We start from the raw sequence: 144179 nt of genomic DNA, 5'->3' as shown, positions 1-144179 counted from the left end.
TTTCCTTCTGCGCTGGGGTTTTCTACTTCAACAGAATCCCAGTGTGAAATTGGCAAAGCTGACTCTTGTACTCAGCTGACTTCCCTGCATTCGCTCTGTTGGATTTGCTGGAGTCAGTTTAATTTGAATAATTCTGACAGGCCCTCAGTGTCATTCCTTTCTGCGCTGAGATGTTCTGAGGTGGTTGGGTGTGGGGCGCGGGGGGGGGGGGGGGGGGGGGGGTAATGCGGGAACAGAGCCATCATCACCTGGGGCAACTGAAAGGGATGTCCAAATTATTTTCCTTTAAATGATTTTCAAATTAAACAAATCACTGGGTTACAGAACTGTAATCCATCATCACATGATGAACTGCGCTTATTAAGGGGGACATTTAACCTCTGTGTCAGCCGTACCCCCAACCCCTGCTCCCCACAACACCGAAATAAGAGACACTGAGGAAGGCACTGACATTCTTTATGTCTAATGACTCTGTGGGGGGAAATTGAAAATTATACCGGGCTGGATTCCCCGTTCCTAAGACGCGGGGGCAGGATTTGTGGACTTTCATTGCAGCAAAACTAATGCTGAACCTGGACCAATTCAGCTACTCTGTAGCTGCTAGCAACAGCGCCATGTGGAACACAATCGATTCCAACGGAAAGCGGCGTGGGATTCGCCAGGTCCGTGATTGATACTTGGGAGGCTGACAAGCTGCAGCTGCATATACACATTACAAACCCCACACACATTCATCCCAGCCAATAAAATGGCAGTGGTTGCACTCGAGCACGCCCATCCTGCTGATGGGTCAGCTGAGACCGGAGGGTACCTAGGGGAGTGCGCTGGGGTGACACCCATATGACTCATGGCCCAAAGCTCACAGTGGGCAGTCAGCGGCGTGCATAAGTGCATGGCTGCCTTTCTGGCTATGGCAATGGTGTTCTGTGTTCGTCCACCCTGACCTCACAGCTTATCTCCTGGCCAACCCCCCCCCCCCCCCCCCCGCCACCCTGGCAAAAGCCCCCCGGCCAGCGGCACAACTGTCAGAAAACTATGGCGATGTTGGACACTTTCCGTACCCTCCTCTCTCCCTCGGCAGCCACGACGCCCGGTTTCACTATTTTTAAAAGCACAAGTGAACCGCGCCATCGGGTACTCGGCCCATCGGAGACAGAGAATCGCAGATGTCCCGGAAAATACTGGGTCAGACCCGCTAATGATATGCAAATGGTGTTTCCTGTATGCGTGCTCCGGACCAGATTGACGCTGCTGCCGAAGTAACGGTGAACATGCAGTTTGGCATCAAATTGGCTCCCATTGCGATTTTGGCATCGGAACCTATTCTCCGCCCAATTGTGATCAGCCAATGGAGAATCCCGACCACCATATTCTGTGGCGCCATGATAATCATGCAAGTTAAATTTGCCAGATAGCATTTGGCATTCAATGGCTATTGTCATTTCCAGTGAAAAATCCTGGAAAAGACAGAAAATGATGGGATTCTAGCTGAGCAGTTCCCCGGACAATTTCACTCCCCTACCCACCTCAGGTTGGGTAGAATATCAAGGTGATGTTAATATCCACATTGCACCAAAAAGAATCCGCAAAGAAAAGCTGATTGATTATTTTGTCTCCCTATTCCGGAACCACTCCTTCCAACTGGTCTGAATGATACGAGTTTTATAAGCAGAGAACACAAATTAAACTCGATCTGTATAAGTCAGTGGCTCATGGAATAATGCCGTTACTCATCGGGTCGCTGAAAATGTTATTTGTTGATGTTTATAAATACGCACTGCTGATGCCATTGTCTCATCTGTGGCATAGATTTAAAAAGGTCACAGAAAATCAATCTGTACGGTTGGAGTTTTGTTAGGAATGTCTTTGTCAGTTCAGTCTGTAAATCATTACTCTATAAAACGCAAGCAGCTGAAGAATACAGACTTCACCTGCAAAAGAAATTTTAGCATGGCTCTCACATCCAAATTTCTATTCTAGACCAGAGGCCGCTGTCTGCTCTGTACAATCAGCTCTGGTTCTCTTTCATTAGCATTGGAGCATCTTTATTTGCAATCAATAAAGACATTTTTTGTCAATATATTGCTCATCAAGATGAGATGTTAGCTTTGGGAATGGAACACTTTGCAGTTCACAAATCAAGGGCACTGTCACATATTTCCAGGTCAGATGCAGAGTAAAGCTCTCTCTGTAATGTACCAACAACACCCCAAGGTCAGAGACAGCTCAAGTTAAACACAAATTCAAATGCCCACTACATGGTTGCATCAAAGACTCCCCTGTTTAGATACAGTACAGGTTAGGCGTCGAGCAAAATTCACTTTACATTGTCACATCAAATGATCAGCCAAATCATGGGTTTGTTGCAGAGTAAACCTCCATTCATACTGTTAAGTCTAAGACTCACAAGTGAATTCTGGGGCACGGACTATCATATGAAAGTAGATGTACAGACACCTTGTGCATTCCCAATCCAATTTTCTAAGAGCTGTAAACTATTGAGCATGAGCCAACCTTGGGAAACAAAATAATATTCATTAAAACTGAAGATTTTTGACAATCTTTTTGCTTAGTCTTCAACTACAAAAATTTAGATAAAGCAGAAAATTATGTTTACACAGGTGTCTTGAATTGAAAACATATGTCTGTAAACTCAGTATTGACCTTTCACCTTCAACACTAAAGTTAACAAGCAGTCCTTGGCCATGCATTAATTTTCTGTAAAAATAGCTGCTGACTCATTCAATATTCATCAGATATACATTTTTTTATTGTTACTTCTCCCACATCCTGAAAGCTTTGACTCTTCTTGGGTTAAGGCCCCATGAGCTGGCAACCCAGTGATCTCTTTCGGGGGTGGGGGTTGGGGGAGTCACATAGTACTGTAAAAAAAAGGGCAGGAGGTTCTTTTGGTATTCTGGTCAACATGCCATAAAAAAAATTAACAAAGCATTCATCTAAAAGCCCTACATGGTGAATAATGCCAAACACGTTTGCTTAGTTAGCTAGAGTTTTATATTCCAAAATTGGCTTCAACACGTGAAGCTTTTTCAGAAGATTTGACAAGATCATTGATCATGTCCATCCCGAATGCAGCCGCTGAACCAATATGGCTCCAGTCTATGGCAATCTAACCCGCAAGGCCCAAGCAATTTCTTCTTATATTTCTGTTGAGCACAAATAGGATAACCATTGTACTGAAATGGCTCCAGGATTCTTGGTGACTATGCCCATAGTTAATTTTCCCACCAAAACCCTGTTTCCATATCCTATCTTGCACTAAGTCTGCCCATCCATTTCCTCCAATTCTCAATGCCCCAAATTGAAAATTCTAATCCATCAATATAAATCTTTCCATGGCCTTGTTTCTTCTTAATTTTTTTGCTTGACAGGAGCCATTCTATTATGTATTGGAAGACATTCTAAAGAATTTCCCTGCAATGGCTGGAAGGATGGAGCCATGAGGTCTCACTTTACATAGCATCTGCACTTTGCAGTTTATCCTGTGGAGTGTGTCCAGCTTCAGTCATGCCACATCCATGTCCTTACAACGTGAGTCAATGTTCACATTCTTTTAAGCTTTAGTGGAAGTTCAAACAACTGCCACGAAGAGAGGGCTCAAACCTGGGTTCCACTTTGTAGAGGCAAATATCAGCCCTGTAATGACAAACGTCTGCTTTGGAGAAATTATGGAGCAACTGGATTCAAATTTGGTGCAGCAGGAGTATCCTGTGCTATCTTCTCTCAGGATGACAGGCTATCAGTTTTCTTGCCACTCCCTGAACCTCTGCCCACAGTGGGGTAAGTAAGGCAGTTGGGTCATACTGCTCCATTAGCAGCAGGAGTGCTCCAGTTTTTAGTTAGACCCTCATAGTCACAAGCGCCCAAAGCCAAGAAAATCTCTGGGGTCCCTTACCAAAAGTAGCCTTTCACTCACTCTGCTGAAGTCAGCAGGGCTGCACCTCATAGGGGTAACCTTCTGTTAAGTAACACAATTAGATGGCAACAAAAACAGCGCAATAATGGGCCAGAATTTAATGTAACCAGTGAACAAACAGCAGCTGCTATTCATGAGACTAACCCGTCCCTCTTTAATTTCTATGACCTTTCACACTGAAAATTGCTATTCGAGGTTCAAACAGCACAGGACCTTTCACAGTGTCAAATCAGGAAAGTAAAATCAAGCAAGAGAAAGAAAGACTGGATTAAAAGATAGAATGAAGGAGAAAGGAAACGTAAAAGAAAAATACATTTGCAAAAATCTCCAACAATCAAATTTGGAGGAAGGTGATTCCACACTTGTGCCAATTAATTTTTAGAGAGTCTGTTTGAGAGTGATTCAGACTTAATATGCATTAGAAAGGATCCTTAGGGACAAATGGACAAGCCCTAAATTTATGTGGTGCCGTTAATCCACATTTACCATTCAAGTATGGGAACTTCACACTGTTCAATACATTTGAATGCATAACCAGACAGTGAGGGGAGGGGAGCATCAGAGAGCAGCACTTGGATTTTCACATTCACATGCTGGCCTTCCTTCAGGTAGTTTTCACTTACCTTCATCTAATTCTTCCTCCTCTGAAGATGCCTTTCTTAATGATGTGCCTTCTCCAATTCCAATCTTCTTTGCATTGCCGAGGAGTGAAGAATGATGCAAACTACAACGACATGGTCTATTTTGCCTGAGCCATATTGTAAGGAGCCTTATTAATGAACGACATGGCAGGTTGTAAGAGAGTGAAGGGGTATCCTCGGCAGCCATCTTTTGACATTCCTGGGTGAAAAAGTGAAGGAACGGTGTCACGAAATGTAGACATCATAGAAGCTGTCATGGAAAAGGGTTATATTATCCATCTGCGGTGACCATCAGCCAGATGAACATTCATAGTGCGAAACTCCTTGTTTGCAAAAGCAGTTGGATTGTCTAGCTACATGTATGCCGTTTATCCTATCTCGGGCATGAGGGAAGCTAGATTTTGTGCAAAGGTGAGGAGCAGTGATGAATTTGACAGCTACTGGCTCTCTGCTGCTGCAAAAGAGGCTGCGGAGATCAGCAACATCTAGTTTGGTGATGTGCAGCCTCCCCATGCATTGCCCCTCAGAAATATGCAAGAAGGTAATTCTCGGCGTATAGACCCTGTGATGGCAAGACTTTTTATGGATAGTCAAATGGTTGGAGGAAGATGAACAGCAGCAAGGATTGCTCTCACTTGCTACAGCCTAGCAGGCCCATTTGGTCCTTCAGGCTCTTCCTCCAATTGTTTGACCATCCAAGAGAGTAAGTGCCTAAAGTGGCTAAATAAAAGCATCAGGTAACACAAAGTAACAAAATAGAAACTTATAATTACCTTGGAAATGCACTGCCCACAGTGATAAACAGGTCGTAATGGCCTAGGCCACTGCAGAAGAGTTTCCCTTTAATTTCAGGTCACAGTTCATCACTTGGCGAAGTCAACCCCATTAACTTTGATCTTGTGGATTTGGATCTTTGAATAATCAGTTAAAATCACATTAAATTCAATTTGTGTAATTTCGCCCTTTTTTGAATTCAGGATCCCACCTGTTTCAGCAGGTAGGTTTCTAATCTGAGTCAGCTCCAGGGTTAAAATGGCAGTCATTGTGTTTCTGGTTAATACCGGCAGTAAGATGATATTTGCGATTTTAACTTTTCACACACCTCATTCCTTCCTGGTTTAAGGTTCAGGTCTATATGAACATGCTTGATGCAATCAAGGTTAGCACTGTTGCTTCACAGCACCAGGGTCCCAGATTTGATTCCCGGTTTGGGTCACTGTCTGTGTGGAGTCTGCACGTTCTCTCTGTGTCTGCATGGGTTTTCTCCAGATCCTCCATTTTCCTCCCACAAGTCCCAAAAGGTGTGCTGTTAGGAGAATTGGACATTCTGAATTCTCCCTCTGTGTACCCAAACAGGCGCCAGACTGTGGCGACTAGGGGCTTTTCACAGTAACTTCATTGCAGTGTTAATGTAAGCCTATCTGTGACAACAAAGATTATTATTATGATTATTATAAACCTTTTTAAAAATTCTATCTAAGTATGGTTTCAGTTACTGCTTGCATTTGACCCATTTCACCTGTGTCCAAAATGAGATCTATCTTTAATGACAGGACATGCACAAGAAAAGTTTCTCTGAATGCTCAGGGTGAATTGGCAGGAAGTGAACTTCAGGAGGATGTTGTGTGACAAATGTGATATCAATGATTCCTGAAGGAAATTGGATGGGGGCTTGAAGGAAAGAAAAACATGCAGGGCTATGGGGATAAAGCGGGAGAATGGGACTGAATGGATTACTCTACGGGAGCTGGCATGGACTCAATGGGTCAGAGCGTCTTCTTCTGTTCTGTAATAATGACTCCATGACATAGTTTGGGCAGGCACTTAGCGTAGGAGGACACGTGGGAATCTTACCTTAGAACCTATTACCTCTGCCAGAAATCTGCTCCCACGTTTACTGAACCGGTTGAAGAATATGATCTGCTACTCCATATGGAACAGTTATCCTTCCTCTTCAGATAGAAAGACCCCTTCAGCTTGGCATTTGATCACACCAATCTCACTCTGCTCATTTGCATTGAACGGGAGCACCTCTTCTGACTTGTTCCTCCTCCAAAAATGAAGGAGATTAAATGCCTGTAGAAGTAGAGCTCAGTAGTACAATCTATTCCAATATTCATTGGAGATCGGATGACTCACGTGTGTTGCCACAGCAGCAATGTCAAAAGTTAATGGGCAGACAGGACCCGGTTGAAAAACTTTGTTGTCTACATTTAACCCAACAGCAATTCGAGGCCATATATATAAAATGGCAACAATTTATTTTGCATGTGTGAGCCCGGATGTACACTTTGACAGGCTATTTGACCATCGGGAAAGCATCACAGCACAGTCCATTCCTGTTCTCATTCAAAAGTCATGTACTGCATATCCCAGCCAGATTAATTGGATTGTGATCTTAAGCAGAAACGTGGCTTAATTTTTCCTTCTTAGCCAAGAGAAGCTGCTCTAGTCAATTCATGTTTAATGACGAATTGCCTTCCCTTACAATCACACTCAAATAACAAGAGTTTTAAAAAGTCAGTCATCACCTTTTATCTCACAAATGTATAATATCTGCGCGTTTTGATTATTCTTAAATTGTTGTAGTTTGGCATGACAGAATAAACAGACAAGGACTGTGTATATATAGACAGGGGAGTGTGAGTAATGTAAACAGGATAAAGCTGCGACGCAGGACAAATGGTATTAGCTGTTATTTCTTGTGAAGTTGACAAGTAATAATTTTGCTTCTTTTGGTCAATCTTTTGTGCTTCTTTAAGCTCAGGATGTCAGTGCTGGAGATTGTGTGTGTGTGTGTAGTGTCAACATTAGCCACACCCAGGTGGGGTTCAACATGGGTCAACTAGTGTAACAATGCAACAGCCTGTAACTTCCTCAGAATGGCAATCTACAGTGGATTGTCACTCTCAACGGACTTAGTGTCAGTGAAATTTCAAAGCCTCTGTCTCGCCCAACCTCCCTCGCTCAGGCTAGGTGAGACAGGGGCAGTGAAGTGTACTCCCTTGCTGTATCAGCGCTGGAATAACTGGGGCGCAGGGGAGAAAGGATCGACTGCTTTTTAAAGCTCTAACTGTGGTAAAGCAGGTGTTGAAGGGACAATTTAACGGGGGAGGATAAGTGGTTCAGACAAGTGGGGGGGGAGGGGAGGGGAGGTTCAGACCATAAAGCAGGGATCAGTTGGATTGAAGATTGAAGTGGGAGAGGAGATGTTGGAATGGAATGGGGGGGTCGGAAAGGAGGAAGGGAGGAAGTCTGGACCAGGGAGTAGGGGAGGAATTGGATTGGAGGGAAAGGTGGGGTCCTCTGGGGGTGGAGTGTGTGGGGGGGGGGGGGTCATGTATGTTAAGGGTTCCCCACGGGAACCTGGATCTGGGTGTTTAAACAGTTACTCTGGAGTTAGAAGTGATGTTTTTTCCTTCTGACTCTTTCAGCGTAACTATTAGGGTAAAACTGGCAGAACCATCCAAAGTTAACGATTTAGAATAATTTCTGTCAGGTGGTTCTGAGCCCAGCTCAATTGTGCAGAGGAGGTTAACACTTCAGGGCAATTGATGGGTAAACTCTTACATGGGAACTTCCAGAGGGATTCCCTAGCGCATCAATGGCGTATCCCCCTAAATGTGATGCTGGGGAACCAGGAAGTTATGGGCCTTTAATGTCCTAATCTACTCCAGTTGAGTGACATTTCAACACCAGCCTTTCTGACTTTTCTATGTGAGGCTGACAATTTAGGGCAAAATTTTGTCACAGATACATGAGAACGGCCATGATCTAGCGGCCTCGTCGCGTCTGACTCGGGACGTGACGAGGCTGGTAAATCGCGCAAGGGGCCTTATGATGTGGGTGGCATGATGCTTGAGCATCCCCTCAGTGGTAAGTTGGGGCATGGGTGGTGGGGTGGGGGGTCCTGAGGTTGCAGTGGGGGGTTCTTCAGTGCAGGAAATGGGACTAAATGAGGCCTCGGCAGGGCGTTCCTCGCTGAGGCTCAGAAATGAAGCAGAGTCCCATTTAATAGCGAGGTCTGGGAAACACCTGGCTAAACGCCCCCGAAATGCGATTCTTTTTCATTTCCGTTAAATCGCCCCCTACATTTTACTTGGCAATATACAGAGAAAGAATTTCTCCTCTTCGTTATTTAAATGTAGTTGATTTCTTGGGTGGGAGCAGAGATATGCTGGGGTGGCGATGCTTAAAACTGTGCACTTTCAGCTGTGTTTTATGTTGTAATGAGGCAAGCAGGGTGGCGTGTGACAAATCAGGGTTTTTTGAATGGTGATGGCCTTGCAATAATGTACACACACCCCAAAATTCAATAAAACAAGCACTATTGCAATGCTAAGGAACTAAAAATCACAAACAAAAAGATTCAATTACTTCAAAAGGTCAGTCAGGACAGCTATAAAACTATTTCTGGTTGCTGTGTCGCAGTCTGTTTTGCTTTGACCTTTAAAGGTACCCAAACATGCGAGCTCCGAAGGCACAACATGCACATTTCTGAGGTGGCAGCTACACAACTGCAATGGATCTTAATGCAAGCTTCCAACTCTAGTGCATGCTCACTTGGAAACTCAAGCAAGGTTTACTGACCTCCAAGGGAGCTTGCTGGGAGTGAAGGGAGTACATATTCGAGTTGGGTGCTAGTTGAAGGCCTCTTCCAACAATCATAGCATTTTACCACATGAGGAGACTACCATGTATACGCTAGTGGGCCCCTTGTGGGTTTGGGGGGTGGGGTTCCTCCTGATTGGGCACGATGTCCCACCAAGATCCCAGTCAGCAGCAAGTTACGGTCTCCCTAATGGAAGAGCACTTGCCTGCCATGACCACCTGCATCTAAGAGATACAAAGGCCTCCAAGCCTTCTGGTATGGCCATCATATCTCGTTTCCATTTGTGGAAATCAATCGTGACTTGTGCTGGCTTCACATTGCGCCGGGGTGTGGGAGAATACCAGGAACCAGGAAAATCCAACTTCAAACAGTCACGGCATATTTAATTTAGGATTTAAATATGCTAATCTGGTTCACGCTCAGTGAGGACGTGAAGCAGATTATGTCAGCTGGAGCAGGCTGGGAGCATCACGCACATTTGGTGCCTGGAGCAAATCCTATTTCGAGCCTCTCCCAGAATTCTCCCGGCATAGCAGGATTTGCACAGGGCGCAACGCCCCCAAACTTCACTAAGTAGTATATTGTTTAGATATTTGTAAAATGTATATTATTTGGACAGTGTCTACCTCCCGTGCCAAATTAGTTTAACTTCTCCTCAACCACACTGGTGACCTTCCTTGCAAGGATAATGAGGTCCTGTTGAGGTGCAATCCATCCCTTTAGAATAGGTGTCTTCTGTCCCAGAATTGGTCCCAAAGACCCAAGACTCTGAAGCTCTGTCTCCTGCACCATGCACCATTCTAAGACATGCAATGATACACCATATCTTCCTATTTCTACTCTGGATGGTGCATGGTGCTAGGAGTAATCCAGTGTTTACTACCCTCGAGGTCCTACCTTTTAAAACCCCTCCCAATCTTCTGATAATCTGACTTTAAGATTTCAATATCTTCTATCTCTATTTCATTAGTACAAACATGCACCACAACCTCCGGCTCAGTCCGAACCCTTTCAGAATAGTCTGCACCCTCTCTATGATATCCTTCACCCTGGCACCAGGGAGATAATCCTTTACCCTGGCACCAGGGAGACAGCAGTCTAAATGGGACTCTCAATGTTGTTCAAAAATAATTCAATTCTGATTTTCCTGAACATATTCAACTGAGACCCATCTTCTGATGGAGAGAGAATAAAGTTCAAGAAGGGAAAACGACTAACCCACAGAGAGATGAGGGCAGGGGAAGAGTGAGAGATGGTTGCACACAATTTATGATTTTACACTTCCTATTCACAAATATGGTGAAATGTGAAGTTGGGATTCAGCATTTCTGCTCCCTACGATCCTTTGGCATGCACTGGTGCCTCCCAGTAACTCTAGCCTCACTTAACTTCAACAAAATGAGGGAATGAGCGATTGTAGGGCAGCATACTTTGGGTTTAATAGGAAGGGCAATTAGAGATAGGCAATAAATGCTGGCCTAGCCAACAAGGTATACATTCCATGGATGAATAAATTTTAAAAAGAATGGTCCGTGGGAATCTCATTAGGTAGTGTGCAAGCATATAAGAGGGGTGATTGAATGTGTGATCAACATGAGAGATTTTGAGCCAATATTGTAAATGGAGTGAAATATGGCACAGTGTGGGGTTTATTAAGAGTGTCTCAGTTCATACAAGAGCAGAATGTGGAGGGGATACTGACTGAAAGTTCTGAGACCGCTGATGAAATTGAATGGGGAGGGTGTGTGGGAGAGTTAAGAGTGCGCCCTGGCACAGGAAGAAAGTCTATTGTCTGCACTTTTTTTAGGGAGGCCTTCAAAGTTTAAATAGTCTCCCATCTGCCAAAGTACGAATGAACACCAGGGCAGGCAGCATTATACATAGACAGGATATGTGACATTTGATGATGCTGAATCAGGACTGCAATCTGAATATAAGTAAACTGAAAGAGAAAATGCAGGAACTACTAAGCAGGTGCAGCAGCATCTGTGAAGAGAGATACGGAGTTAATGGGCAAGATTGTCTGGCTGTTCACGCAGGCAGAATTTTCCGGTCCCAACAATGGTGCACCCCACCGCGGGTTTACCGGCACCGTGGGGTGGATTCAATGGGAAATCCCATTGACAGCGGCAGAAGGCATCCCGCCGTTGGCTGGTGTTGAGATCTTCTGGTCCTGCCGATGGTGCATCCTGCCACTGATTTCCCGGCGCTGTGGGGTGGATTCAATGGAAAATCCCATTGTCAGCGGTCCCGCCGTCGGCCAATGGTGAGCACTTCCTGCCGCTGGGAAACACACCGCAAGGATATCGAGAATTTTGCCCAATGCTTCACGTTGATGATCTTTATTCAGAACATTTGGTTTTGGTTTTGTGAAAGACATCCAGCCACCAGTTCTTTCAGCTACAGCTAAAATCAGATGTAGCACCACAGAAAGGATCAAGAATGGCAGTGAAGATTGATATCAGTAGTAACAGAGGAAATGCTAGAGGAGAAATATCGATCAAATTGGACTGTTTGATTGGTCAAACAGGCTTGCATCTGTTGATGGGTTTATTTGGCGGACCGTGCCTGTCACACATGAGTGGATGTGAGATGTGCAGAGGACTGGGGACATAACACACCTGTGACTTCAAACAGTTGGTGGCGATGCAGTGAGTGAATGGGTGGGTGTTGATGGAGCTTAAAAACAGTGGGAGGTAAAGGAAGCCATACACCAAAGCCACCCTGGCTGGAGAGATTGGGGGTGGTCCTTTGGTCGCATTGTGCCAGGCTCAAATCTCGCTATGTCAGGGGAATTGCAGGAAAGCCCCGAAATGGGATTTACACTTGGCACTAAACAGTTTCCCATTCTCCAAGTCCGCTCCAGGTGGTGTGATCAGGATCTCACCCAGAAAGGGCAAGAAACTGATCACAGCTAATTTGCATTCATTTTAATCTCATTAGTGAGATTAAAGCCAAATGCAGCAGCCTCTCGTTATTATTCCACACGTCCAGCGGGAAGCCACCCGGCCATGAATCACTCCTGGTCCTTAAAAGTGGGGAGCAGGTGCCTTGGACTCCAAGGCGGAGCTAGAAGGTGAGTCCCCCTTTCCATTTACCTCCCGGGAGCACAAGGGCAGAGAATCTGCTGGCCAAATGCAGGGGTGCTTCATTGTAACTGGGGATTGGGGAGCTCAGGCTGTGCTGGAGGGGGACAGGTCAAGGGTTTCCCCCAGGATGGGGGTCACTTTGGGTCTGTGAAGCATTGAAGCCTGCTTTTTTTCATGTTTAACAGAGTCACAAAATCACAGAATTTACAGTGCAGAAATAGGCCATTCGGCCCATCGAGTCTGCACCAGCCCTTGACAAGAGCACCCTACCCAAGCCCACACCTCCGCCCTATCCCGGTAACCCAGTAACCCCACCCCACCATTTTGGACACTAAGGGCAATTTAGCACGGCCAGTCCACCGAACCTGCACATCTTTAGACTGTGGGAGGAAACTAGAGCACCCGGAGGAAACCCACGCAAACACAGGGAGAACGTGCAGACTCTGCACAGACAGTGACCCAATCCGGGAATTGAACCTGGGACCCTGGAGCTGTGAGGCAACTGTGCTAACCACTGTTCTACCGTGCTGCCCGTATAACGGGGCAAAGCACAGATGCAGCCTACCTGTTCTAAAATCCATTCACAGGTTAGATTAATCTGTAGCTTGTTTCTTTGAGTAGTATTTCACTCCCCTTGAAGTTTCAATAGGCTCTGTGGTTTCACTGTTGCAATATGCCTTCTTTTATCCATTTGTACTTGGTTGTTTACTTTGCATTTCACACCTCATTGACCTTTATATGCTTCTTGATTGGCCGCTGAAGGTTATCTCAAGGGAGGGATTAGCTTTGTTTGTTTTGATAACATTTCATTGTGTTTTCTCTTTTGAGCAGGTGTCCGGTCTGACCACATTTCTTCCATAGTGTTTTTTTTCTATTTTGAAGTGCTTCCTAGAAAGGCCAAGTTTTCTGTCTGAGTAGCATTTTTCAAATTGAATTTGCTTGAAGTTTGAAGAGTTTCCTAGAAAGAGCAGGTGCTCTACCTGACAGCAATGTTTTTTAGACTGATCTTTTTCAATCTCTGATGTCTGACCAGCATGCCTGCACTGGAGGTACATTTCCACCATTGAAGCAGCTGGCACCATTCAGACATAAAAGTGCAAGTTTCCTCAATGAGGACCCACTGTTGAATTCTTTGCATAGCCGCGATGACCATGCTTGGTAGCTTGGAGGCCTTTGTAGCCCCAGGGTGGTCAGAGACATGGCTGGCACCTTGCCAGTGCTAATCTGGCAGTGCTGGGAGCAGTGCCAAGATGGCACTGTCAAGGGACACATGGCCTGAAGAAGTTGCTGGGGGGAACCCTGAAGAGGAAATGGTGTCCTGAGGGGACGTGGGGAGGGTGGGGGCCTATATAAAGGGGCCTTTGACAAACCCAAAGCGGGTCACACACTTAGGGAGGGGCCCTGATGACAACACTGCGGAGGGTCTTTGCTGGTGAGAAGGAGGGGCTGTCTTTGTCGGCGAGAAGGAGGCGGCCGTGTTTGACGGCCAGAAGAGAGAGCGGTCTGTGCCGGTGAGAAGGGGGAGCGATTTTTTCCGGCGAGAAAGGGGAATGGTCTTTGCTGGCGAGAAATTAGGGGTGGCTGCCGTAAGTATATACTGAGATCCAGGACGGGATTCTCTGATCCTGAGGCTAAGTATTGACGTCATCGTAAACGCCATCTCGTTTCTCGACGTCGTCAAAATGGCCTCAGGAACAGCAATTATGACTCCTACAGGGGGCCACCAGGGCACTGGAGCGACCCATGCCACTCCAGCTGCCGATCCCCAGCGTCGGATGAGCGCCGCGGGTCTGCGCATGCACAGTGGGGCTGGCGCCAATGCGCGCATGCGCAGTAGCTCTCTTCTCCGTGCCGGGGCGACGCAACAGGGCATAGGACTACAGGGGCCGGCGCAGAACAAAAGAGGCCCCCAGCCCGAGAGGCCAGCCGGCTGATTGGTAGGCCCCGATTACGGGCCTGGCCACAGCGGAGGCCCCCCTGAGGTAGGACACCGCCCCCCCCCACCCCCCCCCCCCCCCCTCCCCACCAGGCCGCCCCCAGGTGCATCCACGGCGAAAGTCCTGCTGGCAAAGAGCAGGTGTGGAAGGCGCCGGCGGGACTCAGCGTTTTTAACGTGGCCGCTTGGCCCAACCCGGGCCGTGAATCGCCAGTGCGAATGGCGCCGATTCTCCGCTCCCCGGAGAATTAGCGGACCGTCGTCGGGGCGGCGCGACCCGATTTGCGCCGGTCCCACCGATTCTCCGACCCGGCCCCGGGGTGAGAGAATCCCTCCCCCGATCTCTAAGGATCTGTGCTTGCCGGTGTCTTTGGTCTTTGGTCGAAGGAGCAGCGCTCTGAAAGCTAGTGACATCAAAACAAACCTGTTGGACTTTAACCTGGTGTTGTAAGACTTCGTACTGTGCTCACCCCAGTCCAACGCCGGCATCTCCACATCTATAGATGAAGAGGATAATAACCTTCTATGTCCTCCAGGGTTTCTGTACAGTCCAACTCCAATGGACATCCATCATACAAACCTGGGGCGTCATTCTCCGACCCCCCGCCGGGTCGGAGAATGGCCGTTGGCCGCCGTGAATCCCGCCCCCGCCCCCGCCGAAGTCTCCGAAGGGAGAAAAGTCGGCGGGGCGTTAATGGCGCCGCTGCCGCGGAGAATGTCACGGGTCTGCGCAAGGCAGCCGATTTTCGGCCTGCCGATATTCTCCCTTCCGGATGGGCCGAAGTCCCGTCGACGTGATGACCGTTCACGTCGACGTCAATCAAACCTCCTTTTCATCGGCGTGACCCGGTGCTCCAGGCTCACGCCGACCAGCGAGGAGGTGAGTGACGGCCTGGGGGGTTGGCTCTGGGCAGGAAATGGCGTGGCCGCAGACTGATTGCGTGAGGAGAGGTGTGTCTCGGCTTGTGTGTGTGTGCGGCGGGGGGGGGGGGTGGTTAGAGTAGGCTGGGCTCCGGGGGAGTGCCGGGAGGGGGTCTGTGCCGGGGTGGAGGTTGGGGGTTGTGGAGGGGGTCCGTGCCGGGGTGGAGGTTGGGGGGGGGGTCCGTGCTGGGGTGGAGGTTGGGGGTTGGGGAGGGGGTCCGTGCCGGGGTGGAGGTTGGGGAGGGGGTCCGTGTCGGGGTGGAGGTTGGGGGGGGGGTCCGTGCTGGGGTGGAGGTTGGGGAGGGGGTCCGTGCCGGGGTGGAGGTTGGGGGGGGTCCGTGCTGGGGTGGAGGTTGATGAGGGGGTCCGTGCCGGGGTGGAGGTTGGGGAGGGGGTCCGTGCCGGGGTGGAGGTTGGGGAGGGGGTCCGTGCCGGGGTGGAGGTTGGGGGGGGGGTCCGTGCTGGGGTGGAGGTTGGTGGTTGGGGAGGGGGTCCGTCCGGGGTGGAGGTTGGGGAGGGGGTCCGTGTCGGGGTGGAGGTTGGGGGGGGGTCCGTGCTGGGGTGGAGGTTGGGGAGGGGGTCCGTGCCGGGGTGGAGGTTGGGGGTTGGGGAGGGGGTCCGTGCCGGGGTGGAGGTTGGGGAGGGGGTCCGTGTCGGGGTGGAGGTTGGGTGGGGGGTCCGTGCTGGGGTGGAGGTTGGGGAGGGGGTCCGTGCCGGGGTGGAGGTTGGGGAGGGGGTCCGTGTCGGGGTGGAGGTTGGGGGGGGGGGTCCGTGCTGGGGTGGAGGTTGGGGAGGGGGTCCGTGCTGGGGTGGAGGTTGGGGAGGGGGTCCGTGCCGGGGTGGAGGTTGGGGGGGGGGGGGGTCGGTGCTGGGGTGGAGGTTGGGGGTTGGGGAGGGGGTCCGTGCCGGCGTGGGTGATGGGAGGGCAAATGAGTTTGTCCACCTGGCCAGGTGCCAGCCTCCAACAGTTGGACCCATGCGGTCCATGCCACCTGGCTGGGGGGAGGAGGGGATATGGGCAATGATGACATGTCGTCGTTCCCCTCCCCCCCACCAGGCCGTCATGTTTTCAGACCATCCAGCGATGTTGGCCGCCGTGGTGGCAGCCGCTCATGTCTATGTTGCCCTGGATGAGGAGGAGGAGGAGGAGGAGGAGCGTGCCAGAGAGGCGGCGCAGGCTGCCGCAGAGGGGCAGGCGGCAGCCGCCCAGGCTGGAGGGACACCTGACCGACAGGACGAGGAGGGGGAGGAGGACGTCGTGGCCCCACGGCAACGGAGGCACCCGAGGGCGCCCCGTGTGTACCGGCCCCGGCAGTCATACCAGGACCTCACGGACCGGGAATGCAGGAGGAGACTCCGGATGAGCCGGGAAACCGTGGCACACATCTGCCACCTGCTGGCACACCTGTCACCGCGTGGCACTGGCGGGGGACACCCTCTCCCCGTGTCCGTCAAGGTTACGGTGGCCCTGAACTTTTATGCAACGGGGTCATTCCAGGCACCGAGTGGGGACCTGTCCGGCATATCGCAGACATCGGTGCATCGGTGCATCCGGGCAGTGACAGATGCCCTTTATGCCATGGCGCACCGCTACATCCGCTTCCCCGTGGACCGGGCCAGCTAAGATGCCCGGGCCGTGGGCTTCTCTGCCGTTGCCGGGTTCCCCATGGTCCAGGGCGCGATCGATGGGATGCACGTCGCCGTGCGGCCACCTGCAGAGAACAGGGCCGTGTTCACTAATAGGAAGGGGACCTATTCAATGAACGTACAGGTGGTCTGCGACCACCGCATGATGATCCTGCACGTCTGCGCCCGTCACCCAGGCAGTGTACACGACTCATTCGTGTTGTCGCGGTCATCCATCCCCGGCATGTACGAGGGACGCCATCCCCGGCTGAGGGGCTGGTTGCTGGGCGACAGGGGCTACCCATTGCGATCGTGGCTGATGACGCCTATACGGAGGCCACGCAATGAGGCGGAGAACCGCTACAATGATGCCCATGTAGCGACAAGGGGAGTGATCGAGAGGTGCTTTGGCGTGCTGAAGATGCGTTTCAGGTGCCTGGACCTCTCTGGGGGCGCCCTCCAGTATCGGTCAGATAGGGTCGGCCGCATCATTGTGGTGTGCTGCGTCCTGCACAACATAGCCCAGCAGAGGGGCGATGTGCCGCAGGCAGAGGAGGGCGGAGTGGAGGAGCAGCAGGAAGAGGCCCAGTCCTCCCCAGATGAGGGGGATGGGGGCAATGGTCAGGGCAGACGGGGTAGACACAGGCGGGTGGCTGTCCACCGTTACCGGCTGGCCCAGCGGGCACGGGACAGACTGATAGACGCCCGCTTCACTGACTAGATGGGCGTGGGAATCGGGTAGTATGGCCACAGACCACACACCATGACAACAGCCGACCACCCACACCCCCCACCCATCCACCCACCCAGCACCCTCACCCCCCTCCCCAACCCCACACACCCCACCCGCATGCACACCACCCCCCCACCCCCAATTGCCGATCCACCGGCGGCACAACGGGCCGGGCTCACCCAGTTGCGGGTGGACGCGTGTCTATCACAGGCCATGGAGGATGATGACAACCCGCCTCCGATGAGCTCCTGGCTCTACATCGTTGGACTATGTCTGACCCATGGCCACAGTACCACCATCCACCTGGACCATCCCTGCATGCGGCTGTGACACTGCAGCGCACGGTCCCGTCCTCTGCCCGGGGGATGTTGATGGCGGCCCAGGGGGAAGGGGGCAGACTCACCTGGGGCTGAGGTAAGACCACCCGTCACACACACACTTGCGCTCAACGTACATGACACGCCCGCACACTTTGGACAGAGCACAAAGGCAGCTTCTGTAGGTGTAACATTGACTTTAATAACCAAAGGAGTTCATGCACGTGCCCTAGCCCCTAAAACTCATCTGTGCCCTGCACCTGTGCCAACTTACTCAGTGTCTAATTGTTTGGCCTTACGGGCCCTTTGACTACGTCTACGTGGTTCCCCAGACGGTACAGCAGAACTGGAGGTGGACTCCTGTGATTCCTGCCCTCTGACACCGGATCCCTTTGACGGCCGTTTCCTGAGGCGTCCTGGCCTAGATGGGTCAGGCTGCGGCCCGGGCGACTGGGATGGCGAGCTGCCAGCCTGTCCTGCCCGTTGCCCACCCGATGCACCTGGGACGGAAGGGGGGGAGTCCGAGGTGTCGCGGTGTACCGGGACCTCCCCTACAGAGGGAGCCGGGACGGACCACACCACCTCCTCCTCCCTCGGGGTGCCCGATGGCCCCCAGGCCTCTACATGGGTGGGGGATGCGAACGGACTGGCCATCCGACGCGCTCCCGACATCTGGCGCTGCCAGTCCTGGAGGCCCGTGCTGGTATCGACAGGGGTCTGCAGGTTTGCAGCCATGGAGCCCAGGGGGTTGTCGAACCCTGTCTGCGACAGTGCGACGCCAGCTCGCACATGGCCACTGGCGCCGATGCCCTCAGCGATGGCCTGCTGAGACTGGGCCATGGCCTGCAGAGACTGGGCCATGGCCTGCAGAGACTGGGCTATGGCCTGCTGAGACTGGGCCATGGCCTGCTGAGACTGGGCCATGGCCTGCTGAGACTGGGCTATGGCGTTGAGCGCCTCTGCCATCTGGCGCTGGCACTGGCTCATGGCCTCCTGTGAGAGGGCAGCCATTTCCTGGGCCACAGACGCTGCCTGCACGGAAGGCCCCAGGCCTCGCAAACCGTTCCCCATGTCTGACACCGTCGCACCCATTGCCTCCACCGCGGACGCCACCCGTGCGGTGTCAGCCTGGGTGGCACGCATGACCGGGACCACTCCCAGCTCCTGGACGCGGGTGGACTCCTCCACCTGCGACCGCAGCCGCCGCAAGCCACCCGTCACCCTATTCGCTCGTCTCCGTGTCGGTGGTTGCATCGGATCTATGTGTGGGTGTGGTAACTGCAGGAACCCGGGATCCATCTGGGCGGCAGATGTTCGCTTGGCCTGGGCTGCCCTCCGACCGCCCGGTCCCTCTGCTGCTCCTACCTCCACCTGCTGTACCGGGACGGCTGTGTTGTGCGCACCAGTGAGTGTACCAGACGCCTCATCACTAAAGTGCCCAACCGTGGTGAGTGTTTCTGCGATGGTGGAGGGTGTTGGTGACAGCAGTGGCGTTGTGTCGTGCTCTTCGTCCCACTCTGAGTCCATGGCACTTTGGGGTGGGGGTTCGTCTCCACCCATCCACTCTGAGTCACTGTCCGGTATTTCGTCTTCCCGGGTAGGGGTGTCCTGGGTAGTGCTGTCCCGGGTAGTGCTGTCCCGGGTAGTGCTGTCCCGGGTAGGGGTGTCCTGGGTAGTGGTGTCCCGGGTAGGGGTGTCCTGGATAGTGGTGTCCTGGGTAGTGGTGTCCTGGCTCGGATGTGACGGGGGCCTGTGGCTGCCCCCCTCATCGCTGGGTGGTCGCTCCCGCACGTGACGGGGGTGTCGTCTCCCTGTTGCTCCAGGTCTCTCCGTCTCCCGTGGTGTGCGAGGGGCATCCTGCGGGCGTCGCATGCTGGAGGGTGCGGGTCTCTCCGTCTCCCGTGGTCTCCGAGGGGCATCCTGCGGGCGTCGCATGCTGGAGGGTGCGGGTCTCTCCGTCTCCTGTGGTCTCCGAGGGGCATCCTGCGGGCGGTCTGCATCTGCGGGGATGGGTGCCTGGACGTTTGGTCCTGCGATACACAATGAAGCATGCATGGTTAGACATCAGGCAGTGATCAGGTGATACGGGGGAGGGGGATATAGGGGAGGGGGGATATGGGGACGGGCTGTTGGTGGCTCACTTGCTCGTGGGGCCCCGACCTCTGCATCAGCAACCTCCCGGTCCTCAGGTCCGCCAGCCAGTTCCAGGGCCCTGTCCTCGTGTACGGTCAGTGGCCTCTCATTAGCGGGCCCTCCTCCAGTCCTCACATGCTCCCTATTGTTGTGTGCGCGCTTCTCCTGTGGGGGGGTGGGGGGGTGGTGGCAGGGGTAAAAGGCAACAGTGTTAGGCAGGTATATGAATGCACGCCATCGGTTGCGCGTGCATTGCAGAGGTTAAGGTTAGGGCTGGATTCACTTGGGGATATGGGGGATATGGGAGAGGGGGGATATGGGGGAGGGGGGATATGGGGGAGGGGGATATGGGGGAGGGGGGATATGGGGGAGGGGGGATATGGGGGAGGGGGATATGGGGGAGGGGGGATATGGGGGAGGGGGGATATGGGGGATATGGGGGAGGGGGATATGGGGGAGGGGGGATATGGGGGAGGGGGGATATGGGGGATATGGGGGAGGGGGGATATGGGGAGGGGGGATATGGGGAGGGGGGATATGGGGGAGGGGGGATATGGGGGAGGGGGGATATGGGGGATATGGGGGAGGGGGGATATGGGGGATATGGGGGAGGGGGGATATGGGGAGGGGGGATATGGGGGAGGGGGGAAATGGGGGAGGGGGGATATGGGGGAGGGGGGATATGGGGGATATGGGGGAGAGGGGATATGGGGGAGGGGGATATGGGGGATATGGGGGAGGGGGGATATGGGGGAGGGGGGATATGGGGGAGGGGGATATGGGGGATATGGGGAGGGGGATATGGGGGAGGGGGAATATGGGGGATATGGGGGAGGGGGGATATGGGGGATATGGGGGAGGGGGGATATGGGAAGGGGGGATATGGGGGATATGGGGGAGGGGGGATATGGGGAGGGGGGATATGGGGAGGGGGGATATGGGGGATATGGGGGAGGGGGGATATGGGGGATATGGGGAGGGGGGGATTTGGGGGATATGGGGAGGCTCACCCTGCCTGCTCTGACGAGGTCGTTCACCTTCTTGTGGCACTGGGTGCCTGTCCGTGGTGTTAGGGCCACAGCGGTGACGGCCTCTGCCACCTCCCTCCACAGACGCCGGCTGTGGCGTGGGGCAACTCTGCGGCCGTGCCGGGATACAGGGCGTCCCTCCTCTGCTCCACCGCGTCCAGGAGCGCCTCCACATCGCGTGACTCGAACCTCAGGGCTGAGCGACGGCCAGCCATCAAGTCGGGTGTTGCGGTCGGGTGTTGCGGTCGGGTGGGGGGGAGCTGCGCGGCCTTACGAGCCGTCACGCCGTGCAGCGCGTATGACGCTGCACGGCGTGAACCACTGCGCAAGCGCGGATCCCGTTACGTCGCTGCTAGCCCATTTCGGGCCGCAGACTATCGGCCCATTTTTATGACGTGACGCAAGTGGGATTTGCGCCGTTTTTTGCGCCGATCGGCGGAGTTTCCGCCGATAACGGAGAATTTCGCCCCTGGTCTCAGGGAAAGAGTTTAAATGTTGCTGTGAAACCTGAATCCTGGTCTTTGCCATGGAAACAAATTGTTAGTTAAGAAGCTGTTTTCATTGATGATAGAAGCTGAAATTGTAACAGGCATATTTCAAGGAAATAAAATGTTTATTCCTCAAATAATATTGAGTCCATGCTTTTACAGCTCTGGAGAAATCAGTTCCCAATTAGACTTTGATATTCTATGACTATAAACAAGTTACCAGGCCAAACTCCTGACAAAATTTGTATTTATATTCCTCGGTATGTTTTGACACATGCACAACTTTATATAGCTTTTTCGATTGTGAAAATGTTGATTCTGTTCAGGTTTTTGGTGAAAGAATTTGCATTTCAGGACGTCGTGTTGCAGTAAATATAATAATTTGATGATTACAATTTTTTTCAGATCCTGCTATTTACTACAAAATACAGAGGAACATGATAGAGATGTAGGAGGTGAGCGAAGGATTTTGACCATCAAATGAGAAATTCTTTCTTGTTTCTTGTTCGCGCATAATAGAGGCTTCCAGCAAAATCTCCCCTGATGCGCAGCAAATCTTATAGTCCTGGGTGAATCCGGGTTTTATAGAAAGTTAAGCATTATTGAAATAAACAAAAGGCTGTGCAAATGGCTCAACTTTAAACTGGACAGAACTTTAATCTAAAGCAGACCAAGGTTCGAAACTTGCATCTATTAAGCTTCCCTAAGGACTGGTAATGGAAGGACTCAAGTATCCTATATCGCCCCTGGTCAATTTGGCCTTGCGGACAGCACAAAAAGTAGAACCAGGCCTCAAAATACTAACTTCAAATACGGTGTGGTCTGAATCATTACGTTTCTGGAAATGATGCACCACAGGAAAAGTATTTAATTCTACACTGTACTCAGTAATCTTTCCTTTCCACTCCCACACAAAAGCCTACAGGCAAATACAAGTCTGGGAATGTCTACACTGACTACATCTGAAACACAGGAGCACAAGGTTTGCACAGATGAACAAATTATCAGTGCCCAAAACTCCTAAACTTGGTCGCAATCTCAGCTGTCCATTTGTAATTCATGATCTCCTGCTTCATGTATGTATGTATGTATGTGAGGTCTGTAATATACTTCAGTATATATTTTGCAATTAAACCATGACCTGAAAGAATGTTAAAATTCTTCGTATGGAACCTTGAAAAAAAATTAGAAACAGAAAGGTCACTCAGCTGTCAGAAATCTGTGGAAGTTTGTTTTTGAAACTTGTCATGGACCAGAGTTTGTAAAATTAAGGTTGACTTCTGAAGAATATTGCATAGAAAAATGTTTCTGTGTTTAATTGCCCCTGGAAGGAAAAATCTTATTTGTGATGAGACATGAAAATTGAAAAGAGCAGCAACAAAAGCATGGCCACAGATTATTACATTATTATTGCTACATTGTAACCAGATGGATAGGATAGCAACGGACCTCTCCATCACTGGTTTTCTTTTATATATTATGTGTGTGTACACAAGTACAGAAACTGGAGAAAGAAGAGGAATAAATAGTAGAGCGTAAATGAAAAGATATTTAAGAAAATGGGTGAAAGGCTGAAATTAAAAATGCCTTTTAAATAGAGTATGTTGAGTTAGGATTAATGTAGTTTCTTCATCTATAGTCAAATAGCTCTTTAAGAATACAAAGGTATATGTAAAACAACAGTGGGAGGCTATTTCATTGTCCTTTGAAACTTTAGCTGCAGTATCTTCACTATAGTTGCTCCAACGCACAACTGAGAGAACCACAGTAAGAAAAGACTGCCATAGCAGAAAGATAGAGTTAGGAAAAAGGTAAAGATTAAGAGAGAGAGAGACAGAGAGCGAAAGAGACTTCCACTGACAATATAAAAAACATAATTAGATCCAGTCACATCTGGACCTCAGTAAGGCTGATAAATGAAGCAAGTCGGTTTTGTCTGAATATAATCGGGGACTACAGTTGACAGAAAAGCGAAGGAAGAAGTATGAAGGGCAAATTAAAAACAAGCATGAAGAGGAAAGGAAGCAGATTTGAAGCATGAAGTATCCTACGTAAGAGCAGCAGGCCTAATTTGGATTTCTCACCAGGACTCTTTTGTCTTTGCATCAGTAAAATATACAGTAGGCAAAACTTCAGCCAGTTCACCACTGACATTTTTCTGTCATGAGCTCCAACAAGATCCTTACCAGACATTGTCCAAACTCTTGTTAAATTTACAACCTTCTCCAGAAGATCCAATAGATAAAAGGAAAACCTATAAATTATCTTGACAGTTTCAGCAATGGTTTTGAATCCTTGTCGTGGGGAAAATTGAAGTTTCATTTTGGGAGAGACTTTCTTGTCAGTGTATTAAAAAAAACCTCAATCGCTCTCTTTATTAAGCATGCAAGCGAAAAAATGAAATTGATTAGCATTTTATAATCTTACACCAATCACCTCATGTCGGACATGACACATATAATTGATTCACTTAAATTAGATTAAAATTAATTGTCAATTGTATAATGTGAACAGTTTATCAGTTAGTAAAACCAGAGCAAAAATTAGAGACAAGTGCTGACATCCAGCAAATTGGAATTGATGAACCATGTTTAAAACGTTTCGCTCTCTACAGCATTATCCACCTCTGTCTTGAGAGAGTCAATGATACTTTAGCAACGTGTCTAAAGGCATTTATGGATTATTTGGAGTAATTTTTTACATCTGTTTTGGTATAAACCATAAAGGGAATGTGCTACACAAAAAGAAAAAGAAAGACAGAATTGTATTTATATTAAGCCTTGTTATATCTCTACAAACATACATTTATTGTAATGTATGCAAATATGGCAACAAATTTTTGCAAAACAAAATCTCACAAATAATAATCAGAATGAATTAATCTGCTGTCTGGTGGTTCTAGTAGGGAACATTGTTGGCCACAAAGCCAGCAGAAGACTTGGCTCTTTGAATAGTGCCAGGAGATTTATCTTTAACATCAATCCAAATCACTGAAACAGATTCACAGGCACTATTTCCTCTAATCTACATGCCACACAGCAATTTGTAATGTGTTGCACAGGGAACAAATAGACTTTGTACAAGGAACCCCTTATGATGCATGAATTGGTAAATTCATGTATTGCAATAAACTAGCCACACACAGCAAACAGAAGGTAAAGGGAACATTGTTCATGAGATACCAGTTGAATGACCAAGCTGACAATGCAGCCCTTACTACGAATATGGAACATCAATATGGAAGCATCCTCCCTGCCTTCACTACCATAGGCACACCAATTGTGTCAAAATAGCACAGATGCCCACTCAAAATTTTCAAATTTGATAATCATTTGGCAATGAGCAGTACGGCTAGTTAGTGGGTTGGTGTTTTTCCTGACCATACTTCCAGTGGTGTTACAGGAATTGCAGGCTCTCCTCTAAATTTCAGATTTAGGTACTAGGTTGGAGACTTTCATCTACCTTTGGACTGCATCAAATTATACTCAGCCAGAAGTAAAACCATCAGGAAGCTATGGCTTCACTAGTGAGATGCAGAATTCACTACAATGCAAAGGCTCAACTGACAATGCCACAGGAATGGAATTTCGACACAGACTTTCAACACCCTTTCACCAAGTCCCAAACTATAAAAGAGAAGAGCAATAGACAACTGAGAGACATCTGACAGAATAAATATATCTGCCTGAGAGATGAAATGAGAGACACGAGTCTGTGTGCTGAAGGAGTAACCGAGAGAGCAGTCAGTGCACAGTTATCTCCTCAAAGAAAGGACTGAGAGATCACTGTACAGTGAGAGTGGAACTGACAGACACCAGTGTTCAGATAGCTCACTGTGTAACATTTCATATAGTGTGATAACTGAATACTTAGCTTAGCTGACTACATTAGCTGAATATACTTTCCCTTTGTAGAATCTTGTCGTGTGACAAAAGTAAACATATCAAAATGGCAGAAAAAACTGATGGGCACTGATGGGAACAATCCCTCTTAAAAAGGAATCCTGACAATATGTCGGTCTTTCAACAGAAAATCCCATCAATGCTGTAGGGAAGCCATTGTTGAACACACATAGACGAGAAACATGCTTATCCCTGATAACAGCATGGCTTCAGAGATAGATTTCTCAAATCTTCCTGCAACTCAATTCATGTCTCCTTTAATGTTCTGCTCATATTAGCACTGGAAGCTGGAAAGAAAAAAGAAATCTGCTCCATTTTCTTGTTCTCTGTAAACCACATCTGCTGACCATGTGAAAAACTGGTGAGACAAGAAGGGAATGACAAGACAGGAGTTGTAAAACATGTGAAATCAAGTACAGGAGGAGACAGAAACACTCCAGTGACATTTGGGGTTTTCACGGCAGTGGTTTGTGCAGATTGAAAATTCTGTTGGGAGTTCAGTGGGAATGTCTGGATCTCATTATTGTCCCTCCCAGTGGTTTTGTCTGCAGATCTGTATATACTGTAGGGAGAAGCTGTCCTTCATTAACTTTTACTGATATTTGTTTTATTATAGGGAGCCACATTGGTCTTTCAAATACTATAACAATGATGACCATTTCCCCCATTTTTTTGCTCTTGTCTTGTATCGACTTTGCTGAGTAAGGCCCCACAATTGTTGATTATCATCCAGTCCTTTTCACAAGTGATCATTCCTCATCTGTGAGCCCAAGACTTGAGTGTCAACAAAGTATTCAAACATAGTGGGTATTGCAGCTGAGCTCAGCCCACAAATGAACACAAGTGACTGGATAGTGATCGGGATATAAACAATTCTCCCAGATATTTTTCCACTTCCATAATCTGACGATTTTGTGTTGGCTTCAGGTTAAGCCAGGTAGCTCCAGCTCTGGTGTGCACAGTGTTTAAATAAGCTAGCAACACTCACATACTAGGCTCACCCATGCGAAATGACTACTGATATTAGCCACTGAGAATAGAGGGCAACCAACCTCCTGGGTCTAGGAAGGCATGAAGGATAAGGGATTAGCTGGCGGTACGCTGCTGATCTTAATGTGAGAACCCTAATTAGTACATTATAGGGTTGCCTCCCACTAGGCAGGTAAGTAATTTGACAGATTAGTTGATTGACAGCAGGAAACATTGGTTGCTTAAGATTGTATGCAACTGGAGACGTGTGGGGATGATCCCAGCCACTTGGAAGTGAGTTTCAGCTCTGGGCCTCAGTCAGAGGTGGATGGGATATGGCGAATGAGGGGAGAATGGTGATTGGGAAAGCTGGGTGTGTTGGGTGAACTTGACAATCAGGAGAGATTGAAAGAGATCATGATGGCAGGAGAGGAAGATTAGAGATTGGGCTAGAGGGAGTCAAAGGTTTAATTGAGAGGCCTACAAGAGCACCCCAGCTCCCATCTCAGATAAGCTGCAAAGAATTCCGCTGCTTGGCTCTCCCTGGCACTTACTATTAAGTTCAGGTTGTGACACTGATGATGTCCGCAGGTAATGAACTTTATGTTTTAATCTGTCCCTAGGCTGCTTTTTGCAGAAGCCTCCTGGCCTTTCAAGGCAGGATTGTCAGGAAGCTGCTGATGGCAGAGACAACACCATTCCAGGATCCCAAAACACAATGCATTGCACGCTTAAGAGTTTTCCTGGGAATCTCTCCAGATGCCAAGGCAGTGCTCGCTGAAGAAGCAGTGGCCACCTGCATTAAAATAGAGCTTGGAGATATTGCTACATATATGCTACAAAAAATCATCTATCCATGCTGCAGCCATCCAAAAAGAGATTCAGAACTTTGTGACTCTAAATTTGGCATATCTCTCAGGCCCAATTGCTTTGCGCTGATATGAACTTGTAATTGTGGGAGATAATTGGGTTATATGATTGCTGTACATTCATGTTTGTTCCAGATTGGGACGTCATTTTAAGAGTTTGATCATGTGACATATTGATGACATCATCGGCAGTTTGGGCGGGCTAGCTATCAGTCTATTGAGTAAACACTTTTCCAATAAAGCTCTTATTTGTTTGTACCTTCATGGTCTGCAAGCCTCTCCTTTAATAATACCACAATGAAACTGGCGATAAGGTGGTTGATCCACATTGCAAACACTAAAAAAGAACTATAGAAATTGAGTGGAGTAAGGAAAATTATCAATCCATACTACAACCATCCAAAAAGCGATTAAGAAGACAAATACATCAAAGAACAAAGAACAAAGAAAAGTTACAGCACAAGAACAGGCCCTTCGGCCCTCCAAGCCTGCTCCGATCCAGATCCTCTATCTAAAACTGTCGCCTATTTTCTAAGGATCTGTATCCCTCTGCTCCCTGCCCATTCATGTATCTGTCTAGATACATCTTAAATGATGCAAACGTGCCCGCCTCTACCACCTTCGCCGGAAATGCGTTCCAGGCACCCACCACCCTCTGCATAAAGAACATTCCATGTATATCTCCCTGAAACTTTTCCCCTCTCACCTTGAACTCGTGACACCTAGTAATTGAGTCCCCCACTCTGGGAAAAAGCTTCTTGCTATCCACCCTGTCTATACCTCTCATGATTTTGTGAACCTCAATGAGGTCCCCCCTCAACCTCCGTCTTTCTAATGAAAATAATCCTAATCTACTCAACCTCTCTTCATAGCTAGCACCCTCCATACCAGGCAACATCCTGGTGAACCTCCTCTGCACCTTCTCCAAAGCATCCACATCCTTTTGGTAATGTGGCGACCAGAATTGTACGCAGTATTCCAAATGTGGCCGAACCAAAGTCTTATACAACTGTAACATGACCTGCCAACTTTTGTACTCAATACCCCTTCCGATGAAGGAAAGCATGTCGTATGCCTTCTTGATCACTCTATCGACCTGCGCAGCCACCTTCAGGGTACAATGGACCTGAACCTCCAGATCTCTCTGTACATCAATTTTCCCCAGGGCTTTTTCATTTACCGTATAGTTTGCACTTGAATTGGATCTTCCAAAATGCATCACCTTGCATTTGCCCGGATTGAACTCCATCTGCCATTTCTCCGCCCAACTCTTCAATCTATCTATATTCTGCTGTATTCTCTGACAGTCCCCTTCACTATCTGCTACTCTACCAATCTTAGTGTCATCTGCAAACTTGCGAATCAGACCACCTATACCTTCCTCCAGATCATTTATGTATATCACAAACAATAGTGGTCCCAGCACAGATCCCTGTGGAACACCACTGGTCACAGTTCTCCATTTTGAGAAACTCCCTTCCACTACTACTCTCTGTCTCCTGTTGCCCAGTCAGTTCTTTATCCATCTAGCTAGTACACCCTGGACCCCATGAGACTTCACTTTCTCCATCAGCCTATCATGGGGAACCTTATCAAACACCTTACTGAAGTCCATGTATATGACATCTACAGCCCTTCCCTCATCAATCAACTTTGTCACTTCCTCAAAGAATTCTATTAAGTTGGTAAGACATGACCTTCCCTGCACAAAACCATGTTGCCGATCACTGATAAGCCCATTTTCTTCCAAATGGAAATAGATCCTATCCCTCAGTATCTTCTCCAGCAGCTTCCCTACCACTGACGCCAGGCTCACCGGTCTATAATTACCTGGATTATCCCTGCTACCCTTCTTAAACAAGGGGACAACATTAGCAATTCTCCAGTCCTCTGGTACCTTACCCGTGTTCAAGGATGCTGCAAAGATATCTGTTAAGGCCCCAGCTATTTCCTCTCTCACTTCCCTCAGTAACCTGGGATAGATCCCATCCGGACCTTAATGCCATTTAGAATACCCAAGACGTCCTCCTTCCTTATGCCAACTTGACCTTGAGTAATCAAACATCTATCCCTAACCTCAACATCCGTCATGTCCCTCTCCACGGTGAATACCGATGCAAAGTACTCGTTAAGAATCTCAGCCATTTTCTCTGACTCCATGCAGAACTTCCTCCTTTGTCCTTGAGTGTGCCAACCCTTTCTCTAGTTACCCTCTTGCTCCTTATATATGAATAATAGGCTTTGGGATTTTCCTTAACCCTGTTTGCTAAAGATATTTCATGATCCTTTTTAGCCCTCTTGATTCCTCGTTTCAGATGGGTCCTACATTCCCGATATTCTTCCAAAGCTTCGTCTGTCTTCAGTCGCCTAGACCTTATGTTTACTTCTTTTTTCCTCTTAGCTAGTCTCACAATTTCACCTGTCATCCATGGTTCCCTAATCTTGCCATTTTTATCCCTCATTTTCACAGGGACATGTCTGCCCTGCACTCTAATCAACCTCTCTTTAAAAGCCTCCCACATATCAAATGTGCACTTACCTTCAAACAGTTGCTCCCAATCCACATTCACCAGCTCCTGCCGAATTTTGGTATAGTTGGCCTTCCCCCAATTTAGCACTCTTCCTTTAGGACCTCTCTCATCTTTGTCCATGCGTATTCTAAAACTTACGGAATTGTGATCACTATTCCCAAAGTAATTCCCTACTGAAACTTCAACCACCTGGCCCGGCTCATTCCCCAACACCAGGTCCAGTATGGCCCCTTCCAGAGTTGGAGTATTTACATACTGCTCTAGAAAACCCTCCTGGATGCTCCTTACAAATTCTGCTCCATCTAGACCTCTAACACTAAGTATATCCCAGTCAATTTTGGGAAAATTAAAATCTCCTATCACCACCACCCTGTTGCTCCTACATCTTTCCATAATCTGTTTACATATTTGTACCTCTATCTCACGCTCACTGTTGGGAGGTCTGTCGTACAGCCCTAACATTGTTACCGCACCCTTCCTATTTCTGAGCGCTGCCCATATCGCCTCACTGCTCGGATCCTCTATAGTGCCCTCCTTCAGCACAGCTGTGATATCCTCTCTGACTAGTAATGCAACTCCTCCACTCCTTTTACCTCCCTCTCTATCCCGCCTGAAGCATCAATATCCTGGGATATTTAGTTGCCAATCATGCCCTTCCCTCAACCAAGTCTCAGTAATAGCAATAACATCATACTCCCAGGTACTAATCCAAACCCTAAGTTCATCTGCCTTATCAACTACACTTCTTGCATTAAAACAAATACACCTCAGACCACCAGTCCCTTTGCATTCATCATCTGCTCCCTGCCTACTCTTCCCCTTAGTCATGCTGACTTCATGATCTAGTTCCTTACAGGCTTTAGTTACTACCTCCTTACTGTCCACTAACCTCCTCATTTGGTTCCCATCTCCCTGCCACATTAGTTTAAACCCTCCCCAACAGCGTTAGCAAAAGCACCCCCAAGGACATTGGTTCCAGTCTGCCCCAGGTGTAGACCATCCAATTTGTAGTAGTCCCACCTCCCACAGAACCGGTCCTAATGTCTCAAAAATCTGAACCCCTCCCTCCTGCATCATCTCTCAAGCCACGCATTCACCCTGCCCATTCTTTCATTTCTACTCTGACGACCACGTGGCACTGCTAGCAATCCTGAGATTACTACCTCTGAGGTCTGACTTTTTAACTTGGCTCCTAACTCCCTAAATTCTGCTTGTAGGACATCATCCTGTTTTTTACCTATATCATTGGTGCCTATATGCACCATGACAACTGGCTGTTCACCCTCCCCCTTCAGAATGTTCTGCAACTGATCTGAGACATCCCTGACCCGTGCACCTGGAAGGCAACATACCATTCGGGAGTCTCGTTTTTGACCACACAACCGCCTATCTACTCCCTTACAATTGAATCCCCAATGACTATAGACCTTCCACTCTTTTTCCCGCCCTTCTGTACAGCAGAGCCAGCCACGGTGCCATGAACCTGGCGACTGCTGCCTTCCCTGAGTGAGCCATCTCCCCCAACAGCCGCTGCCCAAATATATCAGTTCACTCACCTTCCCAGAGCGCAATTCGACCGCTTCCACTCAGCTCCTCCCTCTCACGGCTCCTGTAAGGTAAGTTTTTTAAATGGGAAACTTACCTTCCCGACAGCCCCCTGGTTACTGCTCTCGCTGCTACCGCTGAAAAACTCTCCGTGCTCTTTAATGGAGTCTCGCCCCTGTCTCTCCGCTCTTTAATGAAGTCTCACCCCTGTCTCTCCGCTCTTTAATGAAGTCTCGCCCCCGTCTCTCCGCTCTTTAGTGAAGTCTCGCCCTTGTCTCTCTCTGCTCTTTAATGAAGTCTCGCCCCTGTCTCTCCGCTCTTTAATGATGTCTCGCCCCTGTCTCTCCGCTCTTTAATGATGTCTCGCCCCTGTCTCTCCGCTCTTTAATGAAGTCTCACCCCTGTCTCTCCGCTCTTTAATGAAGTCTCACCCCTGTCTCTCCGCTCTTTAATGCAGTCTCGCCCATGTCTCTCTGCTCTTTAATCAGTACACCAAAGCTGGCAATGGAGGGGTGCCGAATAATAGCATCAACCATTGAAGGAAGCAAAATTTAAACAAAGATTTTGATGAAGACAGCATCAAAATAAGCTTGCCACATGCTCTGCCTGGAAATTTCTGGAACAGTGCCCCCTCTACTGTGAGTAGCAAGAAAAGTAACAAATACCCTGCAACACCCCTTGCAAAACTCAGAAAGGAACAGGCTGTGCTCAGGGTTATCTTGCTTGAAAGGAAATATAGAAGTGAGGGTTCTAAAAATGTTGTGCTTACACAAGCCTTCCCATAGTAAAATAATGAGAATATTTGGTATCAATGATGAGCTCTGGAGCTCATACAACAAGGGTGCAAAGAGAGACCAGAGTCACAGTCAGAGGGCGAACTGTCATTGAACATACTGGCTATTGTGGCACAACAAACCATTAATGGGTCACTTCTTTACTGGATGGACAACTGGTGAAAATGGAGGTGCAGTTGATTCGTTGGTACCAGAAACTATGACATCTCACCTTGAACCAAGAACTATGCCATATCACCTTAAAACCCTCAAAGATAATACCCAAAACCTATACCGGAGAAGTGGTTTCATTGAGGGGCCATATTGCAGCTGAATGGACAGACTGCAGTCCTGTCGCTGCACGTTGCTAAAGGTAACTCCAACCCTAATGGGGAGAACATGGCTTGAGAGAATAAAGTTAAACTGGGCCATGGTGAATCTCATGACGGAGACGTAAGCAGGCCCAACAAAAAGCCAAAAGGAATAGAAAGGAGGAGTTTCTGAAAAAGACCTAAAAACAGCTGTGGCCAAGGCTCAGGCTAGCAGTACTGGGACCAAAATGACGAAGGATCGGCATACTGTAACAATTCTGGTTCAAAATCGAGAAACAGAGGGCAGCACGATGGTGCAGTGGTTAACACTGCAGTCTCACGGCGCTAAGGTCCCAGGTTTGATCCTGGCTCTGCATCACTGTCCGTGTGGAGTTTGGACATGCTCCCCGTGTTTGCGTGGGTTTTGCCCCACAACCCAAAGATGCGCAAGGTAGGTGGATTGAACACGCTAAATTGCCCCTTCCTTGGAAAAAATGAATTGGGTACTCTAAATTAATTTTTTTTTAAATTGAGGAACAAAGGGCGGGATTCTCCGGTCGCCGATGCCGAAATCCCGTTCGCCGATCGGCCGTAGAATACCCGTTTCCGACGAAATCAGGGGCAGAATCGCTTTTGCGATGCTCTGTCCCCTCCGCAGCGGCGTACTCTAGGAGTACACCACATGCCATATTGACGGCCTCAGGACGTTGCCTAAGGCCCACCCCCCCGATGCACGGCTGGCTCCATGTTTCACGACGCAGCTGCTTCAGGCAGCCGCCGTGCGCATGTGCGGTCACGGACCCGGCAATTCTCTGGGCTGCATCGGTAGCTAGAGTTGGGTGCTCTCTGCTGCTCAGTTGCTATCTCCCAGCCAAACGGAGGATTGGTGGCCGTTTTGCGTCGTGTTTTCGGTCGTAAAACCTTATCGTTCCCACGCCAGCAAAGAACAAAGAACAAAGTAAAGTAAAGCACAGGAACAGGCCCTTCGGCCCTCCAAGCCCGTGCCGACCATGCTGCCCGACTAAACTACAATCTTCTACTCTTCCGGGGTCCTTATCCCTCTATTCCCATCCTATTCATGTATTTGTCAAGATGCCCCTTAAATGTCACTATCGTCCCTGCTTCCACCACCTCCTCCGGTAGTGAGTTCCAGGCACCCACTACCCTCTGTGTAAAAAACTTGCCTCGTACATCTACTCTAAACCTTGCCTCTCGCACCTTAAACCTATGCCCCCTAGTAATTGACCCCTCTACCCTGGGGAAAAGCCTCTGACTATCCACTCTGTCTATGCCCCTCATAATTTTGTAGGCCTCTATCAGGTCACCTCTCAATCTCCGTCGTTCCAGTGAGAACAAACCGAGTTTATTCAACCGCTTCTCATAGCTAATGCCCTCCATACCAGGCAACATTCTGGTAAATCTCTTCTGCACCCTCTCTAAAGCCTCCACATCCTTCTGGTAGTGTGGCGACCAGAATTGAACACTATACTCCAAGTGTGGCCTAACTAAGGTTTAATACAGCTGCAACATGACTTGCCAATTCTTATACTCAATGCCCCGGCCAATGAAGGCAAGCATGCCGTACGCCTTCTTGACTACCTTCTCCACCTGTGTTGCCCATTTCAGTGACCTGTGGACCTGTACACTTAGATCTCTCTGACTTTCAATACTCTTGAGGATTCTACCATTCACTGTATATTCCCTACCTGCATTAGACCTTCCAAAATGCGCTACCTCACATTTGTCCGGATTAAACTCCATCCGCCCAAGTCTCCAAACAATCTAAATCCTGCTGTATCCTCTGACAGCATCAGGACAGAGCCTCAAAATCGGAGAATCCAGCCCAAAGGATGAAGAGCTTCTGGAAGATGCATATGAATGCTTTGACAAGATAGAGGGCCAAAAATATACTGAAAATTCGGCAAGGGTGACCGGAATGCATTGGCATGCTCCTTTTATAAATTCTGAACCAGGGAGGAACAAGAAATTGAGGCGTAACTCGAAACACCTGACTATAAGGAAATTCTTGAGTTCATTGGAAAGAACATTTACTTTGGGGAAAGAACTTGCTGGCTGCCCTTATGCATCAAAAGTCAGTGAAAAATAAAAAGATTGCTGATCATAAACAACGGCAACAACAAGAGCAAAAGGAACCAGCACAGAAACTCATGAAGGATGTTTTGATGGGAGTTGATGTGAGATGCTCTTGATGACCAAATGAAAAGAGTTGGAGCTGCTCACAGTGCAGACTGCAACACCAATATTCCTTTCCTGTTTCACTCTGTACAGCAGCATCTGAAGTCCGATGAACATACCAACGGCAAGAAGAATTACCGTAACCTGACTTTGCTTAACAAACCAACCCTACATGCTCTTCAAGGATGAGAAACCTTTTGGAAATCCTCAAAATCAACAGCTTCAACTGGAGAGGTTAGAAGTTGTCAACAAGGTTGTCAGAGACCGAGTCAACTGAGAATCCATAACAAATGGTGTCGAAAAAAGACCTGTACATACCTGAGAACCTGAAACAACTGTGAGTGACAGTCCCTCAGGACATTTCAACTCTGTGATGATTGATTACCTTTAATGTAGTGATCCCTTTAAGACCGGGTTTGGAACCCTGGGGGACTCCGCCTCCGGCTCCGCCCCCCCAGGGAGCCATATATAGGGTAATGTTCAGTGGGCAGTGTGCAGTAAGCACACTTCTCGGTAGCTGTCTGGTTCTCTGCTAATTAAAACCTTTGTATTACCAATCATCTCTCTCGAGTTGTAATTGAGGGTATCTCAATTTAATTAACAGATTACTTCAAGATGGACAGCGGGCTAAAGCCGCAGAAACTCAATTTGGACGCTCGGTCGTCGGAGGCTGCTGAACAATTTTTAAATACTGGCTTCGGTGTTTTGAGGCCTACCTGAACTCCTCAGACTCTCCAGTCGACGGACCTCGCAAACTGAGCTTATTACATGCCCGGGTGCGCCACAGACTCTCCTCCGCGAGCGAAAAGGCTACCACGTACGAGGCAGCGGTCGAAATCCTGCAGAAGCGCTTTGTTAAGCCAATAAACGAGGTACACGCCTGGCATTTGCTCTTGACCTGCCGGCAGCGCTCCGGGGAAACGCTGGACGATTACGTGGAAAGACTCACCGCGCTCGCTAGGAACTGCGACCACAAAGAGGTGACGGCAGAAGTCCATATGAACATCCGAGATGCTTTCGTGTCCGGTATACGATCCACATACACCAGGCAACGACTCCTCGAAGACGGAGCAAAAGACCTCCAAGGCACGGTAATGCTCGCCTCCTCCCTGGAAGTGGCCCACCATAATCTCCGCACGTACTCCGCGGACCTTGCGACCCCCTCTCGATCCCCTCCAGTCTCGGCCACGCTACAGGCCTGCGCCGCGTGGTGACCCGCTCACACCGGGGGCACACCGTGCTATTTCTGTGGGCAAGGCCAGCACCCACATCAGCGTTGCCCAGCACGCTCCGCTATCTGCAACGACTGCGGAAAGAAGGGGCACTTCGCGAAGGTCTGCCTAGCTGCGCCCAAGGTCCAGAAACAAAAGTCTCATCGAGCCCAAAAATCGAGCTCCCAGGCCCACAAGCCCCGCAACGTGGCTGCGCGCCAGCGGGACACGCCCCTTCTGACGACTCATCAGCCTCTTACGAGTCACCTTGGTGGCGGCCATCTTCAAAATCCGACACGTGCAACCGACGGAGGCGGCCATTTTGTGAGTCCGGCTCAACTGAGCACTCTGACTACCCGCAACTGGGAGCGATCACTCTCGATCAATCATGGCCAAAGCACCTACGGAACTCCATTATGCAGGTACAAATCAACCGGCGCAACACCCCCTGCCTTTTTGACTCCAGGAGCTTTATTCACCCAGAAACTGAAGTTCACCTCTGGGGTCTCGCTTCCACGTTGGCTGACGACTCCAGAACCAGTTCTACTCCGGAGGCATGCGAGGAGCCATAAGACGGACCCTCTAGTCGAGAGGGTTCAGCTGCTGCATGCAAACCCTCAATACGCCTACGTCAAGCACCTCGACGGAAGGCAAGATACAGTTTCCCTGCGAGACCTGGCACCCGCTGGCTCTCCCACTGACGCCCCCCCCTCTACCGATGCTACCCTCCCCGCATCGGCTGCCGACACTGACAGCGCCCCCCCCCCCTCTAGCGCCCCCTCCCCCCCCTGCCGGCGCCGGCACCAATCACCCTAGTCACACCGGATACCCCCCTGCTCCAACACGGGCAAAGGTTCAGACCACCATGCTCCCGGATATACCCCCACTGAAGACATAGAACATAGAACATAGAACATAGAATATTACAGCGCAGTACAGGCCCTTCGGCCCTCGATGTTGCGCCGACCTGTGAAACCACTCTAAAGCCCATCTACACTATTCCCTTATTGTCCACATGTCTATCCAATGACCATTTGAATGTCCTTAGTGTTGGCGAGTCCACTACTGTTGCAGGCAGGGCATTCCACGCCCTTACTACTCTCTGAGTAAAGAACCTACCTCTGACATCCGTCCTATATCTATCTCCCCTCAATTTATAGCTATGTCCCCTCATGCTACACATCACCATCCGAGGAAAAAGGCTCTCACTGTTACCCTATCCAATCCTCTGATCATCTTGTATGCCTCAATTAAGTCACCTCTTAACCTTCTTTTCTCTAACGAAAACAGCCTCAAGTCCCTCAGCCTTTCCTCATAAGATCTTCCCTCCATACCAGGCAACGTTCTGGTAAATCTCCTCTGCACACTTTCCAATGCTTCCACATCCTTCCTATAATGCGGCGACCAGAATTGCGCGCAATTCTCCAAATGCGGCCGCACCAGAGTGTTGTATAGCTGCAACATGACCTCATGGCTCCTAAACTCAATCCCTCTACCAATAAAAGCTAACACACCGTACGCCTTCTTAACAACCTTCTCAACGTGGGTGGCAACTTTCAGTGATCTATGTACATGGACACCGAGATCTCTCTGCTCATGCACATTGCCAAGAATCTTACCATTAGCCCAGTACTCAGTCTTCCTGTTATTCCTTCCAAAATGAATCACCTCACACTTTTCTGCATTAAACTCCATTTGCCACCTCTCAGCCTAGCGCTGCAGCTTATCTATGTCCCTCTGTAACTTGTAACATCCTTCCGCACTGTCCACAACTCCACCGACTTTAGTGTCATCTGTAAATTTACTCACCCATCCTGCTACGCCCTCCTCCAGGTCATTTATAAAAATGACAAACAGCAGTGGCCCCAAAACAGATCCTTGTGGTACACCACTAGTAACTGGACTCCAGGCTGACCATTTCCCATCAACCACCACCCTTTGTCTTCTTCCAGCTAGCCAATTTCTGATCCAAACTGCTAAATCACCCTGAATCCCATGCCTCCGCATTTTCTGCAGTAGCCTACCATGGGGAACCTCATCAAACACTTTACTGAAATCCATATACACCACATCAACTGCTTTACCCTCATCCACCTGTTTGGTCACCTTCTCAAAGAACTCTATAAGGTTTGTGAGGCACGACCTACCCTTCACAAAACCGTGTTGACTATCTCTAATCAAGATGTGGAGATGCCGGCGTTGGACGGGGGTAAGCACAGTACGAAGTCTTACAACACCAGGTTAAAGTCCAACAGGTTTGTTTCGATGTCACTAGCTTTCGGAGTGCTGCTCCTTCCTCAGGTGAATGAAGAGGTATGTTCCAGAAACATATATATGGACAGATTCAAAGATGCCAGACAATGCTGGGAATATGAGCATTAGCAAGTGATTAAATCTTTACAGATCCAGAGATGGGGTAACCCCAGGTTAAAGAGGTGTGAATTGTGTGATGGTGGGGGATGAATGTAATGCGACATGAATCCCACGTCCCGGTTGAGGCCGCACTCATGTGTGCGGAACTTGGCTATAAGTTTCTGCTCGGCGATTCTGCGTTGTCGCGCGTCGGCCTTCAGGACGCGCGACAACGCAGAATCGCCGAGCAGAAACTTATAGCCAAGTTCCGCACACATGAGTGCGGCCTCAACCGGGACGTGGGATTCATGTCGCATTACATTCATCCCCCACCATCTGGCCTGCGAAATCCTACCAACTGTCCTGGCTTGACACAATTCACACCTCTTTAACCTGGGGTTACCCCATCTCTGGATCTGTAAAGATTTAATCACTTGCTAATGCTCGTATTCCCAGCATTGTCTGGCATCTTTGAATCGGTCTATATATATGTTTCTGGAACATACCTCTTTATTCACCTGAGGAAGGAGCAGCGCTCCGAAAGCTAGTGACATCGAAACAAACCTGTTGGACTTTAACCTGGTGTTGTAAGACTTCGTACTGATCTCTAATCAAATTATTCCTTTCCAGATGATTATACATCCTATCTCTTATAAACCTTTCCAAGATTTTTCCCACAACAGAAGTGAGGCTCACTGGTCTATAGTTACCGGGGTTATCGCTTCTCCCCTTCTTGAACAAGGGGACAACATTTGCTATCCTCCTGTCTTCTGGCACTATTCCTGTAGACAAAGATGACTTAAAGATCAAGGCCAAAGGCTCAGCAATCTCCTCCCTAGCTTCCCAGAGAATCCTAGGATAAATCCCATCCGGCCCAGGTGATTTATCTATTTTCACACTTTCCAGAATTGCTAGCACCTCCTCCTTATGAACCTCAAGCACTTCTAGTCTAGTTGCCTGAATCTCAGTATTCTCCTCGACAACATTGTCTTTTTCTTGTGTGAATACTGACGAAAAATATTCATTTAGCACCTCTCCTATCTCCTCGGACTCCAAGCACAACTTCCCACTACTGTCCTTGACTGGCCCTACACTTACCCTAGTCATTCTTTTATTCCTGACATATCTACAGAAAGCTTTAGGGTTATCCTTGATCCTGCCTGCCAAAGACTTCTCATGTCCCCTCCTGGCTCTTCTTACCTCTCTCTTTAGGTCCTTCCTTGCTAACTTGTAACTCTCGACCGCCCTAACTGAACCTTCATGTCTCATCTTTACATAAGTCTCTTTCTTCCTCTTGACAAGTGTTTCGACTGCTTTAGTAAACCACGGTTTCCTCACTCGACCACTTCATCCCTGCCTGACAGGTACATACTTATCAAGGACACGCAGTAGCTGTTCCTTGAACAAGCTCCACATTTCCATTGTGCCCATCCCCTGCAGTTTTCCTCTCCATCCGATGTATCCTAAGTCTTGCCTCATCGCATCATAATTGCCTTTCCCCCAGATATAAATCTTGCCCTGCGGTATATACCTATCCCTTTCCATCACTAAAGTAAACATAATCGAATTGTGGTCACTATCACCAAAGTGCTCACCTACCTCCAAATCTAACACCTGTCCTGGTTCATTACCCAGTACCAAATCCAATATGGCCTCACCTCTCGTTGGCCTATCTACATACTGTGTCAGGAAACCCTCCTGCACACATTGGACAAAAACGAACCCATCTAATGTACTCGAACTATAGCGTTTCCAGTCAATATTTGGAAAGTTAAAGTCCCCCATAACAACTACCCTGCTGCTTTCGCTCCTATCCAGAATCATCTTTGCAATCCTCTCCTCTACATCTCTGGAACTTTTCGGAGGCCTATAGAAAACCCCTAACAGGGTGACCTCTCCTTTCCTGTTTCTAACCTCAGCCCATACTACCTCAGTAGACGAGTCCTCATCAAACGTCCTTTCTGCCACCGTAATACTGTCCTAGACTAACAATGCCACCCCTCCTCCTCTTTTACCACCTTCCCTGAGCTTACTGAAATATCTAAATCCCGGCACCTGCAACAACCATTCCTGACCCTGCTCTATCCATGTCTACGAAATGGCCACAATATCGAAGTCCCAGGTACCAACCCATGCCGCAAGTTCACCCACCTTATTCCGGATGCTCCTGGCATTGAAGACACACTTTAAACCACCTTCCTGCCTGCCGGTACACTCCTGCAACTTTGAAACCCTACTCATGACCTCACTACTCTCAACCTCCTGTATACTGGAGCTACAATTCAGGTTCCCAAGCCCCTGCTGAACTAGTTTAACCCCTCCCGAAGAGCATTAGCAAATTTCCCCCCCAGAATATTGGTACCCCTCTGGTCCAGGTGCAGACCATCCCATTTGTAGAGGTCCCACCGACCCCAGAATGAGCCCCAATTATCCAGAAATCTTAAACCCTCCCTCCTGCACCATCCCTGTAGCCACGTGTTCAACTCCTCTCTCTCCCTATTCCTCGTCTCGCTATCACGTGGCACGGGTAACAACCCAGAGATAATAACTCTGTTTGTCCTAGATCTAAGTTTCTAAGATGACCGTGTCCGCCGCACCACCGCCGGAGCTGAGAAGGTCAACATAGTCAATCGGACCATCCAAAAGACTGGACATGTAATTCCACTTCACCCCCGACGGACTCTGTGTTTTCTTTTAAAACAGGGGGTGAATGTGATGATTGATTACTTCACCTTTAATGTAATGATCCCTTTAAGACCGGGTTTGGAACCCTGGGGGACTCCGCCTCTGGCTCCACCCCCTAGGGAGTCATATATAAGGTAATGTTCAGTGGGCAGTGTGCAGTGAGCACATTTCTCGGTAGCTGTCTGGTTCTCTGCTAATTAAAGCCTTTGTATTACCAATCATCTCTCTCGAGTTGTAATTGAGGGTATCGCAAACACAGAGTCAACTTCCAAATCCTACGACGGTCCCAGGTTGAGAGAACTACGCATGACGTCCAAACACAAAAGTTACAGTCAACACAAAAAAAGCAGATGCCTGAGGTTCACCAACAACCACACAGGAATCGACGTTCGCTGAAACGTCTGACTTATTGACTGTTGTGTTAGGTAATTGTTCATACTGTATATTTGAATTATTAATGTAATTACTGCGTTTCATTGCAGGAACTTTGATGTAAAGGGGGAGGCAAGTGTTGTGTATTCGTGTTTGTTCCCAGTCAGAACAAAGTCACTTGTTTGATCACGTGACTTACTGATGATGCGGGCTAACAGTCAGTCTATCTTTATAGCCTGTTGAGTAAACACCTTTCCAATAAAGCTCTTCTTGATTTGTATCTTCATGGTCGAGAAGTCTGTCCTTTAAAAATACCAAAGTGATTGCCCAATAGGGCATATAGCTGGACCCGAGTGATATTCACAGAATGCATGGCGGGTGTAAGAGTGAATGCCAGCCCACAAAGTTAAATGGAAGTGATGTGGTCAGTTTCCTGAATGGGAACTGTCGTTATTATCTTTCTGCTGTATCCTCGACATTAGAACCACACACATGGAGAAAGTCTGTTTATATAAATATATGTATCTCTATAAATAGTCACGATTACGAGTCATGTTCATCGACAATGATTTTTCCGCACATGTATACGTGAATAGTCACTTTATTCTGAGAATCTAATAAAATAACAAATGCAGCAATTAATCATGCAGCTCTGATATATTTTCATTTTCAGAACACTACAATTGTGTACCAAAAGAAAAGAAAGGTTGGAGCTGTGCAAGAGCTGCAAAGGGATTGAGGTGGGGGCAATGGGGAAGATGGTGGGGGGGGGGGGGGGGGGGGGCTAACCACTACAAATGTAGGGCATGAGGGTTGGTTGAAGGGACTGTAAACTAAAGTGGAGGGGGTGAAGGAGAAAGACGACGGGGGGGGGTCAAAGGATGAGAAAGAGGAGTGGGTGGAGGGGGGAATAGAAGGGCAAGGTCGGTTGGAGGTGCTGACCTACTGATTTATGCATGGATGGTTGTTGCTTGGGCTTCACGCATGGTTGAGTCAGGATCCATACAATAAGAATACTGAAGCAACATAGAACAACATAGAACATACAGTGCAGAAGGAGGCCATTCGACCCATCGAGTCTGCACCGACCCACTTAAGCCCTCACTTCCATCCTATCCCCGTAACCCAATAACCCCTCCTGACCTTTTTGGTCACTAAGGGCAATTTATCATGGCCAATCCACCTAACCTTCATGTCTTTGGACTGTGGGAGGAAACCTGAGCACTCGGAGGAAACTCATGCAGACATGGGGAGAATGTGCAGACTCCGCACAGACAGTGACCCAGCAGGGAATCGAACCTGGGACCATGGCGCTGTGAAGCCACAGTGCTAACCACTTGTGCTACCATGCTGCCCATAAATTTAGAGTACCCAATTCATTCTTTCCAATTAAGGGGCAATTTAGAGTGGCCTGTCATGATTTTAACTCAGTTGGGGCAATACCGTTTTACTTCACATCATTAGATCAGGGTATACAGACCTCAGTTCTATCTCCAGCTCATGACACTGGCTATCTATGTCTGGGGGAGGTGTCTAAACAAATGGGAAATGGGAAAACATATGTCATAGCAGTAGATTTCACTACCAGGACACACACAATCATATGGACCTGAAAAGGTGAACTTGAATGTCCATTGAAAAGTCACCAGCAAACTGATGCTGATTCAGGAACTGGGCCTGGAACTGGTTTTCAGACATGAGTCTTTTGGTCGCCTCCAATACAGCCCAGCTCAATGCAGATTGGGACCAGTTTTTGCCAGTCTGGTGAGAAACTGATGTCTAACTGGAGAGAGCTGTTTGTTCCTGGATTGATTTAAAGAGGTGGGGATGCAATCAGATTAAGGTTGGGATCAGGTTGCTGATGCTGATACCCCTGACTCCTCCTGAATGTTTGCATTGGGGATTGTTTAAAATTGAAGCATGTGTTCAGCAGAGGATAAATTAAAATTAGTGCGACAAATGCAATGGGCGGGATTCCCCCCCCCCCCCCCCCCCCCCCAACCCCGGCAGCCCGTCTTCCAGGGCGGCGGGATTCTCCATTCCTGCAGCCGGCCAATGGGGTTTCCCATTGTGGGCCACCCCACTCCGTCGGGAAACCCATGGGCGTGGGTGCACTGCCGGTGGGACGGAGGATCCCGCTGACGGAGAATCTCGCTGAACATGTTCATAATGACGCTAACCTGAGATGAGTGTGTAAATTCCATTGAGTTGTACACGTAGAAGTGAGGTATGTGTGTAAGTAGGTTTGTGTATTGACATATATATGTCTTTATATATATGTGTGCATATTTATGTATATGCATGTGTGTGCGTGTTCACGTGTGAGAATTGAGGTCATGCGAATTGTGATGATCTGAATTACACTGCACTTTGCAGGACAAGATGATGTGCTGACCTTGCCAAATTTGCCTGATTTTGCACAAATTGTTTCATTAACACGAGGGGCATTCATATAAACAGAAGAGGCACTCATTTTCCCCCCAACAAATCTTAATTTGTGACAAAACTTGCCAGTTCCACAGAAAGAAAGCAAACTCTGTTAACATTCAAGATTAGATTGAATGAAAGAAAAGGGCTTGAAGGGATATGTGAACAGGGTACGTAAATGTCACTGGAACTATCTGCTGAAAGGCACCGGTTGGTCTGAAGAGCCTGTTTCCATATACCTTTTCGATCTAAAAATAATAAAAAGCAGAAAGAAAACCTAAATACCTGGGCATTCTGTGTGCATGAGAGTTTTATGCACTTCGAGTACATGAATATTACATGTTTGCCAATCATCCCGTACTGCTGCGAATACTTTCATTATTCAACATTTCTTTTGCTTTTACATGGATTCCTGATACTGGTGCTAATATGGAAGGAATGGCAAGCTAGGCAGGGAAATATATCACCAAATGAATTATTTCCTTGCTCGTGAAATAGTGTCCACTGAGACATGCTGTCCTCAGGAGATGTGCTCCGTAATGTTTTCACAAGGAATTTATTTCCCCCCCGGAAATAGTGTGACAGAGAAATGCTGAAGCTGAAATGCCCTTCCTGCTTGAGAATGGGATATATCAGCAATTTTGCCAACTCAGCTCCTTAAACACTGGTGACATCGCAAGCCGTGGCTGACACACCTCCGCATTTCTTTAACAGTCTTCATTTTAGAACATTTTCCAGATTAGCTGAGAGAGAAATAAAGAGTACTTGAGAGAAAGAGAATGAGTATTGGGTTTATCATGATAAACTCTTAAATGGCTGCAGCGTCATATAAACCATACACCCACTACTGTGATTAAAAGGCTTAGCTCCTACTTAACTGCAGCTTAGCTCCATCTTAATTACAGTATAATTACAATTGTTTACTGTGCTTGTTATTTTTCATGGTGAATAATTTAGGATTTTGTTAAAGCTGTAAGGTTGTTGTCCCAGCTGGCATTCCTCACTAGGTGGCACAGGAGGAAGCTAACTCAGAAAGACTTGATGTCTTCCTCTTCAGCTCTTAATTCTTCGGTAGTGAGTTAGTCTTAAATCAATATTGGACAGGCATTTAATGGAATTTTCAGATTCTCCTAAATGGCTTTAAAAGTGCGGGGTTGGATAATATGAAGAGGCTGTGGGACAGAGCAAAAACGTGGGATTATAGCCTTGGCAGTGTGGGGAAAAACACACCCGATTTTTGAGGAAAGACCAAAAATCGATCTGTGGTGTGTACTGGGTTGGCTGATCACAACAGAGTTAGTGCCCATGGATTAGGGAGGCGGAAAATCAAACAGGATTTGCCCTCCTGATTACTAGCTTATGGTCCTGCAGAAATATGTGCATGAATACAGGTAGGATGAAGAAATCTGTGATATATTAACTTTCTGATGCACACTGGCAAGATCTATATGTGAAGGTATCGGGGCTGTTTATCAAATATCAATAGTTTGGAAGCAAGGGGAAAGAATCAAAGGAAACAGAAACAAATGAATATTATTTCAAATCTCAGCTCAGTTAGTTCATGCTATGTAGAAAGCACAAAGCTAACAACCACTAGGAATTAAACGCTGCTCCCATCCAGTCTGATTTGAACACTGTTACTGCCCAATGTGATGTTAAATCCTGTTGTTAAAATGACAACTTATATTTGTGGTTCTATAATACCTTTAACATAATAAAATACCCCAAGGCACTTCACAGAGATATTGGGCATGATTTAACTACCACGTTGAGCCCTGTGCGAATCAGTTTGTTAACTAAGCAGCCCGCACAGGTATGAGCAGATCACTCCAAATATGGCAAGCACATCATTACCCGCTATTTACATTCATTTCCATCTCAATAGCGAGGTTGAAGTCAAATGCAACAGCCTCCTGGGAATTAATTGGATCCCCAGCGAGAAATCCCATGGGCGTTGTTTAGTACTCCATTTTAAAACTGTGAAGCTGGCGCAATGGTTGCTGAGGGGAACTGAGGAGGCGAGGAGCCATTTCCATTTTGGGGCATGCAGCTCAAGGATACTGGAGCTACTGCCCCAGTACCCGAGTGAAGGGGGGGAAGAACCACTCAGGGGGGGCCTGCACTTGATTGGGGGAGAGGGGGGCTGAAAGGTTCCAGGTCGGGAGTCACCCCTGGGCTTGGGAGAGGGTGAGAGGTGGATGAGGGGCTATTAATCAGTGAGGCCTTCAAGTCATCTTTAAATATTGTGGAGACCCATAACAGGGGCAAGTACAGGTGTTGCCTGTCTGTCCTACCAAACACTTCCAAGAGAGAACCCTGCTCTTGGTTCTATTCTGAAGGTTACTTTAAATCCCTTTGACTGTGAGCAGCCTCTAGCTTCACATCTGAAGCTAATTGCTAATGAGGAACTGGCCGTGTTAGTTGTGTGAGCACTTCACAGCTGCATGTTATGTTTGCTGCTTGCTCCTTCTCGTGGCTGCTAATACCTGGGGGCTGCTGTTGCTGTTTCCTTCCTTTATTGTAGCCGGAAAGGAGGACAGTTTTTTCTAAGATATCTGGGTCCTGGAATACTGGGCTCAGGGGGAGGTATGAGTCCAGAAGGCTGTCTGGTGTGAAACAAGAAGACGTTGCTGGACCTGATGCACGACATTATTTCAAATGGGCCACCTGCTAACGCTGTTGAAGAAATGCTTTCGCAGATTGTTGATGCTTTTGTTGCTTGTGTGGTGAGTGCTGCATGTAACTGGCACATCATCGTGGGGTGAACACGCTGAAAGCTAAGGAACTTCAACTGCACCTTGAGCGCCAGTGGAATGTGTGGATGCCAGGACTTGGTTCCGAGATTGGGCCATGTGGGAGGGCCTGCACGGGGACCTGGATGGAGAATGGCACAGACACATGGAACAAGTCACACATTAAAGGGCAGATCATTTCTTCAATTAAGTTATCGACATGATAACACATTCTCAGGCTAATCCTCTGTTTCTGTTGAGGAACCTGTGAGGTGTGTTATGGGTCAGGGTTTAGAGAACCCCAAAGTGTATCATGGAGTTTACCTGACCCACAACTTTTAATAGATTGTGGTATGGGGAGCACACGGCCCCCTCTACAGGTATGGTATAGCAGAAAGTGGACCAGTGGTTTTTAAAACAAAACAATGTTTATTCTATGAACTCAAGTTAACCTTTTTAAAACAAACAGTGAATATTTTTGCAACCAGTAAATCAAATACACCCCCCAAAGAACACAACACTAAGTAATCTGTAAGCCGTCCTTTTAACATCCAAAAGACTTAAAAAATCTTCAAACAGGAGCACATTAGGGTTTACATTCAAGACTGAAAACATTTATAATTCTTCAGAATTCACCAAATGATTAAGAGATAGTCCTTCATGGCAGAGATCAACAGCAGTGCAGCTCACAGACACGCCCAAGTTTTTCTCAAACTGAAACTAAAAAAGTAGAGCTCAGCTCCACCCACACTTTGACATCACTCCAGTAACATGAGTAGCTCCATTTCTTAAAGGTACATTCCTTCAACCCCATTTCTTAAAGGGTACTCTCACGTGACACCTCCCCCCCAAGAAAAAAAACCCATCAATTTCAACATGGTTTCATTTTTCACCTTTTCACCATCCTTTAAGGAATGCACACAGTAAATATACTTTTTGTTTCAAAAAAACAACACACGCAAACAGGTATAATAATAGAGTCCATTTTGTTCCTGTTCTTCTTCCTCCAACTGAAATTCTTCATGATTGACAGTCTCTTTGAAAAAGAAGGTCTCTGCACAATCCATCCATTTCTCTATGCCTCGGCATTTCTCTTTAAAGTCAGATACTGTAGTTCAATTTGATCATAGAGTCCCTTGTAATTCTCCAACACACGTACATTGGTTATCACAGCTTTCAGGCAGTCAAATGCCTGTCGAAAGTCCACTGTCCATTGAAATTTTCGACGTTTCTTAAGCAAGTCCATCAGTGAAGCAATCACGCTACAAAACTTTTGCACAAATGTTCGATCAAATCCACTCGTGCCAAGAAATCGCATTATTTCCCTTTGTCTCAAGGGTATCAAAAACCCCTCAAGGAAAGTGATTCGGGCTTTTCCAAATTCACTTTTGGCTAGGTTTATCACCAAACCCGCCTCCAGAAGTCGATCGAATAACTCCATCAGATGTTTCAAATGTTCTGTCCATGTCTGGCTGAAAATTACCAGATCGTCAATGTATACCGCCCAATTGGGTAAGCCTGAAACAACTTTGTTAGTTAACCGTTGAACTGTGGTTGGTGCGTTTTCCATGCCAAATGGCATAACTTTGAATTGGTATATATCATCTGGAGTCACAAAAGCTGAAATCTCCTTCGCACTTTCGGATAGAGGTACCTGCCAGTAACCTTTAAGTAAATCTAATCTGGAAGTAAAAGCTGATTGTCCCACTTTCTCAATGCAATCCTCCAAACGTGGGATAGGATAAGAGTCCGTTCTTGTAACTGCATTAACCTTTCTATAGTCCACACAAAACCATTGGGTAGCGTTTGGTTTTGGTACCATCACTATGGGTGAGCTCCATTGGCTGCAACCCACTTCAATTATGCCATTTTTAAGCATACTCTCAATCTCTTTGTTAACCTGTGCCAATTTTAAAGGGTTAAGTCTATATGGATGTTGTTTGATTGGAACAGCATTTCCCACATCTACATCATGTATAGCCAGTTTAATACTTCCCAATTTATCTCTACAAACTTGCCCATGTGATATCAATAACTCTTTCAGGTCAGTTTGTTTTTCTTCTGGAAGATAACTCAATAATTTTTCCCAATTTTTAAGAACATCCTCATTTTCCAATTTAATTTGAGGTATGTCAAATTCACAGTCATCTGGATTTGGTTCATCACTTTGAGTGAGAATCATTAAAACCTCCTCCTTTTTCTCTCCTTCCCTTTCAAAGTACCTTTTAATCATATTCACATGACGCACTCGGTGAGTCTTCCTTCTATCTGGTGTTTTTACCACATAATTCACCTCACTTAATTTCCTATCAATCTGATAAGGTCCACAAAACCTAGATTTTAAAGGCTCACCTGCCACTGGTAACAACACTAAACCTTTATCTCCACTGACAAAACTACGAACTTTGGATTTCTTGTCCGCTACCCGTTTCATCACATTTTGTGCAACTTTCAAATGTTGTCTCGCCAATTCACCTGCTCTATTTAATCGTTCCCTAAAATTTGACACGTAATCCAATAATGTAATTTCCGATTTCTCACTCACCAATTTTTCTTTAATCAATTTAAGTGGTCCTCTTACCTCATGACCAAAAACTAGTTCAAAAGGACTAAATTTGGTTGACTCATTAGGTGCATCCCCAATTGCAAACAGTACGAATGGAATTCCTTTATCCCAATCCTCTGGATAATCTTGACAATAAGCCCTCAACATTGTCTTTAATGTCTGATGCCACCTTTCTAATGCTCCCTGCCATTCTGGATGGTACACAGTTGATTTAAATTGTGTTATTCTTAAGCTATCCATAACTTCTTTGAATAACCTCGAGGTAAAATTTGATCCTTGATCCGATTGTATTTCTGTGGGTAGTCCATATCTACTGAAGAATTTCAGTAACTCATCCACAATCTTTTCAGCTGTAATATTACGTACTGGAATGGCCTCTGGAAACCTAGTAGGCACATCCATGATGGTCAAAAGATATTGATTCCCACTTTTTGTTTTCGGAAGCAGTTCTAAGCAATCAATTAGGACCCTTGTAAAAGGTTCCTCAAATGTTGGAATGGGTATTAAGGGTGCTGGTTGCACCCCTGCTTGAGATTTCCCTATCGTTTGACATGTGTGACATGATTGACAAAATTTAACTACATCTTTATGTAGTACAGGCCAATAAAAATGTTTCTGGATTTTAGCTTGAGTTTTCCTTATTCCCAAATGACCTCCCACTGGTACCTCATGTGCAACTCGCAACACCTCCTTTCTATACCCTACCGGCAATACTACTTGATGAACTTCTGCCCACTTTTCATCCGCCTGCATATGTAAAGGTCTCCATTTTCTCATCAAGACATCACTTTCCCCGTAATAACACTCTGGTATACACGCAGATTCCTCCTCCATGTATGCTTTCTGATGCATCCGTTTTATTTCTAGATCCTTTTTGTTGTAACTCCGCCAATTTTCCTGAACTAAAAATATCAGCTATATCCTCCACCTGTTCTTGTTCTTTTTCAACCATCTGATCAAAAATCGTTTCTGATAATTGCATTTCCACTTCATCTTCACTCTTCGCTTTCTCCTCTGTCTTAAAGTGTGGCTTTGCGACCTTATTACTACACAATCCGGAAAAATCCCAGGATATTCGTCCTTCAACACTTCAGTTGTCTGATTTTCCACTGGCTTATCAATCACAGTCGGCATCACTCCCACTTGCGATCCAGCTATATCATTACCCAAGATAAACTGTATTCCTGGACAAGATAGTTTCTCTATTACTCCTACTACCACTTCACCACTCTTCACTGGACTTTCCAACCTTACCTTATATAATTGAACACTACTCCTCTCACGCTGAATTCCACATATTACCACCCTTTCTGGCAACATTCTTCCCAACCTACATAACTCCTCATCTCTTATCATTAAAGATTGACTAGCTCCTGTATCTCTTAAAATTGTGACTTCTTTACCTGCTCCTCCTGATACACATGAGTAAACTTTACCCACACAAGTAAATTCTTTAAATACATCTGGCACCTTCTTATCAAATACCTCTTGATCAGGCTGTACGATCTTTAGCACCTCCTTCGCTTCACTTGGGCTTTCCTTTACCACTTTAACAAACCCCACTGTCTTATCCTGTTTTACCACATCAGCCTCCCCAGTGCTTTTCTTCAACCACCAACACTGTGACTTTACATGGCCTAGTTTATTACAGTGAAAACATTTGAAACTTTTCATTTCTTTTCCACCCTCCTGGATTTCTTTTTTAATCCGAGGTACACTCTCCTTATTATCTCCCATCAGATCACCTTTACCTTTACCACTTGAGTATTTCTCATGTCCCCAGTTTCTATCCCTCACAGGCTGTAACTGATGTTGGAAACCAATCTTTGATTTATGAACTAATTCATAATCATCTGCCATTTCTGCTGCTAATCTCGCAGTTTTAATTCTCTGTTCTTCCACATGAGTTCACACTACATCAGGAATTGAATTTTTAAACTCCTCCAAAAGTATAATTTCTCTGAGAGCTTCATATGTTTGGTCTATTTTCAAAGCCCTTATCCACCTATCTAAATTACTCTGTTTGAGCCTTTCAAACTCCATGTATGTTTGACCAAACTCTTTCCTTAAATTTCTCAACCTTTATCTGTAAGCTTCAGGCACTAGCTCATATGCACCCAAGATGGATATTTTCACCTCCTCATATGTCCCAGATACCTCCTCCGGTAGTGATGTAAACACTTCACTAGCTCTACCTACTAGCTTTGGTTGAATCAGTAACACCCACATGGCCTGTGGCCATTTCATTTGTTTAGCTACCTTCTCAAATGAAATGAAAAAGGCTTCCACTTCCTTCTCGTCAAACCTTGGCAATGCTTGGACATATTTAAATAGATTACCACCAAGCCTTCGACTATGACGCTCTTTCTCACTATCTTCATCACTATCATCCAACTGTACGTTTCCCTTTATGTCTGCCAATTTTAACTGATTGTCATGTTTCATGGCCATTTTCTGAAGTTCAAACTCTCTCTATTTATCTTTTTCCCTGATCTGTATCTCCCTTTCTCTTTCTTTTTCTTCTGTCAGGGCTATTCTTTCTTTTCTTCTTTCTTCTCTCTCCTTTTCTTTTCCCTCTCTCTGTCTTTCGTATTCAAGCTGCTTCAATTCTTTCTCATGTTCCATTTGTTTAATTTGCAACTGAATTTGTGCCATTTCCAATGAGTTAAACTCTATCTCAGGCAACTTTAAATGCTTAACCACCGCAATAATTACCTCATCTTTTCACATTTTGTCAGGTCATGTTAACTGCAATGTTTTTGCCAAATCTAACAGACTGCTTTTAGTCTCTGTCCGTAAGGTACTGCGTGTGACCGTCTGCACCCCCAAAAACTTCATAGCCTCTGAAAGAGCCATTATCCACAACACACACCCCACTTAAACTAAAATACCACACCTGAAAAGCAACCACAATATGCTCACCTTCGCTGTCTTTAAGTTCACTAAGTGAATCCAATAGATAGACATTTATTCCGGACGAGCCCCCAATTGTTATGGGCCAGGGTTTAGAGAATCCCAAAGTGTATCATGGAGTTCACCGGACCCACAACTTTTAATAGATTGTGGTATGGGGAGCACACGGCCCACTCTACAGGTATGACATAGCAGAAAATGGACCAGTGGTTTTTAAAACAAAACAATGTTTATTCTGTGAACTCAAGTTAACCTTTTTAAAACAAACAGTGAATATCTTAGCAACCAGTAAATCAAATACACCCCCCAAAGAATACAACACTAAGTAATCTGTATGCTGTCCTTTTAACATCCAAAAGGCTTAACAAACCTTCAAACAGGAGCACATTAGGGTATACATTCAAGACTGAAAACATTTATAATTCTTCAGAATTCACCAAATGAAATTTTGGAGCCTGAACAATTTGGCTGAACTCTAGAAGTGTCAGCACCATAGCGACAGCAGCCAACAATCAAACACTGGAGAGCTGGGTTTCAGCAATGGGGATATCCTCACAACCATAGGGTAAACGTGTGGATTAGGGGAGGGCACCTGAGCATAGCGAATGAGCATAACCTCATGTTCCTGGCAGGGGTCTGGGGTCTAGGGGCTCCTGCTGTGACTGGGGGTGAGTGTGCAGAGCGAGATCTTCCAACACAACTGGCACTCTGAGAATATGCGGGACACGGAATGGTGGGGGAGGTTTGGGGGATTTGAGGGTCCCGGGGTAGTAGCCCTAACTGATTGTTGGTCTCCTTCTCCAATTCCTTACATATATAACAATATGGCTGGTGCCGTTGTTCCGCAGACGTTGCCGTCGCGGTGCTGGCGGCAGCTGAGGCAGGCAGATGTTGGGGAAAGCGGCAGCAGCAACGACCCAGGCTGGAGGCGGCACCCCATGTGCAGGGGGCCACCGCATACCCTGAAGATCCAGCCGTCCGTCATGCTGAGGAGAAACCCAGCGATGGCTCAAGGTGCACAGCCATCGTCGGTCTTTCAAGCAGATGATGGACAGCATGTGCCGCAGCAGACTCCGTGAGGTGAGAGTGTCCGCCCTTGACATCAAGGCAGCATTTTACTGAGTATGGCATCAAGGAGCCTGAGCTAAACTGGAGTCAATGAGAATCAGGGGGGAAACTCTCTGCTGGTTGGAGTCATACCTGGCACCAAGGAAGATGGTTGTGGTGGCACAAGGAGGTGCTGAGGGTTTTGGCAAAGGTTGGAACCCCCCCCCCCCCCCAACCAAAGCCTGTCCACCATCTACAAGGCACAAATCAGGAGTGTAATGGACTCTCCACTTACCTGGATGAGTGCAGCTCCAACAACACTCAAGAAGCTCAACACCATCCAGAACAAAGCAGCCCGCTTGATTGCTCTCTCTTCCAAAAACATTCAAACTCTTCACCATCGACGAACAGTGGCAGCCGTGTGTACCATCTCCAAGATGCATTGCAGTAATTCAGCAATGTTCCTTAGACAACACTTTCGAAACCCATGACCACTACCATCTAGAAGGACAAAAGAAGCAGATACCTGGGAACCCCACCACCTGGAGGTTCCCCTCCAAATCCCTCACCATTCTGACTTGGAAATATATTGCCGTTCCTTCACTGTCACTGGGGCAACATCCTAGAACATCCTCCCTAACATCAGAATGGGTGTACCTACATCTGCAGCAGGACCTCAGCGGATCAAGAAGGCAACTCACCACCACCTTCTGAATGGTAACTTGGAATGGGCAATAAATGCTGGTCTAATAGCGACTCCAACATCCTGTAAAGGAATTTTTAAAAAGCAAAGAGATAGTACGGCACCAATGCTATGTCCTCACGGACTTGGCATCCCTTGGAGGAGAAGGACACCTGCACCTGGTGGCCGTAAAGGCCACTGCAGCCCTGAACCTCTATGCCACTGGTTCATTCCAGGGCTCGAGCTGTGACTTGTGCGGTATTTTCCAAGCTACAGCCCATATGTGCATCCGTGAAGTCACAGATGTCCTGTACACCCAGGCATCAGACTTTATCAAACAAGCCCACCAAGGTGCCCGGGCTGCAGGATTCTTCTCCATCTCCGGGATGCACCAGGTCCAGCTGGCAATTGCACCAGGGCATCAGGGATTGCCCTTTATTAACAAGAAGGGTTTCCAGTCCCTAAATGTTCAACTCATGTGCGACCACCACCTCCGGATCATGCACTTGTGTGCATGCTTCCCATGGCATGTGCATGGCAGCTATATCCTGGGACACTCGGAGATCCACGGAGTCTTTGAAGACCACCCTAGGGTTACGGGTTGACTTTTGGAGGGTAAGGGGTACTCACTGTGGTCCTGGCTGATGACGCCAATGCAGTGGCCAGAGACTGAGGCAGAGACCCGATATAACATGTGGCACAGTGGTTAGCACTGCTGCCTCACCGCTCCAGGCACCCGGGTTCAGTTCCGCCTCGGATAATTGTCTGGAATTTGCACTTTCTCCCTGTGTCTGAGAGGGTTCACCCTGGGTGCTCCGGTTTCCTCCCACAGTCCAAAGATGTGCAAAGAACAAAGAATAATACAGCACAGGAACAAGTCCTTCGGCCATCCAAGTCTGTACCGCTCATGATACCAACCTTTAGCCAAAATCCTCAGCACTTCCTTGTGCCACATCCCTCTGTACCCATTCTACCAATGTGTTTATCAAGATGCCTTTTGAATGCCGTTAATGTATCTGCTTCCACAATCTCCCCTGGCAACGCATTCCAGGCACTCCTCACCCTTTGTGTAAAAGACCTGCTTCGCACATCTCCTCTAAACTTTGCCTCATGGACCTTAAATCTATGCCCACTGGTGACTGACCCTTCCACCCTGGGAAAGAGTGTCTGCCCATCTACTCTATCATAAGAACATAAAAACATAAGAACTAGAAGCAGGAGTAGGCCATCTGGCCCCTCGAGCCTGCTCCACCATTCAATGAGATCATGGCTGATCTTTTGTGGACTCAGATCCACTTTCCGGCCCGAACACCATAACCCTTAATCCCTTTATTCTTCAAAAAACAATCTATCTTTATCTTAAAAACATTTAATGGAGGAGCCTCTACTGCTTCACTGGGCAAGGAATTCCATAGATTCACAACCCTTTGGGTGAAGAAGTTCCTCCTAAACTCAGTCCTAAATCTACTTCCCCTTATTTTGAGGCTATGCCCCCTAGTTCTGCTTTCACCCGCCAGTGGAAACAGCCTGCCCGCATCTATTCTATCTATTCCCTTCATAATTTTATATGTTTCTATAAGATCCCCCCTCATCCTTCTGAATTCCAACAAGTACAGTCCCAGTCTACTCAACCTCTCCTCATAATCCAACCCCTTCAGCTCTGGGATTAACCTAGTGAATCTCCTCTGCACACCCTCCAGTGCCAGTACGTCCTTTCTCAAGTAAGGAGACCAAAACTGAACACAATACTCCAGGTGTGGCCTCACTAACACCTTATACAATTGCAGCAGAACCTCCCTAGCCTTAAACTCCATCCTTCTAGCAATGAAGGACAAAATTCCATTTGCCTTCTTAATCACCTGTTGCACCTGTAAACCAACTTTTTGCGACTCATGCACGAGCACACCCAGGTCTCTCTGCACAGCAGCATGTTTTAATATTTTATCATTTAAATAATAATCCCTTTTGCTGTTATTCCTACCAAAATGGATAACCTCACATTTGTCAACATTGTATTCCATCTGCCAGACCCTAGCCCATTCGCTTAACCTATCCAAATCCCTCTGCAGACTTCCAGAATCCTCTGCACTTTTTGCTTTACCACTTATCTTAGTGTATCCATGCCCCTCATAATTTTGTAGACCTCTACCAGGTCACCCCTTAACCTCCGTCTTTCTAATAAAAACAGTCTGAGTCTATTCAGCCTCTCCACATAGCTAAAACCCTCCAGATCTGGCAACATCCTGGTAAACCTCCTCCGGACCCTCTCCAAAGCCTCCACATCCTTCTGGTAGTGTGGCGACCAGAATTGTGTGCAATATTCCAAATGCGGCCTTACCAAGGTTCTATACAACTGTAGCATGACTTGCCAATTTTTATACTCGATGCCCTGTCCAATGAAGGCGAGCATTCCGTATGCTTTCTTGACTACCTTGTCCACCTGTGTTGCCACCTTCAAAGATCTGTGGATCTGCACGTCCAGATCTCTCTGACTTTCTAAATTCTTACGTGTTTTGTCTTTTACATATGTCCCCTTTATGTTAGACCTACCAAAATACATTACCTCACATTTGTCCAGATTAAACTCCATTTGCTATTTCTCTGCCCAAGTCTCCAACCTATCTATGCCCTGCTGTATCCTCTAACAATCCTCAACACTAGCTGCCACTCCACCTTCCATTCAGAAAAACACCCTTCTACTGCTACCCTTTTCCTCCTGGAACTGAGCCAGTTCTGTATCCATCCTACCACCTCACTCTGATCCTGTGTGACTTCACCTTTTGTACCAGTCTGCCATGAGGCACCTTGTCAAAGGCTTTATTGAAGTCCAAGTAAACAACATCCACTGCCCTCCCCTCATCAATCATCTTTGTCACCTCCTCAAAAAACTCGATCAAGTTAGTGAGGCATGAACTGCCCTTCATAAAACCATGCTGTCTATCACACATGATTCCATTTGTTTCCAAATGGGTATAAATCCTGTCCCTGAGAATTCTCTCCAATAATTTACCTACTACCGACGTGAGGCTCACCAGCCTATAGTTTCCAGGATTATCCCTGCTACCTTTCTTAAACAGCGGTACCACATTAGCTATTCTCCAGTCCTCTGGGATCTCATCTGAAGCCAATGAGGATACAAGATGTCAGTCGAAGCCCTAGCAATTTCCTCCCTTGCCTCCCTCAGTATTCTAGGGTAAATCCCATCTGGCCCAGGAGACTTAACCCCCTTAATATCTTTTAAAAGATCCAATACCTCCACCTTCTCGATGTTAACATGATCCAGATTGTCCACACACCCGACCCAAGAATCATCTTCCACAAAGTCCCTAGGCGGGATTCTCTGATTCTGAGGCTAAGTGTAAACGCCGTCTTGTTTCACGACAGCGTCAACATGCCCTCAGGAGCAGCGATTCTGACACCTACAGGGGGCCAGCACAGCACTGGAGTGACCTATGCCGCTCCAGCTGCCGATGCCGGTGTCAAATGGGTGCCGCGGGTCTGCGCATGCGCAGTGGGATCCGGCGCCAATACGCACATGCGCAGTGGCTCCCTTCTCCGCCCCGGCCCCGATGCAACAAGAGGCTTCCAGCCCGAGAAGCCGGCCCGCCGATCGGTAGGCCCCGATTGTGGATGCATGCATGCCGAGGTCCCGCCGGGTAAGACCACATGTGGACGGCGCCGGCGGGACTCGGATTTTTTGTGTGGCTGCTCGGCCCATCCCGGGTGGAGAATCACCGGAGGGGGGGGCCCGTAGAGCGGCCCCTGACCGGCACCGCGCCGACCACGCCGGCGCCAATGGCGCCGATTCTACGCTGTCCGGAGAATTGCCGCAAGGGTGTCGGGGCGTCATCGTGCGATTCGCGCCCAGCCCAGCGATTTTCCGGCCCGGCGTGGGCTCAGAGAATCCCGCCTCCTTTCTTTGATGCAAAGTACTCACTTAGTACCTCACCCATTTCCTCTGGCTCAACACCTAGATTCCCCCCACTGTCCTTAAGTGGTCCAAGCCTTTCCCTGGCCACCCTTTTGCTTTTTACATATGAATAAAAAGCTTTGGGATTCACCTTAATCCTACTTGCCAAGAACGTTACGTGACCCCTCCTTGCCCTCTGAATTTCCCGCTTAAGTACCTTCCTACTTTCTTTATATTCCTCAAGGTTTCAACTGTCCCCACCCTTCCACACCCTACAAAAGTCTCCTTTTGGATTTGTGCTGTTGTGGCCTTTTTTTTTGGCTGAAAATAAATTGCTGTTTGGATTTACCTTCTCAGGCCTCCTGAGTCCTTGTACTAACGGCAGGGAAAACCGCAGCTGTGAGTCTGGACATCCTGAATTTCCCAGCATGAGAGTGAGGTCGGCGGGATTTTAAAAATGCTTCTTTTCGGAAGGCTAGAGGCCTTTGACGCAGGTGCAGAAGATTGGGCTCAGTGTACCGAATGGATACGCTATTTCTTGCAGGCACATGTTATTGTTGCAGATGACCGACCAAAGGTAATGGGCGAGTTTCTCCGATTCTGAGACGATGTGTTGATGCCACGCATAATTCGTGGAGTTCCACGGCAGCAAAGCTGGTATTGCACCTGGATCGATTCAGCTACTATTTTGTTATCCCATTATCAAGAGGCCAGCACCTGCACCCTGCACCATGTGGAACATAATCGACTCCAGTGAGAAACGGTGCGGCATTCTCCAGTTTCGTGATTGACATTCAGGAGGCTGAAAAGCTGCAGCCGCATATACACACTTCGCTCCCCACTCACACCATCCCGGCCAACAAGAGGACAGCGAGACGCGCAGCCCCACGTTTTGAGAACGCAGAACTCGAGACCCTCCTGGAGGCCGTGGACGGGAGGTGGATGAACCTGTACACCAGCCCAGGAAGGAGGCTGCCAGGCGCCGATGGCAAAGACCGTGAGCACCACCAGCAACACCATCTGGACCGGCCAGCAGTGCCAAAAAAAACTGCATGACCGCCTCAGAGCGGCCAGGGTGAGTAGGCAGCACTGTGCCCCTGGCACCATCCCCCATCCCACACACCGTAACCCCCCTCCAGAGGGCGGCTGAATCCTTCCTGAACCACATGCTGGCACCCATACCGGCCGCCAGCTACGCACCCCCTGCGCTGCATGCGCTGGACTGTCTAACACTTTGTTTTCTGTTTCCCCCTCCCACACCCTCCCCCGAACAGAAGGCCGCCCACAACCGCTGGGAGTGGGAGAAGACAGGAGGGGGACCGCTGGACCTGTGGCCCCCCTTCATGGCAGAGCAGACGGCCCTGGATGTGGTTGGCGGCCAGGGGGAAAGGGATGTCGCCGGGATAGAATTCGGCTGTGGGCAAGGAAGTGAGAACCTGCTTATTTGCAGTTCCCCATGACACGTGTTTCAAACCCCCACCGCCCCCCAACACCACCCCCACACCACCCTCAACCCCACACTGCCTTCACCCCAAAACCACCCACCCCCAACACCACCTGCAACTTCACCCTCATCCCCACCCTCACATCCAAGCCAACCTCAGTCCCACACCGCCCTCACTCCCACACCACCATCACCCCACAACATGCTCACCCCACACCACCCTCACCCCCACACCATGCTCACCCCCACACCAACCCCCCACACACACCACCGCCAACCCTCACCCATATGCTCACCGCCATCATCCTCCGGCCCACAGTCTAATCATGCATCTTGTCTTGTGTCTTTCAGGACCTGCTGGAGATGGAGCGGGTCCATCTGGTGGTTCCCCATCCGGGGGCCAGCGATCTGGGGGCCAGCCAGTGCCACAGCAGGAGGCCCCCCACCCCGCCCACGTCCCCCGTGAGCTGAGCGGCGACGAGCAGCCCTCCACCCAAGACTCAGGAGTCCCTGGAGCTCGAGTCGGAGGATGACACTGACTTTCCTTCACAGCTGTCTCCAACACCCTCCACCAATCCAAAGACATCCACCTTGGATGGATACTGAGGGAGAGGCTCCTGGGACACTCTCTGGTGCGCACCACTCAGCTGTTCCAGTACAGCAGTTGGAGGTAGGAACATCCGAGGGGGCGGACGGTCAGGTGGCAGGCTGACCCCAGGAACAAGCTGCTGTCCAGACGGGATTTGGGCTTCTGGAACGGACAGTCCCATCGATTGTGGAGTCACAGAGCCAGGGACTTCATGAGGGGTTGTCGGCGAGCATCCAGCACCTGCAGGTGCCGTTGGAGGAGTTCAACCGCGTGCAATGGCAGGAGATGGTACTGACCATGCGTGCCACGCAGGCCAACACGCAGGCTGGCATCTGCTGTCAAGGCATTGGGGCAATGTCTTCAGTCAAGGATCAGCATGTCCAAGGCCTGGGGCATTCTGTGCAGGCGCTGGCAGTGGGAACGTCAGTCGCATTGCCCAGGCACTGGCTGATGTGGTACAGACGTAGATGGAGGTGGCCCAGTCCCAGAGGGAGATGGCGCAGTCACTGGATGATGTGACACAGATCCAGAAGTTGGTGGCACAGTCAATGGGTCTGTGGCGCAGTCCCAGACGAAGATGGTCCACTCCCTGTGCTCCATGGCTGCGAACATGCAGACCTTGGTTGAGACCAGGGTGGGCCTCCAGGACTGGCTGCTGCATGTGGCGGGGAGCCTCAGGGTTAGCTCCTATCGCACCCCCATCCCATGGGATAATTGGCTAGGCGTGCGCCAGAACAGTCAAATCTGAAGTGCTACAGGGATCAGTGTTGAGGCCTCAAATATTGACAATTTACATCAATAACTTGGATGATGGGACTGGATGTATAGTTGCTAAAGTTTCTGGTGGCACACAGATAGTTAGGAAAGTAAGTTGTGAAGAGGACAAAAGGAGTCTGCAAAGGGACATACATAGGTTATGGGGATTGATGTGTTGGGTGTTCTGGATCACATACAGGTCACCAACACTTGAAGTAGTGCAGCACTATTTTATTAAAAGGTTAACTATTTAAAAATACTTGAACTGTGGGTAAATACGATACCAACTTTAACTAAAGACCTTTGCCTTGTCCTAACCAGTTGATGCACTCAGCACATGGTGAATGTCTGTGTTGCAGACTGTGAGCTCTGAGCTCCTAGCTAGCTGCTACTCGAATGAGCGGGAACTCTGATGCTCCCTGTCTTTATAGTGCGTGTGCTCTCACTGGTGATTGGCTGCGGTGTTGTGTATGTTGATTGGTCCCACTGTGTGTCCATCAGTGTGTGTCTGCACCATGATATACTGGTGTATATTACGACATCCCCCCTTTTATGTAAAAAAATGTGCCTGCGTGACAATAAATAGTGTGTGGTGAATGTTCCTGACTACGTGAGTGCGAAATATAAAACTAAGCTATTTACATGGGAAGGTGCCTGGTGCAGAAAAAAAAGTGTGTCACACAAATAACGAGATGAACACTATATACAAATCACTTGAATGATTAAACGGAAGAACAGAACAGGCCAGAGAGTCCATTAGTGCAAAGTTCACAAATTAAGTCTCTGAGGTGGGCGATGAATTCTGGTTGACGCCTCAAGGGTGGGTCAGGAGCCACCAGCTGAGGAACGGGCTGGACTGCGTCAGAGTGAGGAGGATGTAGAGTGACCGGAATCTCTGCATAGTCCAGGACAGGGACAACAGGAGGGCGTGGCACTGGCGGAAGATCACATAGCGAGCGTGGAACGAGATTACGGCGCAGGATGGAACCATCCGGTAGACGAACTAGGAACGAGCGGGGAGCCACCTTCCGAAGAACCACAGCAGTTGCAGACCAGCCACCATCCGGAAGATGGATGCGGACGTTGTCACCTGGAGCCAGAGCAGAGAGATCAGCTGCACATGCGTCAAGAGCCCCCTTGTGCTGTGCACGAGACCGTTGCATTCGTTGAAGGACCGGAACATGGTCAAGTTCTGGGACGTGAATGGACGGCACCGATGTCCTCATTGTTCGACCCATGAGCAGCTGGGCTGGCGACAGGCCAGTGGACAGTGGGGCCGAGTGATAGGCCAGCAGGGCGAGGTCGAAGTCGGATCCTGCATCGGCAGCCTTGCAGAGGAGCCATTTGACTATGTGGACGCCCTTCTCCGCTTTGCCATTGGATTGGGGGTACAGGGGACTGGACGTCACATGCACAAAGTTGTACCTCCTGGCAAAGTTGGACCATTCCTGGCTTGCGAAGCAGGGGCCATTGCCCGACATCACAGTGAGTGGGATGCCGTGACGAGCAAAGGTGTCCTTACAGGCACGGATGACTGCAGACGATGTGATGGCGTGCAAACGTACCACCTCCGGGTAGTTTGAAAAATAGTCTACAATCAGAACATAGCCCCTGCCCAGATCGTGGAACAGGTCGATGCCGACCTTGGACCAAGGGGACGTGACCAACTCATGGGGCTGGAGGGTCTCACGTGGTTGGGCCGGCTGGAACCGCTGACAGGTGGGGCAGTTGAGCACTGTGTTGGCGATGTCGTCATTGATGCCGGGCCAGTGCACTGCCTCTCAGGACCATCGGCGGCACTTCTCCACGCCAAGATGGCCCTCGTGTAGCTGTTGCAAGACAAGCTGGCGCATGCTGTGCGGGATAACAATGCGGTCCAGCTTCAGGAGGACACCATCGACTACCGCCAGATCGTCTCTGATGTTGTGGAACTGTGGACATTGGCCCTTGGGCCACCCGTCTGTTGGGTGGCGCATGACACGCTGTAGCAGGGGGTCGGCCGCAGTCTCACGGCGAATGTGGACGAGGCGTTCATCCGTGGCCGGTAGATTGGAGGCCACGAAGGCCACATGCGCGTCAACCTGGCAGATGAATCCCGCTGGGTCACACGGGGTGTTGACTGCCCTGGACAGAGCGTCGGCTATGATCAGGTCTTTGCCCGGGGTGTATACGAGCTGAAAGTCGTATCACCGGACTTTGAGCAGAATGCACTGGAGGCGAGGCGTCATGTCGTTCAAGTCTTTTTGTATTATATTGACCAGCGGGCGATGGTCGGTCTCGATGGTGAATTGGGGAAGGCCGTACACATAATCATGAAATTTGACGACACCGGTCAACAGGCCCAGGCACTCCTTTTCTATCTGCGCGTAGCGCTGTTCCGTGGGGTCATGGCGCGTGACGCATATGCAATGGGGGCCCATAATGAGGCCTCATCGCATTGCAGGAGCACTGCCCCAATGCCAGATTGGCTGGCATCGGTCAAAATTTTTGTCTCTTTCGCTGGATCAAAAAAGGCCAATACCAGGGCCGTGGTAAGTTTGGTTTTAAGTTCTCTCCATTCACGCTCGTGGGTAGGAAGCCATTGGAAGTCTGTCGTCTTCCTGACCAGGTCCCTGAGAGCTGTGGTATGAGAGGCGAGGATAGGGATGAACTTCCCTCGGAAGTTGACCATGCCCAGAAATCGGAGGAGCGCTTCTTGTCCTCTGGCTTTTTCATGGCTGTGATGGCAGCCACCTTGTCCGCATCCGGCCACACACCCAACTGGGAGATGTGGTCCCGTAGGAACCTGAGTTCCGTCTGGCCGAAGGAGCATTTGGCTCTGTTGAGGCGTAGGCCCTGCTCCCGTATGCGTTTGAACACGCGCTGGTGGCAACTGATATACTCCTGGTGGTGGACCAAATGATTATGTCGTCAACATAGACGCGAACACCTTCAATGCCTTCCATTATTTGTTCCATGATCCTGTGGAATACTTCTGACGCCAATATGATCCCAAACGGCATCCTGTTGTAACAATATTTGCCAAAAGGGGTGTTAAAGGTACACAGTTTCCTGCTGGATCTGTCTAGTTGAATTTGCCAGAATCCTTTCGAGGCGTCAAGTTTGGTGAAGAGCTTGGCCCGAGCCATCTCGCATGTGATCTCTTCGCGCTTGGGGATTGGGTAATGCTCCCGCATTATGTTGCGATTCAGATCCTTTGGATCAATGCAGATTCTGAGCTTGCCGGAAGGCTTCTTTACGCACACCATGGAACTGACCCAGTCGGTTGGTTCCGTAACTCTGGAGATCAGTCCTTGGTCTTGGAGGTCCTGCAGCTGCTGCTTGTGCCGGTCCTTGAGGGGTGCTGGGACTCTGCGAGGTGCATGCACCACAGGCATGGCCTTCTGTTTGAGTATGATCTTGTAAGTATATGGGAGCCTGCCCATGCCTTCGAAGACGTCGCGGTGCTGTTCGATGATGGCGTTGAGTTGCGCCCTGAAGTCAGCATCCTGGAAGGCATATGTGTCATCAGGAGAGAGAGAGTGAACTCTTTGAATGAGGTTTAGCAATTTGCACGCCTGTGCGACAAGCAGAGAATCCTTCGAGGAGCCCACGATCTCAAAAGGAAGGATGGCTTTTCGTGACTTGTGCGTCACTTCGAGTTGGCATGAGCCGGTAGCAGGAATGATGTTGCCATTGTAGTCCAATAGCTGGCAGGCCGATGGGAGAATGGTTGGTTTCACACGAAGGCTTTGGAAAGCAGACCACGCCATGAGATTGGCAGAGACACCAGTGTCCAGGCGGAATCGTATTGGGACCGGTTGACCGTCAGGGTGGCACACCACTCATCGTCTGGATCGATGCTGTATACCAACAGCGGCTGGTGTTTTTGCTTCGGGAACAGCCTGTTTTTCGTTACGACACCGACTTGAAAAGGCGCTTTTGGGTCCTCGGTGTCACTGCTGTGTGGGAGGTCGGAATCGGACTCGGAGACCGTAGGTTGAATTGCCTGAACATTCCTGCGAGGCTGGCTGAAGCGATATGAATTGGAAGGCTGAGCTGCTTGACGCAGGCAGCATAGCGGCCAAGTCTTCCACATCGTAGGCATCGTCGAGATTTTGCGGGGCATTGCCGCTTTAAATGTGCGGATCCACAGTTGCCGCACGTCGTGACGTCAGCACGTTCGTTGTGCCACCACGCATGCGTGGTGCAGTCCTGCATGGTGCGCACCTGTGCATTACGTTCCTCCATGTCGCCGTCCCCTCGTTTGGTGCGTACAAGCGCGGGAGTCCGCGAAAAGCGCGTGAAATGGCCGCCCCCATCCAGGCTGAGGTCCTGGAGGTGTTCAATCACTTGGACCCATTTCGCCTCGTGGGGTCCTTGCTGCGCCGTTTCAGCCGCTTGTATATGGGAGTAAAGACTGGTGGCATTTTCATGTAGGACACAGGTCTCAATGGCGGTCGCTAGGGTGAGTTGCTTTACTTTGAGGAGTTGCTGATGTAGGGGGTCCGACTGAACACCAAAAACGATCTGGTCGCGTATCATGGGCCCGTAGCTGCAAGATTGCGCAAGGCTGCGGATGTGCGTTAAAAAGGATTGGAAAGGTTCGTCCTTACCCTGCAAAGCCTGCAGGAACACATAGCATTCAAAACTTTCATTCACCTCTACGCTGCAGTGAGTGTCAAATTTGAGGAGAACCGTCTTGAACTTCGTCTTGTCTTCATCATATGCAAAGGTGAGAGAGTTGTAAATATGGATGGCATGGTTCCCGGCCGTGGAGAGGAGAAGAGCAATCTTTCTGGTGTCCGAGGCGCCCTTCCTGTCCGTGGCTTCGAGGTTGATCTGGAAGTGCTGTATGAAAATCTTCCAGTTGGCCCCGAGGTTGCCGGCGATGCGGAGCGGCGGCGGCGGGCTGATGTTGTCCATGTTGCAGGATGACGGAATGCTGGCAGAAGGCAGATCGCTTGCAGGTCGGTCTAAGAAGTGATAGTATGCAACCACTCCTTGTATCATGATGTGTTGGGTGTTCTGGATCACATACAGGTCACCAACACTTGAAATAGTGCAAAATTATTTTATTGGAAGGTTAACTATTTAAACATACTTGAACTGTGGGTAAATACGATACCAGCTTTAACTAAAGACCTTTGCTTTGTCCTAACCAGTTGATGCACTCAGCACATGGTGAATGTCTGTGTTGCAGGCTGTGAGCTCTGTGCTCCTAGCTAGCTGCTTCTCGAATGAGCGAGAACTCTGATGTCCCCCGTCTTTATAGTGCGTGTGCTCTCACTGGTGATTGGCTGTGGTGTTGTGTATGTTGATTGGTCCCACTGTGTGTCTATCAGTGTGTGTCTGCACCATGATATACTGGTGTATTTTATGACAGGGTTGGGCAAAAAATTGTCAGATGGGGTATAATATCCACAATAGTCCTCAATACCGGGGCCCCGCAAGGCTGCGTACTTAGCCCCCTATGTACAAATTTACTCCATGTACAAACCTATCTACTCCATGTACAAACACGACTGCATGGCAAAATTTTGTTCCAACTCCATCTACAAGTTTGCTGACGATACGACCATAGTGGGCCGGATCTCTAATAACGACGAGTCAGAATACAGGAGGGTGATAGAGAACTAGTAGAGTGGTGCAGTGACAACAATCTCTCCCTCAATGCCAGCAAAACTAAAGAGCTGGTCATTGTGCTCTGACTGTGAGATGTGGCAGGTGCGGGAGGCTTCCAGCGTCCCGGATGGCTTCATCTGCAGAAAGTGCACCCAACTGGAGCTCCTCACAGACCGCATGGTTCGGTTGGAGCAGCAATTGGATGCACTTAGGAGCATGCAGGTGGCGGAAAGCGTCATAGATCGCAGTTATGTAAATTTGGTCACACCCAAGGTGCAGGCAGAGAAATGGGTGACCACCAGAAAGGGCAGGCAGTCAGTGCAGGAATCCCCTGTGGTTGTCCCCCTCTCGAACAGGTATACCCCTTTGGATACTGTCGGGGGGGATAGCCTATCAGGGGAAAACAGCAGCAGCCAGAGCAATGGCACCATGGCTGGCTCTGATGTTCAGAAGGGAGGGTCAAAGCGCAGAAGAGTAATAGTAATAGGGGACTCTATAGTCAGGGGCACAGATAGGCGCTTCTGTGGACGTGAAAGAGACTCCTGGATGGTATGTTGCCTCCCTGGTGCCAGGGTCCAGGATGTCTCCGAACGGGTAGAGGGAATCCTGAAGGGGGAGGGCAAAGAGGCAGAGGTCGTTGTACATATTGGTACTAACGACGTAGGCAGGAAGGGGCATGAGGTCCTGCAGCAGGAGTTCAGGGAGCTAGGCAGAAAGTTAAAAGACAGGACCTCGAGGGTTGTAATCTCGGGATTACTCCCTGTGCCACGTGCCAGTGAGGCTAGAAATAGGAAGATAGAGCAGATAAACACGTGGCTAAACAGCTGGTGTAGGAGGGAGGGTTTCCATTATCTGTACCACTGGGAGCTCTTCCGGGGCAGGTGTGACCTGGAAAGAAGGACGGGTTGCATCTAAACCGGAGAGGCATAAATATCCTGGCCGCGAGGTTTGCTAGTGTCACACGGGAGGGTTTAAACTAGTATGGCAGGGGGGTGGGCACGGGAGCAATAGGTCAGAAGGTGAGAGCATTGAGGGAGAACTAGGGAATAGGGACAGTGTGGCTCTGAGGCAGAGCAGACGGGGAGAAGTTGCTGAACACAGCGGGTCTGGTGGCCTGAAGTGCATATGTTTTAATGCAAGGAGCATTACGGGTAAGGCAGATGAACTTAGAGCTTGGATTAGTACTTGGAACTATGATGTTGTTGCCATTACAGAGACCTGGTTGAGGGAAGGGCAGGATTGACAGCTAAACGTTCCAGGATTTAGATGTTTCAGGCGGGATAGAGGGGGATGTAAAAGGGGAGGCGGAGTTGCGCTACTTGTTCGGGAGAATATCACAGCTGTACTGCGAGAGGACACCTCAGAGGGCAGTGAGGCTATATGGGTAGAGATCAGGAATAAGAAGGGTGCAGTCACAATGTTGGGGGTATACTACAGGCCTCCCAACAGCCAGCGGGAGATAGAGGAGCAGATAGGTAGACAGATTTTGGAAAAGAGTAAAAACAACAGGGTTGTGGTGATGGGAGACTTCAACTTCCCCAATATTGACTGGGACTCACTTAGTGCCAGGGGCTGAGACGGGGCGGAGTTTGTAAGGAGCATCCAGGAGGGCTTCTTAAAACAATATGTAGACAGTCCAACTAGGGAAGGGGCGGTACTGGACCTGGTATTGGGGAATGAGCCCAGCCAGGTGGTAGATGTTTCAGTAGGGGAGCATTTCGGTAACAGTGACCACAATTCAGTAAGTTTTAAAGTACTGGTGGACAAGGATAAGAGTGGTCCGAGGATGAATGTGCTAAATTGGGGGAAGGCTAATTATAACAATATTAGGCGGGAACTGAAGAACATAGATTGGGGGCGGATGTTTGAGGGCAAATCAACATCTGACATATGGGAGGCTTTCAAGTGGCAGTTGAAAGGAATACAGGACCGGCATGTTCCTGTGAGGAAGAAAGATAAATACGGCAATTTTCGGGAACCTTGGATGACGAGTGATATTGTAGGCCTCGTCAAAAAGAAAAAGGAGGCATTTGTCAGGGCTAAAAGGCTGGGAACAGACGAAGCCTGCGTGGAATATAAGGAAAGTAGGAAGGAACTTAAGCAAGGAGTCAGGAGGGCTAGAAGGGGTCACGAAAAGTCATTGGCAAATAGGGTTAAGGAAAATCCCAAGGCTTTTTACACGTACATAAAAAGCAAGAGGGTAGCCAGGGAAAGGGTTGGCCCACTGAAGGATAGGCAAGGGAATCTATGTGTGGAGCCAGAGGAAATGGGCGAGGTACTAAATGAATACTTTGCATCAGTATTCACCAAAGAGAAGGAATTGGTAGATGTTGAGTCTGGGGAAGGGGGTGTAGATAGCCTGGGTCACATTGTGATCCAAAAAGACGAGGTGTTGGGTGCCTTAAAAAATATTAAGGTAGATAAGTCCCCAGGGCCTGATGGGATCTACCCCAGAATACTGAAGGAGGCTGGAGAGGAAATTGCTGAGGCCTTGACAGAAATCTTTGGATCCTCGCTTTCTTCAGGGGATGTCCCGGAGGACTGGAGAATAGCCAGTGTTGTTCCTCTGTTTAAGAAGGGTAGCAAAGATAATCCCGGGAACTACAGGCCGGTGAGCCTTACTTCAGCGGTAGGGAAATTACTGGAGAGAATTCTTCGAGACAGGATCTACTCCCATTTGGAAGCAAATGGACGTATTAGTGAGAGGCAGCACGGTTTTGTGAAGGGGAGGTCGTGTCTCACTAACTTGATAGAGTTTTTCGAGGAGGTCACTAAGGTGATTGATGCAGGTAGGGCAGTAGATGTTGTCTATATGGACTTCAGTAAGGCCTTTGACAAGGTCCCTCATGGTAGACTAGTACAAAAGTTGAAGTCACACGGGATCAGGGGTGAGCTGGCAAGGTGGATACAGAACTGGCTAGGCCATAGAAGGCAGAGAGTAGCAATGGAGGGATGCTTTTCTAATTGGAGGGCTGTGACCAGTGGTGTTCCACAGGGATCAGTGCTGGGACCTTTGCTCTTTGTAGTATATATAAATGATTTGGAGGAAAATGTAACTGGTCTGATTAGTAAGTTTGCAGACGACACAAAGGTTGGTGGAATTGCGGATAGCGATGAGGACTGGCGGAGGATACAGCAGGATTTAGATTGTCTGGAGACTTGGGCGGAGAGATGGCAGATGGAGTTTAATCCGGACAAATGTGAGGTAATGCATTTTGGAAGGTCTAATGCAGGTAGGGAATATACAGTGAATGGTAGAACCCTCAAGAGTATTGAAAGTCAAAGAGATCTAGGAGTACAGGTCGACAGGTCATTGAAAGGGGCAACACAGGTGGAGAAGGTAGTCAAGAAGGCATACGGCATGCTTGCCTTCATTGGCCGGGGCATTGAGTATAAGAATTGGCAAGTCATGTTGCAGCTGTATAGAACCTTAGTTAGGCCACACTTGGAGTATAGTGTTCAATTCTGGTCGCCACACTACCAGAAGGATGTGGAGGCTTTAGAGAGGGTGCAGAAGAGATTTACCAGAATGTTGCCTGGTATGGAGGGCATTAGCTATGAGGAGCGATTGAATAAACTCGGTTTGTTCTCACTGGAACGAAGGAGGTTGAGGGGAGACCTGATAGAGGTATACAAAATTATGAGGGGCATAGACAGAGTGGATAGTCAGAGGCTTTTCCCCAGGGTAGAGGGGTCAATTACTAGGGGGCATAGGTTTAAGGTGAGAGGGGCAAGGTTTAGAGTAGATGTAGGAGGCAAGTTTTTTACTCAGAGGGTAGTGGGTGCCTGGAACTCACTACCGGAGGAGGTAGCGGAAGCAGGGACGATAGGGACATTTAAGGGGCATCTTGACAAATATATGAATAGGATGGGAATAGAAGGATACGGACCCAGGAAGTGTAGAAGATTGTAGTTTAGTCGGGCAGCATGGTCGGCACGGGCTTGGAGGGCCGAAGAACCTGTTCCTGTGCTGTACATTTCTTTGTTCTTTGTTCTTTGAAGCAAAGTACTGTACACACCCCTGTCAGCATCAATGGGGCCGAGGTGGAGATGGTTAGCAGTTTCAAATTCCTAGGGTTGCACTTCTCCAAAAATCTGTCCTGGTCCACCCACGTCGATGCTACCACCAAGAAAGCACAACTTCCTCAGGAAACTAAGGAAATTCGGCATGTCCACATTAACCCTTACCAACTTTTACAGATGCACCACAGAAAGCATCCTATCTGGCTGCATCATAGCCTGGTATGGCAACTGCTCGGCCCAGGACCGCAAGAAATGTCAGAGAGTCGTAAACGCCGCCCAGTCCATCACATGAACCTGCCTCCCATCCATTGACTCCATCTACACCTCCCGCTGTCTGGGGAAAGCGTGCAGCACAATAAAATACCCCTCCCACCCGGCTTACTCACTCTTCCAACTTCTTCCATCGGGCAGGAGATACAGAAGTCTGAGAACATGCACGAACAGACTGAAAAACAGCTTCTTCCCCACTGTTAACAGACTCCAAAATGACCCTCTTATGGACTGACCTCATTAACACTACACCCGGTATGCGTCATCCGATGCCGGTGCTTATGTAGTTACATTGTATGCCTTGTATTGCCCTATTATGTATTTTCTTTTATTCCCTTTTCTTCTCATGTACTTAATGATCTGTTGAGCTGCTCGAGGAAAAATACTTTTCACTGTACCTCAGTACACGTGACAATAAACAAATCCAATCCAAACCAATGTGGGAATATGTTGGATTTGTCCACTTTGGCAGGAAGAACAGAAAAGCAACATCATGGAGAAAGCCTACAGAGCTCTGAGTGCAGAGGGATTTGGGTGTCCTGGTACATGAATCACAGAATGTTAGTGTACAGGTATAGAAAATGATTAGGAAGGCAAATGGAATGTTGTTGTTTATTAGAAGAGGAATTAAATATACAAGTAGACGTGTTTTGCTACAGTTGTACAGGGCATTGATGATACCACATCTGGAGTATAGTGTACAGCTTAGGTCTTCTTATTTAACAAAGGGTATTGTCATGTGAGAGTACCTTTAAGAACTGGATGTTTAAGCAATGTACCTTTAAGAAAACAGTGATGTCATAGAATAGGTGGAGCTCAGCTCAGATCAGCCATTTTGCAGTTTAGTTTTGCAGGTTTTTAGATTCAGTTTTGAAAAGAGCTTGTGAGTGTCTGTGTTTTGTCTGCCATAAAATACCATCTCTGGATCATTTGGGTGATTTAAAGTAAAACCTTTAACCTGATGTGATTTTGTTTGAAGGTGTTAAGTCTCTTGGAAGTTTGAAGGAACTTTTTAAGGAATTATTTACTGTTGCAATATTTTCTGAGTTATCTTTGAAGTAAGGGGTGTGAAGAGATCCAATGTTTATTTAAGATGTTAAGTTGAGTTCATGGAATAAACAGTGTTTTGTGTTTAAAAACCCACGTGTCCATAATTGTAATCCCACACCCAGGGAAAAAGCTGTGTGCTAGGAAAAGCAACAAATACATTAAAGGGAGAGGTTGGTTGAATACCATGATACATTTTGGGGTTCTGAAAATGCCTCGCCCATAACAATTGGGGGCTCGAAAGGGATAAAAGTTGATCTATTGGATTGGCTTTTATGAACATAAAGTCAGTGAAGGATTGTTGCTTTTCTGGTGTGGTATTTTAGTTTAAGTGGGGAGAGTGTTGTGAGCAATGGCTCTTTCAGAGGCTCAGAAGTTTTTGGGGGTGGCGAACGTCACACGTAGTACTTTATGGACAGAAACGAAAAGCAGACTGTTAGATTTGGCAAGAAAATTGCAGTTAACACTACCTGACAAAATCGAAAAAATGAGGTAATTATGGCAATGGTTAAACATTTAAAGTTGCCTGAGATAGAGTTTGACTCATTGGAAATGGCAAAAATTTAGTTGCAAATTAAACAAATGGAACATAAGAAAGAATTAAAGCAGCTTGAATACGATAGAGAGAGAGAGAGAGGAAAAAGAGAGAGAAAGAGCGAGAGAGGAAAAAGAAAAGGAGAGAAGAAAGGAGAAAAGAAAGAACAGCCCTAGCAGAACAAAAAGAAAAAGAAAGGGAGATACAGATCAGGGAAAAAGATAAAGTGAGGGAGTTTGAACATCAGAAAATGGCCATGAAACATGACAATCAGTTAAAATTGGCAGACGTAAAGGGAAATGTACAGTTGGTTGATAGTGATGAGGATAGGGAGAAAGAGCGTCATAGTCAAACGCTTGGTGGGAATCTATTTAAATATCATCATCATAGAATTTACAGTGCAGAAGGAGGCCATTCGGCCCATCGAGTCTGCACTGGCTCTTGGAAAGAGCACCCTACCCAAGTTTTGTCCAATATGTCCAAGCATTGCCAAAGTTTGACGAGAAGGAAGTGGAAGCCTTTTTCATTTCATTTGAGAAGGTAGCTAAACAAATGAAATGGCCACAGGACATGTGGGTGTTACTGATTCAAACAAAGCTGGTAGGTAGAGCTAGTGAAGTGTTTGCATCACTACCGGAGGAGATATCTGGAACGTATGAGGAGGTGAAGAAATCCATCTTAAGTGCATATGAGCTAGTGCCTGAAGCTTACAGACAAAGGTTTAGAAATTTAAGGAAAGAATTTGGTCAAACATACATGGAGTTTGAAAGGCTCAAACAGAGTAATTTTGATAGGAGGATAAGGGCTTTGAAAATAGACCAAACATATGAAGCTCTCAGAGAAATTATACTTTTCGAGGAGTTTAAAAATTCAATTCCTGATGTAGTGAGAACTCATGTGAAAGAACAGAGGGTTAAAACTGTGAGATTAGCAGCGGAAATGGCAGATGATTATGAATTAGTTCATAAATCAAAGATTGGTTTCCGACATCAGTTTCAGCCGGTGAGGGATAGAAACTGGGGACATGAGAAATACTCCAGTGGTAAAGATAAAGGTGATCTGATGGGAGACAATAAAGAAAGTGTACCTCAGATTAAAAAAGAAATCCAGGAGGGTGGAAAAGAGATGAAAAGTTTCAAATGTTTTCACTGTAATAAACTAGGCCATGTAAAGTCACAGTGTTGGTGGTTGAAGAAAAGCACTGGAAAGGCTGATGTGGTAAATCAGGATAAGACAGTGGGGTTGTTAGAGTGATAAAGGAAAGCCCAAGGGAAGCGAAGGACGTGCAAATGATTGTACAGCCTGTTCAAGAAGTAATTGTTAAGAAGGTGCCAGATGTATTTAAAGAATTTACTTGTGTGGGTAAGGTTTACTCATGTGTATCAGGCGGAGCAGGTAAAGAAGTCACAATCTTAAGAGATACAGGGGCTAGTCAATCTTTAATGGTAAGAGATAAGGAATTATGTAGGTTGGGAAGAATGTTGCCAGAAAAGGTGGTGATATGTGGAATTCAGGGTGAGAGGAGTAGCGTTCCCTTATATAAGGTCAGGTTGGAAAGTCTAGTGAAGAGTGGTGAAGTGGTAGTAGGAGTAATAGAGAAACTATCTTGTCCAGGAATACAGTTTATCTTGGGTAATGATATAGCTGGATCGCAGGTGGGAGTGATGCCTACTGTGGTTGATAAGCCAGTGGAAAATCAGTCAACTGAAGTGTTGAAGGACGAATATCCTGGGATTTTTCCGGATTGTGTAGTAACAAGGTCGCAAAGTCACAGGTTAAGACAAGAGGAAAAATCAAAGAGTGAAGATGAAGTTGAAGTGCAATTATCAGAAACGATTTTTGATCAGATGATTGAAAAAGAACAAGAACAGGTGGAGAATGAGGCGGGTATTTTAGTTCAGGAAAATTGGCGGAGTTACAACAGAAAGATGTAGCAATAAAACGGATATATCAGAAAGCATATACGGAAGAGGAATCTGAAAGTATACCGGAGTGTTATTACCGTAAAAGTGATGTCTTGATGAGAAAATGGAGACCCGTACATATGCAGGCGGATGAAAAGTGGGCAGAAGTTCATCAAGTAGTATTGCCGGTAGGGTATAGAAAGGAGGTGTTGCGAGTTGCACATGAGGTAGCAGTGGGAGGTCATTTGGGAATAAGGAAAACTCAAGCTAAAATCCAGAAACATTTTTATTGGCCTGGACTACATAAAGATGTAGTTACATTTTGTCAATCATGTCACACATGTCAAGTGATAGGGAAACCTCAAGCAGTGATAAAGCCAGTGCTCTTAATACCCATTCCAGCATTTGAGGAACCTTTTACAAGGGTCCTAATCGATTGTGTAGGACCGCTTCCTAAAACAAAAAGTGGGAATCAATATCTTTTGACTGTAGTAGATGTGTCTACTAGGTTTCCAGAGGCCATTCCAGTATGTAATATTTCAGCTAAAAGGATTGTGGAGGAGTTACTTAAATTCTTTACTAGATATGGACTACCCACGGAAATTCAATCGGATCAAGGAACAAATTTTACTTCAAAGTTATTCAAAGAAGTTATGGATAGCTTAGGAATAAAACAATTTAAATCAACTGCGTACCATCCAGAATCGCAGGGAGCGTTAGAAAGGTGGCATCAGTCATTAAAGACCATGCTGAGGGCATATTGTCAAGATTATCCAGAGGATTGGGATAAAGAAATTCCATTCGTATTGTTTGCAATTAGGGATGCACCTAATGAGTCTACCATATTGAGTCCTTTTGAACTAATTTTTGGTCATGAGGTAAGAGGACCACTTAAATTGATTCAGGAACAATTGGTGGGTGAGAAATCGGAAATTACACTATTGGATTACATGTCAAATTTTAGGGAACGATTAAATAGAGCAGCTGAATTGGCTAGACAACATTTGAAAGTTGCACAAAATGTGATGAAATGGGTAGCGGACAAGAAATCCAAAGTTTGTAGTTTTGCCAGTGGGGATAAAGTTTTAGTGTTGTTACCAGTGGTAGGGGAGCCTTTAAAAGCTAGGTTTTGTGGACCGTATCAGATTGATAGGAAATTAAGTGAAGTGAATTATGTGGTAAAAGCACCAGATAGAAGGAAGACTCGCCGAGTGTGTCATGTGAATATGCTTAAAAGGTACTTTGAGAGGGAAGGAGAGAAAAAGGAGGTTTTAATGATTCTAACAAAGTGACGAACCAAATCCAGCTGACTGTGAATTTGACATACCTCAAATTAAATTGGAAAATGAGGATGTTCTTAAAAATTGGGATGAATTGTTAAGTTACCTTCCAGAGGAAAAACAAACTGATCTGAAAGAGTTATTGATATCACATGGGCAAGTTTGTAGAGATAAATTGGGAAGTACTAAAATGGCAATACATGATGTAGATGTGGGAAATGCTGATCCTATCAAACAACATCCATATAGACTTAATCCTTTAAAATTGGCACAGGTTAACAGAGAGATTGAGAGTATGCTGAAGAATGGCATAATTGAAGTGGGTTGCAGCCAATGGAGCTCACCCATAGTGATGGTACCTAAACCAGATGGTACCCAACGGTTGTGTGTAGAAAGGTGAATGCAATTACAAGAACGGACTCTTATCCTGTCCCACCATTGAAGGATTGCATGGAGAAAGGGACAATCTGCTTTTATTTCCAACTTCCAGACATGGAAAGAACATTTAAAACATCGTATGGAGTTCTTCGATCGACTTCAGGAGGCGGGTTTGATGATGAACCTAGCCGAAAGTGAATTTGGAGAAGCCCGAATCACTTTCCTTGCGAAGTTTCCGATACCCTCGAGACGAAGGGAAATAATGCGATTTCTTAGCATGAATGGATTTGATCGAACATTTGTGCAAACGTTTTGTGGTGTGATTACTCCACTTATGGACTTGCTAAAGAAACGTCAAAAATTTCAAGGGACAGCGGACTTTCAACAGGCATTTGACTGCCTGAACGCTGTGGTAACCAATGTTCCTGTTTTGGAGAATTGCAAGGGGCTCTGTGGTCAGTTAGAACTAATGTATCTTGGGACATGTTACCGCTCTCGCTGGCGGGTAGAGTGCAGTCGGTCAAAATGGTGGTCCTTCCGAGGTTTTTGTTTGTGTTTCAGTACCTTCCCATCGTGATCACTAAGGCCTTTTTTAAGAGAGTAGGTAGGAGTATTATGGGGTTTGTGTGGGCGAAGAAGACCCCGAGGGTAAGGAGAGGGTTCCTGGAACGCAGTAGAGACCGAGGAGGGTTGGTGCTGCCAAACCTGGGGAGCTACTACTGGGCAGCAAATGTGTTGATGATCCGCAAGTGGGTTATGGAGGGAGAGGGGGTGACATGGAAGAGGATGGAGGTGGCGTCCTGTAAAGGAACGAGCCTGGGGGCGTTGGTGACGGCACCGCTGCCACTCTCGCCGACAAAGTATACCACGAGCCCGGTGGTGGCAGCAACGCTAAGGATCTGGGACCAGTGGAGACGGCACAGGGGTGCAATGGGAGCATCGGTGTGGTCCCCGATCAGGGGTAACCATCGGTTTGTCCCGGGGAAGATGGACGGGGGGTTCCAGAGCTGGCATCGGGCGGGGATCAGAAGAATGGGGGACCTGTTCATTGACGGAACGTTTGCGAGCCTAGGGACACTGGAGGAGAAGTTTGAGTTACCCCCGGGAAATGCCTTTAGATATATGCAGGTGAGGGCTTTTGTGAAGCGACAGGTGAGGGAATTCCTGTTGCTCCCGGCACAAGAAATTCAAGACAGAGTGATCTCGGGTGTATGGGTCGGGGAGGGCAAGGTGTCGGAAATACATCAGGAGATGAAAGAAGAAGGGGAAGCGCTGGTAGAAGAGTTGAAGGGTAAATGGGAGGAGGAGCTGGGGGAGGAGATCGAGGAAGGTCTGTGGGCAGATGCCCTAGGTAGGGTTAATTCCTCCTCCTCATGTGCCAGGCTCAGCCTGATACAATTTAAGGTGGTTCACAGAGCTCACCTGACGGGGGCGAGGTTGAGCAGGTTCTTTGGGGTAGAGGACAGATGTCGAAGGTGCTCAGGGAGCCCGGCGAACCATGTCCACATGTTCTGGACATGTCCAGCACTGGAGGGGTTCTGGAGAGGAGTGGCGGGAGCAATATCTCAGGTGGTGAAAGTCCGGGTCAAGCCAAGCTGGGGGCTAGCAATATTTGGAGTAGTGGACGAGCCGGGAGTGCAGGAGGCGAAAGAGGCCAGCATTCTGGCCTTTGCATCCCTAGTAGCCCGGCGAAGGATCTTGCTAATGTGGAAGGAGGCGAAGCCCCCCAGCGTGGAGGCCTGGATAAACGATATGGCTGGGTTCATGAAGTTGGAGAGGATTAAGTTCGCCTTGAGAGGGTCTGCGCAGGGGTTCTACAGGCGGTGGCAACCGTTCCTAGACTATCTCGCGGAGTGTTGGAGGAAGATCGGTCAGCAGCAGCAGCAACCTTGGGGGGGGGGACACGTCCTGGGGGGGTGGGGGGGAGGGGGGGACTGCCTGGGAGGGTGAATGAGCAAGAGATAACATGAAGGGTTGGGGAAACTGGCACGTATGGGAGAGAGCCAGTGAACAAAGACATGGAAATATATAATTTTGCCATGTATATATCTTGCTCTGCACGATTTCTCGTTATTTTGTTACGGGGGGGGGGGTTATTGTTTGTAAGGGAGAAAAATTGTGTTAAAAAACTTTAATAAATATATTTTTAAAATAAAAAAAGAACCAATGTATCTTATTCTAAAGAGAAATGACGAGGAGTAGAGGAATGGATGGACCGTGCAGAGACTTTGTTCAAAGAGACTGTCAATCAAGAAAGATTTGGTTGGAGGAAGAAGAACAAAGAAAAATGGACTATATTGTTATACCTGTTTGCATCTGTTGTTTTTTTTAAAAATGAAAATGTATATTTACTGTGTGCATTTCTTCGTGGATGGTGCAAAAGTGAAAAATGAAACCATCTTGAAGTTGATGGTTTTTTTTTTCTTGGGGGGAGGTGTCAAGTGAGAGTACCTTTAAGAACTGGATGTTTAAGCAATGTACCTTTAAGAAAACAGTGATGTCATAGAGAGTGTGGAGCTCAGCTCTGATCAGCCATTTTGCAGTTTAGTTTTGCAGGTTTTTAGTTTCAGTTTTGAAAAGAGCTGGTGTGTGTCTGTGTTTTGCAGTTTTGAAAAGAGCTTGTGAGTGTCTGTGTTTTGTCTGCCATAAAAGACCATCTCTGGACCATTTGGGTGATTTAAAGTAAAGCCTTTAACCTGATGTGATTTTGTTTAAAGGTGTTAAGTCTCTTGGAAGTTTGAAGGAACATTTTAAGGAATTATTTACTGTTGCAATATTTTCTGAGTTATCTTTGAAGTAAGAGGTGTTAAGAGATCCAATGTTTATTTCAGATGTTAAGTTGAGTTCATGGAATAAACAGTGTTTTGTGTTTAAAAACCCACGTGTCCATAATTGTAATCCCACACCTAGGGAAAAAGCCGTGTGCTAGGAAAAGCAACAAATACATTAAAGGGAGAGGTTGGTTGAACTCCATGATACATTTTGGGGTTCTGAAAACGCCTCACCCATAACAGTATAAATACAGACGAAGCAGTTTAGAAAAGGTTTACTCAATGATACTTGGGATGGCGGGGGACGGTGGTCGGTTATCTTAAGAAAGCTTGGTCAGGCTGGGCCTGTATCTTTTGGGGTTTAGAAGAATGAGAAGTGATTTGATTGCAACATACAAGGTCTTGAGGGGACTTGACAGGGTGGATGAAGAAAGGAGATTTCCTCTTGTTGGAGAGGTTAGAGCTAAGGGACACAGTTTAAAAATAAGGGGTCTCCCACTTATGATAGAGATGACAATATTTTTCTCTTTCAGGGTAATGAGTTTGTCCCTAGAGATCAGTGGAGGCCGGGTCATCAAATACATTTAGGGAAGAGGTAGACAGATTCTTGATTAACAAACCAGTCAAATGTTATTGGAGGTAGATAGAATGTGGTTTTGTGGCCACATTTCGATCAGCCATGATTTCACTGAATGGCAGAGCAGGCTTGAGGGCCCGAGTGGCCTACTCCTGCTCCTAAATCATCTGTTTGTATGTATATAACAAAGGCACAGATAAGAGTTACAGCAGCAGATGAACTGAGGCAGGGCTGGAGTCCTGCAAGTGTGAAATTAAACCCTGCTATTAACCCGAATGATATTCATAGAAACCCCACCCCGCATGTGGAGGCCATTCGGCCCATTGAGTCTTCACCGACCCTGTTAATCCCTGTTATAATGCTGTGGGTAAGATTTTGAACAACGTTATTACCTGATGTGAGGGTAAATTGTGATCTTCCTTTTTTAATATTAATTCCTGATGTACCAAGCGTGTTTTGAAACTATTACGATTCAACACAATTTTCCATTTATCAGGCAGTGCTCAGCCAAAGCAGCTTCCTCTATAGCATATAGTTCAGAGTGCACAGATTCCTTTGCAACAAATGCATTATTCAGTCTATGTAGTTCCCTGTGTAAAACACGAACCAGTTCAGTCCACGCGTCTCCCATTAGTACAGTATTTAGGTTATACAGTTCCCCCTCTGTCCCTCAGTATTTAATTCAAGCGGTTCTCCATGTGTAACAATGTGTAACATAGTGTTCAGACTGTATAGTTGCTTCTGTGACCCGCACTATTTAATTTAGGTAATCCCCCTTGTCCAACACCTTGTTCCATGCAATTTCCTGAGTAACACTCCTGTGTAACACTCCTTTGTGACGTATTACTGCCTTGAGTTTCTGCTCTGAGTAGCCCTGTTGTCAATTATGAAATAACACCAGAAAATGCTCGAAATATCCCACAGGTCAGTTGACATCTGAAAGGCAACAGATAGGTCAATCTTTCCATTAAAAACCCGTCAGCAGGTCTGATACAGAAAGGCAGGCAAGCACTTGGTTATTGAATTGATCAGAAGTTCCATCAGGAAGGTTGCACTTGGAACATTACTTGTCCACTTTTAGGGTTTTTTTAAATTTTAGATTTCCAATTCTTTTTCTTTTTTGCTCTACTATTTAATGTCAGGTCAGGTGTCATTGACTTTACACGCCATACAGTTTAGGATTGGTTTAACACTTCTCAGCACTAATTGAGAATTAAGTTCCCTTCATACAGTTAATGAGATTTATTAGAGTTTAAACGTTAAATGCGGAGAAGTGACACCTCCGACCACACACAGCATGTGTGAATCAATATCCACAATCACCACTGCCATATCAACCGAGCCAAACCAGACGCATTGTTTTACATTTATGTCTATAAACATTTGTTTGGACATTGAACAGGTCCCATTGTGGTTACAGACCTCCCTATGTTCCTCTAAACTGCACTCCTTCAAAACTGACATTTATTGTAATACACAGCAATAATTTATATCCCCAAACTGTTGGTGCTTTGTCTTGGTTTTCCAGTTGTCACAATAAGATGAGCATCAGTTTAGTCTTCAGGTCAATGCTTTTGGACCGACTTTGTAACTAGTTAATAACTAATTTTATCTGTTCTTGGAAAAACTGCGAGCAAGAAGGCATTCAGTCAAGAATAATGTAGGAGCTTTGCCATTAGAAACACTTACGACTAGGAAGTATCTCCATTAGGAACCCATTCATGTTCCTGTTTCTATTCATTTCTATGTTCCTATTAAAAGAGGACATTGTCAACCAAGGCTCTTTTGAAAGATGAAGGTTAAGAACCATAGGAATTAATTAAAATGGGAGGCCATTTACCCATTGCACATGTGACAGTGTTACGCCGCCCTGGGCAGGTGCGCGGTCAATTACAGCCCCACATGTCCCGGAGTCACAACAAAAGTGAATTAACCAATAATTTTTGTCAAAATTCCCAAAGTCTTTGGCCCTTAGCTGCCCAATGAGTAGTCACCAGGGGCGTCATTCTCCGACCCCCCAGCGGGTCGGAGAATGGCCGTTGGCCGCCGTGAGAAAAGTCGGCGGGGCATTAATGGCGCCGCAGACGTCGGAGAATGGCACGGGTGGGCGCAAGGCAGCCGACTTTGGGCCTGCCGATATTCTCCCGTCCGGATGGGCCGAAGTCCCGTTGACGTGATAACGGGTCACGTCGACGTAAATCAAACCTCCCTTTAATCGGCGTCAACCTGTGCTCCAGGTTCACGCTAACCAGCGTGGAGGTGGGTGACGGCCTGGGGGGTTGGCCGCTGGGCAGGCGATGGCGTGGCCGCAGTCTGAATGTGTGGGGAGAGGTGTGTGTAGGGTTGTGTGTGTGTGTGTGTGCGGCGGGGGGATTGGTTAGAGTGGGCTGGGCTCCGGGGGAGTGCCGGGAGGGGGGGTCAGTGCCGGGGAGGGGGATGGGGGGGTCCGTGCCGGGGAGGAGGATGGGGGGGGTCCGTGCCGGGGAGGAGGATGGGGGGGGGTCCGTGCCGGGGAGGGGGATGGGGGGGTCCGTGCCGGGGAGGAGGATGGGGTCCGTGCCGGGGAGTAGGATGGGGTCCGTGCCGGGGAGGAGGATGGGGTCCGTGCCGGGGAGGAGGATGGGGGGGGTCCATGCCGGGGAGGGGGATGGGGGGGGGGGTCCGTGCCGGGGGGGAGGATGGGGTCCGTGCCGGGGAGGGGGGTGCGAGGGCATGTGAGTTGGTCCACCTGGCCAGGTGCCAGCCTCCAACAGTTGGACCCATGCGGCCCATGACACCTGGCTGGGGGGAGGAGGGGGTATGGGCAATGATGACATGTCGTCGTTCCCCCCCCCCCAACCAGGCCGTCATGTTTTCCGATCATCCAGCGATGTTGGCCGCCGTGGCGGCAACCGCTAATGTCTATGTTGCCCTGGATGAGGAGGAGAAGGAGGAGCGTGCCAGAGAGGCGGTGCAGGCTGCCGCAGAGGGGCAGGCGGCAGCCGCCCAGGCTGGAGGGACACATGAAGGACAGGACGAGGAGGGGAGGAGGACGTCGCTGCCCCACGGCAACTGAGGCACCCGAGGGCGCCCCTTGTGTACCGGCCCCGGCAGTCATACCAGGACCTCACGGACCGGGAATGCAGGAGGAGACTCCGGATGAGGCGGGAAACCGTGGCACACATCTGCCACCTGTTGGCACACTGTCACCGCGTGGCACTGGTGGGGGACACCCTCTCCCCGTGTCCGTCAAGGTTACGGTGGCCCTGAACCTTTATGCAACGGGGTCATTCCAGGCACCGAGTGGGGACCTGTCCGGCATATCGCAGACATCGGTGCACCGGTGCATCCGGGCAGTGACAGATGCCCTCTATGCCATGGCGCACCGCTACATCCGCTTCCATGTGGACCGGGCCAGCCAAGATGCCCGGGTCGTGGGCTTCTCTGCCGTGGCCGGGTTCCCCATGGTCCAGGGCGCGATTGATGGGATGCACGTCGCCGTGCGGCCACCTGCAGATAACAGGGCCGTGTTCACCAATAGGAAGGGGACCTATTCGATGAACATACAGGTGGTCTGCGACCACCGCATGATGATCCTGCACGTCTGCGCCCGTTACCCGGGCAGTGTACACGACTCATACGTGTTGTCGCGGTCATCCATCACTGGCATGTACGAGGGACGCCATCCCCGGCTGAGGGGCTGATTGCTGGGCGACAGGGGCTACCCATTGCGATCGTGGCTGATGACGCCTATACGGAGGCCACGCAATGAGGCGGAGAACCACTACAATGATGCCCATGTAGTGACAAGGGGAATGATAGTGAGGTGCTTTGGCGTGCTGAAGATGCGTTTCAGGTGCCTGGACCTCACTGGGGGCGCCCTCCAGTATCGGTCAGATAGGGTGGGCCGCATCATTGTGGTGTGCTGCGTCCTGCACAACATAGCCCAGCAGAGGGGCGAAGTGCCGCAGGCAGAGGAGGGCGGAGTGGAGGAGCAGCAGGAAGAGGCGCAGTCCTCCCCAGATGAGGGGGATGGGGGCAATGGTCAGGGCAGATGGGCTAGACACAGGCGGGTGGCTGTCCACCGTTACCGGCTGGCCCAGCGGGCACGGGACAGGCTGATAGCCGCCCGCTTCACTGACTAGATGGGCGTGGGAATCGGGTAGTATGGCCACAGACCGCACACCATGGCAACAGCCGACCACCCACACCCCCCACCCATCCACCCACCCAGCACCCTCACCCCCCTCCCCAACCCCACCCACCCCACCCGCGTGCACGCACATTGCCGATCCACCTGCGGCACAACAGCCGGGCTCACACAGTTGCCGGTGGGCGCGTGTCTATTGCAGGCCATGGAGAATGATGACAACCCGCCCTGCGATGAGCTCCTGGCTCCACATCGTCGGACTATGTCTGACCCATGGCCACAGTACCACCATCCACCCGGACCATCCCTGCATGCGGCTGTGACGCTGCAGCGCACGGTCCCGTCCTCTGCCCGGGGGGATGTTGATGGCGTCCCAGGGGGAAGGGGCAGACTCACCTGGGGCTGAGGTAAGACCACCCCTCACACACACACACACTTGCGCTCAACGTACATGACACCCCCGCACGCTTTGGACAGAGCACAAAGGCAGCTTCTGTAGGTGTAACATTGACTGTAATAACCAAATGAGTTCATCCACGTGCCCTAGCCCCTAAAACTCATCTGTGCCCTGCACCCGTGCCAACTTACTCAGTGTCTAATTGTTTGGCCTTACGGGCCCTTTGACTACGTCTACGTGGTTTCCCAGATGGTACAGCAGAACTGGAGGTGGACTCCTGTGATTCCTGCCCTCTGACACGGGTTCCCTTTGGCGGCCGTTTCCTGGGGTGTCCTGGCCTAGATGGGCCAGGCTGCGGCCCGGGCGACTGGGATGGCGAGCTGCCAGCCTGTCCTGCCCGTTGCCCACCCGATGCACCTGGGACGGAAGGGGGGGAGTCCGAGGTGTCGCGGTGTTCCGGGACCTCCCCTACAGGGGGATCCGGGACGGACCACAGCACCTCCTTCTCCCTCGGGGTGCCCGATGGCCCCCAGGCCTCTACATGGGTGGGGGATGCGAACGGACTGGCCATCCGACGCCCCCCGACATCTGGCGCTGCCAGTCCTGGAGGCCCGTGCTGGTATCGACAGGGGTCTGCAGGTTTGCAGCCATGGAGCCCAGGGGATTGGCAAACCCTGTCTGTGACTGTGCGACGCCGGCTCACGCATGGCCAATGGCGTCGATGCCCTCAGCGATGGCTTGCAGAGACTGGGCCATGGACTGCTGAGACTGGGCTATGGCCTGCTGAGACTGGGCCATGGCCTGCAGAGACTGGGCTATGGCCTGCTGAGACTGGGCCATGGCGTTGAGCGCCTCTGCCATCTGGCGCTGGCACTGGCTCATGGCCTCCTGTGAGAGGGCAGCCATGTCCTGGGCCACAGATGCCGCCTGCACGGAAAGCCCCAGGCCTCACAAACCGTTCCCCATGTCTGACACCGTCGCACCCATTGCCTCCACTGCGGACACCACACGTGCGGTGTCAGCCTGGGTGGCACGTATGGCCGGCACCACTCCCAGCTCCTGGACGCGGGTGGACTCCTCCACCTGCGACTGCAGCCGCCGCAAGCCGGCCGTCACCCTCTTCGCTCGTCTCCGGTTCGGTGGCTGCATCGGGTCTATGGGTGGGTGTGGTAACTCCAGGAACCCGGGATCCATCTGGGCGGCAGATGTTCGCTTGGGCTGGGCTGCCCTCCGACCGCCCGGCCCCTCTGCTGCTCCTACCTCCACCTGCTGTACCGGGACGGCTGTGTTGTGCGCACCAGTGATGTACCAGACGCCTCATCACTAAAGTGCCCAACCGAGGTGAGTGTTTCTGCGATGGTGGAGGGTGTTGGTGACAGCAGTGGCATTGTGTCGTGCTCTTCGTCCCACTCTGAGTCCATGGCACTTTGGGGTGGGGGTTCATCTCCACCCATCCACTCTGTGTCACTGTCCGGTATTTCGTCTTCCTGGGTAGTGCTGTCCCGGGTAGGGGTGTCCTGGGTAGTGGTGTCCTGGGTAGGGGTGTCCTGGGTAGTGGTGTCCTGGGTAGTGGTGTCCTGGGTAGTGGTGTCCTGGCTCGGCTGAGACGGGGGCCTGTGGCTGCCCCTCTCGTCGCTGGGTGGCACACGCCTGCGTCGTCGCACCCGCACGAGATGGGGGCGTCATCTCCCTGTTGCTCCAGGTCTCTCCGTCTCCCGTGGTCTCCAAGGGACATCCTGCGGGCGTCGCATGCCGGAGGGTCCGGGTCTCTCCATCTCCCGTGGTGTGCGAGGGGCATCCTGCGGGCGTCGCATGCCGGAGGGTCCGGGTCTCTCCGTCTCCCGTGGCCTCCAATGGGCATCCTGCGGGCGGTCTGCATCTGCGGGGATGGCTGCCTCGACGGTTGCTCCTGCGATACACAATGAAGCATGCATGGTTAGACACGCAGGCGATGATCAGGTGATATGGGGGAGGGGGGGATATGGGGACGGGCTGTCGGTGGCTCACTTGCTGCTGGGCCCCCGACCTCTGCATCAGCAACCTCCCGGTCCTCAGGTCCGCCAGCCAGTTCCAGGGCCCTTTCCTCGTGTTCGGTCAGTGGCCTCTCATCAGCGGGGCCTCCTGCAGTCCTCACATGCTCCCTATTGTTGTGTGCGCGTTTGTCCTGTGGCGGGGGGGGGGGGGGGGGGTGTGTGGCAGGGGTAAAAGGCAACAGTGTTAGACAGGTATATGAATGCACGCCATCGGTTGCGCGTGTATTGCAGAGGTTAAGGTTAATCACTTGGGGATATGGGGGATATGGGGAAGGGGGGATCTGGGGGAGGGGGGATATGGGGGAGGGGGGATATGGGGGATATGGGGGATGGGGATAATGGGGAGGGGGATATGGGGGATATGGGGGAGGGGGGATATGGGGGAGGGGGATATGGGTAGGGGGGATATGGGGGAGGGGGGATATGGGGGGTGGGGGATATGGGGGAGGGGGGATATGGGGAGGGGGGATATGGGGGGATATGGGGAGGAGGGATATGGGGGATATGGGGGCGGGGGGATATGGGGGAGGGGGTATATGGGGAGGAGGGATATGGGGGGGGGATATGGGGGATATGGGGGAGGGGGGATATGGGGGAGGGGGATATGGGGGAGGGGGGATATGGGGGATATGGGGAGGGGTATATGGGGGATATGGATATCAGGCAGGGGGGGAGGCTCACCTGCCTGCTCTGACGAGGTCGTTCACCTTCTTGTGGCACTGGGTGCCTGTCCGTGGTGTTAGGGCCACAGCGGTGACGGCCTCTGCCACCTCCCTCCACAGACGCCGGCTGTGGCGTGGGGCAACTCTGCGGCCGTGCCCGGGATACAGGGCCTCCCTCCTCTGCTCCACTGCGCCCAGGAGCGCCTCCTCATCCCGTGACTGGAACCTCGGGGCTGAGCGGCAGCCGGCCATCCGGTCGGGTGTTCCGGTCGGGTGTTCCGGTCGGGTGGGGGGGAGCAGCGCGGCCTTATGAGCCGTCACGCTGTGCGGCGTGTATGACGCTGCACGGCGTGAACCACATGAGCAAGCGCGGATCCCGTCACATCGCTGCTAGCCCATTTCGGGCCGGAGACTTTGCGACGATTTTTGCGGCGTGACGCAGGTCGGATTTGCACTGTTTTTTGCGCCGATCGGCGGACTTTGCGCCGATAACGGAGAATTTCGCCCCAGGTTTGTAAGTTGAAACACAATTACTGTTTTTTTATAACAAGAATAATGATGAAATATGCAGTAAATACAACTGGATAACAACAAGCTAACCTTTAACTGTCCCACCCTCTACCCACACACACAAGACAGACTAACACAGAGCGGGGGGGGGGGGGGGGGGGGTGAAAATAAGGATGAAGGTCAAAAGATAAGGGTCTCTGCTTCCAATGGTGGTTCTTGAGTACTCTTGCCTCGCAGCACACTGGCAGACAAAAGTAGTTGGTTTGCAGCCTGTAATGATCTTCTCTGTAGTTCAGTAATGCATTACTCACAGCTTTTTCTGGTGAGGCCCCATTGTTTCACATCAAACTTTGCAGGGTTCATGGTTTATTTCCAGGCCTCTGCCTTTCCTGGAGAGAGAGGTGGTCGGTTTACAGCCTTTTCTGTAGAGAGAGTTGGTGGGTTCTGGACTCTGCTGACAGAGCCTATAATGTTTCTCCTGCACATGGATTCAACCAGGCTCCCCACCAGTTCAGAAACACAGGGCGGGATTCTCCCATTCCGCAATGTATGGGAGAATCGGCGTTCGCGCCATTATTTCCCGCGGCGGCGATCCGGCGGCGGCAGGCGATTCTCCGAGGAGCGGAGAATCAACGCCATTTGTGCCGGGGCGTTTGGCGCGGTGCTGGTCGCGGGCTGCTGTCCACGGCCGGGCCGCCAATTCTCTGGCCTTGATGGGCCGAGCGGCCGCGCGGAAACGGCAGAGTCCTGCCGGCGCCGTTAACACCTGCTTGCAGCCGGCAGGAACTCTGCGTGTAGGGTCGGGGGTGGCCTGCTGGGGGGGGGGGGGGAGAGGTGCTCCCTCAATGGGGGGGGGGGGCCTCCGATGGGGTTTGGCCCACGATCGGGGCCCACCGATTGGCGGGCCGGCCTGTCCAGCCCCGGCCCTATTTTATTACGCGGCCGGCCCCTGAACCCTCATGCCATATTGCGTCGGGGCCAGCGGGTTGAAGAAGTCCCCCGCACATTCACGTGTTGGCGTGGCCCAATTGTGCATGCACGGGTTGGCGCAGCACCATTGCGCATGCGCGGGTTGGCGCCACCCCCAGTGCACGGCAGGAAGTCAGGCTGGAGTGGCGTGAACCGCTCCAGCGCCGTGCTGGCCCCGTGAGGGGGCCAGAATCGCTAGTGCCCGCGCCCATTTCACGCCATTGTGAAACACGATGGCGTTCACGACGGCAAGGACACTCTGTCCCGGTATCGGAGAATCTCGCCCACAGCCTTTCTGGAGAAAAAGGGAGAGAGGAGCAGACAGCAGCCCTTTCTCTGAGAAGCCAAGAGTCAAATTGAAACCAAACCTCAACCTTTGAAGCTCTGAAACTTTCCGGGGGGGATCAGTTCCAATCACAACCTGTTACCAGGCAGAGAATAGCCCTTTGGGTCAATTCATTGGCCACCAGCCAAATCAATAAAACCGAGTCATCACTGATGCTGGGCCAACCTCTGTTATTGGTGCTGGTCCACTTTCAATGACCAACTTAAATCAGCACAGCCTTCTGGATCCTTCTGTTTGAATTAAAGGCACAGGCTGCCTTAAAGACACATGTCCATAAATCATCCATGGATCAAAAATGTAACAGCAAACATAAAAGGGGGAATAAACAGGGAATAAACAAGGAGGACCCTTACAACTTATCAACTACAATTATCTATTTCATTCAGTTCATAAGAACATAAGAACTAGGAGCAGGAATAGGCCATCTGGCCCCTTGAGCCTGCTCCGCCATTCACTGAGATCATGGCTGATCTTTTATGGACTCAGCTCCACTTTCCGGCCCGAACACCATAACCCTTAATCCCTTTATTCTTCAAAAAACTATCTATCTTTATCTTAAAAACATTTAATGAAGGAGCCTCTACTGCTTCACTGGGCAAAGAATTCCATAGATTTACAACCCTTTGGGTGAAGAAGTTCCTCCTAAACTCAGTCCTAAATCTACTTCCCCTTATTTTGAGGCTATGCCTCCTAGTTCTGCTTTCACCCGCCAGTGGAAACAACCTGCCCGCATCTATCCTATCTATTCCCTTCATAATTTTATACGTTTCTATAAGATCCCCCCTCATCCTTCTAAATTCCAACGAGTACAGTCCCAGTCTACTCAACCTCTCCTCATAACCAACCCTTTCAGCTCTGGGATTAACCTAGTGAATCTCCTCTGCACACCCTCCAGTGCCAGTACGTCCTTTCTCAGGTAAGGAGACCAAAACTGAACACAATACTCCAGGTGTGGCCTCACTAACACATTATACAATTGCAGCATAACCTCCCTAGTCTTAAACTCCATCCCTCAAAATGAAGGACAAAATTCCATTTGCCTTCTTAATCACCTGTTGCACATGTAAACCAACTTTTTGCGACTCATGCACTAGCACACCCAGGTCTCTCCGCACAGCAGCATTTTAAAATATTTTATCATTTAAATAATAATCCCTTTTGCTGTTATTCCTCGCAAGATGGTTAACCTCACATTTGCCAACATTGTATTCCATCTGCCAGACCCTAGCCCATTCACTTAACCTATTCAAATCCCTCTGCAGACTTCCAGTATCCTCTTCACTTTTTGCTTTACCACTCACCTTAGTGTCATCTGCAAACTTGGACACATTGCCCTTGGTCCCAACTCCAAATCATCTATGTAAATTGTGAAAAATTGTGGGCCCAACTCTGTTCCCTGAGGGACACCACTAGCTACTGATTGCCAACCAGAGAAACACCCATTAATCCCCATTCTTTTCTTTCTATTAATTAACCAACCCTCTATCCATGCTACTACTTTACCCTGATGCTGCACTGGAGGCCTTAGTAGATGAGGTGGAAAGAAGGTGATATTTCTTGTGTCTGCAGGGGTAAATTAGGCCCTCCAGACACAGTCAAAAGGCAGTGAGAACAGATAGCCAAGGGGTAATTTCCAAGATTCAAGCCAGAAGAAACTAAATGCAGTTTTGCAAGAAGTTCAATTTCCTCACAGGGGTGGTCGAGGTCACTGAAAGCATCTTCAAATATCACATCCTACCACTGCGCCACTGGTCCCAAATATTTTCTTTTTTATTCATTCATGGGATGTAGGCATCGCTGGTTAGGCCAGCATTTATTGCCCATCCTTAACTGTGCTTGAGAAGGTGCTGCTGAGCTTCCTTCTTGAACCTCTGCAGTAGCTTTGGTGTAGGTATATTTCCAAGTCAGGATGGTGAGTGGCTTAGAGGGGAACCTCCAAGTGGTGGCATTTCTAGGTATCTGCTGCTCTTGCTCTAGATGGTAAAGGTTGTGAATTTGGAGGTACTGTCTAAGGAGCCTTACTGAATTCCTGCAGCATCAAGTAGACGGTACACATGGATTCCTCTGTCCGTCGGTTTCGAGGAAGTTTGTGGAAGGGATGCGAATCAGGCTGGATGCTTTGCCTTGAATGGTGTCAAGCTTCTTGACTGTCTTTGGAGCTGCACTCATCCAGGCAAGTGGAGAGTATTCCAACACACTCCTGACTTGTGTCTTATAGATGGTGGATAGGCTTTGGGGAGTCAGGAGGTGAGTTACTCATTGCAAGATTCTTAGCCTTTGACCTGCTCTGGTAGCCACAGTACTTATATGGCTAGTCCAATTCAGTTTCTGGTCAGTGGTAATCCTCAGGATGTTGATAGTGGGGGAATTCAGTGATGGTAATGCCATTGAATGTCATGGGGCATTGGTTAGACCCTTTCTTCTTGGAGATGCTCATAATAATAATAATCGCTTATTGTCACAAGTAGGCTTCAATGAAGTTACTGTGAAAAGCCCTAGTCGCCACATTCCGGTGCCTGTTTGGGAAGGCTGGTACGGAAATTGAACCGGCGCTGCTGGCATTGTTCTGCATTACAAGCCAGCTATTTAGCCCACTGTGCTAAACCAACCCCTTTCCCTGGCACTTGTGTGACGGAAATGTTACTTGCCACTTGTGAGCCCAAGACTTAATATTGTCCAGGTCTTGCTGCATTTGAACATGGACTGCTTTGGTACCTGATGATTTAAAAAAAACATTTATAATACCCAATTAATTTTTTCCAATTAAGGGGCAATTTAGCATGGCCAATCCACCTAGCCTGCACATCTTTGGGTTGTGGGAGCGAAACCCACGCCAACACAGGGAGAATGTGCAAACTCCACACGGACAGTGACCCAGAGCCGGGATCGAACCTGGGACCTCGGCGCCATGAGGCTGCAGGGCTAACCCACTGCGCCACCGTGCTAACCTGGTGCAGAACTTTGTGAACCATCAGTGAACTTCTGACTTTATGATGGAAGGATGGTCATCAGATGAAACAGTTGAAGATGGTTGGGCTTAGGTGGCGTCCCTGAGGAACTCCTGCAGTGATTTCATGGAACTGAAGTGGTTTGCCTCCAACAACCACAACCGTCTTCCTTTGTGGTAGGTATGACTTCAAACAGCGGAGAGTTTTCCCCCTGATTCTCATTGACTCTAGTTTTCCGAGGGCTCTGTGATGCCACATGTCGTCAAATTCTGTCTTGATGTCAAGGGAAGTCATTCTCATCCCACCACTGGCATTCGGCTCTTTTGTCCATGTTTGAACGAGGGCTGTCATGAGGTCAGGAGTTGTGTGACCTTGTGGGAACCCAAACTGAGTGCCAGTGAGCAGCTTATTGTTAAGCTGCCCCCAATTTCTGCTGGTACTGGATAAGGGTGGGAGTAACAAACTTATACCCGCACACCCGACCTGGCCAGTTCCAGAGGCATCTCCTCGATCCCACAACATTTGTGGAATTGGACCAGCTTCTCAATGACTCATGGTTAATGGCACCTCAGAGGAGTTGTGAACCATGGTTTGGATTTGAAAACATTTTGAAAGGTGAGTTTAAAATTTCTTATCCATTTCCTTATTCCCCTTCCATGAACCTCGTGCACCCTCCATTCCAACTCAGCACCAACGCATGGCTCCTACCCACCCTATGAGCCATTATCTTCTCCATGCTAACTTAATGCCCACTGATGCCTCCCAGCCACGTCCTATGACCCCTCATACTGCCAATGCCAACTCAATCCAACTCATGCCCTACTCATTCCCATTCACCCAGTATGCATTACGTACATAACCAAAAAATCATGTAATAATCGTGGAATCTTAGAATCCCTACAGTGCAGAAGGAGGCCCTTGCTCTGATAGAGAACCTACCTAGGCCTAATACCCCCCTCCCTCAATTCATGTAATCCGACCTAACCTTGGTCAAAATTAGCATGGCCAGTTCATCTAACCTGCATAGATTTGGAATGTGGAAGGAAACCCACGCAGACACAGGGAGAACATGCAAACTCCACACAGGCAGTCACCTGACATCAGAATTGAACCCGGGTCCCTGGTGCTGTGAGACAGCAGTACCAACCACTGTGCTGTCCAATAATGGCAAGTGGTGTAACTGCTCAGAGAAAAATAAACCAGATCCAACAGTCCAGTCCCGCTTGGGTTGGAAGACCAGATCTCAGACACCTCCTCACCCCCTCCCACCAAACCCCTCATGGCCCACAATACCATTCATTACAACTCAATGCCAACTCATGCCACTCAGCTACTCCCAATGGCCCTCATACTGGCTGCGCCAACTCAATCCCAACTCATGCCTCTTCCATGTCCATTCATCCAGTCCCAGAGAACTGAGGCAGGCCTTCTAACAAACCCACCCTGGTACTCACCCACTCCAGTGGTTGCCAATGCTCTGCTTCAGTGGCTTGTGGACCAAATTCCATTCATCAACCCTCCGCTCCCCCACGCCCCACCACCTGACTACCAAGTAAATATTGCGTGTGTCACATCACATTTTACTGACATGAGTCCAATGAATCCTTTGTAGCCAAAACCTTGCCCTATTTCTTAAAGGAAAGATTAGAGAGATTAGAGGTATAGATGTAGTCAGACATCGGGCACAAGTGGTCTTCAGCCAGGGTGGGAATCAAAGTTAATGTAAGTGCCAGCATTCTGGAAGACAAGGCAACACATGGATTTTGCTGCTGAGGTCTCTGATAAGGCCTTCAATGAGCTGATGGATGTGCACATCAAAATAACTTGGCAATTAGGAAGCTTGACAGAAAGTCGACAGTCAATGCAAAGAAGTATGATGGAATCCATCACAAACATGATATTGGGCTTTGCAAGGAGCTTGGAGCCCCTCCTTTCCAGGAAAGAAGAGGTGGAAAAGCTCCCACTCTCCATTTTCATGTTTGTGGATCCATGCGTGATGCAGCAGCTGATGGCTGATCGCATCCTTTACGACAGAAGAGTAACCATCAAAACTCTGAGAACTGCATGGGTTCTCAGACCGCTGTCATCATGGCTGTCAATTAGTTAATCCAAACAAACTTCCAGCGTTTCACAACTTTCCTGTCCAAAAAACTGTCTTCCAACAGATTACTGGAATTACTGATGCAGTGCCCTGGGGAATTGCAAGTGGCTCTATGGAACATAAATCTACTGTCCTATCTCAGGACGACAGCATTCACTCCCACAACCTGCCACTCTGCCTGTGTCCCTGCTGTTGCCTGTCAGTCCAGACTACAGCCACAGCTGAGATGCAGCCTCCAGTCAGGCATTCTAGGCCCAGAGCTGTTTGAGGGCATCCTCCAAGGCCAGTGTCATGATGTTCAAACACACACATCATGATAGACAGACCAACAGACAAATCAGCACACACAACACGACAGCCAATCACAGACAAGGACAGAGACAGTATAAGAGAAGAAACATAACACCTGGTGGCCAGTCCATCTTAGAGACCAGGACAAGGACAGGACCTGATTAACAACACACTCAGGGAGTCACCACGTGCAGAGTATCAAGACAGAGCTGTAAATAGCATATTAGAATAAAACAGCGTTATACCAAATACAACCGTGTTGGCTCATCTGTACGTCAGAACACCCAACACCACATGGTACCTAGTGAGTGGATCGATACCTGTCGGCAAAGCTGCCATCCTGAGCCATGGACATCACCAACAAACCGCAGCCGTTGCAAGTCGCTGGGAACCTGGGCACCAATTGGAAGCTCTTCAAGCAGCGATTTGAACTGTACATGCGAGACAACGTAAAAAAGAGTGCCTCGGACGAGACAAAGATTGCGATGCTCCTCACTAACGCAGGTCAGCACGCCATCGATGTATACAACTCATTGGTGTTTGCGGAAGGCGAGAACCAATCCAAGTATGACATGGTCCTCCTCAAGCTCGACCAGCACTTCAACGTTGAGGTAAATAAAAGCTTTGAAAGATATATCTTTCAGCAATGCCTGCAAGGTAAGGATGAGCTCTTTCAACCCTTTCTGACGCACCTCCGCATACTCGCGCAGTCCTGCGGTTACGGCAACACCTCAGAATCCATGATCCGGGACCTGATCGTTTTTGCCGTTGCCTCCAGTGGCCTACGCCAGCAGCTTCTTAAAATTAAAGGCCTGACCTTAGCATCTGCGATGGAAGCCTGTGTCCTCCATGAAAATGCGACCAGCCGCTTTGCCCAATTTCAGGCGACCGAATCGGCACGGAGGGGGTCCCTAGCGATCGAATCGACAAGCCAGGCCGCCCACGAGGCCGAACGTATCCAAGCAATCGAGTATCTCCCGGCCCGCGGCCCGGACGAGGGCGGCCGTTTCGCGCGCTTTTCGAGGTCTCCCGCGCTTGTGCGCGCCAAAACCAACGGCAACATTGAGGGACGCACTGCGCAGGCGCGCCCAATGCAAGACCGAACTGCGCATGCGCAGTGGCGTAACGAACTCCGTGACGTCATGACGTGCGGTAACTGTGGAGCTGCACATTTAAAAGGACAATGTCCTGCAAAAAAACGACAATGCCTACGCTGTGGCAAGATGGGCCACTACGCTGCCTACTGTCGAGCGGCTCAACCGATGGATCCTACACATCTCCGACAACCTCGCAGACACGTAAGGACCGTCCAGCCCGCACATCAGGACATCCAGCCCGATGACACAGATGACCAAGATGCCTTCCGGGTTGCGGTCATTGATGTGAGCCGGGTCAACACCATCAATCCGGCCAATGAATGGAGTGCCACCCTGAGGGTCAACCGATCGCAGATCACTTTCCGCCTGGACACTGGCGCATCCGCCAACCTCATAGCATATTCAGCATTCCATGCCATGAACGTCAAACCACCTATCCAGCCAACCCGGTGCAAGATGGTCGACTACAACGGGAACGTTATCCCGGCCATGGGATCTTGCCAGCTCCAGGTGACACACAAAACGCACACGGCCACACTCTCGTTTGAAATAGTTGGCTCATCGAGGGATTCCTTGCTGGGCGCGCAGGCATGTAAGGCTCTCCACCTTGTACAGCAAATTCTGTCTCTCTCTCCAGACGACACATCTGACTTCCCGGATGCTGAGTTCAACGCAAATCTCCAATCGCTCCTCGCTCACAACCATGAGGCATTTGAAGGCATGGGAACACTGCCATACACATACAAAATTTGCCTCAAACCAGACGCCATCCCGGTCGTTCACGCACCTCGCAGGGTTCCTGCGCCACTTAAAGACTGCCTCAAGTTGCAGCTGCAGGATCTCCAGGACCAAGGAGTCCTATCCAGGGTCAGGGAGCCCACGCCATGGGTCAGCTCCATGGTGTGTGTCAAGAAGCCCTCTGGCGAGCTCCGCATCTGTATAGACCCTAAAGACCTAAATAATAACATTATGCGGGAACATTATCCCATTCCTAAACGGGAGGAAATCACCAGTGAAATGGCCCAAGCCAAAATATTCACCAAACTGGATGCTTCCAAAGGATTTTGGCAGATCCAACTGGACCCGTCCAGCCGAAAGCTATGCACCTTTAACACCCTTTTCGGCAGATTCTGCTACAACCGGATGCCATTTGGCATCATCTCGGCATCCGAGGTCTTCCACAGAATCATGGAGCAAATGATGGAAGGCATCGAAGGGGTGCGCGTATATGTGGACGATGTCATCATCTGGTCCACCACACCGCAGGAGCACATACATCGTCTCCAACGCGTTTTTGCCCGCATACGGGAAAATGGCCTGAGCCTCAACCGAGCCAAGTGTGCCTTTGGCCAGACCGAATTGAAGTTCCTGGGGGACCACATCTCCCGATCAGGGGTCCGTCCCGATGCAGACAAGGTGAGCGCCATCACAGCCATGCCGCGGCCGGCCGACAAGAAGGCTGTACTACGATTTCTGGGCATGGTCAACTTCCTCGGGAAATTCATTCCCAACCTTGCTTCCCACACAACGGCTCTGCGCCATCTCGTAAAGAAATCTACAGAGTTCCAGTGGCAACATACACACCAGCTGGAATGGGAGAAGCTCAAACACAAACTTGCCACGGCACCAGTGTTGGCGTTCTTCGACACGTCTCGTCCCACCAAAATCTCAACTGATGCCAGCCAATCCGGCATTGGAGCAGTGCTCCTGCAGAGAGATGACACGTCATCATGGGCCCCGGTTGCCTATGCATCACGGGCCATGACCCCCACAGAACAGCGCTACGCGCAAATTGAAAAAGAATGCCTGGGCTTGCTAACTGGTTTGGACAAGTTCCACGATTATGTCTATGGTCTTCCACGATTCACGGTCGAAACTGACCACCGCCCCCTGGTCAACATAATAAACAAGGGCCTGAACGACATGACCCCTCGCCTCCAGCGCATTCTACTTAAACTCAGGAGGTATGATTTCCAACTGATCTACACTCCAGGGAAGGACCTCATCGTGGCGGATACCCTATCCCGAACAGTGAGTACACCACCAGATGAGGAGGGGATCGTATGTCAAGTTGAGGCACAAGTGGCCTTGACAGCGGCAAATCTGCCGGCTAACGACTCCAGTCTGGCCCGCATACGCACAGAGACAGCGGCCGACCCCCTTCTACAGCGAGTGATGCGCCACATGACGGAAGGTTGGCTCAAAGGGCAGTGCCCGCAGTTCTATAATGTACGGGACGACTTAACCACCATTGATGGGATCCTTCTGAAGCTAGACAGGATCGTCATTCCACACAGTATGCGCCAGATGGTTCTCAATCAAATACACAAAGGCCACTTGGGGTCGAGAAGTGCAGACGGAGGGCCCGAGGGGCGGTATATTGGCCGGGCATCAGTGACGATATTGCCAACATGGTGCTCAACTGCACAACCTGCCAGAGGTTTCAGCCGGCGCAACCTCCTGAGACGCTTCTGCCCCATGAGCTGGTGACGTCCCCCTGGGCGAAGGTGGGTGTCGACCTATTTCACGCGCTTGGCATGGACTATGTCATCATCATAGACTACTTCTCCAATTACCCAGAAGTCATACCCCTACACGATCTGACGTCGTCTGCGGTCATCAGGGCCTGCAAGGACACCTTTGCTCGCCACGGCATTCCGTTGACTGCCATGTCAGACAATGGGCCCTGTTTTGCCAGCCATGAATGGTCGTCCTTTGCCGCCTCATATGGCTTCACACACGTAACGTCCAGCCCTCTGCATCCCCAGTCAAATGGAAAGGTGGAGAAGGGCGTTCACATTGCCAAGCGGCTCCTCTGCAAGGCTGCTGCTGCTGGATTGGACTTTCACCTCGCCCTGCTGGCCTATCGATCGGCCCCGCTAGCCACGGGTCTCTCGCCAGCACAGCTGCTGATGGGTCGCACCCTCAGAACAACTGTGCCTTCCATCCTGGCACCAACAACGGACCATGCTACGGTACTGCACAAGATGCAACTGCAGCGTGATCGCCAGAAGAGCTCGTACGATACAAGGGCAACTGATCTTCCCCCCCTGGCCTCTGGGGATAAAGTCCGCATTCATCTACCAAATGGTGGCTGGTCAGCACCTGCCGAAGTTCTCCGACGCGTAGCTCCCCGCTCGTTCCTAGTACGCATGCCGGATGGATCCGTGCGTAGGCACAATCGTCGAGCCCTTCGCCGCCTTCCACGCTCGCAACGGAACCGTACACACACACCGGGTCCTCCACTGGTTCCTGAGAGTGACTTTGTGGAGCTGCCACAGACCATGCCCCTTCCATCGCCACCCGTGGCCAGGCTCGCACCTCAGCCGGTGGTTCTCGACCCACCCTTGAGGCGGTCAACCCGAATTCGTCGCACACCTACTAGATTGGACTTATGAGACTGTTCACACGTTAAAGTTTAGAAACTATTGTATTGTAACATGTTACTGTTTTATCATTCCAGATCTCGTTTGACCGGACCACACTTCAAAGTGTTTTCTTCTTGTTTTGTTATGGTACAACCTCGTTAGCATGACACACCCGACATCGCCCCATGTATATAGTTACGCCACATGTACATGCTGTGAATATCACGCACACACACTTTTAGCTGCACTCAGGACACATTCATATTTATAACCACGTAGGCACATAATCTTGTAAAAAAAGGGGGGATGTCATGATATTCAAACACACACATCATGATAGACAGACCAACAGACAAATCAGCACACACACCACGACAGCCAATCACAGACAAGGACAGAGACAGTATAAGAGAAGAAACACGACACCTGGTGGCCAGTCCATCTAGAGACCAGGACAAGGACAAGACCTGATTAACAACACACTTAGGGAGTCACCACGTGCAGAGTATCGAGACAGAACTGTAAATAGCATATTAGAATAAAACAGCGTTGTACCAAATGCAACCGTGTTGGCCCATCTATACATCAGAGCACCCAACACCACAGCCAGTTGCAGACTTTGCCTCAGAAAGTCTGCAGACACTGGGGGATCACTTGTTATGACCAAGTGAAGAGGGGTGAAAATGACTCCTTTATAAAAGCACTCCCAGGGCTGTAATTTAAACATTCCCAGCCGTGTGTGTTTGGAGGAGGGGGCATGTAAAATAGGGTGGGTGCCAATCCCATCACTTTCCCACTCACTCCCAAGCTCTATCCCATAACATGAGGGTGAACGGGCATCAAAATCGGCAGCCACATCACTTTAATCAAATGAATAATCAATGGTCAATTAGACTTGTTATTAAGCTAATTGACACTGATAATACGCTGCCCACAGCATAAAATGCTTGGCTTGGGCAGCCGGGCGGGAACGAGCAGCCCGGTTTTTAAATCAAACTTCTTCAAAGGGTGGGAAGGAAGGGGGTGTTTGCTCTTTGGGGCTCTCTTTTACCAATTGTGGGGCAGCCCCTTCTAAGATTGAACTCCATCTTCCTTCCCACCTGAGCCCAGCTTGGAAACCACCCCTCCTCCCTGCAACCCTGCCCCACTCCTTGATCTACCCAAACCCTCAATGGCCGAGACCCCAGACTTAGCTGCGGGGATTTGTGGGACTGATCCACTCTTGGCACCGCTGGGAGGGATTGGCCAGCAGCTCGGCACGACTTTCTCCCCAGTGAGGGGTGGAAGTCCCACTTCGCCCTCATTTAGCCACACCACAGCCCAATATGGCTGCAGGTTGGCGCCATGCCAACTTTGCTTTGGAGGGTGGTGGGGTGGGGGCGCGGTGGTGGGGGAGGGGGCAAGCTGTCCATCCCCCCCTCGTATTATTCGGCCCCACAACTGATCGTAACAAAACTTTTTTTTTAATTTGTAAGGATGAGGGTATTTGCTCACTGTCTGTGCTGAACCGTTTACACGCTGATTGCAAAGGAACTAGACTGACAAGCTTCCTTGAGTTTAAAAGAAAAAAGTTTTTTTTGCATTGAGTTAAAAAAAAGCACCCAGGTAAAGAACTAAAAATATTCCGAAAGGTAAATCCACATTTCGACTTTAGCAACACACCCCAGCCAGCCCCCACTATTCATGCCCCCACCACACATGCACACTCATGCGTGCATTTTTGTGGCGATTAAAATTAAATGCTAAAAGGTAAAAAATTGTGAGGTCACTGTTTTTGTGCCCTTTCCTGGAGTCTTGGCTTGGAATATTTTTCTCCAAAGTGCTCTTGAAATTCCAGGAGTTGGCTCTGAATCTTTGGGATGATGGGATCTCGCTCCCCACCATCTGAAGGGTTGGCGAATCCTCACTGATTCCAAGGTCGCAACAGCCATGTCACGCTCAAATGAGCAACAAGTGGCTGCAGAATGGACTTCAGTACCTTACTAGAGAGGAAGTCCTGTCTTAGAGAACTGCCAGACAATCAGATTGGCTGGCATCTCCCCAGTCTTGTAGTGACAGTGATGGAATAGATATAAGAAAAAGGGCAGGAGGATGCCTGAGACAAGGTCTGGGCACCAGAGACCCAAGTAAGTTCAAGGGGTCTCAAGGTGGGGAGCGTAAGGAGCTGGGTCTTGGGAGAAGGGCCGGGATGGGAGTGAGGGAAGTCTGGAAGCTGCAGGTCCTTAAGGGAGGAGGGGGGGGGGGGGGGGGGGGGGGGTGACCCAACTTCCAAAAGGAGCTTCTGATGGAGGTGCTCCTCCTTTCAATGTTCCCGCCTGAGATGTAACTATTGATTTTTTCCCTTCTGCCATGCAAGTTCAGTCCTCTCTCCTGTCTGAAGGCTGGGTGGGAAAGCTCCTAAGTAGCCAGTAAGTGGCCACTGAAGAGATTCAGTTGGGGCAAGCTCATGCTTTCCATCCGAGACCTTTCCTGCCGCAGTATAAAATTACAGTGTGGTAGGGGCAGGTGGAAACCCTGAGGCCTGTCCCTTTGATTGCACACTCTCGCCTAAAAACCTGCCACTGGGGAGAGAGAGTATAAAATTCTGGACTTGAAGCCCATGTAAGCTGCAATTTCTGTAAACAGTCTTTTTTTGAATGGAATCCGTCCTTTGATGATTTTTGCACCTGATGTTCCTCTTGTTTGAAAATTCTCTATCTCTGTGTTGGGCTTTTAACTATAACAATCTTGAACTTGGGGGAGAGGGGAAAGAGAAAGTATTACTGCCCCATTGTCAGATTTCTTCCAGACTACTCCTTTGCAGTGTAATAATAAAAGTGATTTCAGAAATGTTTGTTCTAGCCACATGACCTCTCTCCCCATAACGATTTCAGAAGGTATTTGCTTAGCTCATGTCTGGACAGACTGTGGCTATTGTTTTATGGCTGAGGTAATTCAATTCTGCAAAGTTCCAGCCATTAATCTTTGAATGATCCATCCTCCAGCTTGATGAGACAGAAAGAACATCTTCCATGTGTCATGATATTCAGGTAAACATCATGGTGCAAACAGACATACATACTGATGGACAGATCAACGGACCAATCAACACACACAACACCACAGCCAATCACAGGCAAGAGCATACACACTACAAAACAGGGAACATGATACTTCCCGTGCATTCCAGCAGGAGACAGCTCAGGGTACAGAGCTTACAGCAAGCCACTCAGACATCCACCATGTGCGAGTGCCACTCCAAGATAGTGTTAGGAATAGGTCCACAGATTCAAGGGTTATGATCGAACCTCAGTAACCAGTTTACCACTGTAAATAAATGTTAGCAATAAAACTGAGTTATACCATTCGCAAACGTGTTGGTTCGTCTGTGTAGCAGAGTACCCAATACATCATAGTACCAGGATTGGAACCCGGTAACTGTGGGACCTACCTACGAATCCTCAGGAATCTGCCATCCTGCGCCATGGACACCGTCAGCACGCCGCAGCCGCTACAAGTCGCTGGAAACTTCGGCGTCAATTGGAAGCTGTTCAAACAGCGCTTCCAGCTCTTTCTGTAAGCCAACGTGAAGGAGAGCGCTTTGGACACCAGAAAGATCGCCATCCTCCTCTCCATGGCAGGTCAACACGCCATCCATGTCTACAATTCCCTGGTGTTCGCGGAAGGTGAGGACAAGACCAAGTACAAGACGGTCCTTCTCAAACTCGACCAATACTTCAACGTCGAGGTCAACGAGAGTTTCGAGAGGTATCTCTTCCAGCAGCGCCTGCAGGGTAAGGATGAGCCCTTTCAATCTTTCCTTACACACCTCCGTATCCTCGCGCAGTCCTGCGGTTACGACACCACCTCCGATTCAATGATTCGGGACCAGATTGATTTTGGGGTCACCTCGGGCACCCTACGCCAGCAGCTCTTAAAAATAAAAGGCCTCACCCTAGCCTCCGCAATCGAAGCCTGTGTCCTGCATGAAAACGCGACTAGCCGCTATTCCCAATTTCAAGCTGCGAATCGGCGCGGCAGGGGTCCTACGCGACCGGATCGGTGAGGCAGTCGTCCTACGAGGCCGAATGGGTCCAGGCGATTGAGTTCCTCCCGGCCCGCGGCCCGGACGAGGGCGGCCATTTTGCGCGCTTTCCGAGGCCTCCCGCGTTTGTGCGCGGCAAAAAAGACGTCGACACAGAGGGACGTGATGCGCAGGCGCGCTCGATGCAAGACCGAACTGCGCATGTGCCACGGCGCAACGAACGCCATGACGTCACGATGTGCGGCAACTGCGGAGCCGCACATTTAAAGCGGCAATGTCCGGCAAGAAACCGACAAGGCCTTCCGTGTTGCGGTCATTGATGGGAACCGGATGTCTCCAGCCAGGACCCACCAGCCGTTGCAAGTGAACAGTGTCAATCTGGGTGATGAATGATGTGCCACCCTAACAGTCAACCGATCACCGATAACATTCCGTCTGGACACTGGCGCCTCCGCCAACCTCATAGCATGGTCAGCCTTCTACGCCATGAAGGTCAGACCATCAATTCGGCCATCCCGTTGCAGGATGGTCGACTACAACGGAAACGTTATCCCGGCTATGGGATCCTGCCAGCTCCAGGTGACACACAACACACAAACGGCCACACTCTCATTCGAAATAGTCGGATCATCAAAGGACTCCCTGCTAGGTGCACAGGCATGCAAGGTTCTCCACCTCGTGCAACGGGTCCACGCTCTGTCTCCATCTGGCACATCTGACTTCCCGGATGCAGAATTCAGGGCACAGCTCCAATCGCTCCTCGCCCACAACCAGGAGGCATTCGAGGGCATGGGAACACTGCCCTACACCTACAGAATTCGGCTCAAACCGGACACCACCCCAGTCATTCACACACCTCGCAGGGTCCCAGCGCCACTCAAAGACCGCCTCAAGCAGCAGCTGCAGGATCTCCAGGACCAAGGGGTGCTATCCCGGGTCACGGAGCCCACGCCATGGGTCAGCTCCATGGTGTGTGTTAAGAAGCCCTCCGGCGAGCTCTGGATCTGCATTGATCCAAAAGACCTCAACAACAACATAATGAGGGAACACTACCCCATACCCAAACAGGAAGAGATCACGAGCGAAATGGCCCGGACTAAAATCTTCACAAAACTGGATGCCTCGAAGGGTTTTTGGCAGATCCAACTGGATCAGTCCAGCCGAAAGCTGTGCACCTTCAACACCCCTTTCGGCAGGTTCTGCTATAACAGAATGCCATTTGGCATCATCTCGGCATCCAAGGTCTTTCACAGGATCATGGAGCAGATGATGGAGGGCATCGAAGGGGTACGCGTCTACGTGGACGACGTCATCATCTGGTCCACCACACCACAGGAGCACATCAATCGTCTCCAGCGCGTCTTTGCGCGCATACGGGAAAACGGCCTGCGCCTCAACCGAGCCAAGTGTTCTTTCAGCCAAACCGAGCTGAAGTTTGTGGGGGACCACATATCCTGGTCAGGGGTCCGTCCGGATGCAGACAAGGTGAGCGCCATTGCAGCCATGCCGCAGCCGGCAGACAAGAAAGCAGTGCTACGCTTCCTAGGCATGGTCAACTTCCTGGGGAAGTTCATTCCCAACCTTGCCTCCCACACGATGGCTCTGCGCCACTTAGTCAAGAAGTCCACGGAGTTCCAGTGGCTGCCCGCACACCAGAAGGAATGGGAGGAGCTCAAAATTAAGCTCACCACAGCCCCGGTATTGGCGTTTCTCGACACATCTCGTGACACTAAAATCTCGACTGATGCCAACCAGTCCGGCATTGGGGCGGTACTCCTACAGCGGGATGACACTGCGTCATGGGCCCCGTTCGCCTATGCCTCGCGGGCCATGACTCCCACAGAACAGCGCTACGCGCGGATCAAAAAGGAGTGCCTGGGTTTGCTAACCGGAATAGACAAGTTCCATGACTACGTGTATAGTTTCCCCCAGTTTACCATTGAGACTGACCATCGCCCCCCTGGTCAGCATCATACATAAGGACCTGAACGAAATGACCCCTCGCCTCCAGCGCATCCTACTCAAACTCAGGAGGTACGATTTCCAACTAGTCTACACCCCGGGAAAGGACCTTATCATTGCGGATGCCCTATCTAGAGCAGGGAGCACACCGCCCGATTTGGAGGGGTTCGTCTGTCAGGTCGAAGCGCAGATGTCCTTCACATCGACAAATCTGCCAGCTGACGACTCCAGTCTGGCCCGTATTCGCCGGGAGACTGCGGCTGACCCCCTTCTACAACGGGTGATGCGCCACATGACGGGAATGTGGCTCAAAGGACAGTGCCCGCAGTTCTACAATGTCCGAGACGACTTGGCCGTCATTGATGGTGTCCTCCTAAAGCTGGACCGGATTGTGATTCCGCACAGCATGCACAAGCTGGTCCTCGACCAACTACACGAAGGCCATCTGGGGGTTGAGAAGTGCAGACGGAGGGCCAGAGAGGCGGTGTATTGACCGGGCATCAGTGATGACATTGCCAATATGGTGCTCAACTGCCCCACCTGCCAAAGGTTTCAACCTGCCAAAGGTTTCAACCGGCGCAACCTCCTGAGACGCTTCAGCCCCATGAGCTGGTGACGTTCCCCTAGGCGAAGGTGGGTGTGGACCTTTTTCACGCGCTCGGCAGGGACTATGTAATCGTCATTGATTACTTTTCAAACTATCCAGAGGTCATACGCTTGCACGGTTTGACATCGTCCGCTGTCATACGGGCCTGCAAAGACACCTTCGCTCGCCACGGCATTCCGATTACTGTCATGTCGGACAATGGGCCTTGTTTTGCCAGCCAGGAATGGTCGTCCTTTGCTGCTTCGTATGGCTTCACACACGTGACGTCCAGCCCTCTGCATCCCCAGTCCAATAGAAAGGCGGAGAAGGGAGTTCACATCGTCAAGCGGCTCCTCTGCAAGGCTGATGCCGGATCGGATTTCTGCCTAGCCCTGCTGGCCTATTGCTCGGCCCCACTAGCCACTGGCCTCTCACCAGCCCAGCTGTTGATGGGTCGCGCCCTCAGCACCACTGTGCCATCCATTCTGGTACCAACCAACCATGCTCCGGTACTGCACAGAACGCAACAGCAGCGCGTTCGCCAGAAGAGGGCATATGACACACGGGCAACTGATCTTCCAGCACTGGCACCTGGAGACAACGTCCGCATCCACCTACCAGAAGGTGGCTGGTCAGCACCTGCCGAAGTTCTCCGACGCGTGGCTCCCCGCTCGTTCCTGGTTCGCATGCCTGATGAATCCATTCGCAGGCGCAATCAGCCGGGCTCTTCGCCTACTTCCACGCTCGCTACGAGAACTTACACCAGTACCACGCCCTCCTGTTGTTCCTGATGTCGACTTCGTGGAGCTTCCTGCCACCATGCCCCTTCCGTCGTCGCCCGTGGCCAGGCCCATTCCTCAGCCGATGGATCCTGACCCACCCTTGAGGCGGTCAACCCAAATTCGTCGCCCACCTACTAGACTGGACTTATGAGCCTGTTTGTATATTGAACTCATAATACCACTGTGATATGTTTCTGTTCTTCCTTGTCGTTACAGGAGTTTGTTTTGTCATTCAACATTTCCCCGTCCTTTGTTTATGGTACAACCTTGTTGCTATGTCGCACCCGACATCGCCCCTTGTATATAGTTTAGCCCCATGTACATGCTGTAGATATTGCGCACACACACATTCAGCTGCACTCAGTACACATCTCTATTTATAACCACATAGGCACATATTCTTGTAAAAAAAAGGGGGGATGTCATGATATTCAGGTAAACATCATGGTGCAAACAGACACACATACTGATGGACAGATCAACGGACCAATCAACACACACACAACACCACAGCCAATCACAGGCAAGAGCATACAAACTACAAAACAGGGAACACGACACTTCCCGTGCATTCCAGCAGGAGACAGCTCAGGGCACAGAGCTCACAGCAAGCCACTCAGACATCCATCATGTGCTGAGTGCCGCTCCAAGATAGTGGTAGGAATAGGTCCACAGATTCAAGGGTTATGATCGAACCTCAGTAACCAGTTTACCACTGTAAATAATGTTAGTAATAAAACTGAGTTGTACCATTTGCAACCGTGTTGGTTCGTCTGTGTAGCAGAGCACCCAACACATCACCATGTAGCTATTGTCCTGGTAAACCTTCTGACTCCACTTGAGAGGTAGCTTTATAGAAATGCAAATGTGATGTTCACATAGATTCAGTAACTCCTTTGAAGTAGTTCTTGACATCAGCAGGGACAAAATTACATAAAAGGATGCATGTCTTAACTGTATTCCACATTGGAATCTTCCAGGAAACTGGTCAACTTCTGGTCACCATTTTAAGTTAGTGTCTTTGCTTGCTTTTTAAAAGTCCTTTTTAAACAGTTCAATATATGTTTGATCAGCCGATGAAATGCACATGTCACATCACCAGGACACACTTAGGAGCATTGGGCTAGCCAAAGGTACATAAGGCGGTGGTTTAGTGGTATTGTCATTGGATTAGCAATCCAGCCACCAGGAATAATGCTCTGGCAACCTGGGTTCGAATCCCACCATGGCAGATAGTGAAGTCTGAATTCAATAAAAAAATCTGGAATAAAAGTCTAATGATACCCATGAAATCATTGTCAATTGTTGTAAGAACCCATCTGGTTCACTACTGTAGTTTAGGGAAGGAAATCTGCCATCCTTACCTGGTATGGCCTACATATGACTCCAGATCCTCAGCAATGTGGTTGACTCTTAAAGTGCCACTCAGTGCGAGGCCAATTAGGGACGGGCAACAATGCTGGCCTTGCCTGCGACACCCATGAAAAATGTTTTAAAAATAAAGACGTGTACTATGGAATACAGAAAATTAATTAGTTGATCATTCTGCACAATAGTATGATTTCGTTCAGAAATCTAAGTTTGGAATGTTTATTTTGTGGTGCCTTTTAATTTGATCAAAGTTGTTTTCATGATGCTAAGAGGAACAGATAGGGCGATAGAGTGAAGTATTCTAAAGATTAGCGAGCCAGATCTTTCAGGAATGAAATTAGGGCTGGAATTTTGCATTGGAGCAGGAGTACACCCTTAAACCCCTTGAGCCTGTTCTGCAATTCAATGAGATCATGGCCTATTTGTGACCTAACTCCATCACCCTGTGTTTATCCAATATTCATCAATACCAAAATTAACAAAAGTCTATCGATTTTAGGTTTCAAATTTACCATTGCTCTCGCATTAATTACTGTTTGTGGAAAAGGGTCCAAGATAAGTTTCATTTAAGTCTGAGATAAGGAGAAATTTCTTATCTCAGAGGGTTGTTAATCTTTGGAATTCTCTATCCAGAAAGCAGTGTCAGCTTGGTTATTGAATGTATCCAAGGCTGGGTTTATAGCTTCAAGAAAGAGTCAAACGTTCTCTATTGGAGGGGTGGAGACAGGCAGGGGAGTGGAGTTAAGGCCACAATCTGACCAGCCATGATCTTATTGAATGGTAGTACAGGCTCAAGGGGACAAATGGTCGACTGCTTCTATTTCTTATGTTCTTATGTTCCAAACTTCCAGCTCGCTTTGTTTCCCAGGGCTGATTCTTCGGTCCCCCAGCCGTGTGTTTCTCGGCGGTGCAGCATTCGCTGGCGGAAGAGTCGATACTCCCGCCGTTTGTCAATGGGATTTCCCATTGAGGCCACCCCACCTTTCCGGGAAACCCGTGGGTGGGGGTGCACTGCCAGTGGGAAAAGTGAATCGCAACGGCCGGAAAATTCCAGCCCTAATTTCATTCCTGAAAGATCTGGCTCACTAATCTTTAGAATACTTCACTCTATCGCCCTATCTGTTCCTCTTAGCATCATGAAAACAACTTTGATCAAATTAGCCCATGGTCTTCTCAATTCTAAGGAATATAGTCATGGTTTGTGCAATCTGACATTTTAATTTTACCCTTGATGTCCAGCTATCATTCTATTAAAACTATGCTGTGCTCCTTCTTATGTTACTTATCCATATGGAATGTTCCCCATGTGATTTAACAAGGGCTTCGCCTTTATGATTATTTTTTCATTGTAACCATGTGGATATTATGAAAAATCAGCAACTAGCCTGTTACTTAATTGATCACTTTAAGTAATGTGACTAATTGCATGTTTGATTTACGAGACAAAGAGATTGCTGGGTGGAATGTTGAACCTCAAAATGGCACCATTGGCGTCAAGCGCTGCAAAGATTACATGTTAATCAACATCATGATTTACCTGCTTTGTACACTTTTGGCAGGCACTCAGTACCTGCACACTACCAACTGCACAGATTTGATGTCTGACATGTTCCACACCTCAAGTGTGTAGATCTTTCCAGAGCCTTCATTGTCCCAGTGAAAAAGGCGCCAATGTTTACAGGTCTTTTTCCCATTTACAAATGTACATTTCAGTATCATTCTAATGACTTTTCACCATGTCCTTTCTATGACTGAAATGTAGTGTGTTTCCCAGAATTGGTCATCAACAGAACCTCACTTAAAGATGGAATCTCTTGGAAGAGGATAATTCATTTTTTAAAAAAGTGTCTAGTTAGTACTGGCTTTAAATGTTTTGTGAATATTGAAAGTCTAGCACATTTCAGAAGGCTACAAAATCTAGTTTGTTAGATGTGTTGAATTTTAGTGGCCCTCTGAGGGTAGGCCAGGAGGCAGGTGGCCCCGTAAAAAGGTGAGGGAAAGTGGGGGTGGGAGACCCATTGCCTTCTTGTTGCCAAACCATTTCGGTAGTGGTGGGGAGGTAGACAATGGTATTCCCAGCCAGAGGACAAATGAGGCATTTAAGTGGTCAATTTAAAGCTCTTAACTGTCACCATTGACATTTTACCAGTGGCCAGTCAGCCATCTGTCACATGGGGAAACCCTCAAGTAAACTCTGATGGTCTCCCTGTGTGCTCAGGGGAGTTACTTGGAAAGCTTTGGCCAAAAAAGCCCCCCCCCCCCCCCCGCCAACATACACTGATTGTAAAGACACCCCATTCCCAGCCTCACCTAAGGAACAATAATGCATCACCACCATCACCACCACCACCCCCACCCTCCCCTCCTCCCCCATTGTCAGGGCCTGAATGACTGGCCCCAGCATCCCGAGACTCCACCTACGGAGTTGGAGTGCATACTTCTATGAAATCCTCTTCTTCCAGGTGCAGTTCCAGCAGTGGCCATTTCTCCTGGTGGCGCCGCCAGAATTGTTGAGCTAATAGACCTCTGATTGGACAGAAACACCTGGAGGTGGGAAGTTGTCCTTAATAGGGATGCTGGCCACAATGGTTTGTTTCCTGACCCCCATACAGTTCCGCCGAGGGTCCCGCAAATAATCAAGGCTGAATTGTGCCTGGTCGCTCGCCTGTCATCAGTACTGCCGCTGTGTAAATACTCCAAACTTCAACACATTTATTCTGCAAATAATGCTGTACAGCACTGCAGTTTAGTCAGCTTTGTAAGTGTTATTTATTTCAAAACTGTGTTGCTAGTTATTTGGTATGGTAAGTGTTACCTTCTGTGTAACTAAAAAGGAGTGCTATTAATTCATGAGAGGAGGCGTTACTTACTGTGTAGTTGTACCCAGAGATGTTTACTCGCCAGAATGAAGGTAACTCACAGTGTAATTCTTTGAAGATGTGGTAAGGGCTACACACTGTGATTGCACACCGTAATTTCAGCAAGATAAGGGTTAACTTGGAAGATGTATTTGCCTTAACAGAGCTATCAGCCCTGAGATAAGATTAATTTGTATTTCAATCGGTCCAGCATGCGTCCTTAGAGGAGTTTGGTCGAAGTTCAGCCACAAGGCTGGGGATGAGCTCATCCCAAATGCCTTCTATTTGGAAAAAGTTTATGTGTAAATAAGTTTGTTAATCTCTGTAAACACCATGTCTGTTTGTTCAATTTCATTCTATTTACTAATTTTTTGTCTCAACTATGTATTTTATTCAGACGGCCCCAAACCACACCGAACGATAGGATTCTGAGTTTCCACAGCAACAATTCAAAGGTTTTTTTAAAATCAGGGATCATTAAATAAACAGGGAAGCATGACTAATTATTTTTAATTTTCTGACAAGTTGATCAGAACTGATAGACCAACCATTTACCAGCAACTCAATCCCTTCCGCTGATTCAGGCATGTAGAGAGATGAGAGATTGATTGATTGATTGATATTTATTGTTACATGTACCGAAGTACAGTGAAAAGTATTTTTCTGCGGCCAAGGGAGCGTACATAGTAGACAAAAGAATAATCAACAGAGTACATTGACAGTGGTGCATCAACAAATAGTGATTGGTTACAGTGCGGATCAAGGCCAAACAAGAGCAGCATAGGGCGTCATCAATAGTGTTCTTACAGGGAACAGATCAGTCCAAGGGAGAGTCGTTGAGGAGTCTAGTAACTGTGGGGAAGAAGCTGTTCCTATGTCTGGATGTGCGGGTCTTCAGACTTCTGTATCTTCTACCTGATGGAAGGGTCTGGAAGAGGGCAAAGCCTGGGTGTGAGGGGTCTTTGACAATGCTGTCTGCCTTTCTGAGACAGCGGGAGGTGTAGATAGAATCAATGTGAGGGTGGCAAGCTTGTGTGATGTGTTGGGCTGAGTTCACCACACTCTGTAGTTTCTTGCAATCTTGGGCCAAGCAGTTGCCATACCAGGCTGTGATGCAGCCGGATAGGATGCTCTCTATGGCACATCTGTAGAAGTTTGTGAGAGTCGATGCAGACATGCCGAATTTCTTTAGCTTCCAGAGGAAGTAGAGATGTTGTTGGGCTTTCTTGACTGTTGCATCAACGTGAGTGGACCAGGACAGACTGTTAGTGATGGTGACCAGGAACTTAAAGCTCTCGACCATCTCTACTTTGGAGCCATTGATGTAGACGGGGCGGGGGGGCGGGGGGGATTGTGCTACGTTTCCTGAAGTCGATGATCAGTTCCTTGGTCTTTCCAGCATTTAGAGAGAAGTTGTTTTCGGTACACCATGCAACTAAGTGATCTATCTCTCTTCTGTAGTCTATTTCATCGTTGTTTGAGATGCGACCCACGACAGTCGTATCATCTGCAAGCCTATAGATTGAATTGGAGTTGAATCTCGCCACACATTCATGTGTGTACAGGGAGTACAGTAGAGGACTGAGCACACATCCTTGCAGAGCCCCGTAGTTGAGGACTATTGTGGAGAAGGTGCTGTTGCCTATCCTGACAGATTGCGGTCTGTTGGTGAGGAAGTCAAGGATTGAGCTGCACAGGGAGGGGTCAAGTCCAAGGTTGCAGAGATGGCTATTAGTCTTGTTGGGATAATGGTGTTGAAGGCGGAGCTGTAGTCTATGAACAGCAGTCTGACGTAGGTGTCCTTGTTGTCGAAATGTTAGAGAGTTGATTGTAGGGCCAGAGAGATAGAATCTGCTGTGGATTGGTTGTCATGGTAGGCGAACTGCAATGGATCGAGACCATCTGGGAGGCTGGCGTTGATCCGTCTCATGACTAGCTGCTCGAAGCTTTGATGGGAATAGAGGTATACGGACCCCGGAAGTGTAGAAGATTTTAGTTGAGACAGGCAGCATCTAAGCCCTTATCACTATGACTACCCAAATTAATGCTGAGAAAGTTGAAATCACCTAATTATAATTTATTATTTCTACACACCTAGCAATGTGGCTGCCACTTGTTTATTCTTAACCTCTACCTACAAAGCTTCATTCGATGCCCCCTACAAGATATCGAGCGCGATTCACCTGGATATTTCATAAGTCCGGTTTCAGGCATGTTTGGCGGGGTGTTTCTCAGCGGCTGACCCGCCGAGATTGACACCACTATTCAATAACAATTAGCCGTTATTTTAGGTCTCGCAGAGTTTCTGCCCATTGAGGCCACACTGAAGAAGTTTTCCTGCATTGGGGAGCTGAGCTCACCAACTGGACTGACTGCTCACAGATCCAGATGCCAACTTGATAGGCTGCCCTGATCTCTACACCCCTCTTTCAGGACCCCCCACCCCCTGTTTTTACCTCCCCAACCTTTCCTCGGCCCCCTCAAACCCCTCCTCACCTTTGCTTTCATGGTTATGACCCCCCCAGGCCCTGACCCTTGATAGTGCCAACCAGGCACCTCAGGCAAATTGACACTGCCAGCCTGGCACTGTCATGTTGCCTGGCCATGCCAAGGGGTCCAAAGGAGTGCCCTGCTCTAATGGCGTGCAAGACTCCCTGAGGTGCCATCACATCTGGTCCATGATTGTGGAAACCAGTGCCAATCGACGCCCGGTGGAGGCCCTGCAGGCCCAGCCTTTGACTCCCGGGTGGCAGATGCATAGGGTGTTAGGAAATTTAAATGATTCATTTAAATATCTTTATGTGGATCAATTCCAGCGAGGGCGTGATCCAGATCGTGCCAGGCTCTGCAAGTCACATGATTTGCACAAGTTTTTGCGCCCTCGCAGAGCCGAATTTGGGGCTCTTCCATGATTCCCTCGTCGTGCCCAGTACGAAGCTGGGTGGAACGTGGTGGGAAAGCTTCGCCCATCATCTCCCCTAACTGCAGTAACTGCCTCCTTAACTAACAATGAAATGCCTCCTCCGAAACTTTTGAAGACTTTTTTAAAAAGAAAAGTCAAAATAAGTCCCGACCCTTGCTTAAAGAATGACGTACAATTTTTAAAAGTTTGAAAATACCCACTGGGATTTACTCTCTAATCCATTGCTTCTATCGGTCCCAGGCCACCTTCTGAACTGTGACATCACCTCAGAATGCCGCTATCTGTCCCCCCATTACCACCAATTTACCCATCACCACTGAAAAAGTAAGTATCCAGTTGGATGATCAGCCATGATCACAATGACTGGCAGAGCAGGCTTGAAGGGCTGAATGGCCTCCTCCTGCTCCTACCATCTCTGTTTTCATGTCAGTAACTTATCTTCCCAATGCCTGCAAGATATATAAAAGTGGTTCGGAATGATCTTCCACCCAATTTTAATCTACCAACATGCCTCAATTGGCATCTAAGCATTGTTTGTAACCAGACAAATTGTATACAACTATATTTTCTTGTGCCACATACATACAAAAAAATATTCAACAGAGAATGTCCTTTAAAAGTCTCATTATAAATGACAGTTAGCACCCACTCAGTGTATAATGGCACTATTCTGACAGACTTATTGACAGTGTGATGGCACTATACAACCTGAGTTAGCAGATCTCTGCTGAAATGTTGCACAACATTTCGATCAGGACTGCGAGGCTACAGAGAGCAAATCATTTTGGACGATGTGAAGTTGCCCCAGCTGCTAAGTGTGACTGTGAATCGATATCAGGTATGGACATGATTGGGTGGCACGGTGGCGCAGTGGTTAGCACTGCTGCCTATGGTGCTGAGGACCCGGTTTCGATCCAGTCACTGTCCGTGTGGAGTTTGCACATTCTCCCTGTGTCTGCGTGGGTTTCACCCCCACAACCCAAAGATGTGCAGGTTAGGTAGATTGGCCACACTAAATTGCCCCTCAATTGGAAAAAAATAATTGGGTACTTTAAATTTATTTTAAAAAGGTATGGACATGATTGGACTCCTCCATTATAGCCTTTCTTGCTGAAACTTGTCAGCATTCATAGGCTCGGATCATACTTTGAAGAACGGTCACTTTGGCAAGGTACTGTGGAGCTGCCAGCACTATGCTCTACATTTGCCTCCAGGAGAGGAGAGAGAAATACAAATGAAAGAAACAAAAATGCAGGCCCCAAAATCCATAGCCTTCCTGGTGGACCACCCGCCCTTCAGTGGAAAAATTTAATCAGGACCCGGAAATGATGGGTCCTGATCATGTCAGGGCTTGGAGAAGGAGGGAAGAGACTGAATCTGGGACTACACCTGTACTTCCAGTTTTTCTGACTTTGTATGTGATCTATCAATGTTTTAGTAATGATGCACCTGGACAGATCTGATGTATTATGACTTTGAATGTGAGATATAGAACTGGGCTGAGATTGTGGTCTGTACATTGAAGGAAATACCAGTGAAATAGCGGGTCGGATCAAGGAAAACCCCAAGGCTTTTTACTCTTATGTGAGAAATAAAATAATGACCAGGGTGAGGACAGTAGTGGGAATTTGTTCATGGAGTCAGAAGAAATAGGAGAAGCGTTGAATGAATTCTTTTCTTCAGTGTTCACAAAGGAGAGGGGCCATGTTTTTGAGGATGAGAGTGTGATTCAGGCGGGTAGGCTGGAGAAAGTAGATGTTCTGAGGAATGATGTATTAGCAATTTTGAAAAACCTGAGGGTCGACAAGTCCCCTGGGCCAGATGGGATATACCCAAGGATTCTTTGGGAGGCAAGGATGAGATTACAGGGCCTTTGGCTTTGATCTTTGGGTGCTCACTGTCCACGGTGATAGTGCCAGAGGACTGGAGAGTGGTGAATGTTGTTCCTCTGTTCAAGAAAGGGAATAGGAATGACCCTGGTAATTATAGGCCAGTTAGGCCTACTTCGGTGGTCGGGAAGATAATGGAAAATGTCCTGAAGGATAGGATTATGACCATTTGGAAAGATGCAGCTGAATCCGGGATAGTCAACACGGATTTGCGAAGAGTAGGTCTTGCCTCACAAATTTGATTGAATTCTTTGAGGAGGTAACTAAGTTGTAGATGAAGGTAACGCAGTTCATTTCGTATACATGGATTTTGTAAGGCGTTTGATAAGGTTCCCCATGGTCGGTTCATGAAGAAAGTAGGGAGGTGTGGAATAGAGGGAAATTTGGCCAATTGGATAAGTAACTGACTATCACATAGAAGACAAAGGTTGGTGGTGATAGATGGAAAATTTTCAGACTGGAGACCAGTTACCAGCGGTGTACCACAGGGATCAGTGCTGTGTCCTCTGCTATTTGTGATTTTTATCAATGACTTGGAGGAGGGGGCTGATGGGTGGGTCAGTAAATTTGCTGATGACACCAAGATTGGTGGTGTAGTGGATGAGGTGGAGGGCTGTTGTAGGCTGCAAAGAGACATTGATAGGATGCAGAGCTGTGCGAGGTGATTCATTTTGGCAGAAAAAATTTGAGTGCGGATTACAGGGTCAACGACAGAGATCTGAGGAATGTGGAGGAACAGAGAGATCTTGGGGTTCATGTCCACAGATCTCTGAAAGTTGCCACACAAGTGGATAGATCCGTGAAGAAGGCTTATAGTGTGTTAGCGTTTATTAACAGGGGGCTTGAGTTTAAGAGCTGCGCAGTTATGCTGCAACTATACATGACCCTGGTGAGACCACATTTGGAGCAGTGTGTGCAGTTCTGGTCACCTCATTATAGGAAGGATGTGGAAGCATTGGAAAGGGTGCAAAGGAGATTTACCAGGATGCTGCCTGGTTTGCAGGATAGGTCTTATGAGGAAAGGTTGAGGGAGCTAGGGCTTTTCTCTTTGGAGCGGAGGAGGATGAGAGGCGACTTAATAGAAATTTATAAGATAATGAGGAGGATTGATAGAGTGGACATTCAGAGACTATTTCCTCGGGTGGATGTAGCTGTTACAAGGGGGCATAACTATAAGATTCAGGGTGGGAGATAATGGAGGGATATCCGAGATAGGTTCTTTACTCAGAGAGTCTTTAGGGTGTGGAATGGACTTCCTGCTGTGATAGTGGAGTCAGACACTTTAGGAACTTTCAAGCGGTTATTGGATAGGCACATGGAGCACACCAGAATGACAGGGAGTGGCATAGCTTGATCTTGGTTTCGGACAATACTCAGCACAACATCGAGGGCCGAAGGGCCTGTTCTGTGCTGTACTGTTCCATGTTCTATGTCCTAATTCAGTAGTCTTCTTATAAAAGTCAATCAGGCAGCTAAGAGATGTTTTCAGGTGGGAAGTGACACTCCTTCCCCCTGCCGCAACCAGACATTTTTCAGCCAAACTTGGTGCACCCTTAATGTCACAATTACCAGTGATTAGCAGGCTCATGAGGAAGTCTTTCTCTGCCCCTGAAAATTACATATGTGTCAGTGATGGGAGCTCCTGGTCCTTGAAGATTAGACATGATCTAGTTGAATGACAGAGAAAGCTTGAGGGGCCGAATGGCCTCCTCCTGCTTTAATTTCCCATGTTCTGGTTATGCTACTTGCAGCAGATTGTTCTCCACCACTGTCACCTTTACATACTTTTTTTTCAGGCATTTTACAGGCTAGGGAAGTCACCCATCGCTGACACTAAACATTACAGAAAATTCAAAATACACTGAGCTAAAAGGGAGAATGCAAGTGCTCTGAGCTTTGTGCTGTTACATTTGCCTCTTAATAGGAAAGGATTTACATCTCTGTCAAGCAGTGGAAGATGGCAAACTAGGTAATGATAATGTTATATTATGAAAAGAGACATTTCATTGACAAGATTACAAGCATTATTCCTGGGTACTTTTATTTCTTTGTATTCTGCCTAAACATTTGGCACAGTTCCACTGGCCCATAATGCTTAATTGTACTGAAGATTCTGGGCTTCGTTGCTGCCAAGATTACCATGCATGGATTCTTCTGTAGATGCCATTATCACACTACCACCTCATTATGCTTTGTGCCCATTACAGCTGTACATATTAGCTTTAGTTACACCCTATTAGCTACAGCTGGGCTAACAGTGAAGAATAATGCACTCCCTGCATGCAAAAAGGCTCCACCTTCTTATAAGAAGACGAGCTAAGTGTCATACTATTCAATTACAGGATTTGGAATGCAGCATATTTTTGTTACTATTGGTAACAGCATCCTACTGGCATTGTTAATGCTAATGCCTGAAGTGGGGCTTTAATTGACACAGATAATTAAAGTATGCATTTTGTTGCTATCGGCAGATCCAAGCAAGCGCTTTTGTTGTTTCATTTGGAGTATTTGTAGGTGAATCCTGAAAGATATGCAACCTTGTAGGCTGGTGTTTGTTTATGACTAGATTATTCCCATCTACGCCCTTTCCTGTCTTTCTGTCTTCCTTTCATCTATTTGTACCTCAAGTATCTATCTCTGTCTATGTGTACTGATTTCCATACCGCTCAGCTTCTGCGTTTCACTTTATCTTTCCTTCTTTCCATTATTTAATTGTAGAAATTCTTGTGCCTATTGTCTGTCCTATGGCAGTTCCGACCATTTTCCTTTTCCTCATTGGCCAGGTGGTTAAGCCACTGCTTTTAATAATATTTTTGGTTATTTTACATGTCTGCTATTAAATCCTCACAAAACATCTTTTTCCTCCAATTCATATCTTGTCCCAAAGATATTTGTATCCCATCAGATTGCATAGTTGAGCCAAGCAGATAATTCGCCACTCACCCTAAACTGAAATGAAAAATGAAATAAAAACCGCTTATTGTCACAAGCAGGCTTCAAATGAAGTTACTGTGAAAAGCACCTAGTCGCCACATTTCGGCACCTGTTCGGGCAGGTTGGTACGGGAATTGAATTGTGCTGCTGGCCTGCCTTGGTCTGCTTTCAAAGCCAGCGATTTAGCCCTGTGCTAAACCAGCCCCAAAGAAAGCTAAACTGCCAAAGAATAAACATTCACCAAAAAGAAGTAATTCAATCATAAGATGGAACCTTCCCCACTTTAAAAATGTGGTCTCAACCCTGTACTTGTTAACAATGCACCCCTCATCCCCCACCCTGTGCGACCTTACGGGCTGCTAATTGGCCACGCCGACATGGCTTCCGCTGTCCATTTGAATTTGGTGGATTTATTCTTGAGGCTGCAGGCTCATTGCAGGCCCAATCAGAGAGCCTGCAGACTTACAAGGATGACAGTCCCACTGGCAATGGTGGATCAGTAGAGGAGCGGAAGCATGAGGGTGCCTCCATCTTGAGGTGCTCTCTCGGAGAAGTCCCTACTTTTCAAAAGTCAACTAATAATAATAATAATCTTTATTATTGTCACAAATAGGCGTACATTAACACTGCAATGACGTTACTGTAAAAAGCCCCTAGTCGCCACACTGTGGCACCTGTTCGGGTACACTGAGGGAGAATTCAGGGGCAAAATTCTCCGTAATCGGCGCAATGTCCGCCGACCGGCGCCAAAAACGGCACAAATCAGTCCGGCATCGCGCCGCCCCAAAGGTGCGGAATCCTCCGCATCTTGCGGGGCCAAGCCCTAACCTTGAGGGGCTAGGCCCGCGCCGGACTGATTTCCGCCCCGCCAGCTGGTGCGGAAATGGCATTGCCGGGTGGCGCATGCGCGGGAGCGTTAGCGGCCGCTCACAGCTCCTCCGCGCATGCGCAGTGGAGGGGGTCTCTTCCGCCTCCACCATGGTGGAGACCATGGCGAAGGTGGTAAAAGAAAACAGTGCCCCCACGGCACAGGCCCACCCGCAGATCGGTGGACCCCGATCGCGGGCCAGGCCACCGTGGGGGCACCCCCGGGGCCAGATCGCCCCGCGCCCCCCCAAGGTGCCCGAATCCCGCCCGCGCCGCCTTGTCCTGCCGGTAACAGAGGTGGTTTAATCCACGCCGGCGGGACAGGCATTCCAGCAGCGGGACTTCGGCCCATCCGGGCCGGAGAATCGCCGGGGGGGGGGCCCGCCAACCGGCGCGGCGCGATTCCCGGCCCCGCCGAATCTCTGGTGCCGGAGAATTCGGCAACCGGCGGGGGCGGGATTCACGCCAGCCCCCGGCGATTCTCCGACTCAGCGGGGGGTCGGAGAATCCCGCCCCAGATCCAATTCACTTAACAAGCACGTCTTTCGGGACTTGTGAGAGGAAACCCGAGCACAGAGGAAAACCCATGCAGACACGGGGAGAACGTGCAGACTCCGCACAGAGAGTGACCCAAGCAGAAATCGAACCTGGGACTCTGGCGCTGTGAAGCAATGGTGCTAACCTCGGCGCTGGCCATCGCAAAGAACAAAGGGTTCCACAAGGTATCTATGGCGGCAGCCGTCATCCGCCGATTCCTGTGGCTCCGGCGGGGTGCGGGTGGAGGGATATGGATACAAGAGGCCTCGTGGGGCAGGGACCCGAGTTAGCAGCCCAGGCAGGTAATGAGAATGGCCCCAGTGGGGAGCCCATCTCCTGTTGAGATGATTCTGGCAGCATCTCCAATTCGCCCACAATTCGCCATTCACATATATTGAAACTGGCTACGAACCGCTACCCTTGCTGCTTTCACTCACCATTTAAAGCGGGTATACAAGTTAAACTATAAACTACAGGGAGATCTGAAAGGGACACAGGCTTTTTTTTGCTCCTTGCTTGTTTGTATTTGCTACAAAAGTTTAAACTAGTCACATTAATAAAAAATGGAGGACTGGATTCTCCGTCCCTTCATGGCAGCAAGGCTCTCCAGTCACACTGCAGGGAATGGAAGAATTGCTGAGCGCCAAATTCTCCATCCTGGCTAGCAGCGGGGCGGACTCGCAACGGAGAATCCTGGCCCTTAGTTCACTTGACTTCAAATATGCCTGTGAATAAAACATTCACAGAAATTTAACAGAAAAGGCATGTTCTTACAGGATCACTTTATTTTTTTCAATATAAATTTAAAGTACCCAATTCATTTTTTCCAATTTAGCGTGTTCAATCCACCTACCCTGCAAATCTTTGGGTTGTGGGGGCGAAACCCACGCAAACACGGGGAGAATGTGCAAACTCCACACGGACCCGGAGCCGGGATCGAACCTGGGACCTCCGTGCCGTGAGGCTGCAGTGCTACCACTGCGCCACTGTGCTGCCCAGGATCACTTTATTTCATGGTTAATGTGGTACAAGATGACAGAATGCTTCCCAGGAGAATTAGCTAACATTGGAGGTGAACAGCATATACCCGTCATTATGTCCCTACTTGGCAATGACAGAGATCAACCATATCCATAGGCTGCAGTGGAGAAGGAAGCCATTGCAGAGACGTGCTGTCATCTCCAAGATCTGGAACAACCCCACAACAGAGTTGGCACTGCAGTCATAGCCCAGGTTATCCGATTTCCTCAGCTGTCTGTTACAAGGCTATGCCTCACTATTTCTGAAAGAACGATTTTTCAACTTTAAACTGACTGGATATTTTACAAGTTGATCTAACACAGGGCGAACTGCTTAAAAATATGAAGCTACATTCCAAGGTGACAGTGAGAAACAAAGCAATCCCCCTCAGGGGAATGTGAAGAGAGAGACATTTTGTTTAATCAGTCACCCATCAAAACCCGCAGATGTCTGAGGGAGAGACATTAAAGATGGAAAGTACTGGATATTGAAACAACGACTGCCACAGGCAGACCCACCCTGGCTCAGTTGGCTGGACAACTGGTTCGTGGCACAGAATGCGGTCAGCAGTGCAGTTGTGTTGTGTACTCTGGGATAACACAGGCTGCAACTTTAACCAAAAGATACTCCAGATCTTGAAGTTAGTTCAATCTGATTTATTGAACCAGTAGCACAGTTAGCACAGTTCTCTATGAGTTCAACTCTCTGCTAACCTAAGTGTGGTTACTCTGTCTGACTGAACCAGACTAGTTCTTAGCCACGTTCTGGAGGTGTGATACTGTACATACACCCTGACTCACTCTGTAGGTGTTCACCAGTGGAAAGAGGCGGAGTGTGAGTGCCTCGTGCCTTTTATAGTGAGATACCACCCCTGAGTGTCCTGTCTGCTCATTGGTCATGTCCTGTTCTCTGCGTTCATTAGCTGCCTGTCTGTGCCTGTCTGTATATCATTATCTGCATGTCTGCGTAACATGACAAGATTGTTCATGAAGGCCTCGCCTTCTCAATCTTGCCCCTCGCCTGAGGTGTGATGACCCCTGGGATTAAATCACCACCAGTTAGCTTTCCCCCTCAAAGGGGGAAAGCAGCCAATGGCCATCTGGGACTATGGTGACTTTACTTTATCTCTTTCAATGGCTTAGCACTGAAGTTAATGTGGCCAGCTCAATACTGGTTCTCCCGCTCTTGCCTCAGGATAGTGCAACAAGCTATGACGGGCATTAAGCTCTATTTAAGTGCATTCCAGTTAATGCCGGAGGCGTACCATCAGCAATTCTGTCCCCTCAGGGCACAGTCGGATCACTTCTACTTGGAATTTGAGCAGCTAAAGCAGCTTGCATTTAACCAGTGAGTACGCTTGCTCACAAACACCTTTGTTAAATAATTCACCTCAAAGAGACCAAACATTCCATACCCTTCCTGATAATTTGAAAAGTAAGAGGAGCCAGTGATGCACGATCAATTAGACAAAGACGAGAGTTGAATGCAACTGAGGCTTTATTACACTAAGATGTGTGGCTTCCTACAACAGCTGGCGAAATGACTGCTGTATGGGGAGCACACATATTTATACTCCGCCTACTGGGCGGAGCCAGCAGGCAGTGAACTACCCCCGTACCTGTAGTACAAGGCCTTACCACAAATCACCTAATATATGCATCAGTGGTGACTACCACATTCACCCCCTGTTAAAATTGAGTCCGGCGGGGGTGGTGGAGAAATATATAAAAGTACATGTGTTAACTACAGAGAAAAATGGAGTTCCGATCAAGTTACAGGTTCAGTCGGTCCGGAGCCTTGATCTGCCGTTGGGAGCGCCGCAGTGGTGGCAACGACTCCGGTGTCAGTCTGGTCCTCGGTGACTCCGGGAGCGTGCCGAAATCCTCATCATCCTCGGGCGTGGGCAGGGGGTGGACGGATTGTCCTGGGGCGGGGACTGCGGTGGTGTGCACCGGGGAAGGAGAGGATGGCGCCGGGCCAGAGGGGTGTGTGTGTGGAACCAGCTGGTGCCAGGTCCCTGAGGGAGACAGTACCTTGGCGGCCGTCAGGGTATGCTACGTAGGTTGATGAAGTGGTACAAACGTGTGACTCCCAGGTGACAAAGGTTGTCGTGTAGAGTCCGGAGTCGGTCCACCTGTGCACTGGCACATGTACCTCGGGATAGGGCATCGGGGGGCTCGTTGAGCTTACCGGGGCGATACAAAATCTCGTAGTTGTAAGTGGAGAGCTCAATCCTCCACCTCAAGATTTTATCGTTTTTGATCTTGCCCCGCTGTGTGTTGTTAAACATGAAAGCTACCGACCATTGGTCAGTGAGGAGAATGAATCTCCTGCCGGCCAGGTAATGCCTCCAATGCAGCACAGCTTCAACGATGGCTTGGGCCTCTTTTTCGACGGAGGAGTGCCGAATTTCGGAGGCATGAAGGGTTTGTAAAAAGAATGCCATGGGCCTGCTTGCCTGGTTGAGGGTGGTGGCTCGAGCGATGTCTGATGCATCGCTCTCGACTTGGAAGGGGAGCGTCTCGTTGACTGCGTGCATCGCGGCCTTGGCGATGTCGGCCTTAATACAGTTGAAGGCCTGGTGAGCCTCGGCCGTTAGGGGAAAAAGAGTGGATTGGATGAGTGGGCGGGCCTTGTCCGCATAATTTGGCACCCACTGGGCGTAGTAAGAAAAGAACCCCAGGCAACGCTTGAGGGCCTTGGGGCACTGGGGGAGGGGGAGTTCCATCAGGGGGCGCATGCGGTCGTCATCGGGCCCCAGCACTCCGTTCTGGAGCAGATAGCCGAGGATGGCTAAGTGGTTCGTGCTGAACACACAGTTGTTGTAAGTGTGGTTGAGGAGAGTGGCGGTGCGGAGAAATTTGGCAAGGTTGGCGTCATGCTCCTGCTGATCGTGGCTGCAGATGGTGACATTGTCAAGGTACGGGAAAGTGGCCCGCAGCCCGTACCGGTCGACCATTCGGTCCATTTCCCCTTGGAAAACCGAGACCCCGTTGGTGACGCCGAAAGGAACCCTGAGAAAGTGCTAAAGGCGGCCATCTGCCTCGAAGGCAGTGTATGGGCGGTCCGCCTTACGGATGGGGAGCTGGTGGTAGGCAGATTTAAGGTTCACAGTTGAGAAGACCCGGTACTGTGCAATCTGATTGACCATATCAGATATGCGTGGGAGGGTGTATGCGTCGAGCTGCGTGTACTGATTGATGGTCTGGCTGTAGTCCACGACCATTCTGTGTTTCTCCCCAGTTTTCACCACTACCACTTGGGATCTCCAGGGGCTGTTGCTGGCCTCGATGATGCCTTCCCGAAGCAGTCGCTGGACTTCGGACCTGATGAAGGTCCTGTCCTGGGCGCTGTACCGTCTGCTCTTGGTGGCGACGGGTTTGCAATCATGGGTTAAGCTTGCAAATAGGGAAGGTGGGTCGACCTATAGGGTCGCAAGGCCGCACACAGTAAGGGGTGGTAGGGGCCCGCCAAATTTCAATGGTAGGCTCTGGAGGTTGCACTGGAAGTCCAGGCTGAGTAGTAAGGCAGCGCAGAGGTTGGGGAGGACGTAGCGGCGGAAGCCGGCAAACTCCACACCCTGGACAGTGAGAGTGGTTGTGCAGTAACCCCGGATCACCACGGAGTGGGACCCGGAGGCCAGGGAGATTCTCTGATTGGCGGGGTATACTGCGAGGGAGCAGCGCCTTACCGTATCGGGATGAATGAAGCTCTCGGTGCTCCCGGAGTCCAGCAGGCAGGAGATCTCGTGCCCATCGATTTTCACGTTTGTAGAGGCTGTTGCTAGGTTGTGTGGGCGAGACTGGTCAATCGTGACCGAGGCGAGACGCGGCTGATCGTCGATGGTGGCAGACGATGTGGTGCCCAGGGGGCATGGGTCCTGATAAGATGGCGGCACCCATGGGCCGCACGTGCCGTGTGGGAGACCAGATGGCGGCACTTGATATTCCTGGGGAGGACAAGATGGCGGCGCCCACGGGCCGCATGTGGTGGGGGTTGAACAAGATGGCGGCGCCCACGGGCCGCACATGGTCCAAGGAGGGTAAGATGGCGGTGCCCACTGGCCGTGCGTGGTCCGAGGAAGGGAAGATGGCGGTGCCCACTGGCCGTGCGTGGTCCGAGGAAGGGAAGATGCGGCACCCACTGGCCGTAAGAGGGGGAGGGGTCGAAACAATAGCGGCGACTGAATGGGCCTGGCAGGCCTTGCAAAGGATGCTCCGGGCCGGGTAGCGTTGTCGGGGATGTTTTGTCTGCCCACAGAAGTAACATTTGGGGCCCACGGGGTTGGTTGGCTGCCGCGCGGCACAGGCGTGGGGTTGGCTGAGTGGGGTCCCCGATGGGGCGGCCGTCTGCGGAGTCCACGATGCGTAGGAGGGGTGGGCTGCGCGGCCGGGAGTGTAGGCCTGGATGTTGCGCGAAGCGACCGTCAGTGAGAGGGCAAGCTTTTTTGTTGCCGCGAGGTCGAGCGTGGCCCCTTCTAAAAGGCATTGGCGGATGTAATCTGACCTTATATCCGTAACAAAAGCGTCCCTCATAAGCAGGTTCCGTGGCCGTGACGGCCTGACAGTCACAGTCTCTGACTAGGGGAATTAGAGCACGCCAGAAGTCTTCTACTGACTCACCAGGGAATTGACTGCGCGTGGAGAGGATGTGTCTGGCATAAAACGCGTTAGTCCGCTGAGCGTAGTTTTCTTTCAGTAGCGACATGGCTTCGTCGTAGTTCGGCAGGTCCTGAATAAGCGGAAAGATGTTGGAGCTCAGCCGCGTGTAGAGGATCTTAATCTTCTGAGCTTCCGGAATTGGGTCTGGTGCAGACCTGATGTAAGCTTCGAAACAGGCTAGCCAATGTTCAAAGTCCTTTCTGGTGTTGCCTGATTACGGATCCACCTGCAGGCAATCCAGCTTGATGCGGAGGTCCATCTTCTTTAAATTGTATTGTAATAAATTGATGCACGATCAATTACACAAAGAAAAGAGTTGAATGCAACTGAGGCTTTATTACACTAAGATGTGTGGCCTCCTACATCAGCTGGCGAAATGGCTGATGTATGGGGAGCGCACATATTTATACTCCGACTACTGGGCGGAGCCAGCAGGCAGGGAACTACCCCCGTACCTGTAGTACAGGGCCTTACCACAAATCACCTAATATATACATCAGTGGTGACTACCACAGCCAGGCAGACATAAACCCTGGCTGATGAGTATGAGCTTGTCCACAAACTCTCATCCCAAAGGAAAATCTTCCCTAGTCACCTCCAACCAACTGAGAAGAGTATAAGGTGGGAACGTTATAGCAAGCTGAGCACCCATGGGAGAGAAGAGACAGCTTGAAACACGGGGTCGGTCCCCCCGGGTCAGAAAGGATGGTGCTGAGAAGAGGAGGTAGGCTAAGGGGCCTGTGTGGCTTAACTGCCACAAGCAGGACACTGATTGTTGGAGGTGACGGGAATAACCCATGGGATTTGTTGGGGCACAGAAGCCCCATGCGGACAATGAGAGTCAGATAGAGGGCATAGCAGACCAGATTGTGGTTCTGATTGCAGCAGAATCCCCTATAGAGACATTACTGTCAGTGTGGGTGAGTTAAAACATTGAGAGTTACAAGGATTTGGTATCAGAAATAAGAATGGTGACATTTCCCCTGGAATCGGGTTGGGCGCCAATTTGATGCCAAATCGCAGTGCTCCGTCACCTTGGCAGCGGTGTCAAAGTGGTCTGGAACGCACGTACAGTAAAAGCCGTTTGCGTATCATTAGCGGGCCTGACCCGATATTCTCCGGGGCCTCCGCGATTCTCCATCTCCGATGGGCCAAGTTCTCAATGGCGTAGTTTACCTGTGCTTTTAGAAATAGTGAAACCGATGTCGTGGCTGATGAGGGGGAGAGAGGAGGTAGGGCACAGAAAGGCACGACTGTGGACTGCGGGGCCGGACACTGGCCGGACTGGCTGGGGTGGGGGGCCCTGCCAGGGCTAGGCTGGGGTGCGGGGGGTGATGAGGGAATGGGCCGTGTGGCCGGCGTGACCCACCACGGGACTGAGGAGGTGACCAGGCATGGACCGCCATTGCCGCGGCCTGCAGAGCAGCCATCTTGCTATGCACCCCACTGACCACCCACCTTGGCCCTTGGTTCTGCAGAGTGACACCAGTCCGATGGGGTACCATACCATACCATACCCTCCACCATACCACCCCCCCCCCCCCCACCCGGCTGCCAGCCGCTGGTGAGGTACCAAGCGGCCCACTAAAGGGAAACACCCACTGTAGCACCTAGGGGACGCCGGGCGGGGGCCACTGGCAATGGCAGTTGCAGCCAATGGTATCCCTGGCATCAGGTGCGGGTGCCAAGGCCAGAGGCCCCCACAGTGCCGGGCACCTACGGGGCCAAGCGTGCGGAGATGGGAGAAGGGACATGCGGGGACAGAGCCTGCAGTGCCAACCAGGGCCACCATGTAGCCCGGTGGACCAGGTTGGGCACGGGGATACGCACCATGGTAACATGTCGGCCTTTCACCCCCTGCAGACAATGGATATTGGGACTGGGCCACCTCCCTCTGTGTGAGTGCCATGTCGTCCAGCGCCTGGGCAATGCCGCCGATGTTCTCAGCTATGGCCCGTTGTGACTGGGCCACGCTCAGAAGCGCTACTGCAATTTTCAGGTGGATCTCGCACATGGCTGCCTGTGAGGTGGCAACCCTGTCCTGGGCCTCAGCCAGTGCCTACACAGAATGCCGGAGGCCTTGGACATTCTTATTCATACCCGCAACCCTCCAATGCATCCACCGCGGACGCCACCCTTGCGGTGTTGGACTGGGTGGCACACATGGTGGGCACCACCTTCAGCTCTGCCCCCTCCGGAATTCCTACCTCCACCTGCTGTACCGGATCGGCTGTGTGAGAGCACAGAAAGTGTCCCAGGAGCCTCTTCACTAAAGTATCCAACCGTGGTGAGTGTCTCTGGGATGGTGGAGGGTGTGAGGGAGCTGTGATGGGAAATCCATGTCATCCTTGGACTCGAGCTCCAGGGTGTCCTCAGTCTTGGGGTGAGGGCTGCTGTCTTGGGTGCTGCCTTGTCAGTGCACGGCTGTGGCACTGCCGGGGGCGGGGGACATTCGATGACCCAGAAGGTCCTGCAAGACACAAGACAAGATGCATGACTAAATCGTGGGTCGGGGGTGAGGGTGATGTGTGGGTGAGGGTGATGGTGGTGTGGGGATGGTGTTGCAGGAGGGTGTTGACACATGTGTCACTGGGAACCACAACTCAACAGGATCTCACTTCCTTGCCCGCGGCCGACCGCCAACCTGGCGACCTCTCCTTTCCCTGGGTCATCAACAAGGTCCAGGGCCCTCTGCTCTGCCACGGTGAGGGGCCGCAGGTCCCCTCCAGTTTTCTCCCACTCCAGGTGGTTATGAGCAGCCATCTCCTGGGAGTGGGTGGAATAGGTAACTACAGTGTTAGACAGTCCGACGCATGCAGCCCAGAGGGTGGGTAGCTGGTGGCCTCATTGGCCAGGACTTCCAGCTATAGCGGCTGGTATGTGTGCCGACGTGTGGTGCAGGGTGCGGATTCAGCCCCCCTCCGGGTGGGGGTGGTTATGGGTGTGGGGGACGTGGGTTAGTGCCAAGGCACAGTATTGCCTGCTCACCCGGCCGCCCGGAGGAGGTTGTGCAGATTTTTCCAGCACTGCTGGTGGTTCCGGACGGTGTTGCCCACGGCGCTGACCGCCTCTGCCACCTGAGCCCAGGTATGGCGAGCGGCAGTGGCTGGCAGCCTCCTTCCCGGACTGGGGTACAGAGTCAACTGCCTCTCCTCTATCACGTCCAGGAGGGTCTCCAGCTCGGCATCAGTGAATCTTTGCGCTGTTCTCCTCGCTTACATTTTGTTGGCTGGGATGGTGTGTGTGGGGAGTGAAGTGTGTATATGCGGCTGCAGCTTGTCAGCCTCCTGAGTGTCATTCTCGGACCCGGTAAATCTGGCACCCTTTCACGTTGGAATCGATTGTGTTCCACGTGCCGCCGGGGCTAGCCCCTCAACAGTAGCTCAATCAGTTCAGGTGTGGCCCCAGTCTTGCTGTCATGGAATCCTGCACCGCCGTCAATATTTATCTCAGGAACGGAGAATTCTGCTGATGACCTTTCTACCAAAGATCACAATAAGTACCACGGGTTGAAGGAGGCTATCTGCCCATCCCTTTATACTGGGTGCACCTGGAGTGCAACCTTGGTTGGGAAATTCCAGTCATTCATGCTGAAGATATCTTCTGGTCCCGCAAACAATGCACCCCCGTTGCAGTTTTCCCAGTGGTGAAGGGTACATTTAAGAACATAAGAACATAAGAACTAGGAACAGGAGTAGGCCATCTGGCCCCTCGAGCCAGCTCTGCCATTTAATGAGATCATGGCTGATCTTTGTGGACTCAGATCCACTCTCCGGCCCGTCCACCATATCCCCGAATCCCTTTATTCTTTAGAAAGGCAGCTATCTTTTTCTTAAAAACGTTTAAAGAAAAGAAGGAGCCTCAACTGCTTCACTGGGCAAAGAATTCCAGAGATTCACAACCCTTTGGGTGAAGAAGTTCCTCCTATACTCCGTCCTAAATCTACCTCCCCTATTTTGAGGCTATGCCCCCTAGTTCTGCTTTCCCCGACCAGTGGAAACAACCTGCCCGCATCTATTCTATCTATTCCCTTCATAATTTTATATGTCTCAATAAGATCCCCCAACATCCTTCTAAACTCCAATGAGTACAGTCCCAGTCTACTCAACCTCTCGTCATAATCTAATCCCCTCAACTCTGGGATCAACCTAGTGAATCTCCTCTGCACTCCCTCCAGTGCCAATATGTCCTTTCTCAGTTAAGGAGACCAAAACTGAACACAATACTCCAGATGCGGCCTCACCAACACCCTATACAATTGCAGCATAACCTCACTAGTCTTGAACTCCATCCCTCTAGCAATGAAAGACAAAACTCGATTAGCCTTCTTAATCACCTGTTGCACCTGCACACCAACCTTTTGCGACTCGTGCACCAGCACACCCAGGTCCCTCTGCACAGCAGCATGTTTTAACATCTTACCGTTTAAATAATAATCCATTCTGCTGTTATTCCTCCCAAAATGGATAGCCTCACACTTGGCAACATTGAATTCCATCTGCCAGACCCTAGCCCATTCACCTAACCTATCCCAATCCTTCTGCAGACTTCCGGTATCCTCTGCACTTTTTGCTTTACCACTCATCTTAGTGTCGTCTGCAAACTTTGCCACATTGCACTTGGTCCCCAACTCCAAATCATCTATGTAAATTGTGAACAACTGCGGGCCCAACACTGATCCTTGAGGGACCCCACTAGTTACAGGTTGCCAACCAGAGAAACACCCATTTATCCCCACTCTCTGCTTTCTGTTAGTTAACCAATCCTCTACCCGTGCTACCACTTTACCCTCAATGCCATGCATCTTTAGTTTATGCAGCAACCTTTTGTGTAGCATCTTGTCAAAAGCTTTCTGGAAATCCAGATATACCACAGCCATTGGCTCCCCGTTATCTACTGCACTGGTAACGTCCTCAAAAAATTCTACCAAATTAGTCAGACACGACCCACCCTTTGTGAACCCATGCTGTGTCTGCCCAATGGGACAATTTCCCTCCAGGTGCCTCGCTATTTCCTCCTTAATGATAGATTCCAGCATTTTCCCTACGACCAAAGTTAAGCTTACTGGCCTATAATTACCCGCTTTCTGCCAACCTCCTTTTTTTTATCAGTGGTGTCACGTTTGCTACTTTCCAATCCTCTGGGACCACCCCAGAGTCTAGTGGGAATTCCCGTTGACAACGGTGGGACCAGAGGATTTCGCCACCAGCCAATGGTGGGTCACCTCCACCACCATGAAATACATGGCAGGTTGTAGGGAAAATCCCATCCCTTGTGTCAGGACCAATGACCATGGTAGTTGTCCTCAGTTTGCCTGTGGACGGGCTCGAGTTTGCCTGTGGACAGGCTCGACAATGACTTGGCGGGATCACAAGTGACAGCATCCCCAGTAGACTAAAGAGGAGCTGACTGAGGTCAGGGAGACAGCCCCAGAACATTCGTCCAATGAGTCCACTGGTTTTACTCAGTTCGAATTAGTTAATGTACACCAAATGAGAGGTTCCCTAAAACTAACCCAGGAGAGATTTTTAGTACCGTAGGAGGGAGTCTCTATGTTAGATTATGTAGTCGTGTCCCGTGAGCGACTCGGAAATACCTGAGATATGGTTCAAGAACACTGAGAAAATCTTCCAAACGGCGATGAAAATACTGGCAAACATGCCAGAGCCCAAACCTTTCAGCCAACATGGTGCTGCTCCTACCAATGCTGGGTAAACCCCTAAAAGCCCAATTCAGTGGTGCATACTGGATAGTGAAGGAGCTTGGGGAGGTAAACTATCTAATTGACACCCCAGACTACAGGAAGAAGCAAAAGCTGTGTCATCACAGCGAGAAGGGGACAAGCAAGGCAATAACAACAGACTTGGAGGATGAGAGCAACAGGGAGGGTGAATTGGAGGGAGACGTGAATGAGGCCCACATTGAACCCCCTGTTGTCAGCTAACAAACACAGAAATTCGAGTGAAATTGCACATCATATTTAACACTTAAATGCCGAACAACAAGGAAACCTGACAAGGCTGCTCGCTGCAATTAACATCTGCAGAGACAAGCCAAATTAAACCACTCTAACTGTACATGATGTGGATGTGGGAGAGGTCCCTCCCATATGGCAAATTCCCCAACATCCAGGTCCAGAAAAGTTGGCCCAAGTTTATCAGTAGTGGAGACCCTCACCCTAGAGGTAGCTTCATTTCGTCATGGTGTGTGCATCTTCTCCTGCAGGATCATTTGATTAGAGATCCCTCCTCCTGCCTCAATTCATTTCTTGTAACTCAGAGAGTTATGCCAGCCCCTTCACTTGGCTATCGTAGTTATTGTAGCAGCAATCATTTCTTCATTCTCCCTTCAAATGGGTGCTGCAGCACCTTGGGAATCAGACAGAACAAACAGTGATGCAGAGTCAGAGGGGCCGTGGGTGCAGGCAGGTGAACTGCCGGAGAAGATTTCAAGCTGCAAGGATGGATTTAAAGGTGAGGATCTGAGAGTTGATTTGTTGGGGGACAGGAGCCCGTGGAGTTGACAAGGCTGGCTGCCCTTTAGCAGAAGAGGCTTCAAAAAACAAAGTTCCGAATTAGTTTGTGAAGATGGGAGGTGAAGCAATCAGTGGGAGTACATTGAAGAAGTCAATCCTCAAGATAATGGAGATGTGAATTAGGAAAGACATAATGCATAAGTGGAAATACTCCAGAGACTGAAAAACATGTGGAATTTAACTGCCAACGAGAAACTGCGCAGGCTTCTTAATTTCCTGACTGCCTGCAGCAGATTGAGACTCAGACAGTTTTAACAGCTGGATCTCATTTTATTCCTGCCAGTGGGAAGCAGTGGGAAATTCATGGCCTCCCACTGATACCAAGTAGGTGGTGGATTTGACTTCCTGGGCTGTCTTGCTGGAGTCTCAAGCTCAATAATTGGGGGTAGAAAGGAGCCCTCAGCAGGGGAGGCTACAAGATTTCCTAATGGGGTCCAACAGACCTGGGGCGGGATTATCCAGGAACCGGCGGAGCGGGCCGTAAAGTGCCAAGGAGGGCGTGACCGACTCCGGCGTCAGGCCGCCCGGAAGGTACGAAATCCTCCGCACCTCCGTGGGCTAGGCCGGCGCTGGAGTGGCTGGCGCTGCGCCAACTGGCGGCGAAGGGCCTCCGCTGGCCGGCGCGAGTTGGCGCATGCGCAGGAGCGCCAGCGTGTTCTGGCGCATGCGCAGAACCACTGCCGTGCTTCCTGCGCATGCGCAGGGGATTTCTTTTCCGCACCGGCCATGGCGGAGCTTTACACAGGCCGGCGCGGAGGGAAAGAGTGCCGCCACGGCACACGGCCACACGCAGATCGGTAGGCCGGATCCCCCTGTGCCCCCCCCGCCCCTGAGGACTCCACAGGCCACCATCAAAGCCAGGTCCCGCTGGTACAGATCTGGTCTAATCCACGCCGGCAGGACTGGCCGAAAATGGGCGGCTACTTGGCCCATCGGGGACTGGAGAATTGCTGGGTGGACCGGAGAATTGCCGGCGGGGGCCACTGCCAACGGCCCCTGACCAGCGCAGCGCGATCCCCGCCCCCACCCAGAAACCGGCGCCGGAGTATTCGGCAACCGGCGCGGAGCAGCGGGGTGGGATTCACGCCGCCCCCCCCGGTGATTCTCCGACATCTCCAATGTCCACCACCCATAAGGCACAAGTCAGGAGTCTGATAGATTACTCTCCACTTGCCTCTCCTAACTCTACTAAGACTCAAAGCCCCAAATTATCCAGGACATAGTAGTGCACTTGAGAGGCACCCCATCCTCAACCTTAAACACTTGCTCCCTCCACCACCGGCACAGTGACAGCAGTGCGTGCCATATACAAGATAGACTTCAACCACTCACCAAGCCTCCTTCAACAGCACCTTCCAAACCTGTGACCTCCAGGACCTAGAATAACAAGTATAGCAGGTACAAGTTCTTGCAAGTTTCCCTGCAAGCCACACACCATCCTGACTTGAAAATATATCGCCGTTCGCTCACTACCGCTGGGTCAAAGTCCTGGAACCCCTTCCCGAAAAGCATTGTGGGTGTACCCACACCAAATACACTGCAACAGTTCAAGATGGTGTTTCACCGCCACCTTCTCAATGGCAGTTTGCCATTGGCAATAAGCGCTGGAAGAATAATTTTGAACTGCCCGACTGTCTGGATTCTGCTCAGCGGATAGGATTTAGCAGGCACGGTTAAACGGAGAGCCCATAGATGTCTTCAGAATCATGAGGGCAATTTGATGAGATGAATAGCTAAAAGGTATTTCAACTCTTTGGTGAGTTAGTAACAGCTTAAATTTACCACTATCAAAAATACAAAAGAAAATAGCCAGACAATAGAGAAATTGCAGGGTATTTCGACTAAAATATTCCCCCACTATGCTTTCGCCCACCTTTAAGTTAAAAATTATAAGGAGAAGTAAACATTCTCCCTTTCAATGTAAGGATTGAGTCGGAGGTGGGAAGAAACACAGTGGGCATCAGAAAGTAATACATCTAAATTTATAATGTGGCCACTCTGCCAATTCTCTTTTTTCATTCATGTTTTTTTTCATAGAATTTACAGTGCAGAAGGAGGCCATTCGGCCCATCGAGTGTGCACTGGCTCTTGGAAAGAGCATCCTACACAAGGTCAATACCTCCACCCTATCCCCATAACCCAGTAACCCCACCCAACACTAAGGGCAATTTTGGACAATAAGGGCAATTGCCAATCCACCTAACCTGCACATCTTTGGAATGTGGGAGGAAACCAGAGCACCCGGAGGAAACCCACGCACACACAGGGAGGATGTACAGACTCCGCACAGACAGTGACCCAAGCCGGACTCGAACCTGGGACCCTGGAGCTGTGAAGCAATTGTGCTGTCCACAATGCTACCGTGCTGCCCCACAATGTTACATAAATCTGTTGAAACACAAACACACACACACTCCCTTCCATACCCTCCACACCTCCACACACACACTCACACACCCCTCCTCTCCCCCACACACACACTCACACACCCCTCCTCTCCCCCACACACACTCACACACCCCTCCTCTCCCCCCCACACACACTCACACACCTCTCCTCTCCCCCACACACACTCACACACCCCTCCTCTCCCCCACACACACACACACTCCCCTCCTCTCCCCCACACACTCACACACCCCTCCTCTCCCCACACACACTCACACACCCCTCCTCTCCCCCACACTCACACACCCCTCCTCTCCCCCACACTCACACACCCCTCCTCTCCCCCCCACACACTCACACACCCCTCCTCTCCCCCACACTCACACACCCCTCCTCTCCCCCCCACACACTCTCACACACCCCTCCTCTCCCCCACACACACACTCACACACCCCTCCTCTCCCCCCACACACCCACACACCCCTCCTCTCCCCCCCACACACTCACACACCCCTCCTCTCCCCCCACACACTCACACACCCCTCCTCTCCCCCCCACACACACTCACACACCCCTCCTCTCCCCCCCCACACACTCACACACCCCTCCTCTCCCCCACACTCACACACCCCTCCTCTCCCCCCCACACACTCACACACCCCTCCTCTCCCCCCACACACTCACACACCCCTCCTCTCCCCCCCACACACTCACACACCCCTCCTCTCCCCCACACACACACACACCCCTCCTCTCCCCCACACACTCACACACCCCTCCTCTCCCCCCCACACACTCACACACCCCTCCTCTCCCCCCACACACTCACACACCCCTCCTCTCCCCCCACACACTCACACACCCCTCCTCTCCCCCCACACACTCACACACCCCTCCTCTCCCCCCCACACTCACACACCCCTCCTCTCCCCCCACACACTCACACACCCCTCCTCTCCCCCCACACACTCACACACCCCTCCTCTCCCCCCCCACACTCACACACCCCTCCTCTCCCCCCCACACACTCACACACCCCTCCTCTCCCCCACACACACACACACCCCTCCTCTCCCCACACACTCACACACCCCTCCTCTCCCCCCCACACACTCACACACCCCTCCTCTCCCCCCACACACTCACACACCCCTCCTCTCCCCCCACACACTCACACACCCTCCGCTCCCCCCACACACTCACACACCCCTCCTCGCCCCCCCCACACTCACACACCCCTCCTCGCCCCCCACACACTCACACACCCCTCCTCTCCCCCACACACTCACACACCCCTCCTCTCCCCCCCCCACACTCACACACCCCTCCTCTCCCCCCACACACTCACACACCCCTCCTCTCCCCACACTCACACACCCCTCCTCTCCCCCCACACACACTCACACACCCCTCCTCTCCCCCCACACACTCACACACCCCTCCTCTCCCCCCACACACTCACACACCCCTCCTCTCCCCCTACACACGCACACACCCCTCCTCTCCCCCCCCACACACACTCACACACCCCTCCTCTCCCCCCACACACTCACACCCCCGCCTCTCCCCCCCCACACACACTCACACACCCCTCCTCTCCCCCCACACACTCACACACCCCTCCTCTCCCCCCCACACACACTCACACACCCCTCCTCTCCCCCCCCCACACACACTCACACACCCCTCCTCTCCCCCCACACACTCACACACCCCTCCTCTCCCCCACACACTCACACACCCCTCCTCTCCCCCACACACTCACACACCCCTCCTCTCCCCCCACACACACTCACACACCCCTCCTCTCCCCCCACACACTCACACACCCCTCCTCTCCCCCCCCCCCACACACACACACCCCTCCGCTCCCCCACACACCCTCCTCTCCCCCCCACACACACTCACACACCCCGCCTCGCCCCCCACACACTCACACACCCCCTCTCCCCCACACACACACTCACACACTCCTCCGCTCCCCCCCACACACACACACACCCCTCCTCTCCCCTACACACACTCACACACCCCTCCTGCTCCCCCCACACACTCACACACCCCTCCTCTCCCCCCCCACACACTCACTCACCCCTCCTCTCCCCCACACACACTCACACACCCCGCCTCTCCCCCCCCCCACACACTCACACACCCCTCCTCTCCCCTACACACACTCACACACCCCTCCTCCTCCCCCCACACACTCACACACCCCGCCTCTCCCCCACACACTCACACACTCCTCCTCTCCCCCCCACACACTCACACACCCCTCCTCTCCCCCCCACACACCCCTCCTCTCCCCCCACACACACTCACACACCCCTCCTCTCCCCCCACACACTCACACACCCCTCCTCTCCCCCCACACACTCACACACCTCCTCTCCCCCCACACACTCACACACCCCTCCTCTCCCCCCACACACTCACACACTCGCTCCTCTCCCCCCACACACTCACACACCTCCTCGCCCCCCGACACACTCACACACCCCTCCTCTCCCCCCACACACGCACACACCCCGCCGCTCCCCCACACACTCACACACCTCCTCTCCCCCCCACACTCACACACCCCTCCTCTCCCCCACACACGCACACACCCCTCCTCTCCCCCACACACTCACACACCCCGCCTCTCCCCCACACACACACTCACACACCCCTCCTCTCACCCCACACACACACACACCCCTCCTCTCACCCCACACACACTCACACACCCCTCCTCGCCCCCCACACACTCACACACCTCCTCTCCCCCCCACACTCACACACCCCTCCTCTCCCCCACACACTCACACACCCCTACTCTCCCCCACACACACACTCCACACCCCCCCCCTCTCACCCCACACACACACACACCCTTCCTCTCACCCCACCCACACTCACACACCCCTCCTCTCCCCCACACACACGGACACCCCTCCTCTCCCCCACACACTCACACACACCTCCTCTCCCCCCACACTCACACACCTCCTCTCCCCCCCACACTCACACACCCCTCCTCTCCCCCACACACTCACACACCCCTCCTCTCCCCCACACACTCACACACCCCTCCTCTCCCCCACACACACTCACACACCCCTCCTCTCACCCCACACACACACACACCCCTCCTCTCCCCCACACACACACACACCCCTCCTCTCACCCCACACACACACACACACCCCTCCTCTCCCCCCACACACTCACACACCCCTCCTCTCCCCCACACACCACTCACACACACCCCTCCCTCGCCCCCCACACACACTCACACACCCCTCCTCTCCCCCACACTCACACACCCCTCCTCTCCCCCTCACACACACACACCCCTCCTCTCCCCACACACTCACACACCCCTCCTCTCCCCCCCACACACTCACACACCCCTCCTCTCCCCCCACACACTCACACACCCCTCCTCTCCCCCCACACACTCACACACCCCTCCTCTCCCCCACACACTCACACACCCCTCCTCTCCCCCCCCACACTCACACACCCCTCCTCTCCCCCCACACACGCACACACCCCTCCTCTCCCCCCACACACTCACACACCCCTCCTCTCCCCCCCCACACTCACACACCCCTCCTCTCCCCCCCACACACTCACACACCCCTCCTCTCCCCCACACACACACACACCCCTCCTCTCCCCACACACTCACACACCCCTCCTCTCCCCCCCACACACTCACACACCCCTCCTCTCCCCCGACACACTCACACACCCCTCCTCTCCCCCCACACACTCACACACCCCTCCTCTCCCCCCACACACTCACACACCCCTCCTCTCCCCCCCCACACTCACACACCCCTCCTCTCCCCCCACACACTCACACACCCCTCCTCTCCCCCCACACACTCACACACCCCTCCTCTCCCCCCCCACACTCACACACCCCTCCTCTCCCCCCACACACTCACACACCCCTCCTCTCCCCCACACTCACACACCCCTCCTCTCCCCCCACACACACTCACACACCCCTCCTCTCCCCCCACACACTCACACACCCCTCCTCTCCCCCCCACACACTCACACACCCCTCCTCTCCCCCTACACACTCACACACCCCTCCTCTCCCCCCCCCACACACACTCACACACCCCTCCTCTCCCCCCACACACTCACACACCCCTCCTCTCCCCCCCCACACACACTCACACACCCCTCCTCTCCCCCCACACACTCACACACCCCTCCTCTCCCCCCCACACACACTCACACACCCCTCCTCTCCCCCCCACACACACTCACACACCCCTCCTCTCCCCCCACACCACTCACACACCCCTCCTCTCCCCCACACACTCACACACCCCTCCTCTCCCCCACACACGCACACACCCCTCCTCTCCCCCCACACACACTCACACACCCCTCCTCTCCCCCCACACACTCACACACCCCTCCTCTCCCCCCCCCCCCACACACACACACCCCTCCTCTCCCCCACACACCCCTCCTCTCCCCCCCACACACACTCACACACCCCTCCTCTCCCCCCCCACACACTCACACACCCCCTCTCCCCCACACACACACTCACACACTCCTCCTCTCCCCCCCACACACACACACACCCCCTCCTCTCCCCTACACACACTCACACACCCCTCCTCTCCCCCCACACACTCACACACCCCTCCTCTCCCCCCACACACTCACACCCCTCCTCTCCCCCCACACACACTCACACACCCCTCCTCTCCCCCCCCCACACACTCACACACCCCTCCTCTCCCCTACACACACTCACACACCCCTCCTCTCCCCCACACACTCACACACCCCTCCTCTCCCCCCACACACTCACACACTCCTCCTCTCCCCCCACACACTCACACACCCCTCCTCTCCCCCCCACACACCCCTCCTCTCCCCCCACACACACTCACACCCCTCCTCTCCCCCCACACACTCACACACCCCTCCTCTCCCCCCACACACTCACACACCTCCTCTCCCCCCACACACTCACACACCCCTCCTCTCCCCCCACACACACTCACACACTCCTCCTCTCCCCCCCACACACTCACACACCTCCTCTCCCCCCGACACACTCACACACCCCTCCTCTCCCCCACACACTCACACACCCCTCCTCTCCCCCACACACTCACACACCTCCTCTCCCCCCCACACTCACACACCCCTCCTCTCCCCCACACAATCACACACCCGTCCTCTCCCCCACACACTCACACACCCCTCCTCTCCCCCACACACACACTCACACACCCCTCCTCTCACCCCACACACACACACACCCCTCCTCTCACCCCACACACACTCACACACCCCTCCTCTCCCCCCACACACTCACACACCTCCTCTCCCCCCCACACTCACACACCCCTCCTCTCCCCCACACACTCACACACCCCTCCTCTCCCCCACACACACACTCACACACCCCCCCTCTCACCCCACACACACACACACCCCTCCTCTCACCCACCCACACTCACACACCCCTCCTCTCCCCCCACACACACGGACACCCCTCCTCTCCCCCACACACTCACACACACCTCCTCTCCCCCCCACACTCACACACCTCCTCTCCCCCCCCACACTCACACACCCCTCCTCTCCCCCACACACTCACACACCCCTCCTCTCCCCCACACACTCACACACCCCTCCTCTCCCCCACACACACTCACACACCCCTCCTCTCACCCCACACACACACACACCCCTCCTCTCCCCCACACACACACACACCCCTCCTCTCACCCCACACACACACACACACCCCTCCTCTCCCCCCACACACTCACACACCCCTCCTCTCCCCACACACACTCACACACACCCCTCCTCTCCCCCCCACACACACTCACACACCCCTCCTCTCCCCCACACTCACACACCCCTCCTCTCCCCCCCCACACACTCACACACCCCTCCTCTCCCCCCCACACACTCACACCCCTCCTCTCCCCCCACACACACACACACCCCTCCTCTCCCCCCCACACACTCACACACCCCTCCTCTCCCCCCCACACACTCACACACCCCTCCACTCCCCCACACACTCACACACCCCTCCTCTCCCCCCCACACTCACACACCCCTCCTCTCCCCACACACACTCACACACCCCTCCTCTCCCCACACACACACTCACACACCCCTCCTCTCCCCCCACACACTCACACCCCTCCTCTCCCCCACACACACATACACCCCTCCTCTCCCCCCACACACACTCACACACCCCTCCTCTCCCCCCCACACACACTCACACACCCCTCCTCTCCCCCCACACACTCACACACCCCTCCTCTCCCCTACACACACTCACACACCCCTCCTCTCCCCCCACACACTCACACACCCCTCCTCTCCCCCCACACACTCACACACCCCTCCTCTCCCCCCACACACTCACACACCCCTCCTCTCCCCCCCCACACACTCACACACCCCTCCTCTCCCCCCACACACTCACACACCCCTCCTCTCCCCCCCACACACTCACACACCCCCGCCTCTCCCCCCACACACTCACACACCCCTCCTCTCCCCCCACACACTCACACACTCCTCCTCTCCCCCCCCCACACACTCACACACACCTCCTCTTCCCCACACACCACACACCCCTCCTCTCCCCCCACACACTCACACACCTCCTCTCCCCCCACACACACTCACACACCCCTCCTCTCCCCTACACACACTCACACCCCTCCTCTCCCCCCCACACACACTCACACACCCCTCCTCTCCCCCCCACACACTCACACACCCCTCCTCTCCCCCACACACTCACACCCCTCCTCTCCCCCACACACTCACACACCCCTCCTCTCCCCCACACACTCACACACCCCTCCTCTCCCCCCCCACACACACACACACCCCTCCTCTCCCCCACACACTCACACACCCCTCCTCCCCCCACACACCACACACCCCTCCTCTCCCCCACACACACTCACACACCCCTCCTCTCCCCCCACACACTCACACACCCCTCCTCTCCCCCCACACACACTCACACACCCCTCCACTCCCCCCACACACTCACACACCCCTCCTCCCCCCCACACACACTCACACACCCTCCTCTCCCCCCCACACACTCACACACCCCTCCTCTCCCCCACACACTCACACACCCCTCCTCTCCCCCACACACTCACACACCCCTCCTCTCCCCCACATACACACACACCCTCCTCTCCCCCCACACACTCACACACCCCTCCTCTCCCCCCACACACTCACACACCCCTCCTCTCCCCCACACACTCACACACCCCTCCTCTCCCCCCACACACTCACACACCCCTCCTCTCCCCACACCACACCCCTCCTCTCCCCCCACACACACACCACACACCCCTCCTCTCCCCCACACACACTCACACACCCCTCCTCTCCCCCCACACACACTCACACACCCCTCCTCTCCCCCACACACACCCACACCCCTCCTCCCCCCCCACACACTCACACACCCCTCCTCTCCCCCCACACACTCACACACCCCTCCTCTCCCCCCACACACACACTCACACACCCTCCTCTCCCCCCCACACACACTCACACACCCCTCCTCTCCCCCACACACTCACACACCCCTCCTCTCCCCCCACACACTCACACACCCCTCCTCTCCCCCCACACACACACACACCCCTCCTCTCCCCCCACACACACACTCACACACCCCTCCTCTCCCCCCACACACTCACACACCCCTCCTCTCCCCCCACACACTCACACACCCCTCCTCTCCCCCCACACACTACACACCCCTCCTCTCCCCCACACACACTCACACACCCCTCCTCTCCCCCCCACACACTCACACACCCCTCCTCTCCCCCCCACACACTCACACACCCCTCCTCTCCCCCACACACACTCACACACCCCTCCTCTCCCCCCCACACACACTCACACACCCCTCCTCTCCCCCCCACACACTCACACACCCCTCCTCTCCCCCACACACTCACACACCCCTCCTCTCCCCCACACACACACACACACCCCTCCTCTCCCCCACACACCCCTCCTCTCCCCACACACCTCACACACCCCTCCTCTCCCCCACACACTCACACACCCTCCTCTCCCCACACACTCACACACCCCTCCTCTCCCCACACACTCACACACCCCTCCTCTCCCCCACACACTCACACACCCCCTCCTCTCCCCCACACACTCACACACCCCTCCTCTCCCCCCCACACACTCACACACCCCTCCTCCCCCCACACCACTCACACACCTCCTCTCCCCCACACCTCCACACCCCCCTCTCCCCCACACACACTCACACACCCCTCCTCTCCCCCCACACACTCACACACCCCTCCTCCCCCCCACACACTCACACACCCCTCCTCTCCCCCCACACACTCACACACCCCTCCTCCCCCCCACACACACTCACACACCCCTCCTCTCCCCCACACACTCACACACCCCCTCTCCCCACACACTCACACACCCTCCTCTCCCCACACACACTCACACACCCCTCCTCTCCCCCCACACTCACACACCCCTCCTCTCCCCCACACACTCACACACCCCTCCTCCCCCCCCACACACACTCACACACCCCTCCTCTCCCCCCACACACACACACACCCCTCCTCTCCCCCACACACACCCCTCCTCTCCCCCACACACACCACACACCCCTCCTCTCCCCCCACACACACACACACCCCTCCTCTCCCCCACACACTCACACACCCCTCCTCTCCCCCCACACACTCACACACCCCTCCTCTCCCCCACACACACACTCACACACCCCTCCTCTCCCCCCACACACCTCACACACCCCTCCTCTCCCCCACACACTCACACACCCCTCCTCTCCCCCCACACACTCACACACCCCTCCTCTCCCCCACACACACACACACCCCTCCTCTCCCCCACACACACACTCACACACCCCTCCTCTCCCCCCCACACACACTCACACACCCCTCCTCTCCCCCCACACACTCACACACCCCTCCTCTCCCCCCACACACTCACACACCCCTCCTCTCCCCCACACACACACACACCCCTCCTCTCCCCCCACACACACACTCACACACCCCTCCTCTCCCCCCCACACACACTCACACACCCCTCCTCTCCCCCCCACACACACTCACACACCCCTCCTCTCCCCCCACACACTTACACACCCCTCCTCTCCCCCACACACACTCACACACCCCTCCTCTCCCCCCACACACTCACACACCCCTCCTCTCCCCCCCCCACACACTCACACACCCCTCCTCTCCCCCCACACACACTCACACACCCCTCCTCTCCCCCCCACACACACTCACACACCCCTCCTCTCCCCCCCACACACTCACACACCCCCTCCTCTCCCCCCCACACACACACACCCCTCCTCTCCCCCCACACACACACACACACCCCTCCTCTCCCCCACACACCCCTCCTCTCCTCCACACACACTCACACACCCCTCCTCTCCCCCACACACACACACACCCCTCCTCTCCCCCCACACACACTCACACACCCCTCCTCTCCCCCCACACTCACACACCCCTCCTCTCCCCCCACACACTCACACACCCCTCCTCCCCCCCACACACACTCACACACCCCTCCTCTCCCCCCACACACTCACACACCCCTCCTCTCCCCCACACACTCACACACCCCTCCTCTCCCCCCACACACTCACACATCCCTCCTCTCCCCCACACACACACACACCCCTCCTCTCCCCCCACACACACACTCACACACCCCTCCTCTCCCCCCCACACACACTCACACACCCCTCCTCTCCCCCCCACACACACTCACACACCCCTCCTCTCCCCCCCCACACACTCACACACCCCTCCTCTCCCCCCCCCCCCCACACACTCACACACCCCTCCTCTCCCCCCACACACTCACACACCCCTCCTCTCCCCCCACACACACACTCACACACCCCTCCTCTCCCCCCCACACACACTCACACACCCCTCCTCTCCCCCCCACACACACTCACACACCCCTCCTCTCCCCCCCACACACTCACACACCCCTCCTCTCCCCCACACACACTCACACACCCCTCCTCTCCCCCACACACTCACACACCCCTCCTCTCCCCCCACACACTCACACACCCCTCCTCTCCCCCACACACACTCACACACCCCTCCTCTCCCCCCACACACACTCACACACCCCTCCCTCTCCCCCCACACACTCACACACCCCTCCTCTCCCCCACACACACACACACCCCTCCTCTCCCCCCCCACACACACACACACCCCTCCTCTCCCCCACACACCCCTCCTCTCCCCCACACACACTCACACACCCCTCCTCTCCCCCACACACTCACACACTCCTCCTCTCCCCCACACACTCACACACCCCTCCTCTCCCCCACACACACTCACACTCCCCTCCTCTCCCCCACACACTCACACACCCCTCCTCTCCCCCACACACTCACACACCCCTCCTCCCCCCACACACACTCACACACCCCTCCTCTCCCCCCACACACTCACACACCCCTCCTCTCCCCACACACACTCACACACCCTCCTCTCCCCCCCACACACTCACACACCCCTCCTCTCCCCCACACACACACTCACCCCTCCTCTCCCCCACACACTCACACACCCCTCCTCTCCCCCACACACACTCACACCCCCTCCTCTCCCCCCACACTCACACACCCCTCCTCTCCCCCCACACACTCACACACCCCTCCTCCCCCCCCACACACACTCACACACCCCTCCTCTCCCCCCACACACACACACACCCCTCCTCTCCCCCACACACCCCTCCTCTCCCCCACACACACTCACACACCCCTCCTCTCCCCCCACACACACCACACCCCTCCTCTCCCCACACACCCCTCCTCTCCCCCACACACTCACACACTCCTCCTCTCCCCCAAACACTCACACACCCCTCCTCTCCCCCCACACACTCACACACCCCTCCTCTCCCCCACACACTCACACACCCCTCCTCTCCCCCCACACACTCACACACCCCTCCTCTCCCCCCACACACACACACACCCGTCCTCTCCCCCACACACCCCTCCTCTCCCCCACACACACTCACACACCCCTCCTCTCCCCCCACACACACACACACCCCTCCTCTCCCCCACACACCCCTCCTCTCCCCCACACACTCACACACTCCTCCTCCTCTCCCCCACACACTCACACACCCCTCCTCTCCCCCACACACTCACACACCCCTCCTCTCCCCCCCACACTCACACTCCCCTCCTCTCCCCCACACACACTCACACACCCCTCCTCTCCCCCACACACTCACA

Source organism: Scyliorhinus torazame, chromosome 5, assembly GCF_047496885.1.
Source record: "Scyliorhinus torazame isolate Kashiwa2021f chromosome 5, sScyTor2.1, whole genome shotgun sequence".
NCBI classification, from domain to species: Eukaryota; Metazoa; Chordata; class Chondrichthyes; order Carcharhiniformes; family Scyliorhinidae; genus Scyliorhinus; species Scyliorhinus torazame.
The sequence above is the reverse complement of the archived record's forward strand: the minus strand, read 5'-3'. Positions refer to the sequence as shown.